At 45.6% G+C, this 122,176-nt stretch overlaps 19 protein-coding genes across 19 annotated transcripts; 10 read left to right on the top strand and 9 right to left on the bottom strand.

Moving 5' to 3' along the window:
• Positions 1–1,474: 1,474 nt before the first annotated feature.
• On the top strand, positions 1,475–2,122 carry LOC309547594 (uncharacterized protein; the record flags this gene model as incomplete). Its single annotated transcript, XM_082247467.1, has 1 exon — positions 1,475–2,122. The coding sequence occupies one exon, from the start codon at positions 1,475–1,477 to the stop codon at positions 2,120–2,122; it is 648 nt and encodes a 215-aa protein (XP_082103593.1).
• A 1,885-nt stretch (positions 2,123–4,007) lies between these two features.
• On the bottom strand, positions 4,008–4,504 carry LOC309547604 (histone H3.2; the record flags this gene model as incomplete). Its single annotated transcript, XM_082247477.1, has 1 exon — positions 4,008–4,504. Exon 1 carries the CDS (start codon positions 4,416–4,418, stop codon positions 4,008–4,010), a length of 411 nt encoding a protein of 136 aa, XP_082103603.1. The 5' UTR covers positions 4,419–4,504.
• Positions 4,505–10,121: 5,617 nt separating this feature from the next.
• Positions 10,122–10,514, bottom strand: LOC309547614 (histone H2A type 1-like; the record flags this gene model as incomplete). The annotated part of the gene is made up of 1 exon (XM_082247487.1): positions 10,122–10,514. The coding sequence occupies one exon, from the start codon at positions 10,512–10,514 to the stop codon at positions 10,122–10,124; it is 393 nt and encodes a 130-aa protein (XP_082103613.1).
• A 328-nt stretch (positions 10,515–10,842) lies between these two features.
• Positions 10,843–11,223, top strand: LOC309547640 (histone H2B 1.1; the record flags this gene model as incomplete). The annotated part of the gene is made up of 1 exon (XM_082247517.1): positions 10,843–11,223. The coding sequence occupies one exon, from the start codon at positions 10,843–10,845 to the stop codon at positions 11,221–11,223; it is 381 nt and encodes a 126-aa protein (XP_082103643.1).
• Positions 11,224–38,200: 26,977 nt separating this feature from the next.
• LOC309547591 (uncharacterized protein) lies at positions 38,201–38,848 on the top strand (the record flags this gene model as incomplete). The annotated part of the gene is made up of 1 exon (XM_082247464.1): positions 38,201–38,848. The coding sequence occupies one exon, from the start codon at positions 38,201–38,203 to the stop codon at positions 38,846–38,848; it is 648 nt and encodes a 215-aa protein (XP_082103590.1).
• A 1,499-nt stretch (positions 38,849–40,347) lies between these two features.
• On the bottom strand, positions 40,348–40,758 carry LOC309547607 (histone H3.2; the record flags this gene model as incomplete). Its single annotated transcript, XM_082247480.1, has 1 exon — positions 40,348–40,758. One exon carries the CDS (start codon positions 40,756–40,758, stop codon positions 40,348–40,350), a length of 411 nt encoding a protein of 136 aa, XP_082103606.1.
• Positions 40,759–46,474: 5,716 nt separating this feature from the next.
• LOC309547617 (histone H2A type 1-like) lies at positions 46,475–46,867 on the bottom strand (the record flags this gene model as incomplete). Its single annotated transcript, XM_082247490.1, has 1 exon — positions 46,475–46,867. One exon carries the CDS (start codon positions 46,865–46,867, stop codon positions 46,475–46,477), a length of 393 nt encoding a protein of 130 aa, XP_082103616.1.
• Positions 46,868–47,195: 328 nt separating this feature from the next.
• LOC309548341 (histone H2B 1.1-like) lies at positions 47,196–68,428 on the top strand (the record flags this gene model as incomplete). The annotated part of the gene is made up of 2 exons (XM_082248279.1): positions 47,196–47,549; positions 68,105–68,428. The coding sequence occupies 2 exons, from the start codon at positions 47,196–47,198 to the stop codon at positions 68,426–68,428; spliced, it is 678 nt and encodes a 225-aa protein (XP_082104405.1).
• A 1,915-nt stretch (positions 68,429–70,343) lies between these two features.
• Positions 70,344–70,736, bottom strand: LOC309548339 (histone H2A type 1-like; the record flags this gene model as incomplete). Its single annotated transcript, XM_082248277.1, has 1 exon — positions 70,344–70,736. The coding sequence occupies one exon, from the start codon at positions 70,734–70,736 to the stop codon at positions 70,344–70,346; it is 393 nt and encodes a 130-aa protein (XP_082104403.1).
• A 323-nt stretch (positions 70,737–71,059) lies between these two features.
• Positions 71,060–71,440, top strand: LOC309547639 (histone H2B 1.1; the record flags this gene model as incomplete). The annotated part of the gene is made up of 1 exon (XM_082247516.1): positions 71,060–71,440. One exon carries the CDS (start codon positions 71,060–71,062, stop codon positions 71,438–71,440), a length of 381 nt encoding a protein of 126 aa, XP_082103642.1.
• A 1,887-nt stretch (positions 71,441–73,327) lies between these two features.
• Positions 73,328–73,738, top strand: LOC309547605 (histone H3.2; the record flags this gene model as incomplete). Its single annotated transcript, XM_082247478.1, has 1 exon — positions 73,328–73,738. The coding sequence occupies one exon, from the start codon at positions 73,328–73,330 to the stop codon at positions 73,736–73,738; it is 411 nt and encodes a 136-aa protein (XP_082103604.1).
• A 1,468-nt stretch (positions 73,739–75,206) lies between these two features.
• Positions 75,207–75,854, bottom strand: LOC309547596 (uncharacterized protein; the record flags this gene model as incomplete). Its single annotated transcript, XM_082247469.1, has 1 exon — positions 75,207–75,854. One exon carries the CDS (start codon positions 75,852–75,854, stop codon positions 75,207–75,209), a length of 648 nt encoding a protein of 215 aa, XP_082103595.1.
• A 4,380-nt stretch (positions 75,855–80,234) lies between these two features.
• Positions 80,235–80,546, top strand: LOC309547654 (histone H4; the record flags this gene model as incomplete). Its single annotated transcript, XM_082247531.1, has 1 exon — positions 80,235–80,546. One exon carries the CDS (start codon positions 80,235–80,237, stop codon positions 80,544–80,546), a length of 312 nt encoding a protein of 103 aa, XP_082103657.1.
• A 1,419-nt stretch (positions 80,547–81,965) lies between these two features.
• On the bottom strand, positions 81,966–82,358 carry LOC309547618 (histone H2A type 1-like; the record flags this gene model as incomplete). Its single annotated transcript, XM_082247491.1, has 1 exon — positions 81,966–82,358. The coding sequence occupies one exon, from the start codon at positions 82,356–82,358 to the stop codon at positions 81,966–81,968; it is 393 nt and encodes a 130-aa protein (XP_082103617.1).
• Positions 82,359–82,686: 328 nt separating this feature from the next.
• On the top strand, positions 82,687–83,067 carry LOC309547636 (histone H2B 1.1; the record flags this gene model as incomplete). The annotated part of the gene is made up of 1 exon (XM_082247513.1): positions 82,687–83,067. One exon carries the CDS (start codon positions 82,687–82,689, stop codon positions 83,065–83,067), a length of 381 nt encoding a protein of 126 aa, XP_082103639.1.
• A 27,089-nt stretch (positions 83,068–110,156) lies between these two features.
• Positions 110,157–110,804, top strand: LOC309547582 (uncharacterized protein; the record flags this gene model as incomplete). Its single annotated transcript, XM_082247454.1, has 1 exon — positions 110,157–110,804. One exon carries the CDS (start codon positions 110,157–110,159, stop codon positions 110,802–110,804), a length of 648 nt encoding a protein of 215 aa, XP_082103580.1.
• Positions 110,805–112,308: 1,504 nt separating this feature from the next.
• On the bottom strand, positions 112,309–112,719 carry LOC309547610 (histone H3.2-like; the record flags this gene model as incomplete). Its single annotated transcript, XM_082247483.1, has 1 exon — positions 112,309–112,719. The coding sequence occupies one exon, from the start codon at positions 112,717–112,719 to the stop codon at positions 112,309–112,311; it is 411 nt and encodes a 136-aa protein (XP_082103609.1).
• A 4,734-nt stretch (positions 112,720–117,453) lies between these two features.
• LOC309548338 (histone H2A type 1-like) lies at positions 117,454–117,846 on the bottom strand (the record flags this gene model as incomplete). The annotated part of the gene is made up of 1 exon (XM_082248276.1): positions 117,454–117,846. The coding sequence occupies one exon, from the start codon at positions 117,844–117,846 to the stop codon at positions 117,454–117,456; it is 393 nt and encodes a 130-aa protein (XP_082104402.1).
• Positions 117,847–118,174: 328 nt separating this feature from the next.
• On the top strand, positions 118,175–118,555 carry LOC309547641 (histone H2B 1.1; the record flags this gene model as incomplete). Its single annotated transcript, XM_082247518.1, has 1 exon — positions 118,175–118,555. The coding sequence occupies one exon, from the start codon at positions 118,175–118,177 to the stop codon at positions 118,553–118,555; it is 381 nt and encodes a 126-aa protein (XP_082103644.1).
• Between the last annotated feature and the right edge of the window lie 3,621 nt (positions 118,556–122,176).

Below are 122,176 nucleotides of genomic sequence, written 5' to 3'. Positions count from 1 at the left end.
TGGTGTTTGATAGCTGTTCGGTCCCGCCCACCCCCGACATCACCCCTGAGTTTTGACAGCTCGTCTTTCCCCCTGCAAGCAGTAACATTACCTGACGGCTCTGACAAGCCTCACTGTCTGCTGGAGCCAACAGCACAGCCGCCTCTCCACCAAGTATCTCACTACCCTCAGTGCCAAAGATGGAGATCTGGCCCTACACTAACAGACACAGGGTGATTAGGGTGTGCCCAGGCACACCCGGCACACCCCGTGCGCACGCCTATGGTAATAATACAATTTATCACATTGATAAAATATATCCTTATTGAAGAATAGGAATAAAAACTGCGTATGTCCGGCTCTTTGTACAGAGATGTGGGTGACACGTTTGTGAGGCTTCGATAAATATATTGTATTTGACTATTTTCCTCCTTTCACTGCAAATTTGGAAATTTGTTGAATTATAAGATACATGGACCTTTTTTTTTTTTACTTTCAATAGTTTTTATTGAATATTTTCCATACAACAATTAACAAACAAAAAGACAAAAAAAAAAAAAAAACAGCAATGGTGAGTATACCAGATACATGGACTTTTGATGTGATTAGGATCATTGAAAGTTTTTTTTTCCTTCTTAGCGCTGTATATTTTCCGGATTAGCCGGAATTAATTAACACTAGAAGAGCGGTGCTATTTGGAATGGAGGGGGCAGATGACATTTTCATAGAGGCGAGGTCCTCCAGGGGGACTTCTTAACCTCTATATGACATTATACCTGAGTAGCCGCCAGTATAGATTTGCAGCAATATCGGACAATAAACATACTCAGAGTATAAAAACATGTTTATCATGGTGAGCAGATAATGATACATTGTATATTAAACATGACATTGTGTAATCAGCTGAGACATTTGTATGTATAACAATCTCTCCCATCACACAAGGATCTCATGTCACCGGCTGATGTTTTTCTTCCAGGCTCCTTCTACTCAGCTATAGATGAGCAGAGTTCTGTATTAGAGGGAAATGTTTCCTGATGGTCACTCTTCACTCATCTAATGTGAAGATCATTCTAGAGGGAGATGTGAGAAGATTGTTTTCTGTGTAGAAAAGAAGATAGAAGGAAGAATGGGACACACACTCAGGATGATGGAGGTGTTTGCAGCCTCTGTGTTCAGCCTCCTCAGCAGCTCCTGACAGCTGTAAGTGACCCCCGATAAGTGACAGTCCAGTGAGCAGATCGGGTCCCCGATGAAGATCGGGCAGCGTTCTATTTCAGATAAAAGTCGGTTTTCTATCTACCGGGGAAACACAACAAGAGAGAGAAGATTCTCCAACTACTCCATGATACTGAGTGGGCGTGTCTGATGTGTAACCAATAGCAGAGCGTGAAGCTTGTTGTGTACCGACCAATAGCAGTGTAGGAAGTTTAACTATATAATCCCAGAAGAGGTGAGTGGGGAAGTTTATCTGTCCAATAGACTTTCTAGAATCATGACTGAGACTGAGAGCGCCCCAGCCGCCGCTCCTCCAGCGGAGCCCGCCGCCAAGAAGAAGCCGGCTAAGAAGGCGGCAGCCGGAGGAGCCAAGAAAGGCAGCAAGAAGCCGTCCGGTCCCAGCGTGTCCGAGCTCATCGTCACAGCCGTGGCCGCTTCCAAAGAGCGCAGCGGGGTCTCCCTGGCCGCCCTCAAGAAGCTCCTGGCCGCTGGAGGATACGATGTGGAGAAGAACAACAACCGCCTCAAGGTCGCCATCAGGGCGCTGGTGACTAAGGGGAGCCTCGTCCAGGTGAAAGGACATGGCGCCTCCGGATCCTTCAAGATCAACAAGAAGCAGCAAGAGGGTGACAAGGCCAAGAAAGCCCCCAAAAAGAAGCCAGCAGCTGCGGCCAAAAAGCCAGCCAAGTCCCCTAAGAAACCGGCGGCCAAGTCCCCCAAGAAGGCAGTAAAATCCCCCAAGAAGGCAGCCAGCAAAGCGGCCAAGAAACCGGCAAAGGCTGCAGCTGCCAAGAAGGTGACAAAGAGCCCCAAGAAGCCCAAAGCTGCAGCCAAGCCCAAAAAAGCCGCCAAGAGTCCGGCTAAGAAGGCGGCAAAACCCAAGGCAGCAGCCAAGCCCAAGAAGGCCGCTCCGAAGAAGAAATAAATCCAAGCAGCAGCCGGAGGCCTCCTTCATCTACACCCCCCAAAGGCTCTTCTCAGAGCCACCTACCTCCTCCTAACAGAGCTCTACATACCGAACACCGACCAGGAGCCTCATTATACCTCCTACCTCCACATCCTCATCACATTCTACACTGACTACTTACACCTCATCTTCTCACAGCCACCCACCTACCTCCTCCTCACACATCGCAACCCTACACAATCCCCTCTATAGAACAATTCCATCATACATTCATACAGCGGGAGATCCGAACGCATCGTGTGTGCATCGATATCGGTTATGCAATCCCCGGTGTCACATCTAGAAAACGATCATTCGGCAGTTTTCTCTAAAAGCTCTCATTGGTAGACAAATGAAGCACAAGCAACCGATTGGTGCAGCGGAGCATTTTCAAATTGGCCGCCAAAATCTCACAGCTTTGATTAATGTAACAGTTCCCTCCCAGAGGGGAGATTGGGAATAAATAAACTAATAATGGGAACAAAGGGGTTCCAGGGGAGTTCCCCGGATTCTCCCCAGCAATGATTTGTTTTCTATACAATATGGTATATATTCTTCCTTCCAGTCTCTCCATGTGTGCAGCCCCGGCCGGCTCTGATCTCCTCTCATTACACAGTGCTAGTAGAGGACATGACTGCCCCTTCCCTAGTGACACCCCCATGTGGACGCCGGTTTATTCCCCAAATATTTTCTCTTCAGCTGATCACCACATCTCAGGGGCGTAACTACAGGGGTTGCAGGGGTGGCAATCGCTACCGGGCCCCATGCTCCAGGGGGCCCGGTAGCAAACCAGTGGGTGAACTTCCAGGATCGCAAAGGTCACACTTGCGACCGGACCCTGGCATTGCACCACTGTGGGGAGGCCCCAAGATTGCAGGAAGGGGGCCCACAAGATTGCAGGAAGGGGGCCCACTGCAGAACTTGTGAAAGAATCCTGCTGCGGGACCGTAATAAAAGGCCATGCAACAAGTGTAAAGAGCCCCAGGATTAGTGGGAAGAGCCCTGGGCTTGAAGGTAAGGGCCCCGGCCAGGGGTGTGGGGGGCCCTTCATGGTTTCTTGCATCAGGGCCCTGAAGGTTCTAGTTACGCCTCTGCCACATCTCTATCTTTGCCAAGAGAAAACCGATAGAAGTATCTAGAAAATCTGATGAAATTATTGTTAGGTGTAAAAATGAGACACAGAAATGGTGGATGGGAAGTCAGTGTGTAGCTGTGTTCCCCTCCCCCTCTCTATCCGGGAATTATTGTATTGGGTTAGAGAAAAGCAGAGGAGATTCTCCAAGTATAGATTGTTCATAAAAGGTATGAGTTGTTACTTTGTGATGGATTGATGATGGAAATAATTGCACTAATGAATAAATACCGAACCCCCCATCGAACTTTTGTACTTTTAAAGGCGAATTTTGCTTCTAGAAATATGTCTCCGACAAATCGGCTACAATTCTATCAGTTGAAAACTATTATCATTGAACGGATATAAAAGTAATACAGGGTCTAGATAAAAGGAGAAAGGAATGCAGCGAAGCTTCTCTCTTCAGTGGATAAGATGAGAATTTCCAGACTGGAGTTGGGAAAAGAAAGAGGGAAGCGGAGATCTCCCCGGCGGGGTAAATTGGCTCGGTGTGATCATTGTACAAAAACTCATCACTAGAATTCTATTACAGCACGAGGAACCGATCCATACATTCATCTGAAAATAATTTTATATATAAATAAAAGTGTAATGCAAGTTGTTTGGATTCGCCCTGTAGTCAGGGTAATAGATATATAGAGCTCTGTATATAGGAGGATGTGGTGGCTCTGAAAAGAGCCTTTGTGTTGGGATGATGGGAGTAGTAGTAGGGGTGGTGGTTCCGCTCCCCCTCTATGCCCGCTCTCCGCGGATGCGGCGTGCCAGCTGTATGTCTTTGGGCATGATGGTGACCCTCTTGGCGTGGATGGCGCACAGGTTGGTGTCCTCGAAGAGTCCGACGAGATAAGCCTCGGAAGCCTCTTGCAGAGCCATGACGGCGGAGCTCTGGAAGCGCAGGTCGGTCTTGAAGTCCTGGGCGATCTCTCGGACGAGGCGCTGGAAGGGCAGTTTGCGGATGAGCAGCTCGGTGGATTTCTGGTAGCGGCGGATCTCTCGGAGAGCCACGGTGCCGGGCCTGTAACGGTGAGGCTTCTTGACTCCGCCGGTGGCCGGGGCGCTCTTGCGGGCGGCTTTGGTGGCCAGCTGCTTGCGGGGAGCTTTCCCTCCGGTGGACTTCCGGGCGGTCTGCTTGGTTCTCGCCATCTTTACTCAACTCTCTGCTGGAACAGTGAATGTGAATCATTGCCGCTCTGCGGAGCCATTTATACACATCACTGCCTTCTGATTGGACAATTAAAGCACAGCCCTTTTCATGATTGGTTTTCTTAAAAAAAGCGGCATTTTTAAAATGCCCGCCAAAATCTGCACGTTATATCTTTGTAAGTAGAGATGTTTTCTTCACATCATACAAGCTCTTCCCTTTTACCAAAAAAGAGAAAACATTCATCAGAAATATCTTTATATTCAAAGATTAGAGACTCCTTATAGATTTGAGAATTATAGACTGTGAGAATGGACTGGCGGTAGATCTCTACCTTTCTATATGATGGGAAATAAAGGATTCCATGTTTCATTATCAGATCTGTGTAGGATCATGGAACTGACCTCTATCAGACATGTAGCAGTTACAGATTTCCTCATATTAAAACTAGAATAAGAAAAAAGTGAAAGGACTGGTAGAAATCATGGCACTGCCAGATATGTACAATGAATCAATAAACACAAATATTTCATGTCTGAAGAAGCAAATCTGTCTCCTCTTAGAAACATTGTAAACATTTTGCTGATTTCTAGTTGCAAAGTAAATGAAATTCTCTTCAGAGTATTGAATGGCTGAGGATCCTTTCTATCAGTTTTCCTTTCTGCCAAATGAGAAAATATTCATCAGAAATGTGTTTAAAAATCAAAAGATCGGAGATTCCTAATCGGTGTAAGTATTAGAAGCTGTGAGATTGGACAGTTTTTCTCCATAATACAGTAAATGAGATGACAGAAAATCCTCCTCCGATCTCACTGATCTTATTATTTCGTTCTTAGTGAATAACAAGTAGAAAGTTGACTTGCACAGCTTATTCCATCCATCACAATTCTGTACTAACATGGAGGGACAGATCGCTGAGCAGACATCTCCCCAGCATTGCCCTCCCTGCTCCGTGCAGATCAGGTAGCACTCAGTGTGATCATTATTTCCAGATATTCCATGTGGATCAGCATTAAATCCTGAACATCAAGTGTTATCAAGTGCCTTGGATAATAGCTTTGGACAAAATTAAGGACCATTCACATATAAGATCAATTTACATATAAGTGGGGTCAATAAAAAAAATGCTGCTGGTTACTTGTAGATAGACTACATAAAGACCAACAAAATATATAAAACTAGCGCAAATTCTATTCAGACCCAACTCAGGCTAAAAAAAAATCTTTAGATAGACTAATTTAATCTGACTGTAATAATATTAAGGTGCCAGTGAGTCTATATTTGATGCGGAGATAAATAATAGAACCTAGAGACCACAACTCCCAGCTGGTTAACCTAGTTTGGTAAAATGTATACAAATTGACAAAAATGTAAAAAAAAAGTCCTGCACGCTGGAAATTATGTGATAAGGTGTAAAAACGTATTTATAGTGCAAATGAATACTGTAAATCTGAATGCATATGATAATATATGTAATGGAGCGATTTAAAGTCTATTGTGCAAATGTAGCAAAATTGTAACCAAAAATTCGAAAAATGTGCGTAGTTAAATAACTGACCACTAGATGGCAGCTGTGTGACAAAATAAGTATAAAGTGACTATAGTGCAAACATCTGTGAAATCATTTATATAAAAATAATCAATAATTTATAAAACAAGGATATTGGTATTACTATAACCTTGTAGCAATGTGTGCAAAAAAACTTAAAACAGACCCATCATCGAAATATATAATGCAAAAATATATATGAAAAATTAAATAGTTTGCAAAGAAATCAATCTAGTCCCATAAACAGTCCATATACTGCTTTAAGCTAGTTTTTTGTGCAAATGTGCAAAAAGTGCCACTAAATTATAAAGTGCTTTTGGTGTCCACACGTGCAGATCCCACCGTCTGTGCAGGCTTTCTCTCTGAACTCTCCAGAACCTTAGCTGGAAACACCCAGCAAACTCGCTTTTGATAGACTCCACTTTTGGTTGTATAATACCTCCACAGCACTCTATCTGGTAGCAATCTTGCTTGATTCTATCCTCCACCAGGGATAGTGCTCCCGGAGATAGGGAGAAGGAGAGAAACAAATCCAACATAGCGTAATTCCGTTACAAAAGAACAAAGTTTATTTAAATAAATAGTTACACACACTCACATGACAATGTGTCAACCTGACACTAGGATTCTCGGCAATGAAAATAAATATAGAAGGAACTCCCGGCCGTCTCCAGCCCTGGTGTCCTGCTAGCTGTTTGCGGTGTTTTTCTCACAGCATCCTAAGCCACGCCCTACAATTTTGATACATTTGCACAATAGACTTTAAATCGCTCCATTACATATTATTTCCCTAATATATGCCATTGAAAGTTTATCAAATAATTTCCAGCGTGCAGGACTGTTTTTACATTTTTCTCCATTTGTATACATTAAACCAAACTATGTTAACCAGCTGGGAGTTGTGGTCTCTAGGTTCTAATATTTATCTCCGCAGCTAATATAGACGCACTGGGCACCTTAACATTATTGCAGTCAGATCAAATTAGTCCATCTAAATAATTATTTTAGCCTGAGTTGGGTCTAAATAGAATCTGCGCTAGTTTTATATATTAGATCCTGAACACCTATCGCTGGATTCCCATTCCCCTTTCAATCAAATCTCTGTGTAATCATTATAATAGGAGTGCCGCTACCGCACCTTTCACCAATAAATCCACATACAATTATTCAAATACGCCTAAAAGATCTGATTGCTGAGAAGGCCGCATGTTTGATCCAGGGAGTATTGCTGCAGAATAACACATTAACTGATACAGTGCAATGATGGGGTGCGATTGGTTGGTGTATGAGCACTGAGGGATGGAATTGGTTTGTACCCCTCTGGTTATGTGCAGCGGCTGTGCCGGGTCCTATCCCATTCTAATAGAAGATGATGAGAGATCCGGGATTCTGGAGACATAATACAATGTGTGACATCTCATCTGTTCCAGGACTCTGGAGGTACATGACTTGTGAGAGATCAGCAAAGGGTTCTAGATGTCCCAATCCATCCATGCAGTGTATGACCTGAAGGAACCCAGAGCCGAGCTTTCATTGTGGGGACTTTATATAGTAATCTGGATAGGAAGGTCACCAGTGGAAGGTGCGGTGTCGGAACATCTGTTATAAACAGGATCGATTGAAAGGAGAACTTTATATCCAGGAAGTGTTAATGGTCTAGGAAGCCTTCTCTGGTCAGATGTAATAAAAAGTCGGTTAAACGATTGTGATAATTATTGGGAAATAAATGGCTTTCTAGATAATATTGGAAAACTAATCATTCTTCAGAAGACAATTGTCTATATTTTGGGGTGGCTAGAAGAATTTTTGTTCTTCAAACAAGTTGTATGGACATTTGAGTGCGCTCATATCTCTGGTATTCTTCCTTCTTTTTTTTCCGGTTGGGGTCATTTATCGAGGAGATCTGCACTCTGCTAAAAGCTGGGAGGTATTACGTCTCGTTTTGGGTGGGGGTTTGAAATGCTGCATTTTACGGTATTTTTACGATTTGTATTTACTTTATAAAGCTATTATTTTAGATATTCCTATTTAAATTAGGATACTTTTATATTTAATTCACTAAATGTGAATATCCCGATGTCTGTGTATGTAGTGAGGGCATTTATTTGGAGGATCCTGGGTGACGTCAGAGACATGACCTCACCAGTAATGATGATCAAATGAAATCCAGTGGTCACCCAAAAGAAGTGAAAAGTTGCTCTTTCTGATGAATAAAGAGCATAATCGAGCGGGAAATTTAAATCAAGGAACTGCTGAGGATTGGATGATTGAGAGCACAGAGGGGCGGACTTATTGTGACGTCAGGACACTCCCTCCTCTAACCCCTCCCCATTATTCTCCATCAGGTCCGCTTATGCTGCATATAAAGCGAGGCTGGGTGCTTCTCCTTCATATTCGTTTGAGACACGAAAAATTTCGAGATGTCTGGTCGCGGTAAAGGAGGAAAGGGTCTGGGGAAAGGAGGCGCTAAGCGCCACCGGAAGGTGCTCCGGGACAACATCCAGGGCATCACCAAACCCGCCATCCGACGTTTGGCCCGCAGAGGGGGTGTCAAGCGCATCTCCGGACTCATCTATGAGGAGACCCGCGGAGTGCTCAAAGTTTTCCTGGAGAATGTCATCCGCGATGCCGTCACCTACACCGAGCACGCCAAGAGGAAGACCGTCACCGCCATGGATGTCGTCTATGCCCTAAAACGCCAGGGCCGCACTCTCTACGGATTCGGAGGCTAAACCCCAACATCCACCGCTTACCCACTTCACCCCAACAAAGGTCCTTCTCAGGGCCACCCACCTTCTCATACAAAGAGCTGTAACCATTCATTTCTCTTAGATAAACTTTTAGCACGTCGGAATGAAAGCTTTTTAGCTAAACACATATTAATCCGATTGTACAACTTTATTTTACTTGGAATACAACAGATCGAAGCGATCTAGTGTCTATATTCTCTCCGCTTACAATATCGTTAGATCACTTTATTCTTTTTCAGCTAGCTTGTTGAGACACCGATAAACCCCTTTCTTAGGCATTATTCCCAGTCACCTCACATTTCTTTATAGAAATATTCGGGGTGTGATAAGGGGACAATAAATATCGCTCAGTGACATTTCTAGATGATCATTACTCTATTTTCTCATCATAAAGACAGGTAGAAGTCATGTGACTGTCGTGTTCTGTGTATAGCGGTGGATTCCGAGCACTTGCAATAAAGGACATTTTTAGGTCAGTAATAATCCGGTCACCCCTCTCTATTCTGATTGAAATTAAAGTGTTGATCTGTTTTTCCGATCAAAGTTCTCCTCTGCTGATCTCAGTATTCAGGGTCGGATTTGGCGGTATAAAAGAAATGGATTTTTGTGTAACGATTTACACAATTCAGGCGGGTGAAATTTGAAATATTGGCCAATCAGAGTTGTGGGAGATCCCACAGCCAGCCACTAATGTCTTTCCTATGAGGAGTACAAAGAAAGTGTGCGATCTCTCTCCTTTCTCAGAGTAGAGGTCACGTGTTCAGTGACTTTCTAATCATCTCTACAGCAGGGCGGACTCTGAAGTATAAAACAACAAAACGGACGTTTATCAATGTATGGATTATCGTTGTGGAATTGCACTGTGAAATAAAGGGACCGTTGATGAAAGCTGCTGTATTATCGTGATGGTAGATGTGAGAGGATGGGAAGTGTAGAGAATTGTGGCGGGAAACATGAAGATTGAAGCAATCAGAACTGTGAGATGACATGACAATGTATATTTGTGTTGCGGTGAGAGTGAAGGAGATGGAGGGGATTGTTTGTTATTTCTAGAATGATTTGTGATGAGAAGTAAAGGATGGAGGAGAATGAAGAGGAGTCCCTGTAATGAGAGGACATTGCTCTATAAAGGGACACTGAAAGCGTTCCAATATAAACATCTATCATCATTTCTTATTACTGCCACGTGTCATCATAAGACATTGTTCCCCCCCATGGGGAATCACACCTTCTAGTCATAGTAAGTATTTTATTTCCTACGTGGAAAATAAATGCAATGTTTCATTGTTACAATCAGATCTCCGAATAACAATGCAGATGTATGCAGCTCTTTGTATGTAGATGTGGGTGGCTCTGAAAAGAGCCTTTGTGTTTGGTGAGGAGGGGGATGGGGGAGTTGTTGGGGATTACTTGGTCTTGGCAGCCTTGTGGCTCTCGGTCTTCTTGGGCAGCAGCACGGCCTGGATGTTGGGCAGGACTCCTCCCTGGGCGATGGTGACGCCCCCGAGCAGCTTGTTGAGCTCCTCGTCGTTGCGGACAGCCAGCTGGAGGTGTCGGGGGATGATGCGGGTCTTCTTGTTGTCGCGGGCGGCGTTACCGGCCAGCTCCAGAATCTCAGCGGTGAGATACTCGAGGACGGCGGCCAGATAGACGGGAGCTCCGGCCCCGACCCGCTCGGCATAGTTACCCTTCCTGAGCAGGCGGTGAACACGACCGACTGGGAACTGCAGACCAGCCCGGGATGATCGGGTCTTGGCTTTAGCCCGAACCTTTCCTCCTTGTTTGCCGCGGCCAGACATGATTCTGTGATATTGGAGTTCTCAAAGAGATGTGAATGGCTGGAGCCGCTCCCTTTCCTGTTATACTCTGAATGCTATGACGTCACGCCCTATGATTGGACACGTTTGAACCCAGCCAATACTCTCTAGGTTTGTATCTAAACCAATCAGTAAATGAGGAAAGAAATCATGACGTCACTCCCCATCACATGACTGAGTCCTCCAATAGAAGAGTGAGGAGGATAGAGGCTCATTTGCATAGGACAGCCTATATAAGCAGCACATGAGGGCGGCGCCAGCACACTTTTCTCTTCTCAGAGCGGAGGAAACATTCTTCTTATCCCTTATTATGCCTGAACCAGCCAAGTCCGCCCCGGCGCCCAAGAAGGGCTCCAAGAAAGCCGTGACCAAGAGCCAGAAGAAGGACGGCAAGAAGCGGAGGAAGAGCAGGAAGGAGAGTTATGCCATCTACGTCTACAAGGTGCTCAAGCAGGTCCACCCCGACACCGGCATCTCCTCCAAGGCCATGAGCATCATGAACTCCTTCGTCAATGACATCTTCGAGCGCATCGCCGGCGAAGCTTCCCGCCTGGCTCATTACAACAAGCGCTCCACCATCACCTCCCGGGAGATACAGACCGCCGTCCGCCTCCTCCTGCCCGGAGAGCTGGCCAAGCACGCCGTCTCCGAGGGCACCAAGGCCGTCACCAAGTACACCAGCGCCAAGTAATACCCCTCCCCCACCCATCACCCCAACAACACACAAAGGCTCTTCTAAGAGCCACCCACAGACATCACAACCGAGCTGTCATACAATCTTCATGTAACGTACAATTTATTACCTTTACAAGTTTTAGCTGTTCGGATAACAGAAAATGAACTCAAAATAACATCATTAATAATCTTGAGATGAGAAGTAGGTCGGTCAGACTGGAAGGGGAATGAATAAAACCTTCCTTCTAATCTCATCCTTCTTTATTGCAGAGATCGTCTCCCCTTCCTGGCTCTATACATTTCCTATTCCTCGCCTTGTACTGCACACACCCAACTGCTCTAATCACTTCTGCTACATTGTTACAATGAAAGATTCTCCGCAATCTCCCGCCTTACATTGTTCCTTTATCTGGGGAGATCGTGGAGCTTTTATTCCACAACACAATGGGGGATAGAAGCAAGAAAAGTGAAACATTGTATCTGCTCAATCATCTCAGATCGGCTAATCCGACACTGAAAATTATTCATAGAAAATATCACTCTTTCCGGGACGGTCCCTTCACTTCCAGGAAATATGTAGAAATATTATTCTGTTTTAAGGTTTGATTTTGCACATCAGAATACAGAATTTGCACTGTTATTGGATGTTTGCTATAGAGATCAATGAAAAGTCTACGGAACAAATCTTTTCTGGGCTGAAAACGGAGATAAATCTCCGAATAAAATTCTTTGGATTCCTCATAAAGACATCGCTGACCAATGAAGGCTGATAATGAAATCGCTCACAGTTCTGATTGGCTCAGATCTGAAATAGCTATTTTCAAATTTCCCGCCTGAATTGTGAAAACGTTACAGACAATCAGTCCCAATATAACACCAAATCCCACACTGAGATCATGAGATGAGATACTTATCCGAGAAATATCTTTACCACGTTATTTTCAGGCAGATTCATCGATTAGTACGGAATAAACAGAAATAGAAATGAAAGATTATTAAATAATGTAAAACATTTCCATATGTTCTCAGAATTAAGAATCCCCCCCCCCCACACACACACACACACACACTGCTACATACAGAACATGATAGTGAGATTACTTCTCTCATAGATCTCTACCTTTCTATGATGGGAAGTAAAGTATTACATGTTTCATTATCAGATCTGTATATGATCGGGGAACTGGCCGATAATTAACGTTTCATCTTTCAGACATGACATGTAGCCGTTTCGGATTTCCCCCTTACATCCTAAAATAAACGAAAAGTGAAAGGGCTGGCAGAAATCTGTAGTAATCATGACACTGCCAGATAAATATATACAACGAATCAATAAACACAGTTGTTTAATTTCAGTCCATTCTTTGTAACTAGAAATCAGAAAAATTTTAACAATGTGTCTAAGTAAATGACATTTTCTGCAGAGTATTGAATGGCTGTGACCCCGCCCCTTCCATCAGTCTTCCATCAGGTCAGCTTTTTCTTAAAAGCAAGAATGCAGGCCTTTTTTTTTACCGTAATATTGTATAAATATGAAATTGTTATGATGTGTGACAGATGAATGTTTTCTGTGTAATCTCCGAGGAAGAACGAGGAAACCGTAGTAAAGGAAGAATAGCGCCAAATATGAACAGGGAATGGATGAAGAGAGGATTTCTGTACAATTCACTGTTTCCTTCATTTCTGTTACTTGTGCAAGTAAAGTCTTCTTCTATTTATTGTTGTAGTCCCACCCCTCCCCCATATAATGTGAAAAATAAAATTAGGGTAATGCGAATTTTACTGACCCTACAACAGCTCCAGAATAGGTGGAAAGAAAATCAATCAATGTTGTCTCCATCAGATCATCACAAATATGTTTTAAAACGGCATATTGTATTGCAGTTAGTGCTGAGCTCCGACTCTGTCACCCCGGAGTCATCTACTGATCCATCAAACGGTTCTCTGCGCCTTATCATTGGATTATGGGTCCCATATCCCAACAATGTGTCTAATCTAAAGGATGGAGGGCAATGGACACCAAGGAGATCACCTGCTTATCTAAACTCACATCAATTCAATGTGTTATATTAGACTTTAAAATCATATAAAGAAAACGTAATCGCTGTTAGGACGGACAGGTGTCATTATAGCACATTGTCCCCCCACCCGGATCACAATTTTCGGTGTCTAATTATACAATCAGATCTCCCAAACATGTATGTCTGACTCCATCTTAAAAAGAAGTGGGTGACTCTGAGAAGATCCGTCGGGTTTGGTAATATAAAATAAAAATGATTGGGTTTACTTGGCGGGCTTGTGGCAGTAATATTCGAGGATTTTACCGCTTTGGAGTAAATATTTGGAAGCTGAAAACCGACCCAAGTGACGTCATTTTGGAGGAAGATGAACAGATCTATGAATAGAACTTCTACAATGTCGGCTTTAGCGGTATAATGCGGCTGAATCTTCCTAACGGCCAGTAGAATTATGGCGGGAGATTTAAATATAGCAACTCGGAGCCATCATAGGCGTGGTCTATTAATAGCAAAGAGGGGAAATCATTTCTGGAAATATGGAGTACAATGTGTTCTGACATTGGAGCTCTATGTAGGTGTGCGTGGTTTTGGTTGTAGGAGTTTAGCGGTGAGAAAGATTGGAGAGATGAGAGAATGATGTCCTGTGATCACATTTCCCCTCATTACTATTCACCTGTATTACAAGTCTGAGTGTTAATAATAAGAAGACAAAGTGTTTGCCTTTAGAGTGCCATTTACCTGACAGTAATAATACAATTTATCACATTAATAAAAGATATCCTTATTTAAGAATAGGAATAAATACTGCGTATGTCCGGCTCTTTGTACAGAGATGTGGGTGACACGTTTGTGAGGCTTCAATAAATATATAATAGTCATAATAATTTATTTCTATATATTCTTAATTTTTTGCGGAGATCATCTCCACTTTCTGGCCATTTCCTATTCATCTCCTGGTACTGCACACACCGAAGTGTTGTACCTAGAATGACCGAAAGGTGGCAGAGCTTACTAAACTCTCATGTCTCACTCAAGCATTGCTACAATAAAAGATTCTCCACAATCTCCCGCCATAAAATTGTTACTTTGTATTTGGGAAGCTCGTGGAGCTCTTAACTCGCAATACAATGGGGATAGAAGCAAGAAAAACGAAACATTGTATCTACTCGGTCAGCCCAGTCAAATCTTTGTCTATTTGTATCTATTTAAAGAATCAGCAACAGATCAATGTACATAGGTAAATGACAAAAATATGTACAAAGTATCAGCTACATACAAATCTGATTACAATAATATCACCTCGGATAACAGTCCTTTATAGAAGTTAGAAGTAGAAAATTATTCCACGGAAATGTTTAGTGCATTTATTGGTGAAGTTACATATAATCTCCAATCCTGGACCCCCCTCCTTCGCTCCATAACTCCCGAACATCACATAACCTCGGAGCTGAACAACAAACCTCATTAAATGCTCTTGGACCAAGGCTGGAAAATTAAAAAGTGCCCTTTTTAAATGTATAATTATTTATTTGTTATTTTTGTATTCAGATTTTTAAGTGCTTCAGAATAAAAATGAATGTTTGAATTTAGTCAACTAGAAAAATAAAACAGCTGACCCCCCCCCCCCCCAAAGAAAAAAAACAAAAAGGTTAATAGCCTCAAAATTTTACAAAATCACAAAGAAAAAAAAAAAAAAATGCATCAATTTTGCACCTTTAAAGCAGGTGCACCCACCAAGTAATGGAATCTTCAGCAAGTGGTGTTTGAACCAATAATGTGTTAGTTTATAGACATTATTTAAGCAGCAAACAATATATTGCTGCTAACATTAATAGGTTACATCTGAATCAGGGCCATCTCACTGAATGGGCATGCTGGGCAGTTGCCAAGGGGCCCCACTTGCCCAGCACTAGTCCCAATTCCCATGTGCATCCCGCCGCCAACCTTAACAGGTGGCAAGCGCCTGTCGTCCCTGCACTGCTGTTAGGCCACTTGGGCCGTGGAGAGGGAGCCCACAACTGCAGGAATGCCTGTCTACCTCCACTGGAACTGTTTGTGTTCACCAGACCCAGCCGCTGAACTTGGAAGCTGTCATTAGCCTGGCACTACTGTACCAATAAATATTGCCTTATCGATAATTTGCATTTTTATTCTCGTGGGTGATTGTGTAGGCGGTGCCCCAGTGCGCTGCATTGCCTGAGGCCCTTTAATGCTCTTAAGATGGCACTGATCCAAATTTCACATGTCAGAATTTAAAGTCCACAATAAAGTGATGGTACTCTAATAGTACTCAGTGGGCTTTGTATAGAATACACTGACTGGAAACATCAGGCTGTAAAGTAGTTGAGACAGCACTGATGAGGTCTATACTTAGACATACCTTTCCACTGTCCTTCTGTACTCAGTTACCAGCTCCTGATAGCCCTTCTCAAACTGTTCATGCCCTGTTTTCAGATCTATTCGGTTCATCTGGTCTGTAAGCTCCTCTGGTTTTAAGCATCTCCTCAGCTTGACCATTTCTCTCAGATTTTTCTTAAATGGGCCAACAACTATCTTTGTGATGTCTAGTCTGTAAGGCCTGGATTTTTCAGGATCACTCATGCACAAATCTGAAGAATTTCTTACACACATCTTGCAAGTTTTTTTTTTTTTTTTTAAATTGAAAAAAGACGTGTTTTAGGCCGAAAAAAACAGTGGTGCATCCGGCGGTTAAATAATTATTTCCAATATATAGCAGTTTACCAATGCATTTGTGAATTTTGGTGACCAAATCTGTGTTCTGGGTCCCCAAATCGGGTGTCCATACATAGCATAAATATATACTGTTAATGTACAGCAGTTAAAAGCTGCATTTTGGGGTGTTATTGAAAAAAGTCGCGTTTTAGGCCGAAAAAACAGTTGTGCACCCGGCATATGACACGGGCACTGCCTTAGTGAACGTAATTGTTGACTACTGTCAGGTAAATTGACACCGGAGAGAGACCAATCTTTCAGCTTGGTGGGTGAATGCAAATAATGAGGAGAACATCAAATAAGGGACGTGGGTATGGTCGTGGTGGTGTTGGTGGAACTCCTGTTTCTGGTAGAGGACGTGGCCGTTCAGTGCCAACTACCGCTCCAAGTCAAACACCTTCCTCTAGTGAGAGTAGGCGACAGAATCTGCAGCGTTATTTGATAGGCCCAAATGCCGCTCTATGGATGGTGAAGCCAGAACATGTACACCCGATAGTAGATTGGGTAGCTGACAGTGCCTCCAGTTCCTTCACAGTATCTAACACCCAGTCCTCTGCAGAAAGCTCAGAGTTGGCACCTGCAGCTCATGCCCATCAGTCTTCCACCTCACTCCCTTGCAAATCAGCCAAGCAGTCAGAGCCCCAAATCATGCAGGAAAGTCGTATGCTTTTTGATGACTCTGTTGCCAGGGTTTTTGCTGAACCACTTTGTTGCATGATGAGGACATGGGAATATCTTCACAAAACGCCTCTGATGATGACGAAACACAGGTGCCAACTGCTGAGGCTTTCTGCAATGTGCAGACCGACGAGGAGGGGAGGGGTCATGAATGGGTGGAAGATGATGTGGAGGATGATGAAGTCCTAGACCCAGACTGGACTGAAGGTCGTGGTAGTGGGGCGTGCAGTTATGAGGAAGAGGCAGTGGTCGCACAGAGGCAACAGCACGGCAAAAGAGGGAGCAGGGTGCAAAAGCGCAGCGGGCATTCCAGAGACAGTACGCCTGCTACTGTCCACCGCACCCAGGCACCAAGCACACCAAGGCCTGCTCCAAGGAGTTCATTGGCATGGCAGTTCTTCACACAATGCCCTGACGACAAGAGACAAGTGGTTTGCATGTTGTGCCATCAGAGCCTGAAGCGAGGCATAAACGTTCTTAACCTGAGCACAACCTGAATGACCAGGCATCTACATGCAAATCATGAACTGCATTGGAGTAAACACCTTAAAAACAAGGAACTCTCTCATGCTCATCCTGCTCCCTCTTCTGCTGCTGCCCCGTCCTCTCCCTCCACCTCTGGCGTCACCGTGACACCTGGCGACCAGCAAACAGAGGATGTTCCACTAACACCACCACATACGACACCATCACCAAGCATCTCCAACATGTCACACGGCAGCATTCAGCTGTCAATCTCCCAAACATTGGAGAGAAGGAGGAAATACCCACCTACCCACCCTAAAGCCCTGGCCCTGAATGCCAGCATTTCAAAATTACTGGCCTTTGAAATGCTGTCATTCCGTCTGGTGGAGACGGACTGTTTCAAACAGCTGATGGCGGTGGCTGTCCCCCAGTATGTTGTTCCCAACCGCCACTAAATTTCCAGGCGAGCCGCCCCTTCCCTGCACAACCAAGTGGAGGATAAAATCAAGTGTGCGCTATGCAACGCCATCTGTGGCAAGGTCCACATAACCACAGACACATGGACCAGTAATCACAGCCAGGGTTGCTATATCTCCCTAACTGCACACTGGGTAATTGTAGTGGCAGCTGGGCCCAAGGCGGATGGCGGTTTTGTGCATGTCCTTCCACCACCGAGGATCGCAGGGCATTATTTGTTGCATCCTGTTGCTTCCTCCTCCTACTCCACATCATCCTCCTCCTCCTCCTACTCCTCATATACCACCCCCACATCCGGTCATCAAGAGAACCTCAACCCAAATTCAGCACAGCCCAGGGTAAACGTCAGCAGGCGATTTTAAAACTCATGTGTTTGGCTGACAAACCGCACACCACTCACCGCACAGGAGCTTTGGAGGGGCATAGAACAGCAGACTGCTGACTGGTTGCTGCCGCTGAGCCTCAAGCCCGGCCTGGTGGTGTGTGATAATGGGTGAAATCTCGTTGCAGCTCTGGGACTAGCCGGTTTGACGCACATCCCTTGCCTGGCGCATGTTCTGAATCTGGTGGTGCAGAAGTTTCTTAAAAACTACCCAGACATGTCAGAGCTGCTGCTGAAAGTGTGGTCCATATGTGCGCACATTAGCCCACATGGGTCTACCTGACAGCTAATTACGTAGCATTCTGTGGCTGAAGGTACATTAGGCATTCACACAGTATATACAGAAGCAAGTGTCGGCCTGTATAGGCTGCAAAAATTATCTCACATGGTTTGAACTGACAGTAAAAAACTTAGTTTTTGATGGCTAGAGGTACGGTAGGCATTCACAGTACACAGAACTGTAAGTGTCGGAGTGTATAGGCTCCAAAAATTAGCTCACATGGTTTGAACTGACAGCAAAAAACTTAGTTTTTGATGGCTAGAGGTACGGTAGGCATTCACAGTACACAGAACTGTAAGTGTCGGCCGTTATAGGCTCCAAAAATTAGCTCACATGGTTTGAACTGACAGCAAAGAACTTAGTATTTGGTGGCTGGAGGTACATTAGGCATTCAAAGAAAAAATAATTGCTGGCCCTGAAAGGCCCCCAAAATAGCCATTCAATGGACATGAAATGCCTTTTAATGCCGCTGTATGTAGCGAAGCCAAGGACCAGGAATTGTTGTGGGTGGAGAAATTTTGATGTAACCTGGTCTACTGGTCACATGTGTTGAATTCCTCAGAGATCCATGCCTCATTCATTTTTATAAATGTAAGGTAGTCTACACTGTCATGAGCTAGGCGAGTGCGCTTATCGGTCACGATTCCCCCTGCTGCGCTGAACGTCCTTTCGGACAGGACACTGGATGGGGGCAAGCCAACATTTCCATTGCAAATTGTGCAAGCTCTGGCCAGAGGTCAAGCCTGCCCACCCAGTAGTCCAGGGGTTCATCACTCCTCAGAGCGTCCACATCGGCCGTTAACCCGATGTAGTCGGACACCTGTCGGTCTAGGCGTTCCCTCATGCTGAATCGGGAGTACAGCTGTCAATGGTTCGGCTGAAAGAAGGATCTCATATCTGAAGTGACCAAGACATCTTCCAACCGCCCTCTTCTTGCAGGCGCTGTTGGATTGTTACCCGCAACTGTCTCTCTGTGACTGGAAATTCCTCTGCTAGTGCACGGAAAAGCAGAATACAGCATTTCCCGCAGCAAGGCCTGGAAGTGCTGCATTCTGACCGCCCTCTGTGATTGTGGTAACATTTCCGCCATTTTGTGTTTGTACCGGGGGTCTAAGTACGTTGACACCCAGTACATGGTCCCTGACCTTTTTGCATTTTATACGGGGGTCCCCCTTAAAACGCTGCAGCATGTAGGCCCCCATTCCCACTAAACTGGAAGTGGTATAGTGGCCTGCTTCCAGCTCATCATCCAGGATAATGTCGTCCTCGTTCTCCTCCCCCCATCCACGGATAACACCAGGGAACCCAGAAAGGTTTAAAGCATGCTCTTCTTGCTCCTCCTCATCCCCCCCAGCACCATCCTCCTCCTCTGACTCCTTTTCAGACTCCTGCTGTTGATTTGTCTCAGATGGAGTAGCACCCCCTGGGAATTCATTCAACATTGCGACTTCCTGATCTTCCTGCCCCTGCTCCTCGACGGCTTGATCAATGACACAACACAGTGCACGCTCCAGAAAGAAGGTGTAAGGTATTATGTCACTTATGGTGGCCTGGCCGTGACTGATCAGTTTGGTGATCTCATTGAATGGCCACAGAAGTCTGCATGCGTCCCGCATGAGCAGCCACTGGCGAGGTGAGAAAAAACCCAAGCTCCCCAAAACCTGTCTTGCCGCCGAGTTCGAACAGATAGTCATTAATTACAAGTTTCTGCTCGAGCAGCCTATTAAGCATATGCAACGTTGAGTTCCATTGTGTCGGGCAGTCACAAATAAGACGCCTGAGGGGCAGGTTGTGTCGCCACTGAATCTCAGCAAGGCGAGCCATGGCTGTGTAAGATCTTCGGAAATGGCCCGAGATTTTCCTGGCCTGCCGCAAGACGTCCTTGACCCCAGGGTATTTAACAACAAATCACTTCACCACCAAGTTCAGGACGTTTTTTTATTTTGGCCTGTTTCAGCGTGCTCAGCAGATTGGCACAGTTGTCGCACACCACTTTACCAACTGACAAATTCAGCAGTGTCAGCCACTGATCTGCCTGTGAACGCAAAGCTGAAAGGAGTGCAGGACCAGTGTGGCTCTTGGCTTCCAGGCAAAACAGACACAGCACAGAATGGCAATATCTCACCTGGCATGTGGAATAGGTTCTGGAGATCTTGGGCGGCGCAGGAGAAGAGACGGTAGCAGCGGAAGAGGAGGAGTCAGCCGAGGAGGAGAGGGAGGATGGAGGAGGAGGAGAAGAAGAGGCAGGCCTGCCTGCAATCCGTGGTGGTACAACTACATTTTCACGGGTGCCACGGGTTGCATGCTTAACGACCGTCAGAAGGTTCACCCAGTGTGCAGTATAAGTGATATTTGAGAAAGAAGGGAAAGCCGCTCAGGTGCAAATATCAAGACCTGGTGCAGGTCGGATCCGTCATCCAAGGATATGCAAGTTTTTTTTTTTTTTTTTTTTAACAATGGTTTTTATTGAGTTTTCAAATTACAAGAAAACATATACACATACAACAAGGAACAAAAAAAAAACAAGCAAACTCTCGCTCAAGACGAGGTGTAGCTAATAGCATTGATCAGTGACATTGTTCAATTTCAGACCAAATACAGTTACACAATATGATCAGAAAATACAGTCACCCGTGTGGGAACAAATCCTGTGGGTAGGAGTAAACAATGCGAATAGATAAAACAGAGCACAACACAGAACATGAAACTTCCGTATCATTGCAGGTACATTACTGAGAGGGATACCAATAAACCCAGGCTGCCCATTGCTTCTCAAAGGGCGTGACAGTGTCCCTAGTCCTAGCTGCAAGCAGACGCTCATATTGGTAGGTCAGGTTAACTTGCGCTAATACTTCACTGTGGCTAGGGGCTAAGCTGTCCTTCCAGTGCCTAGCTATGCATAACTTAGCCACTAGAAGTAGGTGGACCATAATGGTTTGGAATTCCCACGGATAGTCCTGCACCCCTAGATGGAGGACCACTAAAGCCGGGTCGGGTTTTTTCAGTATCCCAGACACCTCAGCCATTATTTGAAATATTTTTTTCCAAAAGCTGGAAATGCCTACACACGACCAAAATATGTGGAAAATATTAGCTGGGTGGCCACAACCTCTCCAACATAATGGCGAGTAGGACGGAATAAACTTTGCCAGGATGACTGGAGTCTTGTACCAACGCGCCACTATGATTTGGGAGAGATCCCAGTGATTAGTGCAATGAGTTGCCGCTGCTACTGCTTTAAACGATTTAACCCACGAGGCTTGCGGGTACGTGGTTCCTAAGTCCCTTTCCCAACGTGTCATGGGTGGGGTCTTAGAGAATTTAGATTTATCATAGAACAACGATATGCCCTTTGATTTCGTAGCCGGGGTTGTGAGGAAGTCCCAGGCGTTAATTGTTATCTGGACAGTCGGGGGGGGGGATGTTTGCGGAGGAAGTGACTAATCTGCATAAATGTATGGTGGACCGTAGTGGGTAATTTATATGTCTCAACCAGCTCTTGCCAGGTTTTGATAGTAGGGCCCGACACGAGTTCGTCAACCCAGAAAATACCATGATCTTGCCACTTGTCAGTTTTTAGATATGGTATTAAGAGTTCAAGGGTTTGAATCGGTATGCGGGGGTTGGCTGGACATGTGCTATGAGCTGAGGAGGCAACAAGCCTTCGCCATGATAGCGGTGTGGCCTGTGTGGTGGGAGGGAGTGGATGGAGGGGCAGTGGCCTCCATGAGTCCGCCAGAAGAAGCAGATGTAATGAAGGAGTGAGCGCTAAGGCTGCTTCAAGTCTGACCCAGAGAGCTTCCGTGGACCCATGAAACCACCGCTTGGCTTGCGTCAGTAGTGATGCCGTGTAGTAGTTCTCCAGTATTGGCCATCCCATCCCCCCCCCACCGATTTGTGTTTCACTAGGTGTGTCTGCGAGCATCTGGGTTTCTTCCCCATCCATACATAATTGCGGAGAATACGCCTCAATTCCATAAAGTATTTGTGGTGTACAGTGACTGGGATCGTCCTAAAGAGGTATAGGATTTTGGGTAACTCCATCATTTTAAACGAGGCAATGCTGCCTATCCATGACATTTCCACTTTAGACATGCGTGTCAAGTTCTGACAAATCTTTTCAATAAGGGGTTTGAAATTTATATCAATGATTTTCGTAAGATCAGCCGAAAGGTGGATACCTAGATAGGGAATCGTATCCTTTGCCCAAGTGTAAGGGAACCGCTGATGCAGGTGCCGTTTGGTGTGGGCATTGAGACCTAAATCCAGTATCAAGGACTTACTAAAATTCACTTTATAATATGATAGCCTGCTGAAATGCGTTAACAGTTTGTGAATAATTGGAAGGGAGATCAGGGGGTTATTGATAATCAAAACAACGTCGTCCGCAAATAAATTGATCACATGGGATACTCTATCCGCCACCATACCTTTGATAAGGGGATGTGATCTGATAGCCTCAGCAAGAGGTTCCATCATTAGGTTGAAGATGGCCAGGGACAGAGGGCACCCCTCTCTGGTTCCGTTGTGGATAGCAAACTCCTTTGACAGAAAACCAGATGTGAAAACTCTCGCCGAGGGTCTGGAATATAGAGCTGATATTGCAGAGGATATAGGTCCTTGGAGACCAAATTTAGCTAGGGTGGCTTTCATATATCCCCAATGTATCCTATCGAACGCTTTTTCTGCGTTGATCGAAAGTAATATAGTTGGGGATTTTTTGCTACGTACCTGGTGGATAATATTAATAATATGCCTGGTGGCATCCGGTGCTTGCCTACCTTTAGTGAAGCCTGTTTGGTCGGGTCGAACTATAGATGGGAGGACCTCAAATAGTCGTTTGGCTAAGATTTTGGCATATATCTTTACGTCTGAGTTTAACAATGAGATAGGGCGGAAGTTGGGCGGTGAGTCTGGGGATTTACCTGGTTTGGGCAAAGTCACAATGTGAGCAGTAAACATTTCCGAGGGAAATTATCCAGTGGAGGCGGCCGTGGTGAATAGGGAATGTAGGTGGGGAAGGAGGATGGATTGACATATTTTATAATATTCATTCGTGAGGCCATCAGGGCCCGGAGATTTGTCTGATGGGAGCGATCGTATAGTCTGGAGGATTTCGTCTGGCGTGAAGTCACCGTTGAGAAAGTCTAAGTCTTGTCGGGACAGTTGAGGACGGTTGAGGGAGTCTAGGAATTCCCTAATGATAGATTCAGTGGGCTGGGGGGTTTGGGGGTCGTCTTGGAGGTTGTATAGCGACCAGTAGTATTCCGCAAACGTGTCTGCAATAGATTGGGGGTTTTCTACTTTTTGTTTTGTGGTGTGGTGGAATACACGGGGTATGGTAGCTTTGGTCCGCCGTGTTTTAAGTTTCTGTGCTAAGAATTTTCCCGCCCTGTTGTGGTTAGCGTAGTATCTCAGTTTAAGACGTCTCATGTAATGATCATGGTCTACACAAAACAATTCCCTGAGTCGTTGTCTTAGTTTAGAAAGCTTGGAGGCAAGAGCTGAAGTGGGGCGGGATTGGTTTTCCTTGTCAGTGTCTCTGATTTCAGCAAGTAGAGTATCAAATTGAGCAGAGCAGGCTTTTTTCTTTCGGGCCGCAGCCTGCAGCAGCAGTCCCCTCACGAATGCCTTATGGGCATTCCAGTTGATAAACGGGTTTGTGTCGGAAGGCCTATTTAATTCAAAATAGTGCTCCGATTCTCGGGTCACTCTATTCTTACACTCCGCATCCTGGAGCACAGAGTTGTCGCACCTCCAAACACGGGAGGAGGCAACCCTGGGACTCCCGGAGAGGGACAGTGTAATTGCAGCGTGGTCTGACCACGAAATGTCATGGATATCTGAATTTGTCACCCTTTGTAGCGATAGTCTATCCACTAGTGCATAGTCAATCCTTGAGTATGAGTTGTGTCTTGGGGAGTAAAAGGTGTAAGAGCGTTCCTCCGCATGTTGGCATCGCCATGCATCGTATAGCCCCTCCGCAAGAAGAAGTCCACGCAGGATCGTGGGCCCCCTCCTGCCAGAGCCAGATGAATCCAGGGCGGGGTCAAGTACCATGTTCAAGTCACCACATAAAACTACATTACCTCGTCGCACCCTGGAGATCAAGCGAAAAAGACGCTTCAAGAATCTCGGTTGGTGCGAGTTAGGTGCGTAAACATTAATTACTGTATATAACACATTGTAGAGCTTACACACTAGGATGATGTACCGTCCGTTTGTGTCCAAATGTGATTCTTGCAGTTCAAAGGGAACATTGGCATTAATGGCCAGCAACACTCCCCCTTTTTTCTCAGATCTGGAGGCAAGAAAGAGGTGAGGGAAGTTCCTGTGGGAGCAGAAGGGGGTCTTGTCTTTGCGAAAGTGGGTTTCCTGCACTGCCACAATATCCGCATTATGTTTCTGGGCATCTGACCAAAGCGACCTCCTCTTTGCAGGGTGGTTCAGACCCCTCGCGTTGATGGACATAAATTTAATCGACATGGGTCATGAGATTCAGTGCGAGGGACGAAGTTAGGAGCCTCGGGGTGAGCGTAGCAGGCGTCCGGTGGAGTTGGCAATAGGTAGAGGCAGGACTTGAGACAATCCTAGTAGGGGGCATCCAGAGGGTGCAAGGAAGTGCGGCTGAAGCAAACAAAAGGCAGAAGCAGCAGGCAGTCAAAGTCAGTGGGGTATGTGTCCACAAGGGTGTCCAGAGTACCATATTCCTTGAAGAGTAGTACCTGAGGGTTTGTAAATCCCTAAACGGCGGAGATCTTGACCACTGGGCAAGAGCAAAAAACATAGAACAAAACAAAAACAAAACTAGAAAGATAAAAAGTGTGGACCGTTTAAAGTCCGTGCAGCTCATGCTGCCTTTTCCAGCAGGGGCCGGTACGGTGGAGAGTACCAGAAAGGGTGCCCAGGGAGATGAATTGTTGATTGCAGCGTGTGACACTTACAGTCGTTATTTATGCTTGGTATTACGCCGAGGTAGAACTACTTGCCAGTCGTGGGTAACATGCTTGGGATCAGTAGGGGGGCGGTGATGGTCTTCCGGTGGAGGACGATGGCCGTCTTGGGGCACAATACCCCAATCCCTCAGAGCTCTGATGCCTTGGTCCAGAGATGTTATCAGGTGTGACGAGCCATTGTACGTCACTTGCAACTTAGCGGGGTACTTCCACTTATATGCCACATTATGGTTACGGAGAGCTTTAGTTACAGTGGATAGGTCCCTCCTTTGCTGTAGGGTATGCTTGGAGTAGTCAGAAAGTAGCTGTAGGGACTGTGCGTGAGGTGGAACAGAGTCCTTGTGTCTGAACGCTTCCAATATACGCTCCTTGACCTGAAAAAAAGTGCACTCTGAGGATTACGTCCCTTGGGACCTCCTGTGGGAGGAAGGAGGGTTTCGGAACTTGATGGACCCTATCCACTGTCAGGTCAGCAGAGGTCAGGGATGGAACCAAATCTTTGAACAAGGAGTGCACATAATGGGGCAGTTGTTGTTGAGTGACCGATTCAGGGACCCCCCTTATCTTTATGTTGTTCCGGCGCGACCTGTCCTCCAAGTCTGCCAGCTTGTTTTTGATCATTAGCAGGTCGTCCGAATGGGAGTTGTGGGAGTCCACCAACACATTGTATGAGGTTGCAACTTCAGATAGCTTATTTTCATTAGCGTGCACCCTTTGGCCCAGGTCGTGCACCTCTGCTCGACATTGCCGAACCCCTGAGAACAAGTCCGCATGCAATGAAGATTTCAACAGCATCATCATCTCTTTTAGAGTTACATCAGAGATTAGTTGGCCTGTTGTGGGAAACTGTGCTATAGGGTTGTGTGGAGGGGAAGAAGTAGAAGGGTGTACCTGTGTAGGATCCAGGGGTCCTGGGTCCTCCATCCCTCTCCTGCTATCTGACTCCATGTGAGGCTTGGACTTTACAGGGCTACTTAGTGAGGGTGTGCTGTCCCCCGAGTCCGTGCGGGGCGATCTGGAGCGGTGGGAGGCATTATCTGTGTCCTCCATCGGTGCCGAGTCAGTATGCGGCATGTCCACCGCTAGAGAGCAGAGAGGCGGCGGTGAGGGCGGTCTCCCGCCGCCATCTTGCCGGAGTCCCGCCGGCCGCACAGGAGGAAAGTATGCCGGCAATTTCTTTATTTGTGCGGATCCGCGCCCGTTCCTCTGCATCTCTGGGCGTCGTGGAGGAGCTCCCGCACTAGGGGAAGGTACCTGGGCGTGTGAGGCTGCCGTTGGTGTCGGTCGATGGACGATTCTCCCTGGGCTAGCTGTGTGCTTAGGGTCATTGTCTTGTTGGAAGGTAAACCTTCGGCCCAGTCTGAGGTCCAGAGCACTCTGGAGAAGGTTTTTGTCCAGGATATCCCTGTACTTGGCCGCATTCATCTTTACCTCGATTGCAACCAGTCGTCCTTTCCCTGCAGCTGAAAAACACCCCCACAGCATGATGCTGCCACCACCATGCTTCACTGTTGGGACTGTATTGGACAGGTGATGAGCAGTGCCTGGTTTTCTCCACACATACCGCTTAGAATTAAGGCCAAAACTTTCTATTTTGGTCTCATCAGACCAGAAAATCTTATTTCTCACCATCTTGGAGTCCTTCAGGTGTTTTTTTTAGCAAACTTCATGCGGGCTTTCATGTGTCTTACACTGAGGAGAGGCTTCCGTCGGGTCACTCTGCCATAAAGCCCCGACTGGTGGAGGGCTGTAGTGATGGTTGACTTTCTACAACTTTCTCCCATCTTCTGACTGCATCTCTGGAGTTCAGCCACAGTGATCTTTGGGTTATTCTTTACCTCTCTCACCAAGGCTCTTCTCCCCCGATAGCTCAGTTTGGCCGGACAGCCAGCTCTAGGAAGGGTTCTGGTCGTCCCAAACATCTTCCATTTGAGGATTATGGAGGCCACTGTGCTCTTAGGAACCTTAAGTGCAGAAGAAATCTTTTTGTAACCTTGGCCAGATCTGTGCCTTGCCAACACATCGGCGTGGAGAGAGGTGGCTTCCTTCCAAAGCGAACGTGTCTTGGCAGGATGGTTCAATCCGTTGGCATTAATTGTCACTAGCTTGATGGTCATGACACTTGTGGTAGGTTCATGGTAGAGAGGGCATCACCCGTGGTGGACATTTGGGCACAACGTGGTACGTTGAGAAATGGGTAAGAAAGAAAGAAAAATAAACGGACCAAAAAAAAGAAGAAAAAAGGACAAGGCCTAAAAATAGGGCCGTCTCAGCAGCCCGGGAGCGAGAAATCTCACAACATGACCGGGGGAGGGCCAGAGGGAGAAGCATCTTCCAAGGCCTGAGACACTGGTCGTAAGATCAAGTGCGACTAGGGCTAGGTTGGGTAGATGAGGGCCTGGAGGGCCATTTGCGAGAGGCTACATGCCATTCGGCTTCCAGTGGTCATAGAGGCGAGTGGTCTGATGCACTGGCAGGGTCCGGTGGGAGAATGTTACATCTCCGAAGCATTGTAAGGCCTTCATCCAGGGACCTTATCGTGATAGTGGAACCTCCATGGGTCACTAGGAGTGTCGCCGGATATCTCCATTTGTGCTGGATTTGATGATTGCGCAATGCCTTTGTAACGGTAGACAGGTTACGTCTGGCTTGCAGCATGTGTCTGGAAAGGTCAGGCAAAAGTTGTACATCGCAATAGGGATCCAGAAGTGCACCCCACTGCCTGGACGCCAACATAATTTTGTCTTTCACTGTGTAAAAGTTGACCCTAAGCAGGACATCTCTAGGCACATTTGAGTCCAGGAAGGCAGGTTCGGGCAGCCTGTGGATTCTGTGGATAAGCAGATCCGCATCCGACAGGGAAGGTACTAGCAGTTTGAAGAGTGAGGTGACATGTTGTAACAGGTGGTCAGGAGAGATCGCCTCAGAAATGCCCCGCAGTTTGACATTATTACGTCTGGAGCGGTCTTCCAGATCTGCCACTTTGTTTTGCAGACGTGCAATTTTTTCAGTATGGGAGTTTAGCTTGTCAATTACTGAAGTGATAGTTTCAGCATGGTTCTAAACAGAGTGTTCAACATGGTCAATGCGAGACCCCAGTGCTGAGATTTCTGCAGCTGCATGTCTGCCTGCATTGAGGTCCGCAGGGAGTATAACATGTCCCTCATTGTGGCTTCAGAGATGGGATTACCCCCAGAGGGTAGTTTTTCACATCTAGTTTGCATAGAGAGTAAACTAGATGTGACAGTGGCTAAAACAAATCAGCACACAGGGCTCATACAGTCTCTGCAGGAACAATTGGACTCTGCTCTACTTAAAGTTGAGAATCTAGAGAACAGGTCCCGCAGATACAACTTTCGGCTGCAGGGCCTGCCTGACTCTGTCACGGACATTCCGACAGCTATTCAAGGGTTTATTAGGACCTCATCCCGGACATCCCCACGCATAAACTGGAGCTAGACCGGGCCCACAGAGCACTGGGGCCTCCCAGGAGAGATGGCAGTCCTAAAGATATTGTGGTCAAGCCTCACTTCTTCTCAGTTAAAGAAGAAATCCTTAGCAGAGCTAGAAGTGCTACGCAACTTACCTGTCAAGGTCACCCAGTTCAAATATTTACCAACCTGGAACCGTCCAGAATCCAACGCAGGAGATCTCTGAAACCGTTATTGTCCATTCTATCTCAGAAAGAACTGAAATACTGGTGGGCATTCCCATTTGCTCTTAAGTTCACATACAAGAACAAGACCTATTCCTCTTCAAGCTTCTCAGAAGGGGAAAAATTGCTTCATCACCTGCATTTTCTCCCTCAAGCACCGGACCCAATCCCCTCCTCCTCGAGCTCTGGATCCTCCAAACGCCCTAATCTATCTAGTCCTATTGCTCCTTGTGGCACAAGTCGAACTTCAAGCGCTCCAAGGATTGCAAGCCTCCCAGATCATCTTCGGATGACTTTCATACAAATTTCACATCTGGAGCATTATTTCTCCTCTCAGTGACTTCCTCCTCATACACTGAGACTGGCAAGTTGTTGTGTTCTTGTTGTCTGCCAAATGACTGCACTAAATTTAACTTTTGAATTTAGTATATGATTGCTAGAGGTACAGTAAGCATTCACTGTATACACAAGTTGGTGGCGGGCTGTTTAGGCCACAAACATGAGCTCACATGGGTTGAACTGACAGCAAAGAACGTAGTATATGATGGCTAGAGGTACAGTAGGCGTTCACAGTATACACAAGTAGGTGGCGGCCTCTATAGGCCGCAAAAATGAGCTCACATGGGTTGAACTGACAGCAAAGAACGTAGTATATGATGGCTAGAGGTACAGTAGGCGTTCACAGTATACACAAGTTGGTGGCGGGCTGTTTAGGCCGCAAATATGAGCTTACATGGGTTGAACTGACAGTAAAGAAGGTAGTATATGATTTCTAGAGGTACAGTATGCGTTCACTGTATACGGAAGTTGGTGGCAGGCTGTTTAGGCCACAAACATGAGCTCACATGGGTTGAACTGACAGAAAATAACATACTGTAGTATATGATTGCTAGAGGTACAGTAGGCGGTCACTGTATACACAAGTTGGTGGCGGGCTGTTTAGGCCGCAAACATGACCTCACATGGGTTGAACTGACAGCAAAGAACGTAGTATATGATGGCTAGAGGTACAGTAGGCGCTCACAGTATACACAAGTTGGTGGCGGACTGTTTAGGCCGCAAACTTGACCTCACGTGGGTTGAACTGGCAGCAAAGAACGTAGTATATGATTGCTAGAGGTACAGTAGGAGTTCACTGTATACATAAGTAGGTGGCAGCCTCTATAGGCCGCAAACATGAGCTCACATGGGTTGAACTGACAGCAAATAACGTAGTATATGATGTCTAGAGGTACAGTATGCGTTCACTGTATACACGAGTTGGTGGCAGGCTGTTTAGGCCGCAAACATGAGCTCACGTGGGTTGTACTGACAGCAAATAACGTAGTATATGATTGCTAGAGGTACAGTAGGTGTTCACTGTATACACAAGTTGGTGGCGGGCTGTTTAGGCCGCAGACATGAGCTCACATGGGTTGAAATGACAGCAAAGAACATAGTATGTGATGGCTAGAGGTACAGTAGGCGTTCACAGTATACACAAGTAGGTGGTGGCCTCTATAGGCCGCAAACATGAGCTCACATGGGTTGAACTGACAGTAAAGAAGGTAGTATATGATGGCTAGAGGTACAGTAGGCATTCACAGTATACACAAGTTGGTGGCGGTCTGTTTAGGCCACAAACATGAGCTCACATAGGTTGAACTGACAGAAAATAACAGTATATGATTTCTAGAGGTACAGTAGGCGTTCACTGTATACACAAGTTGGTGGCGGGCTGTTTAGGTCGCAAACATGACCTCACATGGGTTGAACTGACAGCAAAGAACGTAGTATATAATTGCTAGAGGTACAGTAGGCGTTCACTGTATACACAAGTAGGTGGCAGCCTCAATAGGCCGCTAACATGAGCTCACATGGGTTGAACTGACAGCAAAGAACGTAGTATATGATTTTTAGAGGTTCAGTATGCGTTCACTGTATACGCAAGTTGGTGGCAGGCTGTTTAGGCCGCAAACATGAGCTCACATGGGTTGAACTGACAGTAAAGAATGTAGTATATGATGGCTAGAGGTACAGTAGGCATTCACAGTATACACAAGTTGGTGGCGGTCTGTTTAGGCCACAAACATGAGCTCACATGGGTTGTACTGACAGCAAAAAACGTAGTATATGATTGCTAGAGGTACAGTAGGCGTTCACTGTATACACAAGTTGGTGGCGGGCTGTTTAGGCCGCAAACATGAGCTCACATGGGTTGAACTGACAGCAAAGAACGTAGTATGTGATGGCTAGAGGTACAGTAGGCTTTCACAGTATACACAAGTTTGTGGCGGGCTGTTTAGGCCGCAAACAGGAGCTGACATGGGTTGAACTGACAGCAAAGAATGTAGTATATGATGGCTAGAGGTACAGTAGGCCAATGAGCCAATTTCAGACCATTCTGCTCCCAGACGTATATCTCAAGGATCAGAACATTCAGGGCTATGTGAGATGATTACAGCTACACACACCTACACAGGTTGAACTGGATGGACTATTGTCTATATTCAACCTCACCTACTATGTAACTATAGAGTTGGTACGATGCATAGTCCATAAATTGCGGAAATAATGGATTGCCTTGGAGGGGCAGATGCTTGGACATTGCTGAGGGAACTCCCAGATGTTTTCTTACTTCCCTCCATGCTATCATAGTGTCTCGGAAAAAGAGAACATGTTGTTGAAGGTGCACGGGCAGAGCTGTAAAGGTGCTGTGTAGCACTCCAGTAGGCACAATGGGTGGGCTAGTTGAGGCTCAATGTGGTAGTTGGAGTAGGTTGAGGATTCGGTGATCCAATCCAGGCCATAACGTAGGAGGCAAGACAGATTATACAACCTAATATTGGGCAAGCCAGCTCCCCCCCTCGCTCTTCGGAAGGTGAAGTTTGTCAATGGATATCTGGGGTCTCCTCCTATTCCAGAGGAAAGCCGTAAAAGAGATGCTGCCGCTGACTGATCCCTCCTCCTCCTCTGCAGGAACGCCAGAGGAGAGAGATCGTCAGCTCCTCCTCCCTCCCTCCCCTTCTCCTCCCCCTCCCACCCACACTCCTCAGAGATGTGTGGACAGGAAAGAAGCTGCAGACAGCGTGAGGTAAGTGAGGTCTCTCTCCTGCAATAATGTAAGGGGGGTCTCTGTGTGGGGGGCTCTCTGATGTGAGGGGGGCTCTGTGTGTGGGGGGTCTCTGATGTAAGGGGATCTCTGTGTGTGGGGCTCTGATGTAAGGGGAGCTCTGTGTGGGGGGCTCTGATGTTTAATGGGAGCTCTGTGTGGGGGGTCTCTGATGTAAGGGGATCTCTGTGTGGGAGGCTCTGACGTTTAATGGGAGCTCTGTGTGGGGGGTCTCTGATGTAAGGGGGGGCTCTGATTTAAGGGGGGACTCTATGGGGGGTCTCTGATTTAAGGGGGGCTCTGTGGGGGGCTCTAATGTAGGCAGGCCTCTCTGAGGGTCTCTGATGCAAGGGGGGCTACGTTATTAGTGATCATAGAAAAGAAAAGTCAAATAAAGTGCAAAAAAGGTGCAAAAAATGTGCCAGCGGGGGCGCCACAGGATTAGCTTGCACAGGGCGCCTGAACACCTAAGGCCGGCCCTGCATGAGGGCCTTTTCCATGACAAATGGGGACCATGCAAATACTTTACCCTTCCTGATGACTACCTACGGGAAATTGTTCAACCTGGCTGAGGGACGGGGGGTCACGGGGGGCTGGGTTCAGGTAGCCTTCACACACTTTTTCTTGTCTCTTTCACCCCTCTCCCTCTCCTGAGATCTTTATGATCACTGTGCCCCTAATTTTATAACCTATAATCAGTGGTGGGATTCAGCCGGTTTGCACCGGTTCTTTGGAACCTGTTACTAACATTTAACAAGTTTGCAGAACCAGTGTGCAAGCCGGAGATCCAGGCGGCAATTTGAAATTCCCCGCCCCTGTGCTCAGCTGGCTTCTCCATTCAGCGCACTCAGCAATGTCTCCTCCCCATCCAGAGTCCCGACCCCACCCCCGAGTCGGCTCCCGGCCTCCCGCGCAAATGATACATCCATACAGGTGCTGCTGTACAGGAGTCCTATGAGAGCCGGAGGACACAGCAGGCTTGTCTGCAAGGCCGGCCCCCCTTGTCCCCCCTGTCATACACAGGTCGCCCTCGGTCGGAGTCTGGGATATGCTGAGGGATCACCTATCCGTGCTGCTGCTGGAGGGAGCCCAGGTGACCAAGGATGAGTGTGCTGCAGCTTGGTAATGGTGAGTGAGATGACCCCATATTCCCCACACACCATCCCATCCGCCACCCCACTCTATCTCCCCTGGGGACAGGGACCCCTTCTTTCCTGGGAACAGGGACCCCTTCTCCTCTGGGGACAGTGACCCCTTCTTTCCTGGGAACAGGGACCCCTTCTCCTCTGGTAGCAGGGACCCCTTATTTTCTGGGGACAGGGACCCCTTCTCCCCTTGGGACAGGGACCCCTTCTTTTCTGGGAACAGGGACTCCTCCTTTTCTGGGGACAGGGACCCCTTCTGCCCTGGGGACGGGGACCCCTTCTCCCCTGGGGACAGGGACTCCCTTCTCAACAATTTGGCACAATTTGTTGTATTTAAAAATACTTTTACTTGGAGATTGAACACAAAACTTCTGCAAAATCCTGTACACAGGAGATAAATCCATGTTTGGAAAACTATTTTTTGGATAACGCTTCCTCTGGCGACGATCCTTTCCTCCTTTGGAGAGCACATAAGGCGGTCGTCAGGGGGACCTTTATCAAACTTTGTATTTGTTTATGGCAGTATAGCTACTTTATAATACATTTCCTCCTTTGATGGAATCACACTATGTAGCTGTTTATGGAGAATTCGGATACTTGCTGGAGGATTTCATTTCATCCGAAGCATACAAGTCACCAGGAAGATCTGACAGCTGATGGGCTGAGTTCATCCCTGGGATTTCTCTATGCCGATAAATATCGGTGAGTGTATGTCCACAGGAGGGGGGGGGGGGGTACAGTTGGAGTTTGTTACACTTGTTTGGGAAGAAGAAAAATAATAATCTGATATATTTATGCACAGGCGGATGAAGAAGATTAATCGCTCAGATTTATTGTGTTAGGACTTATTTGAATATATTTTCCTTTCACTGTAAATTTGGAGATTTGATGAATTATGAGATACATGAACTTTTGATGTGATTAGGATCATCAATAGTTTTTTTTTTTTTCTTAGCGCTGTATATTTTCCGGATTAGGTGGAATTCATTAACACTAGAAGAGAGGTGCTATTTGGAATGGAGGGGGCAGATGACATTTTCAAAGAGGTGAGGTCCTCCGGGGTGACTTCTTTTTTTTTTTTTTTCAAAATATTTTATTGGTTCATAAAAATATAAAGTTACAAACTTACAATCAGCCAAAGTTGGCAAAAGAAACAGTACAGTATTGTACACAAAAATGTAGAGTTACAAACGTACAATCAGCCAATGCTGGCAAAAGTAACAGTACATAATTGCATAGAACAAACATCATTAATAACCAAGGGGAACTGGGACAACTCCACCCTGTGAAGCGCATCTAGTCGAACAGGGATCTGAAGTGGAAAGAAACGGTGGTGAAAGTAGGAGTAAAAGAACTAGACACAAAAGGGGAAGCGAACCATCAGGAGAACAAAGCAGTCAAGTCGGGCAGGTCCGTGTCGAGGCCCATAGCCTGGGTGATCAAAACCCAGGGACGGGAGACAGGGGAGTCGTCCGGGAGGGGGAATGACGAAAAAGCCACTAAGTCGTGCAGAGAAGGGGGGGAGCTAGTTGTCCGGGCCCGCCCAGAGACAACGAAGCTTCCAGCGGAGGACGAGGAGGGGAAGGGGGCGGGGGGAGGAAGGAGTGGAGGAAGAGTTGACAGGGGAAGGGGGGAAGAGAGGGAGGGGAAGGAAGAAAAAAAATAAATAAATAAAGGGTGGGGGGGCGGAAATAATGATAAGCATAAAGAATTGTGTACCGGAGGGGTCAGCGAGAATAGTACCACAGGGTCTTTACTGACAGAGTCGGGAGTATTCAGGTGTAGAAGTATAGTAAATCCAGCATGCCCATTTTTGTGATGTTTGGAAGGAGCATCTCTTGCGATGGCAATAAGCTCTTCCATCTCCGCTACCTTTGAGAGGTGCTGGAACCACTGCTTGACGGTAGGCACGTGCGTGGTCTTCCAAAGTGCCGGGATGCACTGCCTGGCGGCGTTCACCATGAGAATCGCCAGGGATTTAGAGTAAGTCCTGCTGGAAGTAGAGGAGTGGTGCAAAAGGTATTGGGCAGGAGTGAAGGCGACGTCTGCTGTGGTCACTTGCGTCACAATCCTATGAACTTCCTCCCAGAAGGCAGTGAGGCAAGGGCAGGTCCAGAAGATGTGGAGGAGCGTACCAGGTTCAGCGTTACACCTCCAGCAGATCTGTGAGGTGGAAGGGAAAAGCTTATGTAATCTAGTGGGGGTGTAGTACCAGCGGCTAACGAGTTTGTAACCGCTTTCCTGCGTGGTGACATTAAGTGAATATTTGTGGTTGTTGGTATGGATAAGGTCCCAGTCTTCTGGGGTGAAAGTAACTGCCAGCTCCGCTTCCCAATCCTCGCAGCGCTTGAGCTTCCTCTGCTCGGGCTCATCTAGCAAGAAGGAGTGGATGGTGGAAAGGAGTTTGCGGATCGGACCTTCCCGTTGGCACAGGGAGTCGAACGGGGTCAAGGAGGACAAGGAGGGGCATATGCGAGAAAGAGACTTGAGGTACTGCTGGAGGAGCAAGTGTGACCAGGGAAGTAAGGGGGGCATGCCGGACTTTTCAGAGATGGAGGATATGGAGAGAGGTGCGTCATTGTCCCAAAGATGGTGGACTCTCAATTGGTCTTGAGCCCAGTTCGAGGTCAGGTAAGTACGCTGCATGCCAGGAGGGAAGTCGGGATTCAAGCGTACAGGAGTCATAGGACCAGGAACCGTGGAGATAGAGCGAGACACGGTAACTGACCGGAAGACTTTCAGAGAGGGACCAATAAGGGGGTGAAGTTTAAGAGCAGGGGGGATGTGTGCGTCTTGGAGCCACGGAGATGAGTGGAGATCCAGAGAAGTAAAGCTCTTCTCTATGGAAACCCAATCTTTATGAAGCTCATGTATGTTCCAATCTGCTATTTTAGTAAGGTGACAGGCGGCGTAATAGTTATACAGGTCAGGAAGGCCAATACCTCCTTTAGATTTTGGCCTCGTGAGAATTTTATTAGAGATGCAGGGCTGTTTGTCCCCCCCACAAAAAGGCAGTGCTGATACGACGGTAGGTTTTGAAGAAGGATGGGGGGAGCAATATGGGGATCGTTTGGAGGACATAGAGGAGGCGGGGTAGAACATTCATCTTTAGGACAGCCGCCCTGCCGAACCAGGGCAGCTGCAGCTTGGACCAGGACCGGAGATCTTTCGATATTCGTGCAATGAGCTGTGGAAAGTTACGATCGAATAGGTGTTGGAGATTAGATGGAATTTTGATGCCCAGGTAAGTGATGGAGTCCGATTTCCACGCAAATGACAGCGCTTGACTTCCGATTGGGGTAGGGTGACATTCAGCGCGAAGGACTTGGAGAAATTAATCCGAAAGTTGGAAAGAGAAGCGTACTTGTCGAACACTTTGAGGAGTGCAGGCAGAGTCGTGATGGGGTCAGTGAGAAACAACAGTAGGTCGTCTGCATAAGCGGCGATCTTGTATGTTCCGTCAGCGAAGCGAACCCCGTGGACTGTGTCGGTTTGTCTAATCTTGTGGAGAAGGGGTTCCAGTGTCATGATAAAAATCAAGGGAGACAAAGGGCACCCTTGTCTAGTACCATTGGAGATATGGAAGGCACTCGACAGAGTGTTGTTAACACGTACCCGTGCCTGTGGCTTAGCATACATTGCCATGACATATCCAAGGTACCGGGGACCTAGTCCCCAGGCGGAGAGCGTCGCCGCCATGAAATCCCACGACACCCTGTCAAATGCCTTCTCAGCGTCCAGGGAGAGCAGGAACCCCTTCTGGTTAGTGGTAGAGAGGACATGGTGCAGATTAAGCGCTTTGATGGTGTTATCCCGAGCCTCGCGGCCCGGGACAAAGCCAACCTGGTCTCTATGGATCCCTTTGGGTAGGAGCGGGAGTAGCCTGTTAGCCAGAATCTTCGTGAACAGCTTGACCGGGGTGACTTCTTAACCTCTATATGGTCATATTCTGGTGACCACATTTGGAGAATTCCCTTGCTTTCACTCTACCTGATATAAATGGAACAAAGATGAGAAAGTAAATGTCTGTAATTGGGCACAGAGAGCAGTAACATCCTGTCCAATTATACTCTTCTTTACTCAAAACTCAATATATATCTATAATTTACCTATTATTCCTAATGATGGATTTCTTTTTTTTTTTTTTTTTTCCCCAAATCAGGTGATCAGAGGGAAGGGGAGGGTGAAGGTCTGACTTTGTGTCTGGAGGTAAAGGCCTGAGAGGGAGGGGTGGGAGGGAGTTTTTGAAAGGAAAAAAAAAATGATTTGCAGCAAAGTTCTTATTACTGAAATAATATTTTGTGAATTCAAATGTTGATGGATTGGCTCTTTAAACGCCAAATTAACAAATGATATTCTAGATACAAGGATATAAAACAAACATTATACATGAGTAGCCGCCAGTATAGATTTGCAGCAATATCGGACAATAAACATACTCAGAGTATAAAAACATGTTTATCATGGTGAGCAGATAATGATACATTGCATATTAAACATGACATTGTGTAATCAGCTGAGACATTTGTATGTATAACAATCTCTCCCATCCCATCACACAAGGATCTCATGTCACCGGCTGATGTTTTTCTTCCAGGCTCCTTCTACTCAGCTATAGATGAGCAGAGTTCTGTATTAGAGGGAAATGTTTCCTGATGGTCACTCTTCACTCATCTAATGTGAAGATCATTCTAGAGGGAGATGTGAGAAGATTCTTTTCTGTGTAGAAAAGAAGATAGAAGGAAGAATGGGACACACACTCAGGATGATGGAGGTTTTTGCAGCCTCTGTGTTCAGCCTCCTCAGCAGCTCCTGACAGCTGTAAGTGACCCCCGATAAGTGACAGTCCAGTGAGCAGATCGGGTCCCCGATGAAAACCGGGCAGCGTTCTATTTCAGATAAAAGTCGGTTTTCTATCTACCGGGGAAACACAACAAGAGAGAGAAGATTCTCCAACTACTCCATGATACTGAGTGGGCGTGTCTGATGTGTAACCAATAGCAGAGCGTGAGGCTTGTTGTGTACCGACCAATAGCAGTGTAGGAAGTTTAACTATATAATCCCAGAAGAGGTGAGTGGGGAAGTTTATCTGTCCAATAGACTTTCTAGAATCATGACTGAGACTGAGAGCGCCCCAGCCGCCGCTCCTCCAGCGGAGCCCGCAGCCAAGAAGAAGCCGGCTAAGAAGGCGGCAGCCGGAGGAGCCAAGAAAGGCAGCAAGAAGCCGTCCGGTCCCAGCGTGTCCGAGCTCATCGTCACAGCCGTGGCCGCTTCCAAAGAGCGCAGCGGGGTCTCCCTGGCCGCTCTCAAGAAGCTCCTGGCCGCTGGAGGATACGATGTGGAGAAGAACAACAACCGCCTCAAGGTCGCCATCAGGGCGCTGGTGACTAAGGGGAGCCTCGTCCAGGTGAAAGGACATGACGCCTCCGGATCCTTCAAGATCAACAAGAAGCAGCAAGAGGGCGACAAGGCCAAGAAAGCCCCCAAAAAGAAGCCAGCAGCTGCGGCCAAAAAGCCAGCCAAGTCCCCTAAGAAACCGGCGGCCAAGTCCCCCAAGAAGGCAGTAAAATCCCCCAAGAAGGCAGCCAGCAAAGCGGCCAAGAAACCGGCAAAGGCTGCAGCTGCCAAGAAGGTGACAAAGAGCCCCAAGAAGCCCAAAGCTGCAGCCAAGCCCAAAAAAGCCGCCAAGAGTCCGGCTAAGAAGGCGGCAAAACCCAAGGCAGCAGCCAAGCCCAAGAAGGCCGCTCCGAAGAAGAAATAAATCCAAGCAGCAGCCGGAGGCCTCCTTCATCTACACCCCCCAAAGGCTCTTCTCAGAGCCACCCACCTCCTCCTAACAGAGCTCTACATACCGAACACCGACCAGGAGCCTCATTATACCTCCTACCTCCACATCCTCATCACATTCTACACTGACTACTTACACCTCATCTTCTCACAGCCACCCACCTACCTCCTCCTCACACATCGCAACCCTACACAATCCCCTCTATAGAACAATTCCATCATACATTCATACAGCGGGAGATCCGAACGCATCGTGTGTGCATCGATATCGGTTATGCAATCCCCGGTGTCACATCTAGAAAACGATCATTCGGCAGTTTTCTCTAAAAGCTCTCATTGGTAGACAAATGAAGCACAAGCAACCGATTGGTGCAGCGGAGCATTTTCAAATTGGCCGCCAAAATCTCACAGCTTTGATTAATGTAACAGTTCCCTCCCAGAGGGGAGATTGGGAATAAATAAACTAATAATGGGAACAAAGGGGTTCCAGGGGAGTTCCCCGGATTCTCCCCAGCAATGATTTGTTTTCTATACAATATGGGATATATTCTTCCTTCCAGTCTCTCCATGTGTGCAGCCCCGGCCGGCTCTGATCTCCTCTCATTACACAGTGCTAGTAGAGGACATGACTGCCCCTTCCCTAGTGACACCCCCATGTGGACGCCGGTTTATTCCCCCAATATTGTCTCTTCAGCTGATCAATCACCACATCTCTATCTTTGCCAAGAGAAAACCGATAGAAGTATCTAGAAAATCTGATGAAATTATTGTTAGGTGTAAAAATGAGACACAGAAATGGTGGATGGGAAGTCAGTGTGTAGCTGTGTTCCCCTCCCCCTCTCTATCCGGGAATTATTGTATTGGGTTAGAGAAAAGCAGAGGAGATTCTCCAAGTATAGATTGTTCATAAAAGGTATGAGTTGTTACTTTGTGATGGATTGATGATGGAAATAATTGCACTAATGAATAAATACCGAACCCCCCATCGAACTTTTGTACTTTTAAAGGCGAATTTTGCTTCTAGAAATATGTCTCCGACAAATCGGCTACAATTCTATCAGTTGAAAACTATTATCATTGAACGGATATAAAAGTAATACAGGGTCTAGATAAAAGGAGAAAGGAATGCAGCGAAGCTTCTCTCTTCAGTGGATAAGATGAGAATTTCCAGACTGGATTTGGGAAAAGAAAAGAGGGAAGCGGAGATCTCCCCGGCGGGGTAAATTGGCTCGGTGTGATCATTGTACAAAAACTCATCACTAGAATTCTATTACAGCACGAGGAACCGATCCATACATTCATCTGAAAATAAATATATATAAATAAAAGTGTAATGCAAGTTGTTTGTATTCGCCCTGTAGTCAGGGTAATAGATATATAGAGCTCTGTATATAGGAGGATGTGGTGGCTCTGAAAAGAGCCTTTTGTTGGGATGATGGGAGTAGTAGTAGGGGTGGTGGTTCCGCTCCCCCTCTATGCCCTCTCTCCGCGGATGCGGCGTGCCAGCTGTATGTCTTTGGGCATGATGGTGACCCTCTTGGCGTGGATGGCGCACAGGTTGGTGTCCTCGAAGAGTCCGACGAGATAAGCCTCGGAAGCCTCTTGCAGAGCCATGACGGCGGAGCTCTGGAAGCGCAGGTCGGTCTTGAAGTCCTGGGCGATCTCTCGGACGAGGCGCTGGAAGGGCAGTTTGCGGATGAGCAGCTCGGTGGATTTCTGGTAGCGGCGGATCTCTCGGAGAGCCACGGTGCCGGGCCTGTAACGGTGAGGCTTCTTGACTCCGCCGGTGGCCGGGGCGCTCTTGCGGGCGGCTTTGGTGGCCAGCTGCTTGCGGGGAGCTTTCCCTCCGGTGGACTTCCGGGCGGTCTGCTTGGTTCTCGCCATCTTTACTCAACTCTCTGCTGGAACAGTGAATGTGAATCATTGCCGCTCTGCGGAGCCATTTATACACTTCACTGCCTTCCGATTGGACAATAAAAGCACAGCCCTTTTCATGATTGGTTTACTTAAAAAAAAGCGGCATTTTTTAAAATGCCCGCCAAAATCTGCACGTTATCTTCGTAAGTAGAGATGTCTTCTTTGTGTGGGATGGGGGAAGGGAGTTCCTCTACATCATACAAGCGCTCTCTATTACCAAAAAGAGAAAATATTCATCAGAAATATCTTTATATTCAAAGATTAGAGACTCCTTATAGATTTAGGAATTATAGACTGTGAGAATGGACTGGCGGTAGATCTCTACCTTTCTATATGATGGGAAATAAAGGATTTCCATGTTTCATTATCAGATCTGTGTAGGATCATGGAACTGACCTCTATCAGTCATGTAGCAGTTATAGATTTCCTCATATTAAAACTAGAATAAGAAAAAAGTGAAATGACTGGTAGAAATCATGGCACTGCCAGATATGTACAATGAATCAATAACACAAATATTTCATGTCTGAAGAAGCAGATCTGTCCCCTCTTAGAAACATTGTAAACATTTTGCTGATTTCTAGTTACAAAGTAAATGAAATTCTCTTCAGAGTATTGAATGGCTGAGGATCCTTTCTATCGGTTTTCCTTTCTGCCAAATGAGAAAATATTCATCAGAAATATGTTTAAAAATCAAAAGATCGGAGATTCCTAATCGGTGTAAGAATTAGAAGATCTGAGATTGGACAGTTTTTCTCCATAATACAGTAAATGAGATGACAGAAAATCCTCCTCCGATCTCACTGATCTTATTATTCCGTTCTTAGTGAATAACAAGTAGAAAGTTGACTTGCACAGCTTCTTCCATCCAGCACAATTCTGTACTAACATGGAGGGACAGATCGCTGAGCAGACAATGAATCGTCCCCCCAGCATTGCCCTCCCTGCTCCGGGCAGATCAGGTAGCACTCAGTGTGATCATTATTTCCAGATATTCCATGTGGATCAGCATTAAATCCTGAACATCAAGTGTTATCAAGTGCCTTGGATAATAGCTTTGGACAAAATTAAGGACCATTCACATATAAGATCAATTTACATATAAGTGGGGTCAATAAAAAAATGCTGCTGGTTACTCGTAGATAGACTACATAAAGACCAACAAAATATATAAAACTAGCGCAAATTCTATTCAGACCCAACTCAGGCTAAAAAAAAATCTTTAGATAGACTAATTTAATCTGACTGTAATAATATTAAGGTGCCAGTGCGTCTATATTAGATGCGGAGATAAATAATAGAACCTAGAGACCACAACTCCCAGCTGGTTAACCTAGTTTGGTAAAATGTATACAAATTGACAAAAATGTAAAAAAAAGTCCTGCACGCTGGAAATTATGTGATAAGGTGTAAAAAACGTATTTATAGTGCAAATGAATACTGTAAATCTGAATGCATATGATAATATATGTAATGGAGCGATTTAAAGTCTATTGTGCAAATGTAGCAAAATTGTAACCAAAAATTCGAAAAATGTGCGTAGTTAAATAACTGACCACTAGATGGCAGCTGTGTGACAAAATAAGTATAAAGTGACTATAGTGCAAACATCTGTGAAATCATTTATATAAAAATAATCAATAATTTATAAAACAAGGATATTGGTGTTACTATAACCTTGTACCAATGTGTGCAAAAAAACTTAAAACAGACCCATCATCGAAATATATAATGCAAAATTATATATGAAAAATTAAATAGTTTGCAAAGAAATCAATCTAGTCCCATAAACAGTCCATATACTGCTTCAAGCTAGTTTTTTGTGCAAATGTGCAAAAAGTGCCACTAAATTATAAAGTGCTTTTGGTGTCCACACGTGCAGATCCCACCGTCTGTGCAGGCTTTCTCTCTGAACTCTCCAGAACCTTAGCTGGAAACACCCAGCAAACTCGCTTTTGATAGACTCCACTTTTGGTTGTATAATACCTCCACAGCACTCTATCTGGTAGCAATCTTGCTTGATTCTATCCTCCACCAGGGATAGTGCTCCCGGAGATAGGGAGAAGGAGAGAAACAAATCCAACATAGCGTAATTCCGTTACAAAAGAACAAAGTTTATTTAAATAAATAGTTACACACACTCACATGACAATGTGTCAACCTGACACTAGGATTCTCGGCAATGAAAATAAATATAGAAGGAACTCCCGGCCGTCTCCAGCCCTGGTGTCCTGCTAGCTGTTTGCGGTGTTTTTCTCACAGCATCCTAAGCCACGCCCTACAATTTTGATACATTTGCACAATAGACTTTAAATCGCTCCATTACATATTATTTCCCTAATATATGCCATTGAAAGTTTATCAAATAATTTCCAGCGTGCAGGACTGTTTTTACATTTTTCTCCATTTGTATACATTAAACCAAACTATGTTAACCAGCTGGGAGTTGTGGTCTCTAGGTTCTAATATTTATCTCCGCAGCTAATATAGACGCACTGGGCACCTTAACATTATTACAGTCTGATCAAATTAGTCCATCTAAATAATTATTTTAGCCTGAGTTGGGTCTAAATAGAATCTGCGCTAGTTTTATATATTAGATCCTGAACACCTATCGCTGGATTCCCATTCCCCTTTCAATCAAATCTCTGTGTAATCATTATAATAGGAGTGCCGCTACCGCACCTTTCACCAATAAATCCACATACAATTATTCAAATACGCCTAAAAGATCTGATTGCTGAGAAGGGGACATGTTTGATCCAGGGAGTATTGCTGCAGAATAACACATGAAACGATATAGTGCAATGATGGGGTGAGATTGGTTGGTGTATGTAGACTGAGGGATGGAATTGGTTTGTACTCTGGTTATGTGCAGCGGCTGTGCCGGGTCCTATCCCATTCTAATAGAAGATGATGAGAGATCCGGGATTCTGGAGACATAATACAATGTGTGACCTCTCATCTGTTCCAGGACTCTGGAGGTACATGACTTGTGAGAGATCAGCAAAGGGTTCTAGATGTCCCAATCCATCCGTGCAGTGTATGACCTGAAGGATCCCATAGCAGAGAGTTCATTGTGGGGACTTTATATAGTAATCTGGATAGTAAGGTCACCAGTGGAAGGTGCGGTGTCGGAACATCTCTTATAAACAGGATCGATTGAAAGGAGAACTTTATATCCAGGAAGTGTTAATGGTCTAGGAAGCCTTCTCTGGTCAGATGTAATAAAAAGTCGGTTAAACGATTGTGATAATTATTGGGAAAGAAATGGCTTTCTAGATAATATTGGAAAACGGATCATTCTTCAGAAGACAATTGTCTATATTTTGGGGTGGCTAGAAGAATTTTTGTTCTTCAAACAAGTTGTATGGACATTTGAGTGCGCTCATATCTCTGGTATTCTTCCTTCTTTTTTTTCCGGTTGGGGTCATTTATGGAGGAGATCTGCACTCTGCTAAAAGCTGGGAGGTATTACGTCTCGTTTTGGGTGGGGGTTTGAAATGCTGAATTTTACGGTATTTTTACGATTTGTATTTACTTTATAAATCTATTATTTTAGATATTCCTATTTAAATTAGGATACTTTTATATTTAATTCACTAAATGTGAATATCCCGATGTCTGTGTATGTAGTGAGGGCATTTATTTGGAGGATCCTGGGTGACGTCAGAGACATGACCTCACCAGTAATGATGATGAAATGAAATCCAGTGGTCACCCAAAAGAAGTGAAAAGTTGCTCTTTCTGATGAACAAAGAGCATAATCGAGCGGGAAATTTAAATCAAGGAACTGCTGAGGATTGGATGATTGAGAGCACAGAGAGGCGGACTTATTGTGACGTCAGGACACTCCCTCCTCTAACCCCTCCCCATTATTCTCCATCAGGTCCGCACAGGCTGCATATAAAGCGAGGCTGGGTGCTTTTCCTTCATATTTGTCTGAGACACGAAGAACTTGGAGATGTCTGGTCGCGGTAAAGGAGGAAAGGGTCTTGGGAAAGGAGGCGCTAAGCGCCACAGGAAGGTGCTCCGGGACAACATCCAGGGCATCACCAAACCCGCCATCCGACGTTTGGCCCGCAGAGGGGGTGTCAAGCGCATCTCCGGACTCATCTATGAGGAGACCCGCGGAGTGCTCAAAGTTTTCCTGGAGAATGTCATCCGCGATGCCGTCACCTACACCGAGCACGCCAAGAGGAAGACCGTCACCGCCATGGATGTCGTCTATGCCCTAAAACGCCAGGGCCGCACTCTCTACGGATTCGGAGGCTAAACCCCAACATCCACCTACCCACTTCACCCCAACAAAGGTCCTTCTCAGGGCCACCCACCTTCTCCTACAAAGAGCTGTAACCATTCATTTCTCTAAGATCAACTTTTAGCACGTCGGAATGAAAGCTTTTTAGCTAAACACATATTAATCCGATTGTACAACTTTATTTTACTTGGAATACAACAGATCGAAGCGATCTAGTGTCTATATTCTCTCCGCTTACAATATCGTTAGATCACTTTATTCTTATTCAGCTAGCTTGTTTTGAGACACCGATAAACCCCTTTCTTAGGCATTATTCCCAGTCACCTCACATTTCTTTATAGAAATATTCGGGGTGTGATAAGGGGACAATAAATATCGCTCAGTGACATTTCTAGATGATCATTACTCTATTTTCTCATCATAAAGAAAGGTAGAAGTCATGTGACTGTCGTGTTCTGTGTATAGCGGTGGATTCCGAGCACTTGCAATAAAGGACATTTTTAGGTCAGTAATAATCCGGTCACCCCTCTCTAATCTGATTTAAATTAAAGTGTTGATCTGTTTTTCCGATCAAAGTTCTCCTCTGCTGATCTCAGTATTCAGGGTCGGATTTGGCGGTATAAAAGAAATTGATTTTTGTGTAACGATTTACACAATTCAGGCGGGTGAAATTTGAAATATTGGCCAATCAGAGTTGTGGGAAATCCCACAGCCAGCCACTAATGTCTTTCCTATGAGGCGTACAAAGAAAGTGTGCGATCTCTCTCCTTTCTCAGAGTAGAGGTCACGTGTTCAGTGACTTTCTAATCATCTCTACAGCAGGGCGGACTCTGAAGTATAAAACAACAAAACGGACGTTTATCAATGTATGGATTATCGTTGTGGAATTGCACTGTGAAATAAAGGGACCGTTGATGAAAGCTGCTGTAATATCGTGATGGTAGATGTGAGAGGATGGGAAGTGTAGAGAATTGTGGCGGGAAACATGAAGATTGAAGCAATCAGAACTGTGAGATGACATGACAATGTATATTTGTGTTGCGGTGAGAGTGAAGGGGGGGGGGGATTGTTTGTTATTTCTAGAATGATTTGTGATGAGAAGGATGGAGGAGAATGAAGAGGAGTCCCTGTAATGAGAGGACATTGCTCTATAAAGGGACACTGAAAGCGTTCCAATATAAACATCTATCATCATTTCTTATTACTGCCACGTGTCATCATAAGACATTGTTCCCCCCCATGGGGAATCACACCTTCTAGTCATAGTAAGTATTTTATTTCCTACGTGGAAAATAAATGCAATCTTTCATTGTTACAATCAGATCTCCGAATAACAATGCAGATGTATGCAGCTCTTTGTATGTAGATGTGGGTGGCTCTGAGAAGAGCCTTTGTGTTTGGTGATGGGGGAGTTGTTGGGGATTACTTGGTCTTGGCGGCCTTGTGGCTCTCGGTCTTCTTGGGCAGCAGCACGGCCTGGATGTTGGGCAGGACTCCTCCCTGGGCGATGGTGACGCCCCCGAGCAGCTTGTTGAGCTCCTCGTCGTTGCGGACAGCCAGCTGGAGGTGTCGGGGGATGATGCGGGTCTTCTTGTTGTCGCGGGCGGCGTTACCGGCCAGCTCGAGGATCTCAGCGGTGAGATACTCGAGGACGGCGGCCAGATAGACGGGAGCTCCGGCCCCGACCCGCTCGGCATAGTTACCCTTCCTGAGCAGGCGGTGAACACGACCGACTGGGAACTGCAGACCAGCCCGGGATGATCGGGTCTTGGCCTTAGCCCGAACCTTTCCTCCTTGTTTGCCGCGACCAGACATGATTCTGTGATATTGGAGTTCTCAAAGAGATGTGAATGGCTGGAGCCGCTCCCTTTCCTGTTATACGCTGAATGATATGACGTCTCGCCCTATGATTGGCCACGTTTGAAGTCAGCCAATGCTCTCTAGGTTTGTATCTAAACCAATCATTAAATGAGGAAAAAAATCATGACGTCACTCCCCATCACATGACTGAGTCTTCCAATAGAAGAGTGAGGAGGGAGGGTGCTCATTTGCATAGGACCGCCTATATAAGCAGCACATGAGGGCGGCGCCAGCACACTTTTCTCTTCTCAGAGCGGAGGAAACATTCTTCTTATCCCTTATCATGCCTGAACCAGCCAAGTCCGCCCCGGCGCCCAAGAAGGGCTCCAAGAAAGCCGTGACCAAGAGCCAGAAGAAGGACGGCAAGAAGCGGAGGAAGAGCAGGAAGGAGAGTTATGCCATCTACGTCTACAAGGTGCTCAAGCAGGTCCACCCCGACACCGGCATCTCCTCCAAGGCCATGAGCATCATGAACTCCTTCGTCAATGACATCTTCGAGCGCATCGCCGGCGAAGCTTCCCGCCTGGCTCATTACAACAAGCGCTCCACCATCACCTCCCGGGAGATACAGACCGCCGTCCGCCTCCTCCTGCCCGGAGAGCTGGCCAAGCACGCCGTCTCCGAGGGCACCAAGGCCGTCACCAAGTACACCAGCGCCAAGTAATACCCCTCCCCCCACCCATCACCCCAACAACACACAAAGGCTCTTCTAAGAGCCACCCACATACTACACAACCGAGCTGTCATACAATCTTCATGTATCGTACAATGTATTACCTTTACAAGTTTTAGCTGTCCGGATAACAGAAAATGAACTCAAAATAACATCATTAATAATCTTGAGATGAGAAGTAGGTCGGTCAGACTGGAAGGGGAATGAATAAAACCTTCCTTCTAATCTCATCCTTCTTTATTGCAGAGATCGTCTCCCCTTCCTGGCTCTATACATTTCCTATTCCTCGCCTTGTACTGCACACACCCAACTGTTCTAATCACTTCTGCTACATTGTTACAGTGAGAGATTCTCCGCAATCTCCCGCCTTACATTGTTCCTTTATCTGGGGAGATCGTGGAGCTTTTATTCCACAACACAATGGGGGATAGAAGCAAGAAAAGTGAAACATTGTATCTGCTCAGTCATCTCAGATCGGCTAATCCGACACTGAATATTATTCATAGAAAATATCACTCTTTCCGGGACGTCCCTTCAATTCCAGGAAATTATGTAGAAATATTATTGTTTTGATTTTGCACATCAGAATACAGAATTTGCACTGCTATTGGATGTTTGCTATAGAGATCTATGAAAAGTCCACGGAAACAAATGTTTTCTTGGCTGAAAACGGAGATAAATCTCCAAATAAAATTCTTTGGATTCCTCATAAAGACATCGCTGACCAATGAAGGCTGATAATGAAACCGCTCACAGTTCTGATTGGCTCAGATCTGAAATAGCTATTTTCAAATTTCCCGCCTGAATTGTGAAAACGTTACAGACAATCAGTCCCAATATAACACCAAATCCCACACTGAGATCATGAGATGAGATATTTATCCGAGAAATATCTTTACCACGTTATTTTCAGGCAGATTCATCGATTAGTACGGAATAAACAGAAATAGAAATGAAAGATTATTAAATAATGTAAAACATTTCCATATGTTCTCAGAATGCAGAACCCCCCCCCCCCACACACACACACACACTGCTACATACAGAACATGATAGTGAGATTACTTCTCTCAGATCTCTACCTTTCTATGATGGGAAATAAAGTATTACATGTTTCATTATCAGATCTGTATATGATCGGGGAACTGGCCGATAATTAATGTTTCATCTTTCAGACATGACATGTAGCCGTTTCGGATTTCCCCCTTACATCCTAAAATAAACAAAAAATGAAAGGACTGGTAGAAATCTGTAGTCATCATGACAGTTAGTGCTGAGCTCTGATTATTTCACCCCGGAGTCATCTACTGATCCATCAAACGGTTCTCTGCACCTTATCACTGGATTTGGGTCCCATATCCATACATAACAATGCGTCTAAACTAAAGGATGGAGGGCAATGGAAACCAATCCCTGTAAGGAGATCACCTGCTTATCTAAACTCACATCAATTCAACGTGTTATATTAGACTTTAAAATCATATAAAAACTTAATTGCTGTTAGGACGGACAGGTGTCATTATATCACATTGTCCCCCAGCCGGATCACAATCTTCGGTGTCTAAATATACAATCAGATCTCCCACACATGTATGTCCGGCTCCTTCTTAGATAGAAGTGGGTGACTCTGAGAAGATCCGTTGGGTTTGGTAACAGGAAAAAAAAAAATGATTGGGTTTACTTGGCGGGCTTGTGGCAGTAATATTCGAGGATTTTACCGCTTTGGTGGAAAAAAATTGAAGCTGAAAACTGACACAAGTGACGTCATTTGGAGGAAGATGAACAGATCTATGAATAGAACTTCTACAATGTCGGCTTTAGCGGTATAATGCGGCTGAATCTTCCTAACGGCCAGTTAAATTATGGCGGGAGATTTAAATATAGCAACTCGGAGCCATCATAGGCGTGGTCTATTAATAGCATAGAGGGGAAATCTGGAATACAATGTGTTCTGACATTGGAGCTCTATGTAGGTGTGCATGGTTTTGGTTGGAGGAGTTTAGCGGTGAGTAGACGATCAGCATAGAAAAGATTGGAATGAAAATAGATGAGAGAATGATGTCCTGTGATCACATTTCCCCTCATTACTATTCACCTGTATTACAAGTCTGAGTGCGATAAGAAGACAAAGTGTTTGCCTTTAGAGTGCCCTTTACCTGACAGTAATAATACAATTTATCACATTGATAAAATATATCCTTATTGAAGAATAGGAATAAAAACTGCGTATGAACGGCTCTTTGTACAGAGACGTGGGTGACACGTTTGTGATGCTACGATTAATATATATATATATATATATATATATATATATATAGTCAGAATAATTTCTATATATGCTATATTTTTTTGCAGAGATCATCTCCACTTTCTGGCCATTTCCTATTCATCTCCTTGTAGTGCACACACCGAAGTGTTGTACCTGGAATGACCACAAGGTGGCAGAGCTTACTAAACTTTTATGCCTCACTCAAACATTGTTACAATAACAGATTCTCAACAATCTCCCGCCATAAAATTGTTACTTTGTATTTGGGAAGATCGTGGAGCTCTTAACTCGCAACACAATGGGAAATAGAAGCAAGAAAAACAAAACATTGTATCTACTCGGTCAGCCCAGTCAAATCTTTGTCTATTTGTATCTATTTAAAGAATCAGCAACAGATCAATGTACATAGCTAAATCCATGAGCTGCCTGATAGGTAAATGACAAAAATATGTACAAAGTATCTGCTACATACAAATCTGATTACAATAATATCCCCTCGGATAACAGTCCTTTATATAAGTTAGAAGTAGAAAATTGTTTCACGGAAATGTTTAGCTCATTTATTGGTGAAGTTACATACAATCTACAATCCTGCACCCCCCTTCGCTCCATAACTTCCGAACATCACATAACCTCGGAGCTGGACAACAAACGTCATTAAAGTCTCTGGGAACAAGGCTGGACAAATAAAAAGTGCTCTTTTTTAAAAGTATTATTATTTATGTTTTTTTTTTTGTTAGGGTTTTAAGTGCTACAGAGTAAATATTAACATTTGAATTTAGTCAACTAGAGCAATAAATCCCCTGAAAAGCACAAGAAAAGAGATTAATGACTTTAAAATTATACAAAAATCCCTCCCCCCCCCACACACACACACACACACACACACACACACACGTGTCCAAAGATCAAGTTTGCACCTTTAGAGCAGGTTCACCCACCAAACAATTAAATCTTCAACAAGTGGTGTTTGCTGCTCAAATAATGTCTATAAACTAACACATTATTGGTTCAAACAATATATTGCTGCTAGCATTAACCACTTAATAGAGATGGCCTAGTGGTTCGCCCGGCTGTAGGTTCGCGGCAAATTTTGCTTGTTCGCTACCCGCCAAATTTGCGAACACATGGCGTAGTTTGCGGCGGCCATATTAGTTTACATTGGGGAAAACTTTGACCCATGACACAGCCGTCAGGTGGAACAGGACAGCCAATTGAAACATTTCAGCACATGGACAGTCCCCCTACCCTATAAATAGCCCTTACCTGGCGGCCATTTCACGTTCCTCTTTTTGCCAGTGTAGGGAGAGGTCTGCTGTGCTCATCAGGGAGAGTTTTCTAGACACATAGCGCTGTGAAGATCCACAAAAGTCCTTTTCAGGGCTGGTATTTCCGTATAGGCCTTCTACAGTCTCTTTTCAGGTTAGGGACATGTATCCAGTGGTTGCTTTAGGGGCAGTTAGAGATCGGCTGCAGTCACACAAATTGCTATGTTAATGTCCACAATAGTCCTTTTCAGGGCTGCTATATTGGTAAAAGGTCCAGTCTTTCTTCAGTATAGGGACAGGTTATCCAGTCTGTGCTGTAGGTGCAGATAGAGATCGTCATCTGCAGTGACACAAATCGCTCTGTTAATGTCCACCAAAGTCATTTAAAGTGCTGCAATGTCGGTATAGGGTCTATTACAGTCTCTTTAGTATTGGGGCAGGTATCCAGTCTGTGCTGTAGGGGCAGTTAGAGATCGTCAGCAGTGACACAAATTGCTCTGTTAATGTCCAAAAAAGTAATTTAAAGGGCTGCAATTTTTTTTGGTATTGCTGTGCAGTGCACTAAAAAGGGGGGTGGGGAGGGGGTTAATCCACAGTATAATATACTTTGTAGAAAGCATATTATAGTGGATTAGTAGTATTATTGTGCACTGTGCAGCATTGTGACAGGTGTGCTGACTGAGCATTGCTGCAGCAATACTACACACAGTGACAAACTCTCTGGCCAATTATTTTTAGAGCTGGTGTGATAGACCAGTGGCCCCCCAATACCATCTATTGAAGTGGGGTGTTATCTGAGTATACTTTTACAAGTGTATTTGTGTCCTGCAAACAATATTGCCTCTTTTGCTGAGTTAAGTCTGATACACACAGCAATAAACTCCCTGGCCAATTTTTTTCAACAACTGGTGTGATAGACCAGTGGCCCCACAATACCACATATTGAAGTGGGGTGTTATTTAACAGTATACTTTTCTAAGAGTGTATTTTAGTCCTGAAAAAAAATTGGCCTCTCTTGCTGTGTTGACTGTGCTACACACAGTGACAACAGTTACTGGCCAATTATTTGTAGAACTGGTGTGATAGATACCCCAATACCCCCAATACCACATATTGAAGTGGGGTGTTATCTACCTTTTTCCAGATATAATGCAATTCTCTAGAGACTTTTGTCACAGGGTAATTAAAAAACATGACAGGCAGAGGAAGAGACAGAGACGTACGCAGGGGTGGTAGTGGTTGGGCAGGAGCAATAGGCCGGAGCCTAACTGTGAAGTTTCAAAAGGTGCGTACAATTACGGCAAAGGACGCACCAGACTTGGTTGAGTGGGTCACTCAGCCTTCCTCTTCTGCACCCTCCTCATCCTCTCTATCTGCACCCTCTTCACGCTCTGCTGTGTGCACCCCCAAAGACACCACCACCACATACCCTCTACTTGAGTCACTGGAATTATTTTCCAATCCATCACAAAATGTTTGCGATGCACAGCCATTGTTGGCATTGGATCAGGAAGAGGAGGTAGCAAAAGCCGCCACTCAGCAGTCTGACGACAGTACCCAGATCATCCCAAGGAGGTTGGTCCCCGCTGTTGCTGCCTACTCAGAAATCTTGAATGTTAGTAGTGGGGAAAGTGACGTGGATGATGACGAGCCTATGGACATCACGTGGGAGTCCACAAGAGAGAAAGAGGAAGGGAGTTCAGAGGGAGAGACGGGCCGGCAGATAGGGAGGAGAGGCAGGCAGAAGTTGCATTGCACAAGAGGTAGAAAGCAGACTGCAAATGTATCAGGAGCGAGCCATCAACCATGTACAGTCACATCTGGCATTTCCAGGATGCCGGAACATGGCTCCGCAGTGTGGGCTTTTTTTAATGTGTCCGTTGCTGACAACAATGTTGCCATCTGCAGCCTTTGCAGTCCATGCATAAGTCGCGGTAAGCCCAACACTCACCTAGGGACCACCGCCTTAAGAAGGCACCTGAACTCCCATCACCGAGCCCAGTGGGAGCAACACCATCAGAACCCACAAAGCAACACTCCAGGCTCTCATCGTCCAGCCCCTTCTCCTTCTCCTCTCTCCTCACATTTGCCCTCCACTCCACCTTCCATGATGCCGTCGTCACGTTGTTCTGGAAAAAGGCAGGCTTCTGTGGTCCAAATGTTGGAGCGGAAAGAAATAATGATGCCGGATAACCCTCTTGCCCAACGTTTGACTGCTGGCTTGTCGGAACTGATAGCCCGCCAACTACTGCCATATAAACTGTGGGACTCGGAGGCCTTTCGTAAATTTGTGACCATTGGAACAACACAATGGAAGGTCCCAGGCAGGAAATATTTCTTGCAAAAGGGCATTCCAGACCTGTATGGCCATGTTCAGCGGCAAGTGAATATATATCTGGCACACAGTGTTAGTGCCAAGATACATCTGACCACAGACACATGGTCTAGCAATGGTCTTTCAGTTAAACCCATGTGAACTAATTTTTGGAGCCTATACAGGCCAACACTTACTTCTGTATACTGTGAATGCCTACTGTACCTCTAGCCATCAAATACTAAGTTCTTTGCTGTCAGTTAAACCCGTGTGAGTATATTAAAAAAAAAAAAGTATATAAAATGGTGTATCTCACACGTACAAACACAGACTAGGCCCCGATTACAATTTTTTGTACCCTAGACGGGAGGATGAGGAAGAGGAGTAGGAGTAGGAGGAGTTCGGAACAGGAGGCAAACTGAAGCGCCCTGCAATCCTCGGCGGTGGAGGGAGATGCGCCAAACAAATTTAAAAGGTGTATCTCACACGTACCGATACAGACTATGCCGCATTTTTTTTTTTTTTTTTTTTTTACCCCCAAAAGGGTGTTTATTAAATAGCGGAATAGAACAACAGTATACAACGGGTGTATCTCACAGGAACGTATGAACTAAATATTTTTTATTTTTCACTTAAATTGTTGATTTTTGAATAGCAGATGTGAACACAGCAGTGTCTTATGTTTTATCTCACGGTCAGCAGGCTATGAAGGAAAAAATGTAAAAAAAAAAAAAATTCCCCTTTAAATTTGTAATTTTTAAATAGCAGATTAGAACAGCACTGTGTGTAGTGATGTCGCAAACCTAAAATTTGCCATTCGCGAACGGCAAATGCGAACCTCCGCGAATGTTCGCGAACCACCATAGACTTCAATAGGCAGGCAAATTTTAAAACCCACAGGGACTCTTTTTGCCCACAATAATGATGGAAAAGTTGTTTCAAGGGGACTAACACCTGGACTGTGGCATGCCGGAGGGGGATCCATGGCAAAACTCCCATGGAAAATTATGTAGTTGACGCAGAGTCGGGTTTTAATCTGTAAAGGGCATAAATCACCTAAAATTCCTAAATTGTTTGGAATAACGTGCTTTAAAACATCCAGTGTGTGTATACGATCAGGTATGATGTTGTATCAATCAGGTAGTGTAAGGGTTACACCCGCATCACAGTGACAGACCAAACTCTAACAGACCAAACTCCCAGTTTAACAGTCAGTCAGTCAGTCCATTTGCACAACCGCAAACTCCCCATTTGCACAAGGTTGGATACCAAGCTAGCCATGTCCCATTCCTTGTCCTCACTGACGTCATTGAAGGTCTCTTCCTCCACCCAGCCACGTACAACACCAAGGGTCCCCGAAAGGTGAGAACAAGCCCCCTGGGACGCCTGCTGTGGTTGGTCTTCCACCTCCTCAAAGCCACCTTCCTCCTCTGACTTCTCTTCTTCAAACTCCTCTCTCTGCGGTCCATCAATCGACAACAACAAGGCTGCTTCTGGTGGTGATGGGGACCACAACTCTTCCTCTTCATGCTCATCTATGGCCTGATCCAGTACTCTTCGCAGGGCACGCTCCAGAAAAAAACACATATGGGATGAGTTCGATGATGTTGCCTTGGGTTTGACTGACCAGGTTTGTCACCTCCGCAAAAGGACGCATGAGCCTACAGCCATTGTGCATGAGCATTTAGTAACATGGCCAAAAAATACCCAGCTCCGCAGAGGCTGTCCTCTTTTTTTTTTTTTTTTAAATTAAAAAAATCTGTTCTTATCAGTTTAATCCCTGTTACGTTACGTCCCCTATCAGGGGCCGGTGTACGGAATAGATTTTAGGAACCGGGAGATGGAAAAAGATGGTTGGTCTGTCCTCTTACTTCCAATTTTGGGCACTGCGCGTGCGCCGTGCAATGTACTGTGCCATCCTATATGAGTGGTGTGTTAACCCTCCTCTTGTGTTAGGGTCAGAACCGACCCGTTTTCAGGTTTTGAATGTCTATAAGTATCACATAAATTTGTTTATTGCATCAAGATTTTTTTACTTTGTCAGGAACCTCTATTTAAACAATGTAATAGAAAAAAAAAATCCTTTTCACTAAATTATAAAATACTGTGGTGTAAATTAAGACGTTTATGGTGTTAGGGTCAATTCTGACCCAGTTATAATATAGGATTATAGGACACTAATAAGTGCCAAAACTGAAATCATAAACACTCTCTCTGCTTAGTAACACTGACAGCCAATCACCTCTCAACCCTGTGAGCTGTAGTTAGGGAGGGGCCTATCTCGTTGCCTGCTTGTCTGCTTCTCTAAATAAAGAAAAGAAACATAGGACCAATACTTTTCAGAGTTGCTGACTTTATTTTACCATTTTTTTAATTTGAAAACGATAGGTATGCTATCAAAAGAAAGGTCTAAAGGGTCACACCAAAAATATTAAAACCAATCTTTTCAAGGATAAAGAAGCCTAACAAGGTAACCAAGAGGTAAGAAACAAATTGGATGATAAATAATTGTTCAGAGGGTATTTTATGGCTGATTTAAAACACGGGTCAAAACCGACCCGTTAACATCATGGATAGTAACAGAAAGCTAACATAAGAGGAGGGTTAAGTGGTACTATTCTGATCAGTTTAATCCCTGTTACGTCCCCTATCAGGGGACGTGTATCAAATAGATTTTAGACAAGCCCAAAGAGTTGTCAATAGTTGACACACTCATGACATAAATTTTATTCCTCTATGCTTCAATGTTGCTGTAGTGATGACTGTGCTCATGCGCACGTTTGGGAGATTGCAGGCGATGGCGGTTTTTCAAAGCCTATGGTCGTGCTGAGGTAGTTCAGTGACAATTAAGTGACCCAGAAAACAATGATTCTGCAGTGTGGGCCCATTGTTGGCCTAGTAGGCTTTAATGATCACCCAAGATGATCATAAAGAAAATTAATGTTTTTTCTATGAAAAATTATCCAGCGGATCGCTTTTGGTCTGTTCATAATGAAGCAACGACCTTATCATCTGGGGTGTGCCAACATTGCCAACACACTCCTAGAGGTGATCGCTTCATTGTGATACGCAAGCCCCTTCACCACAACAAGGTAACGATCACGAAGGGGAATTGATACATGCATGTGACTTTTTTGTGTTTTGGTTTTTGCAGCCACGGTTTAGCACCAGAGGCCAGAAAAATTAGGCATCTATTGTACACATGCCTGAAAAAGTAGGTATTGTTGCAGCCGCTGCTGTAGCAGCGGCCGGAAAAATTGAGGTTTTCCAGGCAGAAAGTTCACTAAAACATTACGGCTTGAACCGTAGTTGGTGACGGAGAAGTCACGTAAGTCATCCGGCCTGCAGAGATTAAATACAGCAGCGTGTGGACCATTTTTAGCTCAAGGCATCTCATCAGGCCTTTTTAAGTCAAATGCATCCCCCACTGTCAGTCCCTTCGGGATCCATGCCTCATTCATCTTAAGAAAGGTGAGGTAATCTAGACTTTTTTGACCTAGACAACTTCTCTTCTCAGTGACAATACCCCCTGAAGGTCCTTTCTGACAGGACACTTGAAGCGGGGCAGGCCAGAAGTTCTATCGCAAATTGGGATAGCTCAGGCCACAGGTCAAGCCTGCACACCCAATAGTCTAGGGGTGTGGCGATGCGTAGGACTTAAAAAGCTCTGCATGTCCTTCATCAACAACACGTTTGTAAAGCGTCCTGTCCTTGCCGGCGTGGTTGTGGTAGGAGGAGGATTACTTTCACCTCTTCCCCTGTTAGATTCCCGTTGTGCTGTGACATCACCCTTATACGCTGTGTAAAGCATACTTTTTAAATTATTTTATAGCTGCTGCATCCTTTGCGACTGCCGGTAATTTGATAACATATCAGACACTTTCTGCTTATACCGGGGGTCTAGAAGCGTTGCCACCCAGTACAGGTTGTTCTCCTTCAGCCTTTTTATACGAGGGTCACTCAACAGGCATGACAGCATGAAAGACCCCATTTGCACAAGGTTGGATGCCGAGCTACTCATGTCCAATTCCTCGTCCTCACTGATGTCATTGAAGGTGTGTTATTCCCCCCAGCCACGTACAACACCACGGGTACCAGATAGGTGACAACGAGCACCCTGGGATGCCTGCTGTGGTTGGTGTTCCTCCTCCTCAAAGCCACATTCCTCCTCTGACTCCTCAGACTCCTCTTCCAGCGTTGCCGCAGGTCCAGCAAGTGATGATAAGGCTGTTTCTGGTGGTGATGGTGACCACAACTCTTCCTCTTCACGCTCATCTACGGCCTGATCCAGCACTCTTCGCAGGGCACGCTCCAGGAAGAAAACATATGGGATGATGTCGCTGATGGTGCCTTCGGTGCGACTGACTAGGTTTGTCACCTCCTCAAAATGACGCATGAGCCTACAGGCATTGCGCATGAGCGTCCAGTAACGTGGCAAAAAAATACCCAGCTCCGCAGAGGCTGTCCTATCCCCATGGTCATACAAATACACGTTGACCGCTTTTTCTTGTTGGAACAGGCGGTCGAACATTAGCAGTGTTGAATTCCAACCTGTCGGGTTGTCGCAAATCAAGCGCCTCACTGGCATGTTGTTTCGCCGCTGAATATCTGAAAAGTGCGCCATGGCCATGTAGGAACGCCTGAAATGGCCACACACCTTCCTGGCCTGCTTGAGGACATCCTGTAAGCCTGGGTACTTATGCACAAAGCGTTGTACAATCAGATTCAACACATGTGCCATGCACGGCACATGTGTCAACTTGCACAAATTCAATGCCGCCAACAAATTGCTTCCGTTGTCACACACCACTTTGCCGATCTCAAGTTGGTGCAGGGTCAGCCACTGATCCACCTGTGCGTTCAGGGCGGACAGTAGTGCTGGTCCGGTGTGACTCTCTGCTTTCAGGCAAGTCAATCCCAAGACAGCGTGACACCGTCATATCCGGCATGTGGAATAGCCCCTGGGGAGCTGGGGGGGGGGGGGTACAGTTGGTGTGGAGCAAGACGCAACAGCAGAGGAGGACTCAGCCGAGGAGGTTAGCAAAGAGGATGGAGTAGGAGGAGTAGAGGAGGTGCAAGTCGTGGCGGTGTCACCAACTCTGCAGAGCCATGCATTCCATGCTTGGCAGCCGCCAGCAGGTTTACCCAATGCGCAGTGTAAGTGATATACATGCCCTGACCGTGCTTTGCAGACCAGCTATCAGTGGTCAGATGGACCCTTGCCCCAACACTGTGTGCCAGACATGACATGACTTCCTTTTCCACAATAGAGTACAGGTTGGGGATTGCCTTTTGTGAAAAAAAATTTTGGCCGGGTACCTTCCACTGCGGTGTCCCAATAGCGACAATTTTTTTTAAGGCCTCAGACTCCACCAGCTTGTATGGTAAAATCTGGCAGGCTAAGAGTTCCGATAAGCCAGCTGTCAGACGCCGGGCAAGGGGGTGACTCTGTGAGATTGGCTTCTTACGCTCAAACATTTCCTTGACAGACACCTGACTGTGGGCAGATGAGCAGAAACTGCTGAAGGTGAGAGGCGGAGTGGCGGCACTGGCGGGTTGTTGATAGGGGGCAAGGAGGACAGCAGTGGTTGACGTGGCTGAAGATGCTGGACCATGAGGAGGATGGTGGCTTCAAGTTTGTGTGCTGCTTTTACTCATGTGTTGATCCCATAGGCATTTGTGATGTGAGATCATGTGCCTTCGCAAAGCAGTTGTACCTAGGTGGGTGTTGGACTTCCCACGACTCAGTTTCTTTTGGCACAGGTTGCAAATGGCATCGCTGCTATCAGAGGCAGACACACACAAAAAATGCCACACTGCTGAGCTTTGCAATGATGGCATTCTTGTGGTGGCAACAGCTTGCGTTGATTGGCGTGCTGTCTGGCCGACTCCGGGTGCCGATACATGCTGTCTGACTGTGCCACTAGCTCCTTGCGATGACCTCCCCCTGCTTCCAACTCGTCTCCTCCTCCTCTCTGTCTCCCCATCTGAACTTCCCCCCTCTTCTTCTGCTCTTCGAGCAGGCAACCAGGTGACATCCACGGACACATCGTCATCATCAGCCGCTTCACTTGACAACTCAGAAAAGGCAGCAGCAGCAGGTACAACATCATCATCATCATCATCATCATCATCATCATCATCATCACAATGTACGTCCATGTGTATAATGCTGCCTGACTGAAACATATCCCCGTTATCTACATCCTCTGGCACTAATGGTTGTGCATCACTTATTTCTTCCAACTGATGTGTAAATAACTCCTCTGACAGATCAACTGAAGTGGCTGTGGTGCTAGTGTTGGTGGTGGTGCCGGCAGGCGGGCGGGCGAGTGGTAAATTGAGAGGTGCCCAAAGCTGAGCTGGAGGAGGATGGTGCATTAAGGTTCCGAGTGGAAGCTGTAGAAGATTGGGTGTCCTGTGTAAGCCAGTCAACAATGTCATCAGAATTTTTTGAGTTCAGGTTACGTGGCTTCTGAACACTGGGCATTATTCTAGGGCCAAAGGAAATCACAGCACCACGACCATGCGTGGTGGCCTGCCTCTGCCTGTCATTTTTTTTAGATTTGTGGTACTATATGTGCAAGCTGCTGTGCCACCGTATATATGAGTGGTGGGCACTGCAGTGGGCACAGTACACTCTGTGGACCTGACACTCACTGGCAGGCCAGGCAACTGCAATTATAAAAAAAAAAATATATATATTTTTAATTTGCAAGCTGCTGTGCCACCGTATATATGAGTGGTGGGCACTGCAGTGGGCACAGTACACTCTGTGGACCTGACACTCACTGGCAGGCTAGGCAACTGCAATTATAAAACATATGTTTTTTTTTTTTTTTTTCAATTGCAAGCTGCTGTGCCACCGTATATATCAGTGGTGGGCACTGCAGTGGGCACAGTACACTCTGTGGACCTGACGGTCACTGGCAGGGCAGGCAACTGCAATTATAAAAAAAATATATATTTTTTTCAATTTGCAAGCTGCTGTGCCACCGTATATATCAGTGGTGGGCACTGCAGTGGGCACAGTACACTCTGTGGACCTGACACTCACTGCAATTATGACAGAGGAAAAAAAAAATTAAAAAGCAAGGTACTGTGCCATCCGATATGAGTGTGGTGTGCACACAGTACAGTCTGTGGTGGGTCTGTGGCCTCTCACATACGGCGGGCAGGCGCCAGGCAACTGCACAATATATATATATATATATATATATATATATATATATATATATATATATATATATATATATATATATATATGAAAACATTGCTCAAATCAAAGTTTTTTTTGGGGTGCTGTCAGGATGCTGTCCTTACAGCAGGAGTGGACCGAGAACACTATCTAACAAGACTAACAACTGTCTCTATTAACAGCAGCAGCAGCACTCTCCCTGCTCTCACTACTAACACTGCTTCAGAATGATCTAAGATGGATGCTGCCCTTGCTTTTTTATAGGAGGTGGGAGGGAGGGTATGCTGATTGGCTGGAATGTGTCTGCTGACTGTGAGGTTCAGGGTCAAAGTTTGCCTCAATGATGAAGTATAGTGGGCGGACCAAACATCACATATGTTCGCCCGCAGCGGCGAACGCGAACAAGCGATGTTCGCCGGGAACTGTCCACCGGCGAACAGTTCGGGACATCTCTTACTGTGTGTAAAGGATGTATGTCACAGTAACGTATGAATGAAAAAATGAATAATTATTTTTCACTTTAATTGGTGATTTTTCAATAGCAGATGTGAACACAGCAGTGTCTTATGTTTTATGTCACGGTCAGCAGCAGGCTATGAAGGAAAAAAAAAATTCCACTTTAAATTTGTAATTTTTAAATAGCAGATTAGAACAGCACTGTGTAGTAAAATATAGCTGAACGCTGCACACAACAGACTGATAAAAATATTTTTTTTCTCCCTCCTCCTCCTCCTCAGTGGGCTCAAGTGAGGGCAAAAAGATTGTTCACTGCACCACCCCCCACACAGCAAAATCGATGTAGATCGCTAACGGGCGATTGTTCTGTCCTGTGTCTCCTAATCTCTCCCTGCCTATTCTCTCCAGCCTGTCCCTAAAATGCTTTTCTATCTTTCCCTGCCTACACTCCGACCTGTCCCTACATTCTTTTCTAACAGCCACAATGTTTTTTTTTTTTTTCCTGTCTCTGTCCCTAATCAGCAGCAGCCAGCACCGTTGTGTGTGCTCTCTCCCTACACTAGAACAGACTGACGCGCACCACACTGTGTCTCTAGCTTATAAAGACCTGGGTCACATGCTTCAGCTGGCCAATCACAGCCATGCCATTAGTAGGCATGGCTGTGATGGCTTCTATGGCACACCAGTTAAACGCTTGTTGATTGGCTGTTGAAACCGCACCATTAAAACCATGCCATTACATACAAAACAGGAAATAAAATTACCGAACACGGATTTTAAACCCAAATATACAGTAAAGTTTTTGGGTCCGTGTCTGGGTAACAAAAATCCAATTATCCGGTACGGACCCGAATAATACAGATCCCCCCTTCTGCGCTGAACATCTTTTCGGACAGGACACTGAACGTGGGGGCAAGCCAACATTTCCATTGCAAATTGTGCAAGCTCTGGCCGGAGGTCAAGCCTGCCTACCCAGTAGTCCAGGGGTTGATCACTCCTCAGAGCGTCCCCATCGGCCGTTAACCCAATGTAGTCGGACACCTGTCGGTCTAGGCATTCCCTGATGCTGGATCCGGAGTAGAGCTGTCAATAGTTTGGCTGAAAGAAGGATCTCATATCTGAACTGACCAAGACATCTTCAAACCGCCCTCTTCTTGCAGGCGCTGTTGGATTGCTACCCGCAACAGTTTCTCTGTGACTGGAAATTCCTCTGCCAGCGCATGCAAAAGCAGAATGCAGCATTTCCCGCAGAAAGGCCTGGAAGTGCTGCATTCTGACCCCCCTCTGTGATTGTGGTAACATTTCCGCCATTTTTTGTTTGTACCGGGGGTCTAAGTACATTGCCACCCAGTACTGGTTCTTTGGCCTTTATGCTTTTTATACGGGGGTCCCCCTTAAAACACTGGAGCATGAAGGCCCCCATTCACACTAAACTGGAAGTGGTGTAGTGGCCTGCTTCCAGCTCATCATCCAGGATAATGTTGTCCTCGTTCTCCCCCCCCCCCCCATCCACGGATAACACCAGGGATCCCAGAAAGGTTTAAAGAATGTTTTTCTTGCTTCTCCTCACCCCCCTCCCCCCCCGGCACCATCCATCTCGGACTCCTCTTCTGACTCCGGCTGTTGACTTGTCTCAGATGGAGTAGCACCCACTGGGAATTCATCCAACATTGCGACTTCCTCATCTTCCTGCTCCTCGACGGCTTGATCAATGACACAACGCCATGCATGCTCCAGAAAGAAGGCATAAGGTACGATGTCACTGATGGCGCCCTGGTTGTGACTGGCCAGTTTGGTGATCTCATCGAATGGCCGCAGAAGTCTGCATGTGTCACGCATGAGCAGCCACTGGCGAGGTGAAACAAACCCAAGCTCCCCTGAACCTGTCCTGCCCCAGAGTTCGTACAGGTAGTCGTTAACTGCACATTTCTGCTGGAGCAGCCTATCAAGAATATGCAATGTTGAGTTCCATCGCGTTGGGCAGTCACAAATAAGATGCCTGACGGGTCGGTTGTGTAGCCGCTGAATGTCAGCAAGGCGAATAATGGCTGTGTAAGATCTTCTGAAATGGCCCAAGATTTTCCTGGCCTGCCGCAAGACTTCCTGGACCACAGGGTATTTGGCAACGAATTGCTGCACGACCAAGTTCATATTGTAATAGGGTGTTATCTGAGTATACTTGTATAAGTGTATTTGTGTCCTGCAACAATATTGCCTCTTTTGCTGCGTTTACTCTGCTACACACAGTGCCAAACTCACTGGCCAACTTTTTGTACAACTGGTGTGATAAACCAGTGGCCCCCCAATACCACAGATTGAAGTGGGGTGTCATCTGAGTATTCTTTTATAAGTTTATTTGTGTCCTGCAACAATATTGCCTCTTTTGCAGCATTTACTCGGCTACACACAGTGCCAAACTCACTGGCCAATTTTTTGTACAACTGGTGTGATAGACCAGTGGCCCCCCAATACCATATATTGAAGTGTGGTGTTATTTAACAGTATACTTTTCTAAGAGTGTATTTTAGTCCTGCAAAAATGTGGCCTCTTTTGCTGCGTTAACTGTGCTACACACAGTGACAACAGTCACTGGCCAATTTTTTGTAGAACTGGTGTGATAAACCTGTGGCCCCCCAATATCACAGATTGAAGCGGGGTGTTATATACCTTGTTCCACATATACTGCGCTTCTCTAGAGACTTTTGTCACAGGGTAATTTAAAAAATGACAGGCAGAGGAAGAGGCAGGCCCTTATGCAGGGATGGTAGGGCAGGAGCAGTAGGCTGGGGCCAAAGTGTGAAGTTTCAGAAGGTGTGTTTGATTACGTCAAAGGACGCACCAAATTTGGTTGAGTGGCTCACTCAGCCTTCCTCTTCTGCACCCTCCTCATCCTCTCTATGTGCACCCTCTTCACTCTCTGCTGTGTGCACCCCCAAAGACACCGCCACCAACACCTCCACCACCATATACCTTCCGCTTGAGTCACTGGAATTATTTTCCGATCCATCACAAGACATTTGTGATGTGCAGCCATTCTTGGCATCGGATCAGGAAGAGGAGGTAGCAACAGCCGCCACTCAGCAGTCTGACCACAGTACCCAGATCAGCCCAAGGAGGTTGGTCCCGCTGTTGCTGCCGACTCCAAGATCTCGAATGTTAGTGGTGGGGAAGGTGACGTGGATGATGACGTGTCTATGGACGTCACATGGGTGCCCACAAGAGAGGACGAGGAGAGGAGTTCAGAGGGAGAGACGGTCCAACAGATAGGGAGGAGAAGCAGGCGGAACTTGCATTGCACAGGAGGGACAAAGCAGACTGCAAATGTATCAGGAGCGAGCCATCAACCATGTACGGTCACATCTGGCGCTCCAGGACGCCAGAACATGGCTCCGCAGTGTTGGCTTTTTTAATGTGTCCGCTGTTGACAACAGTGTTGCCATCTGCAGCCTTTGCAGTCAATGCATAAGTCGCAGTAAGCCCAACACTCACCTAGGGATGACCACCTTAAGAAGGCACCTGACCTCCCATCACCGAGCCCAGTGGGAGCAACGCCGTCAGAACCCACAAAGCCACACTCCAGGCTCTCACCGTCCCGCCTCTTCTCCTTCTCCTTCTCTTCTCTCCTCACAATTGTCCTCCACTTCACCTTCCATCATGCAGTCCTCATGTTGTTCTGGAAAAAGGCAGGCTGTTAGAGCGTAAAAAAAGTATGACGCCGGATAACACTCTTGCCCAACGATTGACTGCTGGCTTGTCGTAACTGATAGCCCACCAACTACTGCCATATCAACTGGTGGACTCGGAGGCCTGTCGGAAATGTGTGGCCATTGGAACACCACAATGGAAGGTCCCAGGCAGGACTCCTGTCTTCTGCGTCTCCTCCCTTCTCCTCTATACCCAATGGCATGGCTTCTCCTTTCGGTCAATCGGGAAACGTGTCTCAAGACTCGCTTCCTGATTGGCCAGGAGGAGGATCCGTGTGACAATAGCGAATTTTCATTTGTTTTTGTCACACAACTGGGTGGGCTCGAGGCACAGTGTTCTGCGCCCCAAACCCACCTCTTAAAGCCTCTTGCTAATCACATGGCTAAAAAAAGCCCCATTGAAGTCCATGCATCCGTCGCCCCGAATGCAGATTAGGGGCCTGGATGCATGGATGGGGGGGGCAGTGCCCCTGCGCCCCCAATGCACAAGCCACCACTGGTGTGCTATGTACAGTGTCATATTATGTTCTGCCATTTCACTTGTTAGTATTGCAACCTTTGACTAAATAAAGACATACAAAAAAAAAAAGAAGGCTTTGCCCAATCAGTGCACAGAGTACTCTCAGAGCCGTGATTAGAGAAATTGATAACTCTTTCCAATCATGGCTCATTGCTCTTAGACCCACCCCAGATCAGTGGCAGAACTAACAGAGTCGCAACAGTCACTATTGCGACTGTGTCCTGAAGTTCCGCCACTTTTGGGGGGGGGGGGGGTCCAGTCCATTTGTTCATTCTTTCAGCCATTTTCGGTGTGTGGCCGGCTGCTGAGGGGAGGCAGAGCTGAGCACTGTTATAGAGATCTATGAAAAGTCTACAGAACAAATGTTTTCTGGGCTGAAAATGGAGAAAATCTCCGAATAGAGTACTTTGGATTCCTCTTAAAGACATCGCTGACTAATGAAGGCTGATAATGAAACCGCTCACAATTCTGATTGGCTCAGAACTGAATTAAGCATTTTCAAATCTTCCCGCCTGAATTGTGAAAAACGTTACAGACAAATATTCAGCCCCATTATAACACCAAATCCCACTGAGATCATCAGATGAAATATTTATCCCAGAAATATCTTTAACACGTTATTTGTAGGCAGATTAATCGATTAGTACAGAATAAACAGAAATAAAATTGGAAGATTATAGAATAATGTAAAGCATTTCCATATGTTCTCAGAATGCAGAATCCCCCCCACTGCTACATACAGAAAATGATAGTGAAGCGACTTCTCTCATAGATCTCAAACTTTCTATATGATGGGAAATAAAGTATTACATGTTTCATTATCAGATCTGTATATGATCGGGGAACTGGCCGACAATTAATGTTTCATCTTTCAGACATGACATGTAGCCGTTACGCCCCCCCCCCCCCTACATCCTAAAATAAACAAAAAGGGAAAGGACTGGTAGTAATTCGTAGTAATCATGACAGTTAGTGCTGAGCTCTGATTATTTTACCCCGGAGTCATCTACTGATCCATCAAACGGTTCTCTGCATGTTTTATTGTAAGAATGTGTGAGTGTGGCATTATAGGTGTTTAGGAGATCTGATTGTTGGTTTCCTCACCTAAGATTGTGATCCGGGTGAGGGAACAACGTGCTATATATTTATGTATTTATTTTTTAATATTTGTTTATATCGTATTTAATATGAAGGAAGGAAGGATGTGATCTCCTTACAGGGACTGGCTGTCATTTTCCTCCATCCTTTGATCTCCAGAAGATATTCAACAGCATTAGAGATCATTGAATATTAAATACCAAACAAACATCCCCCATCTAAAAAGGAACACAGATCTCAGATCCCCCTTCACACTCCTTGGAAGGAAAATAGATTTTATTATCGGAAGAAAACGCCCAGAACTGTGATTGGTGCAATTTTCGCATTTTATAACTCATATTTCCCGCCGGAATATTATGGAACGTTCCGATTATCTCAGATAGAATAATCCGACACTAAAATCTGATATCTCTTCCTCCGGGAACATCGATCAACCGCCCTCTGAATTGTCGGGCAGTTTATCTAACCATGCATAATAAATACGTTAGAAATATAAATGTCACATTTCTTCCAGTCTTTTTTCTTTTACTTCACAATACAGAATCCGCCCTGCTAGAGAATGTTTCCTATAGAGATCAATGAAAAGTCTACTGAACAAGAATTTTCTGGGGGGAAAACGGAGAAAGATCTCAGAATACATTTCTTTGAAATCCTCATAAGAAAGACATTACTGGCTGAAGAAGGAAACGCCCACACCTCTGATTGGCTCAGATTTCCTATTGCTCCTTTTTGAATTTGCCGCCTGAATTGTGAAGAACGTTACAGAGAAATAATCAGCTCTATTATACCGCCAAATCCGACACTGAGACCTGAGATCATCAGATGAGACATTTATCCGAGAAAATTAACATATACACATCTGTATATGATCGTGGAACTGGTCGATAATTAATGTTCCGTCTTTCAGAGATGAAGTAGTTACAGATTTCCCTCATATTAAAACCAGAATAAAAAAAAGTGAAAGTGTTGGTAGAAATATGTAGTAATAATGACACTGCCAGATACATTTGTACAATGAATTAAAAAAACAAATGTTTCGTATTTGATCAGTCCAGTTTTGTAAATAGAAATAGCAAAATATTAACAATGTTTCTAAGTAAGGGCAATATATATATAATCATGATATGTCAGAAAAAATGTACAGTGTATCAATAAAGGAAACATTGTGCTTCTGATAAATTACATCCGTTTCTATTCAGTAAAACATTTAAAAGCTTCTAAATAAATTAACTTCTCTGCAGTGTAATAAATGACTGAACCCCGCCCCCTTCTCAGCATGTCTCCCATCAGGTCCGCTCAGCCTGTGAAATGTCTGAAGATGTGTGTCTTTGTTTCCTTTTCACAATATTTGTAAATTTAAATGATATGAAATTACTATGAACAATTTCATGAAACTGGTTACTTTGTTTCTGGTATAAAGTGTTAAGTTTCCTGTTCAGTGTAATCTCCAGGAATAAATCGAAAACAAATGAGAAGAAAGAATAAATGATTCTTCTGGAAATGTATTGCTGTATTGCATTATTATATCTGAATATAATATAATAATTAGGAGCCTTATAATTTAATAAGATTATCTTTATTTTGTAATGCATGGTGTGACTCCGCCTCTTTCCCAGGATGGTTTCCATCTGGTCCGCTCAGGCTGTATATAAGGAGGGCGGGCAGACAGCTGATTTCAGTCTGTCTTTGTAGCAGAGAATCATCATGTCTGGTCGCGGTAAAGGAGGAAAGGGTCTGGGGAAAGGAGGCGCTAAGCGCCACAGGAAGGTGCTCCGGGACAACATCCAGGGCATCACCAAACCCGCCATCCGACGTTTGGCCCGCAGAGGGGGTGTCAAGCGAATCTCCGGACTCATCTATGAGGAGACCCGCGGAGTGCTCAAGGTTTTCCTGGAGAATGTCATCCGCGATGCCGTCACCTACACCGAGCACGCCAAGAGGAAGACCGTCACCGCCATGGATGTCGTCTATGCGCTCAAACGCCAGGGCCGCACTCTCTACGGATTCGGAGGCTAAACCCCCAACATCCACCTACCCGCTTCACCCCAACAAAGGTCCTTCTCAGGGCCACCCACCTTCTCACACAAAGGGCTGATCATTCACAACTCCTAACACATTTATTTCTACACATTTATCGTGTAACAAGAAGAACTTCCGCTAATTGTTTAACTAAGAAATGGAGTGCTGCGATGTCTAGCTGCCCATACACTCTGCAATCTGATTGTTCAATCTGCTTTACATTTACCAAAGATATGGAAGAACAGGACAATGTTACACATATAATTGGTTGGGCAGTTGATGTATAGAAGATTTTCCGAGCTGAGTGAGAATATACAGTTTTTGTTGGAACTGAACCTAAAAAATCATTATTTCATGATGAAAAGAATGGAGATCACTAATACTGAGATGATGATAGAAATACAACACAGATGTAATATTTCTGAATATTCCGATTGTGATACAGGAAGAACAAATCTGTGCATCTGCTATCTGTACAAATTTTGGATCAGAAAGAGGGGAGAGAGATTTGATTTTTAGTTTCATAGTTCTATACAGATGTGATGATGAAACGTGTAATACTTCCTATCCTATAGAAAGGTAGAGATCTATGAGAGAAGTCATCTCCCTATTATGTTCTGTATGTAATAGTGGGGGAGGGGGATTCTGCATTCTGAGGACTTGGAATAAAAGAGAATATATGGAAATGTTTTACATTATCCAATCATCTTCTTGATAATAAAGCATTGATGATATTTCTCGGATAAATGTCTCATCTAATGATCTCAGGTCTCAGTGTCGGATTTGGCGGTATAATAGAGCTGATTGTTTGTAACGTTCTACACATTTCAGGCGGGCAAATTTGAAATCAGAGCTGTGGGAGTTTCCATAATCAGCCAGTAATTCCTGCTGAGGCATCGAAAAGGAAATGTATTCTGAGATCTTTCTCCGTTTCCCCCCAGAAAATACTTGTTCAGTAGACTTTTCATTGATCTCTATAGGAAACATTCTCTAGCAGGGCGGATTCTGTATTCTGATGGGTAAAATCAATGACTAAAACTGTACAATAATGTTTTAACGATGTTTTTTTATTCTTAAACTACCGCTAAAGGGACCGGTGATTGTTTCCCGGAAGAAGAGGATTCTATATGAGGAATTTTTCAATCACATCTGATATATATAAAAAATAAGATCGAGATTTTATTTAAACAAAAACATCTGATGGAGGTTCTGACTGATGTAATCATGTTTCAGTTGGGGATGTTTGGTATGTAATGAATAATTTCTGATCTATAAAAGTAAAGTATGGAGGACAATGAGGAGGAGTCTCTGTAAGAAGACATTGTTCTATAAATCTTTATAATAGAATAGAACTGGCAATGGCTGTAAGCACTGACACGTCTCATGATCGCCCATTGTGCTCCCCACCAAGGTGAAATCTTTAGATATCCAAGTGTCCAATCAGATCTCCCAATGAATTTCCGCATATTTCTAGGTAGGAAATGTCCTCAGTACAACTTACCTGTATTAGAAGTGTGAATAAACAATCTGCGGTTTGGGGCATTTAATAAACCAATAAATAATTGACTGCTCGCCGTAGACACAATCCGGGATCTCGGGGCTCTCTATAGAGATGTGGGAGACGGAGGAAAGCTTTGGTGCTGCAGTATAAGGATTAGAGAGAAGGTTAAGGCGGGCATCTGGATTTATGACCCGGAGCTACTAAGAATACATTTGCATAAGAAATTATTTAGACCAGAAAATCGCACTAAAACCTATTTGAGTTTATCGTATTTGATACATCTCCACCCAGGCCAAAAAAAAATAAAAAAGTTTTGCACACCATAGAAATGAGAGTATAGCTCCGCTGTGATGTATGAGGGTGGCTCTTAGAAGAGCCTTTGTGTTTGGTGAGGAGGGGGATGGTTGGGGATTACTTGGTCTTGGCGGCCTTGTGGCTCTCGGTCTTCTTGGGCAGCAGCACGGCCTGGATGTTGGGCAGGACTCCTCCCTGGGCGATGGTGACGCCCCCGAGCAGCTTGTTGAGCTCCTCGTCGTTGCGGACAGCCAGCTGGAGGTGTCGGGGGATGATGCGGGTCTTCTTGTTGTCGCGGGCGGCGTTACCGGCCAGCTCGAGGATCTCAGCGGTCAGATACTCGAGGACGGCGGCCAGATAGACGGGAGCTCCGGCCCCGACCCGCTCGGCATAGTTACCCTTCCTGAGCAGGCGGTGAACACGACCGACTGGGAACTGCAGACCAGCCCGGGATGATCGGGTCTTGGCCTTAGCCCGAACCTTTCCTCCTTGTTTACCGCGGCCAGACATTGTGAGATGAGAGAGTCGTCAGACGAATATACCTAATTCCTGCCCCCTTCCTTCTATTTATACAGTCACTTCTCTGACGTCAAACTCTGTGATTGGTTACATGTGAAGCCATCCAATAGCTTTGTGAATTGCTTCTACACCAATCGGTAAACGAGGAAGGAAATCATTCCACCCCCCTCCCCATCACATGACTGAATCCTCCAATAGAATAGCGAGGAGGGGGAGCAGTGATTTGCATAGGACGCCTATATAAGCAGCACATGAGGGCGGGGCTCCAGCACACATTCCCTGCACACAGCGGAGAGAACACATTAACCCTTATTATGCCTGAACCAGCCAAGTCCGCCCCGGCGCCCAAGAAGGGCTCCAAGAAAGCCGTGACCAAGAGCCAGAAGAAGGACGGCAAGAAGCGGAGGAAGAGCAGGAAGGAGAGTTATGCCATCTACGTCTACAAGGTGCTCAAGCAGGTCCACCCCGACACCGGCATCTCCTCCAAGGCCATGAGCATCATGAACTCCTTCGTCAATGACATCTTCGAGCGCATCGCCGGCGAAGCTTCCCGCCTGGCTCATTACAACAAGCGCTCCACCATCACCTCCCGGGAGATACAGACCGCCGTCCGCCTCCTCCTGCCCGGAGAGCTGGCCAAGCACGCCGTCTCCGAGGGCACCAAGGCCGTCACCAAGTACACCAGCGCCAAGTAATACCCCTCCCCCACCCATCACCCCAACAACACACAAAGGCTCTTCTAAGAGCCACCCACAGACATCACAGCAGAGCTTTACTCAGTCGATCAGCAAAACTTTGTCCAAGTGAAAAAATGTCAAATAATAATCCCAAACACGTTTATTTCTGCACTTTACTGCCATAAAAAAAAAAAAAAAAAAAAAACTTCTGTAATTCTAATCCGATATTAGTAGCGCAATGTCCAAAATCTAGATGTCCTCCTTTATCTCTCCCTACATCCGAAAACCCGCCAAGTAATTCGAATCAATATTTTTATTTCACAAAACACAAATCTCTTCTCAGAGCCCCGCATCTCTCTACAAAGAGCCGGACACCCCTGATTGTGTGTTTATCAACGGTTAAACGAGCGGTAAATTGTAACCGAAAACAAATTGTTTATTCACACTTCTAATAGAGGAGAGTTGTACTGGGAGAACATTTCCTACCTATAAATAGCCGGAAATTCATTATTGGGGCTCTGATTGTAAGTAAAGATTTCACCTGGGGGGATGGGCGATCATGAGACGTGTCAGTGCTTACAGCCATTGCCAGTTCTATCCTATTATAAAGATTTATAGAACAATGTCTTCTTACAGAGACTCCTCCATATTTTACTTTTATTTCTTCTACAGATCAGAAATGATTCATTGTATACCAAACTGAAACATGAACACATATCAATCAGAACCTCCATCAGAATTACTGTTAAAAAATATCAGATGTGATTGGCTGAACTTTCAAATCCCTCATACAGAATTCTCTTCTTCCAGGAAACAATCACCGGTCCTTTTAGCGGTCGTTTAGGAGTAAATTAAATCGATAAAATATTATCGTTGTTTTATGGTTTGATTTTAGACATCAGAATACAGAATCCGCCCTGCTAGAGAATGTTTCCTATAGAGATCAATGAAAAGTCTACTGAACAAATATTTTCTTGGGGGAAAACGGAGGAAATGTCTTGGAATACTTATCTTTGAAATCCTCATAAGAAAGACATTAGTGGTTGAAGAAGGAAACGCCCACAGCTCTGATTGGCTCAGATTTCATATTGATTCTTTTTGAATTTGCCGCCTGAATTGTGATGAACGTTACAAACAATCAGCTCTATTATACCGCCAAATCCGACACTGAGAGCTGAGATCATCAGATGAGACATTTATCCGAGAAATATCATCAATGCTTTATTATCAAGAAGATGAATAGAAATGGAATGTGAAGATGATTGAATAATGTAAAACATTTCCATATGTTCTCTTTTATTCCAAGTCCTCAGAATGCAGAATCCCCCTCCCCCACTGCTACATACAGAACATGATAGTGAGATGACTTCTCTCATAGATCTCTACCTTTCTATAGGACGGGAAATAAAGTATTACATGTTTCATAGAAACCTTCATTAGAGATTGTACCCGGAAATCAAATCTAAACTCTGACACCTTACTGATCACTAAGAAAAAACTACTTTATAAAGCCAGAAATCCTTTCCGGTTCAATAAAACATTTCCGATGATTATTCCTGGGCAGTTTATAGTAAAATTGTCCTTTAGTGGATTTCACAAAGCATTTCATCTTCACAATATTTCTAATGTCTCCTACTTCAGCAATGGCGCGCACAGCTTTCCGGACAGGTTCGGGTTAATCTGTCCCTTGTGACCTCTGGCTGGGAAAGCCCCGCCCTACTGAAAGCTGAATCACACAGCTCACTCATTGGCTGATTGGAGCTCTAAGAAATGGTCCTATTAAACCTAAGCAGGCGTTGTCAGCATTAACCAATAAACGAGCAGCGCGGTCTGTATAAATAGACGCCGCACAGCCCGTGTTCTCATACTTCTGTTCCGTCTGGAGATTAGAAGCCTTTCCCAACCATGGCAAGAACCAAGCAGACCGCTCGTAAGTCCACCGGAGGGAAAGCTCCCCGCAAGCAGCTGGCCACCAAAGCCGCCCGCAAGAGCGCCCCGGCCACCGGCGGAGTCAAGAAGCCTCACCGTTACAGGCCCGGCACCGTGGCTCTCCGAGAGATCCGCCGCTACCAGAAATCCACCGAGCTGCTCATCCGCAAACTGCCCTTCCAGCGCCTCGTCCGAGAGATCGCCCAGGACTTCAAGACCGACCTGCGCTTCCAGAGCTCCGCCGTCATGGCTCTGCAAGAGGCTTCCGAGGCTTATCTCGTCGGACTCTTCGAGGACACCAACCTGTGCGCCATCCACGCCAAGAGGGTCACCATCATGCCCAAAGACATACAGCTGGCACGCCGCATCCGCGGAGAGAGGGCCTAAATACATTCTTATCTCCACCCCCCCCCCCATACCTTCTCTACACACCACAAAGGCTCTTTTCAGAGCCACCACATCCGCCTCACAAAGAGCTCCATACAACCTCATCACCGCTACTACATGCTGCAAATACCCGCTACTACATTTCTACACATTCCATCCCGGCCATCAGCTTCACCACATCTTTCTTTTCTCTCTCCCTTCTCTGCGCTCCGATCCTCAGTGTGGAAGTAAATCTCATCTCTAACCATTCACACTTCTCTATATCTTCCCTAATAGATACAATGGAACAATATTTCATGGTAAGCAAAGCTCATCTGTAACATTTCTAAACCGATCCCAGAGAAATTCACATTTCTGCTCTATAAAGGAGATTTATTTTACCGATTTATTGTTCCCTAAATACAATGTAACTCATCTGTAACAATTACAGAGTAACAATTCACACTTCTACATAGATACAATGGAACAATATTCAGTAAAACAAACGTTCCTATACACAGAATCTTTACTTCTTATCTCATCACTACCAGGAGATCAGAGAGAGGAAATCTGTTCAAGATAAACAGTAATCTCCCCTCCCCCTCCTGTACACTCCCCGGGATCACCGATTTCTCAGCTCGGGTGTAGAAATCATACAACTCACTGCTAATAAATCTCACACTCACTCCTCATTCTTCTGCTGTATGAAGAAGACATTTCCTCTCCCCGATCTATCACAGGAATCTCTCCTCTGATATTCTACAACTTTCTACAATCTTCCCTTTCACACACACGGGGGGGGGGGAGGGGAGGGGACACAGCTGCACATTCCTAAACTTCTCACCAGCAGAGCTTACACTCTTTGAACTTTGTAAAAGTGAAGCCGAGAGTTGTAATTTCTATCCGAATGGAACATCGGCGCTGCTAAACCGATTTCTGTTATTTTTAGGGGAAATAACACATTCTTGTAGCTGACCATTCTAACCTCTTCCATCAGTACAATTATTTCCCTTATAACGGCCACATTAAATATTGAAGATCATCTAGAAAAGGGAAATGTATCCCCCCCCCTCTCGGAGATCCCACACATAGTGTGCGGGAATTGTCTCCGATTCGCACGACAGATGTGTCTGGTGGGGATCCTAAAGATCCTTTATATCAGGAGGGATCTCCGATTTCTTTCAGTGATTTCTCCTATAAAATGTAGATTATGAGAGGATCTGCAAGGGATAAATGTACAATGTGTGATGGGGAACATCTGAGCTCCTCTATACTGTGCAAAGTCTATGTGGCTTCTGGTGGGTGTAGGTAGGTGTGGCTCTGTTAGGAGGAGGTGGGTGTAGGTAGGTGTTGCTGTTAGGAGGTGGGTGGGTGTAGGTAAGTGTTGCTGTTAGGAGGTGGGTGGGTGTAGCTCTGTTAGGAGGAGGTGGGTGGCTCTGAGAAGAGCCTTTGGGGGGTGTAGTTGAAGGAGTTCTCCGGCTGCTTGGATTTATTTCTTCTTCGGAGCGGCCTTCTTGGGCTTGGCTGCTGCCTTGGGTTTTGCCGCCTTCTTAGCCGGACTCTTGGCGGCTTTTTTGGGCTTGGCTGCAGCTTTGGGCTTCTTGGGGCTCTTTGTCGCCTTCTTGGCAGCTGCAGCCTTTGCCGGTTTCTTGGGGCTCTTGGCCGCCGCCTTCTTCTTAGGGGACTTTACTGCCTTCTTGGGTGACTTGGCCGCCGGTTTCTTAGGGGACTTTGCCGGCTTCTTAGCAGCAGCCAATGGCTTCTTTGCGGTTTTCTTAGTCTTGTCGCCCTCTTGCTGCTTCTTGTTGATCTTGAAGGATCCGGAGGCGCCATGTCCTTTCACCTGGACGAGGTTCCCCTTGGTCACCAGCGCCCTGACGGCGCTCTTCAGGCGGCTGTTGTTCTTCTCCACATCGTATCCTCCAGCGGCCAGGAGCTTCTTGAGGGCGGCCAGGGAGACCCCGCTGCGCTCTTTGGAAGCGGCCACGGCTGTGACGATGAGCTCGGACACGCTGGGACTGGACGGCTTCTTGCTGCCTTTCTTGGCTCCTCCGGCTGCCGCCTTCTTAGCCGGCTTCTTCTTGGCTGCGGGCTCCGCTGGAGGAGCGGCGGCTGGGGCGCTCTCAGTCTCAGTCATGATTCTCAGCGAGTTTCTAAAATAGAGAATAGAAATATCTTTTTGGGTGGCGCTCTGCCTTATATACAGACGTTCTGCGCTGCTATTGGTTGATATCGAACTTGCCTTCTGCACTGCTATTGGTTACACCTTAGACACGCCCATTGACTCTCATTCCAGTGCTGGAAAATCTTCTCTCTCTTCTTGTGTTTCCCTGGCAGGGAGAAAAACGATTTTAATATGAAATGAAAGGATAACCGATCTTTATCGGGGATCCGATCTGCTCACTGGACTGTCACTTATCGATCTCGCACTGTCCGCTCTCATGATCCGCTCAGGAGGCTGAACACAGAGGCTGCAAACACCTCCAACCTCCTGAGTGTGTGTCCCATTCCTCCTTCTACCTACTTTTCTACACACATTCCCATCAGAAAACAATCTTCTCACATCTCCCACTACAATCATCTTCGCATTAGATGAGTGAAGAGTGAAAATCAGGAAACATTTCCCTCTAATACACAAATCTGCTCATCTATAGCTGAGTAGAAGGAGCCTGGAACAAAAACATCAGCCAGTGACATCAGATCCTTGTGCGATGGGTGGGGAGAGATTGTTAGAGATACAAAGGTGTTAGATGATGGGAGCATGTCATATTTAATGTACTTTGTATCACATTCTGCTCATCATTACAAATATATTGTCATCTGAATATTCTGAGTAACTTTATTGCCACATATTACTACACAGCTATATAGACTACTCAGGTAGAATGTGTCCTTGTATCTAGAATCAGAGGTAAAATCTAGACATTCTTTCACACGGGGCAAAAGGACGATGTCTGTAAGGCAGAGGTTGGTGTCAATCATCTTTTTTAATTATTGATATATATATATATTTTTTCCATTTTTTAAATATATAAGATAAGGGAGAGTTATAATAAACCCCTGTAAAATGTATTTTTACCATCTTTGGTCCCATAGCCAAACGAAGAGTGAAAATAAATCCCTCCAAAGTGAGGGGATCCCTGATTCACATCAGAACTAGTGTCCACAGTGAAAGAATTCCACTCTACTACTGTTCAAGTGATAACCCAATATTTGGGATTTTCTTTTACTTTCAAGCTCAGTGAAAATGGTAAACAGGACAGATAGAAAAGGGGAAATCCCCAACGAGGACACAAGCAGCAATACAAATCTGTCAGGGGGTCCTATCCCTCCCCACTCCACCCAAAATAAAGAAAAAAAAATGTGTCTTTAGTGATCTTTTTATTATTATTACTTTAATTCTGTATTTGATTTTTTTTAAAGACGTAAAGGAAACACCAAAGGAAATGAGAAAATACATTCTCAGTGTATAGCATGTATTTAAATTGGATAGCTCAGAGAGCAAACAAATATACATTTCAAAAAGTACAGGTATGTAAGTTATTGGTCTGTATATATGATGGCTATTAGGCAAAGCAATGCAGAACCTATATTAATTCTTGTTTAAAATTCAAATAATAATTGGAACCCGCGGGCAATCACACATGTAGATCTATTATGCAGTATTACTAGGTGCATAGTGCTGATAGATGTGTGTTACCGGCAAAATACTGAAGGGTGTAAGAGCAGCTTTTCTCAACCTTTTGGGGGCACAGAGGAACCCTTGAAATACATTTCTGGTCTCGGGGAACCCCTGCTAAAAATTAAAAATGTAATTATCAGATCTGTGTAGGATCATGGGACTGACCTCTATCAGACATGTAGCAGTTACAGATTTCCCCATATTAAAACTAGAATAAGAAAAAAGTGAAAGGACTGGTAGAAATCATGGCACTGCCAGATATGTACAATGAATCAATAACACAAATATTTCATGTCCGAAGAAGCAGATCTGTCTCCTCTTAGAAACATTGTAAACATTTTGCTGGTTTCTAGTTACAAAGTAAATTAAATTCTCTTCATAGTATTGAATGGCTGAGGATCCTTTCTATCAGTTTTCCTTTCTGTCAAATATTCATCAGAAATATCTTTAAAAATCAAAAGGTCGGGAATTCCTAATCGGTGTAAGAATTAGAAGCTCTGAGATTGGACATTTTTTCTCCATAATGCAGTAAATGAGAGGACATAAAATCCTCCTCCGATCTCACTGATCTGATTATTCCGTTCTTAGTGAATAACAAGTAGAAAGTTAACTTGCACAGCTTCTTCCATCCAACACAATTCTGTACTAACATGGAGGGACAGATCGCTGAGCAGACAATGAATCGTCCCCCCAGCATTGCCCTCCCTGCTCCGGGCAGATCTGGGATCAGTCGGTGTCATTGTTTCCAGATGGATCAGCGCTCAGGAAGTTTTCTATCAGAACCATTTGAAAGAAATTGAACTAAACTGCTCCAATGTATTCTCTATGGAGGAGAAACCCTGACACCTGCTGGTGATAAGAGGAATGACTTCCGTGCAGGGATCTGGGATAAAATACAAATGCGATTTCATGGCTTCCTTTCCGAATCCCTCTTACAAGGAACAGAATAAAACGGATTCGTGTGTGCAGTTTGATAACAAAATAAAAATTCATAGCTGGGGATCTGAGGAAATGGCATCTAGACTGCAGAATTCATCGGATTATTTTACATGTTTATTTTTTTTTTTTTTTGTGTGTCAGATAAAACCTTTAGAAGTTGGGCAGATGAGGAATCACTCAGTGCGATCATTATTTCTAGATGTTCCATGTAGATCAGCATGAAATCCTGAACATCTATCGCTGGATTCCCATTCCCCTTTCAATCAAATCCCTGTTTTATTATCGTAATAGGTGTGCCACTATTGCACCTTTCACACGTAAATATACCGAAAATATCTATCTATCTATCTATCTATCTATCTATCTATCTATCTATCTATCTATCTATCTATCTATCTATCTATCTATCTATCTATCTATCTATCTATCTATCTATCTATCTATCTATCTATCTATCTATCTATCTATCTATCTATCTATCTATCTATCTATCTATCTATCTATCTGTCTATCATCTTATGTGGATCTAAGATCGATCTGTAGGGACTGATCCATTTGTCTATACACCTCTAATTAAACAAGTAGGTCTAAAAGATCTGATTGCTGAGAAGGGGACATGTTTGATCCAGTGTGGAAAAGAATCCGCGCTTAGGATAATATCGAAGGGAGGGGGTAGAAAAAAATGTTTGATCCAGTGTGTATTGCTGCAGAATAACACATGAAACGATATAGTGCAATGATGGGGTGAGATTGGTTGGTGTATGTAGACTGAGGGATGGAATTGGTTTGTACTCTGGTTATGTGCAGCGGCTGTGCCGGGTCCTATCCCATTCTAATAGAAGATGATGAGAGATCCGGGATTCTGGAGACATAATACAATGTGTGACATCTCATCTGTTCCAGGACTCTGGAGGTACATGACTTGTGAGAGATCAGCAAAGGGTTCTAGATGTCCCAATCCATCCGTGCAGTGTATGACCTGAAGGAACCCAGAGCTGAGCGTTCATTGTGGGGACTTTATATAGTAATCTGGATAGGAAGGTCACCAGTGGAAGGTGCGGTGTCGGAACATCTCTTATAAACAGGATCGATTGAAAGGAGAACTTTATATCCAGGAAGTGTTAATGGTCAAGGAAGCCTTCTCTGTTCAGATGTAATAAAAAGTCGGTTAAACGATTGTGATAATTATTGGGAAATAAATGGCTTTCTAGATAATATTGGAAAACTAATCATTCTTCAGAAGACAATTGTCTATATTTTGGGGTGGCTAGAAGAATTTTTGTTCTTCAAACAAGTTGTATGGACATTTGAGTGCGCTCATATCTCTGGTATTCTTCTTTCTTCTTTTTTTTCCGGTTGGGGTCATTTATTGAGGAGATCTGCACTCTGCTAAAAGCTGGGAGGTATTACGTCTCGTTTTGGGTGGGGGTTTGAAATGCTGAATTTTACGGTATTTTTACGATTTGTATTTACTTTATAAATCTATTATTTTATATATTGCTATTTATATTAGGATACTTTTATATTTAATTCACTAAATGTGAATATCCCGATGTCTGTGTATGTAGTGAGGGCATTTATTTGGAGGATCCTGGGTGACGTCAGAGACATGACCTCACCAGTAATGATGATCAAATGAAATCCAGTGGTCACCCAAATGAAGTGAAAAGTTGCTCTTTCTGATGAACAAAGAGCATAATGGAGCGGGAAATTTAAATCAAGGAACTGCTGAGGATTGGATGATAGAGAGCATAGAGGGGCGGACTTTTTGTGACGTCTGGACACTCCCTCCTCTAACCCCTCCCCATTATTCTCCATCAGGTCCGCTTAAGCTGCATATAAAGCGAGGCTGGGTGCTTTTCCTTTATATTCGTCTGTGACACGAAGAACTTGGAGATGTCTGGTCGCGGTAAAGGAGGAAAGGGTCTGGGGAAAGGAGGCGCTAAGCGCCACAGGAAGGTGCTCCGGGACAACATCCAGGGCATCACCAAACCCGCCATCCGACGTTTGGCCCGCAGAGGGGGTGTCAAGCGCATCTCCGGACTCATCTATGAGGAGACCCGCGGAGTGCTCAAAGTCTTCTTGGAGAATGTCATCCGCGATGCCGTCACCTACACCGAGCACGCCAAGAGGAAGACCGTCACCGCCATGGATGTCGTCTATGCCCTAAAACGCCAGGGCCGCACTCTCTACGGATTCGGAGGCTAAACCCCAACATCCACCGCTTACCCACTTCACCCCAACAAAGGCCCTTCTCAGGGCCACCCACCTTCTCATACAAAGAGCTGTAACCATTCATTTCTCTTAGATCAACTTTTAGCACGTCGGAATGAAAGCTTTTTAGCTAAACCCATATTAATCCGATTGTACAACTTTATTTTACTTGGAATACAACAGATCGAAGCGATCTAGTGTCTATATTCTATCCGCTTACAATATCGTTAGATCACTTTATTCTTATTCAGCTAGCTTGTTGAGACACCGATAAACCCCTTTCTTAGGCATTACTCCCAGTCACCTCACATTTCTTTATAGAAATATTCGGGGTGTGATAAGGGGACAATAAATATCGCTCAGTGACATTTCTAGATGATCATTACTCTATTTTCTCATCATAAAGAAAGGTAGAAGTCATGTGACTGTCGTGTTCTGTGTATAGCGGTGGATTCCGAGCACTTGCAATAAAGGACATTTTTTGGTCAGTAATAATCCGGTCACCCCTCTCTAATCTGATTTAAATTAAAGTGTTGATCTGTTTTTCCGATCAAAGTTCTCCTCTGCTGATCTCAGTATTCAGGGTCGGATTTGGCGGTATAAAAGAAATTGATTTTTGTGTAACGATTTACACAATTCAGGCGGGTGACATTTGAAATATTGGCCAATCAGAGTTGTGGGAGATCCCACAGCCAGCCACTAATGTCTTTCCTATGAGGAGTACAAAGAAAGTGTGAGATCTCTCTCCTTTCTCAGAGTAGAGGTCACGTGTTCAGTGACTTTCTAATCATCTCTACAGCAGGGCGGACTCTGAAGTATAAAACAACAAAACGGACGTTTATCAATGTATGGATTATCGTTGTGGAATTGCACTGTGAAATAAAGGGACCGTTGATGAAAGCTGCTGTATTATCGTGATGGTAGATGTGAGAGGATGGGAAGTGTAGAGAATTGTGGCGGGAAACATGAAGATTGAAGCAATCAGAACTGTGAGATGACATGACAATGTATATTTGTGTTGCGGTGAGAGTGAAGGAGATGGAGGGGATTGTTTGTTACTTCTAGAATGATTTGTGATGAGAAGGATGGAGGAGAATGAAGAGGAGTCCCTGTAATGAGAGGACATTGCTCTATAAAGGGACACTGAAAGCGTTCCAATATAAACATCTATCATCATTTCTTATTACTGCCACGTGTCATCATAAGACATTGTTCCCCCCCCATGGGGAATCACACCTTCTAGTCATAGTAAGTATTTTATTTCCTACGTGGAAAATAAATGCAATCTTTCATTGTTACAATCAGATCTCCGAATAACAATGCAGATGTATGCAGCTCTTTGTATGTAGATGTGGGTGGCTCTGAGAAGAGCCTTTGTGTTTGGTGAGGAGGGGGATGGGGAGTTGTTGGGGATTACTTGGTCTTGGCAGCCTTGTGGCTCTCGGTCTTCTTGGGCAGCAGCACGGCCTGGATGTTGGGCAGGACTCCTCCCTGGGCGATGGTGACGCCCCCGAGCAGCTTGTTGAGCTCCTCGTCGTTGCGGACAGCCAGCTGGAGGTGTCGGGGGATGATGCGGGTCTTCTTGTTGTCGCGGGCGGCGTTACCGGCCAGCTCGAGGATCTCAGCGGTGAGATACTCGAGGACGGCGGCCAGATAGACGGGAGCTCCGGCCCCGACCCGCTCGGCATAGTTACCCTTCCTGAGCAGGCGGTGAACACGACCGACTGGGAACTGCAGACCAGCCCGGGATGATCGGGTCTTGGCTTTAGCCCGAACCTTTCCTCCTTGTTTGCCGCGGCCAGACATGATTCTGTGATATTGGAGTTCTCAAAGAGATGTGAATGGCTGGAGCCGCTCCCTTTCCTGTTATACGCTGAATGATATGACGTCTCGCCCTATGATTGGCCACGTTTGAAGTCAGCCAATGCTCTCTAGGTTTGTATCTAAACCAATCAGTAAATGAGGAAAGAAATCATGACGTCACTCCTCATCACATGACTGAGTCCTTCAATAGAAGAGTGAGGAGGATAGAGGCTCATTTGCATAGGACCGCCTATATAAGCAGCACATGAGGGCGGCGCCAGCACACTTTTCTCTTCTCAGAGCGGAGGAAACATTCTTCTTATCCCTTATCATGCCTGAACCAGCCAAGTCCGCCCCGGCGCCCAAGAAGGGCTCCAAGAAAGCCGTGACCAAGAGCCAGAAGAAGGACGGCAAGAAGCGGAGGAAGAGCAGGAAGGAGAGTTATGCCATCTACGTCTACAAGGTGCTCAAGCAGGTCCACCCCGACACCGGCATCTCCTCCAAGGCCATGAGCATCATGAACTCCTTCGTCAATGACATCTTCGAGCGCATCGCCGGCGAAGCTTCCCGCCTGGCTCATTACAACAAGCGCTCCACCATCACCTCCCGGGAGATACAGACCGCCGTCCGCCTCCTCCTGCCCGGAGAGCTGGCCAAGCACGCCGTCTCCGAGGGCACCAAGGCCGTCACCAAGTACACCAGCGCCAAGTAATACCCCTCCCCCACCCATCACCCCAACAACACACAAAGGCTCTTCTAAGAGCCACCCACATACTACACAACCGAGCTGTCATACAATCTTCATGTATCGTACAATGTATTACCTTTACAAGTTTTAGCTGTTCGGATAACAGAAAATGAACTCAAAATAACATCATTAATAATCTTGAGATGAGAAGTAGGTCGGTCAGACTGGAAGGGGAATGAATAAAACTTTCCTTCTAATCTCATCCTTCTTTATTGCAGAGATCGTCTCCCCTTCCTGGCTCTATACATTTCCTATTCCTCGCCTTGTACTGCACACACCCAACTGCTCTAATCACTTCTGCTACATTGTTACAGTGAGAGATTCTCCGCAATCTCCCGCCTTACATTGTTCCTTTATCTGGGGAGATCGTGGAGCTTTTATTCCACAACACAATGGGGGATAGAAGCAAGAAAAGTGAAACATTGTATCTGCTCAGTCATCTCAGATCGGCTAATCCGACACTGAAAATTATTCATAGAAAATATCACTCTTTCCGAGACGGTCCCTTCACTTCCAGGAAATATGTAGAAATATTGTTGTTTTGATTTTGCACTGCTATTGGATGTTTGCTATAATAGAGATCTATGAAAAGTCTACGGAACAAATGTTTTCTGGGCTGAAAACCGAGAAAAATCTCCAAAAATTCTTTGGATTCCTCCTAAAGACATCGCTGACCAATGAAGGCTGATATTGAAACCGCTCACAATTCTGATTGGCTCAGATCTGAATTAGCCATTTTCAAATCTTCCCGCCTGAATTGTGAAAACGTTACAGACAATCCGTCCCAATATAACACCAAATCCCACACTGAGATCATGAGATGAGATATTTATCCGAGAAATATATTTACCACGTTATTTTCAGGCAGATTCATCGATTAGTACGGAATAAACAGAAATAGAAATGAAAGATTATTAAATAATGTAAAACATTTCCATATGTTCTCAGAATGCAGAATCCCCCCCCCCCCCCCACACACACACTTCTACATACAGAACATGATAGTGAGATTACTTCTCTCATAGATCTCTACCTTTCTATGATGGGAAATAAAGTATTACATGTTTCATTATCAGATCTGTATATGATCGGGGAACTGGCCGATAATTAATGTTTCATCTTTCAGACATGACATGTAGCCGTTTCGGATTTCCCCCCTACATCCTAAAATAAACGAAAAGTGAAAGGGCTGGCAGAAATCTGTAGTAATCATGACACTGCCAGATAAATATATACAACGAATCAATAAACACAGTTGTTTAATTTCAGTCCATTCTTTGTAACTAGAAATCAGAAAAATTTTAACAATGTGTCTAAGTAAATGACATTTTCTGCAGAGTATTGAATGGCTGTGACCCCGCCCCTTCCATCAGTCTTCCATCAGGTCAGCTTTTTCTTATAAGCAAGAATGCAGGCCTTTTTTTTTACCGTAATATTGTATAAATATGAAATTGTTATGATGTGTGACAGATGAATGTTTTCTGTGTAATCTCCGAGGAAGAACGAGGAAACCGTAGTAAAGGAAGAATAGCGCCAAATATGAACAGGGAATGGATGAAGAGAGGATTTCTGTACAATTCACTGTTTCCTTCATTTCTGTTACTTGTGCAAGTAAAGTCTTCTTCTATTTATTGTTGTAGTCCCACCCCTCCCCCATATAATGTGAAAAATAAAATTAGGGTAATGCGAATTTTACTGACCCTACAACAGCTCCAGAATAGGTGGAAAGAAAATCAATCAATGTTGTCTCCATCAGATCATCACAAATATGTTTAAAAACGGCATATTGTATTGCAGTTAGTGCTGAGCTCCGACTCTGTCACCCCGGAGTCATCTACTGATCCATCACACGTTTCTCTGCGCCTTATCATTGGATTATGGGTCCCATATCCCAACAATGTGTCTAATCTAAAGGATGGAGGGCAATGGACACCAAGGAGATCACCTGCTTATCTAAACTCACATCAATTCAATGTGTTATATTAGACTTTAAAATCATATAAAAAAAACGTAATCGCTGTTAGGACGGACAGGTGTCATTATAGCACATTGTCCCCCCACCCGGATCACAATTTTCGGTGTCTAATTATACAATCAGATCTCCCAAACATGTATGTCTGACTCCATCTTAAAAAGAAGTGGGTGACTCTGAGAAGATCCGTCGGGTTTGGTAATATAAAATAAAAATGATTGGGTTTACTTGGCGGGCTTGTGGCAGTAATATTCGAGGATTTTACCGCTTTGGAGTAAATATTTGGAAGCTGAAAACCGACCCAAGTGACGTCATTTTGGAGGAAGATGAACAGATCTATGAATAGAACTTCTACAATGTCGGCTTTAGCGGTATAATGCGGCTGAATCTTCCTAACGGCCAGTAGAATTATGGCGGGAGATTTAAATATAGCAACTCGGAGCCATCATAGGCGTGGTCTATTAATAGCCAAGAGGGGAAATCATTTCTGGAAATATGGAGTACAATGTGTTCTGACATTGGAGCTCTATGTAGGTGTGCATGGTTTTGGTTGGAGGAGTTTAGCGGTGAGAAAGATTGGAGAGATGAGAGAATGATGTCCTGTGATCACATTTCCCCTCATTACTATTCACCTGTATTACAAGTCTGAGTGTTAATAAGAAGAAGACAAAGTGTTTGCCTTTAGAGTGCCATTTACCTGACAGTAATAATACAATTTATCACATTAATAAAAGATATCCTTATTTAAGAATAGGAATAAATACTGCGTATGTCCGGCTCTTTGTACAGAGATGTGGGTGACACGTTTGTGAAGCTTCAATAAATATATAATAGTCATAATAATTTATTTCTATATATTCTTTATTTTTTGCGGAGATCATCTCCACTTTCTGGCCATTTCCTATTCATCTCCTGGTACTGCACACACGCCGAAGTGTTGTACCTAGAATGACCGCAAGGTGGCAGAGCTTACTAAACTCTCATGCCTCACTCAAGCATTGCTACAATAAAAGATTCTCCACAATCTCCCGCCATAAAATTGTTACTTTGTATTTGGGAAGCTCGTGGAGCTCTTAACTCGCAATACAATAGGGATAGAAGCAAGAAAAACGAAACATTGTATCTACTCGGTCAGCCCAGTCAAATCTTTGTCTATTTGTATCTATTTAAAGAATCAGCAACAGATCAATGTACATAGCTAAATCCATGAGCTGCCTGATAGGTAAATGACACAAATATGTACAAAGTATCAGCTACATACAAATCTGATTACAATAATATCACCTCGGATAACAGTCCTTTATAGAAGTTAGAAGTAGAAAATTATTCCACGGAAATGTTTAGTGCATTTATTGGTGAAGTTACATATAATCTCCAATCCTGGACCCCCCTCCTTCGCTCCATAACTCCCGAACATCACATAACCTCGGAGCTGAACAACAAACCTCATTAAATGCTCTTGGACCAAGGCTGGAAAATTAAAAAGTGCCCTTTTTAAATGTATAATTATTTATTTGTTATTTTTGTATTCAGATTTTTAAGTGCTTCAGAATAAAAATGAATGTTTGAATTTAGTCAACTAGAAAAATAAAACCGCTGACCCCCCCCCCCCACCCCCAAAGAAAAAAAACAAAAAGGTTAATAGCCTCAAAATTTTACAAAATCACAAAAAAAAAAAAAAAAAATGCATCAATTTTGCACCTTTAAAGCAGGTGCACCCACCAAGTAATGGAATCTTCAACAAGTGGTGTTTGAACCAATAATGTGTTAGTTTATAGACATTATTTAAGCAGCAAACAATATATTGCTGCTAACATTAATAGGTTACATCTGAATGAGGGCCATCTCACTGAATGGGCATGCTGGGCAGTTGCCAAGGGGCCCCACTTGCCCAGCACTAGTCCCAATTCCCATGTGCATCCCGCCGCCAACCTTAACAGGTGGCAAGCGCCTGTCGTCCCTGCACTGCTGTTAGGCCACTTGGGCCGTGGAGAGGGAGCCCACAACTGCAGGAATGCCTGTCTACCTCCACTGGAACTGTTTGTGTTCACCAGACCCAGCCGCTGAACTTGGAAGCTGTCATTAGCCTGGCACTACTGTACCAATAAATATTGCCTTATCGATAATTCGCATTTTTATTCTCGTGGGTGATTGTGTAGGCGGTGCCCCAGTGCGCTGCATTGCCTGAGGCCCTTTAATGCTCTTAAGATGGCACTGATCCAAATTTCACATGTCAGAATTTAAAGTCCACAATAAAGTGATGGTACTCTAATAGTACTCAGTGGGCTTTGTATAGAATACACTGACTGGAAACATCAGGCTGTAAAGTAGTTGAGACAGCACTGATGAGGTCTATACTTAGACATACCTTTCCACTGTCCTTCTGTACTCAGTTACCAGCTCCTGATAGCCCTTCTCAAACTGTTCATGCCCTGTTTTCAGATCTATTAGGTTCATCTGGTCTGTAAGCTCCTCTGGTTTTAAGCATCTCCTCAGCTTGACCATTTCTCTCAGATTTTTCTTAAGTGGGCCAACAACTATTTTTGTGATGTCTAGTCTGTAAGGCCTGGATTTTTCAGGATCACTCATGCACAAAGCTGAAGAATTTCTTACACACATCTTGCAAGTTTTTTTTTTTTTTTTTTAAATTGAAAAAAGACGTGTTTTAGGCCGAAAAAAACAGTGGTGCATCCGGCGGTTAAATAATTATTTCCAATATATAGCAGTTTACCAATGCATTTGTGAATTTTGGTGACCAAATCTGTGTTCTGGGTCCCCAAATCCGGTGTCCATACATAGCATAAATATATACTGTTAATGTACAGCAGTTAAAAGCTGCATTTTGGGGTGTTATTGAAAAAAGTCGCGTTTTAGGCCGAAAAAACAGTTGTGCACCCGGCATATAAATAATTAATTTCAATTTTACAGCAGTGAAATACACATTTTCTGTATTTTATTACAAAAATACTTGTTCTTGTTCCACAAACCACTTGTGCATACAGCATACAATTATTATTATTATTATTATTATTATTATTATTATTATTTACATTTCCGCATAGAAATTGAGAATCAGTGTATTTTGGGCTCTAAAAACATTACGCTGGGTCCACAGAGCATTTTTATGACACGGGCACTGCCTTAGTGAACGTAATTGTTGACTACTGCCAGGTAAATTGACACCGGAGAGAGACCAATCTTTCAGCTTGGTGGGTGAATGCAAATAATGAGGAGAACATCAAATAAGGGACGTGGGTATGGTCGTGGTGGTGTTGGTGGAACTCCTGTTTCTGGTAGAGAACGTGGCCGTTCAGTGCCAACTACCGCTCCAAGTCAAACACCTTCCTCTAGTGAGAGTAGGCGACAGAATCTGCAGCGTTATTTGATAGGCCCAAATGCCGCTCTATGGATGGTGAAGCCAGAACATGTACACCCGATAGTAGATTGGGTAGCTGACAGTGCCTCCAGTTCCTTCACAGTATCTAACACCCAGTCCTCTGCAGAAAGCTCAGAGTTGGCACCTGCAGCTCATGCCCATCAGTCTTCCACCTCACTCCCTTGCAAATCAGCCAAGCAGTCAGAGCCCCAAATCATGCAGGAAAGTCGTATGCTTTTTGATGACTCTGTTGCCAGGGTTTTTGCTGAACCACTTTTGTTGCATGATGAGGACATGGGAATATCTTCACAAAACGCCTCTGATGATGACGAAACACAGGTGCCAACTGCTGAGGCTTTCTGCAATGTGCAGACCGACGAGGAGGGGAGGGGTCATGAATGGGTGGAAGATGATGTGGAGGATGATGAAGTCCTAGACCCAGACTGGAGTGAAGGTCGTGGTAGTGGGGCGTGCAGTTATGAGGAAGAGGCAGTGGTCGCACAGAGGCAACAGCACGGCAAAAGAGGGAGCAGGGTGCAAAAGCGCAGCGGGCATTCCAGAGACAGTACGCCTGCTACTGTCCACCGCACCCAGGCACCAAGCACACCAAGGCCTGCTCCAAGGAGTTCATTGGCATGGCAGTTCTTCACACAATGCCCTGACGACAAGAGACAAGTGGTTTGCATGTTGTGCCATCAGAGCCTGAAGCGAGGCATAAACGTTCTTAACCTGAGCACAACCTGAATGACCAGGCATCTACATGCAAATCATGAACTGCATTGGAGTAAACACCTTAAAAACAAGGAACTCTCTCATGCTCATCCTGCTCCCTCTTCTGCTGCTGCCCCGGCCTCTCCCTCCACCTCTGGCGTCACCGTGACACCTGGCGACCAGCAAACAGAGGATGTTCCACTAACACCACCACATACGACACCATCACCAAGCATCTCCAACATGTCACACGGCAGCATTCAGCTGTCAATCTCCCAAACATTGGAGAGAAGGAGGAAATACCCACCTACCCACCCTAAAGCCCTGGCCCTGAATGCCAGCATTTCAAAATTACTGGCCTTTGAAATGCTGTCATTCCGTCTGGTGGAGACGGACTGTTTCAAACAGCTGATGGCGGTGGCTGTCCCCCAGTATGTTGTTCCCAACCGCCACAAAATTTCCAGGCGAGCCGCCCCTTCCCTGCACAACCAAGTGGAGGATAAAATCAAGTGTGCGCTATGCAACGCCATCTGTGGCAAGGTCCACATAACCACAGACACATGGACCAGTAATCACAGCCAGGGTTGCTATATCTCCCTAACTGCACACTGGGTAATTGTAGTGGCAGCTGGGCCCGAGGCGGATTGCGGTTTTGTGCATGTCCTTCCACCACCGAGGATCGCAGGGCATTATTTGTTGCATTCTGTTGCTTCCTCCTCCTACTCCACATCATCCTCCTCCTCCTCCTACTCCTCATATACCACCCCCACATCCGGTCATCGAAAGAACCTCACCCCCAAATTCAGCACAGCCCAGGGTAAACGTCAGCAGGCGATTTTAAAACTCATGTGTTTGGCTGACAAACCGCACACCACTCACCGCACAGGAGCTTTGGAGGGGCATAGAACAGCAGACTGCTGACTGGTTGCTGCCGCTGAGCCTCAAGCCCGGCCTGGTGGTGTGTGCTAATGGGTGAAATCTCGTTGCAGCTCTGGGACTAGCCGGTTTGACGCACATCCCTTGCCTGGCGCATGTTCTGAATCTGGTGGTGCAGAAGTTTCTTAAAAACTACCCAGACATGGGGGGGCGTGGCGACCGCCGGACAGTATGGCCGCTTGAAGAGGGAGCTCCGCCGCATGCCCGCTAATTACCACATCTACGGCCCATCCACGGGAGTGTCAGACGTCCTAACCTACAGAGATCTCTGGGGGAACACCCGAGGCACCCTCGCAGCATGTCGCGGAGGAAGTTAGACCCGCCTGCAGTCCGCAAACTGTCTGAATTTTTCCACCCGGCGGCCTCGGGACTACAGAAAAATGGCGCCGGAGCCCAGCAGCAAGCCAGCGATGCCCGCCCTCTAGTGTCTCCCAGCCATGTCGCAGCCGTGACGTCACCGGCGCGCTCGGACACTGCAGAGGCTAACAAGCAATCTAGACCGGAGCGATCTGCAGACTCCTCGCCCTCCACGCCGTCCACCCACAGCCCGGCCAAATCAAAGCCTCGGTGGGAAGACAGCCATCACACAGCCCGCTCCACATCCATGGAGGTGAGTGACCAAGACTCTGCTACGGCCTCTGCATGGGCCTATGTACCTGCACCAGATCCCTTTGCCTCCATCCCTACCACAGGACAGCCTATTTCTGACACTGCTTTAAGAGACATGCTGTCCATGATGCATAAATCGATGCAAGCCACTGTATCATCCTCCATAGCTTACTGCCAAAAGGAGCTGCATGGACTGGGCGAAAGGGTTAATACTGTGGAATGCAAGATGGATGAATTTGCAGTCTCATACAATGCCCTAGTGGATTCTCATACAGCCCAACAGACCGACATGGATCGCATCCACGCTAAGCTTGCCGACTTGGAAGACAGGTCACGGCGCAATAATTTAAAGCTACGTGGCATTCCAGAAACTGTCCTACCTAACCAGCTCCCGAACTTTGTTCGTGACCTTTTCCAACTGGTCGTTCCCGCCCTAACCAATGCGGACCTCACCATAGACAGGATTCACAGAATCCCAAAGCCCTCCTTTCTTCCGCAGGATGTTCCTAGGGACGTCCTGCTCCGCATACACTTTTTCCAAGCTAAGGAAAAGATATTGGAGGCCTTCCGACGTAGAGATCATCTTCCGGAACGGGCGGCGACGGTCCAAGTGTTGCCAGATTATTCGCAGTATACACTGCAGCAACGCCACAACCTCAATACTATCACCAAGGCGCTCCGTAACTATAAAATCATTTACAAATGGAAATATCCTGCAAAACTGTGTATAACCCACCAAGGCTCGAACACGCAAGTCACCACCATGGACCAAGGATTACGGGTTCTTCGCCAATGGGGTATTGTACCCGATGCCCCTGAATCCTCATCTGCCCCTGCTCTGCCTCCGCTGCCACCCCGCGTGCAACCTGAATGGCAGGTGGCATCAAGAAATTCAAGATCCCGCAGCCGCCACAAGTGACACTCACAGTTCACCATTACCGGGCGTGCCCGGCCCTCCTTGCTTGCCTTAAAGTAGCACCCTTCAACGTGCTCTTTACCCCCTGTAAATTTTGTAGCTCCTGCTACCCACTTGGCCCCAGTGGGCCATGTCTTTTTTACCTGTTATATGTTTGTGTGTCTGTTCGTCTCTTTTGTTTTATTGTTTAGATGGATCCTTCATCGCTAACCGTGCCGTGCAAGTGACTGTGCCTTACTTTTTGTATACATGCAGTTTCACCCTCCTCCGCAGCTTCCGAACAACTAGCCGCACTGTGCCTTCCTCCATCAACCACCCGAGCCACTGTCAACGCAGAACATCCAAGACTACCTCTCCTAAGGCCTTGAGTGGGCCCTGCCTTCCGACGATCGGGAAAAACGCCTCAGGTACAATTTTGTTGCCCCCTTCTACACACATGGGCCCCTACACGGGTGGGATCAGACCCCCCTACTTCTTCCCTTGCTCCTTACGCCCCTATGCCGCTGAGACATCCACGTTAATCCTGGACCCTTTTATGACCTCCGATGCCTATTAACTTTCTGTCCATGAACGCTAAGGGGTTGAACCACCCCGCGAAACGCCACTCGATGTGGAAGGAGGCATGCTCAGCTAAGGCGGACGTTTTAGCAATACAGGAAACCCACTTTCTCCTGGGAAATGCTCCACGATGTACTCACCCGGATTACCCACATGTGTTTCATGCTTCGTTTACTGCAAAAAAAAAGAGGTGTGATGTTGGCTTTTAGTAACTCCTTGTCCTTCTCCCTTTCCAGAATGGTGGAGGACAAGGAAGGCCGCTATCTGATTGTTAATTGCACTATCGATAACTGTGTATATACCATAGTTAACGTGTATGCCCCCAATGTACGTCAGCTATCCTTTCTGCGTAAACTGTGTTCGAAAGTTATGAAACTAAGGTCAGGTAAATTGATAATTTGTGGGGACTTTAATCTCGTAGCCAACCATGCCTTAGACTCCTCGGCTAGGCCACATTCTAAACTTCCCTCTCTAGCCGCTTTATTGCACTCAGAAGGGCTCCACGATGTTTGGAGATACCAACACGCAGAGGAGAGGGATTACTCTTTCTTCTCTGCAAGCCACAACACGTACTCCAGGATTGACATGTTTTTAGTCGACTCTGCCACACTACCACTCCTTGTTGACTCTTCCATCTCCACCATCACCTGGTCAGACCACGCCGCTGTCTATATGACCCTATCCACCAGCCCACCCGCCACCTCCACCTTTATTTGGAAATGCAACAACTCCTTACTCTCGGACCCTGACACCCTAAAACATCTACGAACGAACCTACAGGAGTTTTTCCACCTAAACCACACGCCAGAAGTTTCCCCCTCCACCCTTTGGAACGCGCATAAGGCGTTCATAAGAGGACTTTTAATCCAACTAGGCTCCCGGTTAAAAAGAAGGCACAACTCTGCCCTCCTGCGCCTAACGGAAGAAATCCGTTCCCTTGATGTGCTAAATAAGTCTTCCCCTTCCCCCACACATGCCTCCCGACTGACGTCTCTCCGTTCGGATATCCGCAGACTGCTGACCGAGCAGCATGATAAACTGCTAGCGCGGGTTCGTGTTAACTACTACTCTTCCCACAACAAAGCCGGCAAATTTCTGGCCTCACGACTTAAAGCTAGGCGGCTTAAATCAAAAATAGACAGCATCCAACATCCACACACTAACGAGAGGCACGTCCACCCCCAAAAAATAGCCGACGCCTTTGCGGACTATTACAGCGCCCTGTATAATTTGAATGCAGATAATTCCACACCGCAACCCACAGACACTGACATACAAGCTTTCCTTCAACACTTACATCACCCGTCACTTTCGCCGGAAACGCTTTCCTTCCTCAATAGCCCCATTGCCCCCTCAGAATTATCCAAAACTATCAAATCAATGCCGTCCAACAAGTCCCCGGGGCCTGACGGCCTGACTAATGAATATTACACAGCCATGCAAGATATCATCTCCCCACATATGTTGACACTCTTCGCACAAGCCATAGACACAGGAATTCTACCCGATGAAATGTTACAGGCCCACATCACCACCCTGCCTAAACCTGGGAAACCTCCCAACACCCCGGCGAACTTTAGGCCAATCTCTCTGTTGAACTCGGATGTAAAAATTTACGCGAAGATCATAGCGAATTGCCTAGCCAAAGTTTTACCTTCCCTAGTAGGGGACGACCAAATGGGATTTGTCCAGGGTCGACAAGCTCCGGACACCACCAGGCGTGTAGTAAACCTGATGCATTATGCGGAGCACACTCGGACGCCTTCTCTGCTCTTGTCTATTGATGCAGAGAAGGCGTTCGACCGAGTTCACTGGGGTTACATGCGAGCAGTCCTACAAAAATTCGGCTTCTCTGGTCCCATCGTGTCTGCTATCCTCACGTTATATTCGAACCCCTCCGCCAGAGTGATGTCGGCTGGCACACTCTCTAAACCGTTTTCCATCTCAAACGGGACACGTCAGGGATGTCCACTTTCCCCCCTGATATTTAACCTCCTAATTGAACCATTAGCAGCGCAAATACGGCAGAGCCCACTAGTATCAGGATTTAAATTCCCCGGATCCCACCATGTCGTCACACTTTTTGCAGATGACGTCATTCTGAGCCTCACAAACCCTACAGTTTCCTTACCTGCCACTCACGACATCCTGCAATCCTTCAGTAAGATCTCGTATTATAAGGTCAACTTTAGTAAGTCGGTAATACTGAATATGGGAGTCCATCCAACTGCCAGCTCTCACCGGCAAACTGTTCTGCCGTATACGTGGTCCACTCAACCCATACACTACTTAGGTATAGACTTAACATTCCCTACCTCTAACATGATCTCTGCCAACTTGTCCCCCCTCCTTAAATCCATTGCCTCGGATGTGGCCAAACTCAAGAAGGTAGAACTATTGTGGATGGGTCGCATAGCAGCGTTCAAAATGGTCTGTTTACCTAAAATTCTGTACATTTTCCGCACCCTACCCATCCCCTTCCCTAAGAAAAATATACGTCCCCTGACTAAAATACTACATGCATTCATATGGCAAAAGAAAAGGGCTAGATGTGCGCATTCTCATATGATCAAACACAGATCGATAGGTGGCTTGGGGCTCCCTGATATACTTAACTATTGCGATGCATCCCGCTTGGCAGCACTGCGACACTGGTTTGCAGAAAGTCCCACTACTCCATGGGTTTCTGTCGAATCGACCGTATCCAAGGTAACCACCCTTTCTACTCTACTACTAGCAGACAAGTGGAAACCATTGGATGCCAAGTCTCTGCCTTTACCCACACAAGCCACATTAGAATCCTGGCGCTCCCTCCTCGCATGACTGCCGCCCACCGCTGTATGCAAACGTGTTCCACTTCCAATAACTACACTAGAAATACTACTTCCATACACCAACATTTCCGCGCTCCAGGCAGCTGGCATTAGCACGATCGACCAGCTCCTACAATCTCACTCCCTTAAACCCTTTGAGAATCTTCGGTTAGAGTTCAACCTGCCCCCGCAAGCACGCTTCACCTATAATAGCTTCGTGCGCAAATACCCCCCTCCCACAATTGATGTCCCCATACAAGTATGGCAATTCCTTACGTCCCCCTCGCCCTCCACAAAAGGCATATCTCTGTTTTATAATCTCATAGGCCAAAATCTGACCCTTTTAAAATCTCCACATATGTTAGCTTGGGAAAGGGAACTTCAAGCGTCTTTCTCGGAGGCACAATGGAAGATTGCTATACGCTGTTCTTACAAATCCACCCAATGTGTGAATCACTGGGAACAATTCCAAAAACTTCTCACCCGATGGTACTTGACACCGTATCGACTTTCAAAAATCTTTGACTCCCAGACCCCATTGTGCTGGCGCAATTGCGATCAAGTAGGGTCGTTATTACATATCTTCTGGTCCTGCAAAGGCATATCCAGTTTCTGGAGAAAGATGTTTGAGGTTCTGTCCACCACCACTGGCATCCTCAGGCCCCCCAACCCTGCCCTGGCCTTACTCTCGTTAGGTCTGGATACCTTCCCACCCTCCCTAAGAACAGTCTCTGTACATATACTAGTGGCGGCCAAAACGGTCATAGCACGTCACTGGAGAAAGCCCATTGCGCCTTCCCACACGGAAGCAATCCGGCTAGTCAACTTACAATGTTCTATGGAGAAGGCATATGCTTACTCTAAATTCCAGGGTCCAAAATTCTATAAGGAGTGGCAGGCATGGTTGCAAAGCCCATATTTCTCCCCTACGCCTAGTTAATGTCTGCGTTACAGGCAATTTTCCTTCCTCCCCTCCCTACCTTTAATTAAAGTTTGGGTTCTCGTTCTGTAAAATGCACTTATAATGGATTGTCACGGGTCTTTTATGTGACTTCTGATATTGGTACCTATGCAGTATCTTCTGTACTTATACTGTCTACATGTATGCGAATTTTCATATCCATGTTCCAGTGCATTCTCTTATTCATGATCCTGTCGCGGTTAATTCATGTTGAACACGACTATAGTTTAATTTCTTGTATTTTGTAAAACTTCAATAAAAATCTATTGAAAGTAAAAACTACCCAGACATGTCAGAGCTGCTGCTGAAAGTGTGGTCCATATGTGCGCACATTAGCCCACATGGGTCTACCTGACAGCTAATTACGTAGCATTCTGTGGCTGAAGGTACATTAGGCATTCACACAGTATATACAGAAGCAAGTGTCGGCCTGTATAGGCTGCAAAAATTATCTCACATGGTTTGAACTGACAGTAAAAAGCTTAGTTTTTGATGGCTAGAGGTACGGTAGGCATTCACAGTACACAGAACTGTAAGTGTCGGACTGTATAGGCTCCAAAAATTAGCTCACATGGTTTGAACTGACAGCAAAAAACATAGTTTTTGATGGCTTGAGGTATGGTAGGCGTTCACAGTACACAGAACCGTAAGTGTCGGCCGTTATAGGCTCCAAAAATTAGCTCACATGGTTTGAACTGACAGCAAAGAACTTAGTATTTGGTGGCTGGAGGTACATTAGGCATTCAAAGAAAAAATAATTGCTGGCCCTGAAAGGCCCCCAAAATACCCATTCAATGGACATGAAATGCCTTTTAATGCCGCTGTATGTAGCGAAGCCAAGGACCAGGAATTGTTGTGGGTGGAGAAATTTCGATGTAACCTGGTCTACTGGTCACATTTGTTGAATTCCTCAGAGATCCATGCCTCATTCATTTTTATAAATGTAAGGTAGTCTACACTGTCATGAGCTAGGGGAGTGCGCTTATCGGTCCCGATCCCCCCTGCTGCGCTGAACGTCCTTTCGGACAGGACACTGGATGGGGGGCAAGCCAACATTTCCATTGCAAATTGTGCAAGCTCTGGCCAGAGGTCAAGCCTGCCCACCCAGTAGTCCAGGGGTTCGTCACTCCTCAGAGCGTCCACATCGGCCGTTAACCCGATGTAGTCGGACACCTGTCGGTCTAGGCGTTCCCTCATGCTGAATCGGGAGTACAGCTGTCAATGGTTCGGCTGAAAGAAGGATCTCATATCTGAAGTGACCAAGACATCTTCCAACCGCCCTCTTCTTGCAGGCGCTGTTGGATTGTTACCCGCAACTGTCTCTCTGTGACTGGAAATTCCTCTGCCAGCGCACGGAAAAGCAGAATGCAGCATTTCCCGCAGCAAGGCCTGGAAGTGCTGCATTCTGACCGCCCTCTGTGATTGTGGTAATATTTCCGCCATTTTGTGTTTGTACCGGGGGTCTAAGTACGTTGACACCCAGTACATGGTCCTTGGCCTTTATGCATTTTATACGGGGGTCCCTCTTAAAACACTGCAGCATGTAGGCCCCCATTCCCACTAAACTGGAAGCGGTATAGTGGCCTGCTTCCAGCTCATCATCCAGCATAATGTTGTCCTCGTTCTCCTCCCCCCATCCACGGATAACACCAGGGATCCCAGAAAGGTTTAAAGCATGCTCTTCTTGCTCCTCATCACCCCCCCCCCCCCCCCCAGCACCATCCTCCTCCTCTGACTCCTCTTCAGACTCCTGCTGTTGATTTGTCTCAGATGGAGTAGCACCCCCTGGGAATTCATTCAACATTGCGACTTCCTGATCTTCCTGCTCCTGCTCCTCGACGGCTTGATCAATGACACAACGCAATTCACGCTCCAGAAAGAAGGTGTAAGGTATGATGTCACTTATGGTGCCCTGGCAGTGACTGATCAGTTTGGTGATCTCATTGAATGGCCGCAGAAGTCTGCATGCGTCCTGCATCAGCAGCCACTGGCGAGGTGAAAAAAAACCCAAGCTCGAGGCGCATGCGCGGCAGCTCCCAAGATGGACGCTTGAGTCTGGAGCTCCGCGCCATCCCGGCACACTCTCCCACCCCGAGCGGTTAGACGGCCTCCCACCGCATCACGATCCACTGCCGGTCACGCTACATCACAGCGGCACCCAGTATATGACCGCAAACCGGGTCAGAAGGGACCTCCGGAGCCAATTTCAGGCATCCCTGGTGGAGACCAATCCCCTTAAAATGGCGGATCCAGCACCTCAGAGCGAGAGTATGGAAGAGGGAGGACAGGCACAATCTCTGATGGCACAACAGGTCGGGGGTCTCCTGGAGGCAACCCGAGGACTGTGAGTAACCACTTACTGCTGACCCCCTCACCGGCATCCACGGAATCCCTTCTGAGCAGAACTCTGGGAGCCTTCTCCCTTGACTATACCTCACATCACCACAGGAGTGCGGGCGCAGGCAGGCCTGATCCGCTATTATATGATGACCTGCTCAGCAAAATGTCATCCCTATTAGACAGGGGCTTAAACCAAATTGCTGATAGAATTACAGCTGACATGAAATCGGACTTTCAAAATCTGGGACACAGAATTGAAGCCATAGAGGGCAAACTAGATGTGACAGTGGCTAAAACAAATCAGCACACAGGGCTCATACAGTCTCTGCAGGAACAATTGGACTCTGCTCTACTTAAAGTTTAGAATCTAGAGAACAGGTCCCGCAGATACAACTTTCGGCTGCAGGGCCTGCCAGACTCTGTCACGGACATTCCGACAGCTATTCAAGGGTTTATTAAGGACCTCATCCCGGACATCCCCACGCATAAACTGGAGCTAGACCGGGCCCACAGAGCACTGGGGCCTCCCAGGAGAGATGGCAATCCTAAAGATATTGTGGTCAAGCCTCACTTCTTCTCAGTTAATGAAGAAATCCTTAGCAGAGCTAGAAGTGCTACGCAACTTACCTGTCAAGGTCACCCAGTTCAAATATTTACCAACCTGGAACCGTCCACGATCCAACGCAGGAGATCTCTGAAACCGTTATTGTCCATTCTATCTCAGAAAGAACTAAAATACTGGTGGGCATTCCCATTTGCTCTTAAGTTCACATACAAGAACAAGACCTATTCCTCTCCAAGCTTCTCAGAAGGGGAAAAATTGCTTCATCACCTGCATTTTCTCCCTCAAGCACCGGACCCAATCCCCTCCTCCTCGAGCTCTGGATCCTCCAAACGCCCTAATCCATCTAGTCCTATTGCTCCCTTGTGGCACAAGTCGAACTTCAAGCGCTCCAAGGATAGCAAGCCTCCCTGATCATCTTCGGATGACTTTCATACTAATTTCACATCTGGAGCATTATTTCTCCTCTCAGTGACTTCCTCCTCATACACTGAGACTGGCAAGTTGCTGTGTTCTTGTTGTCTGCCAACTGACAGCACTACATTTAACTTTTGAATTTAGTATATGATTGCTAGAGGTACGGTAAGCATTCAAGCTAGTGGCGGGCTGTTTAAGCCACAAACATGAGCTCACATGGGTTGAACTGACAGCAAAGAACGTAGTATATGATGGCTAGAGGTACAGTAGGCGTTCGCAGTATACACAAGTTGGTGGCGGGCTGTTTAAGCCACAAACATGAGCTCACATGGGTTGAACTAACAGAAAATAACATAGTATATGATTGCTAGAGGTAAAGTAGGCGTTCACTGTATACACAAGTTGGTGACGGGCTGTTTAGGCCGCAAACATGACCTCACATGGGTTGAACTGACAGCAAAGAACATAGTATATGATTGCTAGAGGTACAGTAGGCATTCACTGTATACACAAGTAGGTGTCAGCCTCAATAGGCCGCAAACATGAGCTCACATGGGTTGAACTGACAGCAAAAAACGTAGTATATGATTTCTAGAGGTATAGTACGCGTTCACAGTATACACAAGTAGGTGGCGGCCTCTATAGGCCGCAAAAATTAGCTCACATGGGTTGAACTGACAGCAAATAACGTAGTATATGATTGCTAGAGGTACAGTAGGCATTCACAGTATACACAAGTTGGTGGCAGGCTGTTTAGGCCGCAAACATGAGCTCACATGGGTTGAATTGACAGCAAATAACGTAGTATATGATTTCTAGAGGTACAGTATGCGTTCACTGTATACACAAGTTGGTGGCAGGCTGTTTAGGCCGCATACATGAGCTCACATGGGTTGTACTGACAGCAAATAACATAGTATATGATTGCTAGAGGTAAAGTAGGCATTCACTGTATACACAAGTAGGTGTCAGCCTCAATAGGCCGCAAACATGAGCTCACATGGGTTGAACTGACAGTCTCTGCAGGAACAATTGGACTCTGCTCTACTTAAAGTTGAGAATCTAGAGAACAGGTCCCGCAGATACAACTTTCGGCTGCAGGGCCTGCCTGACTCTGTCACGGACATTCCGACAGCTATTCAAGGGTTTATTAAGGACCTCATCCCGGACATCCCCACGCATAAACTGGAGCTAGACCGGGCCCACAGAGCACTGGGGCCTCCCAGGAGAGATGGCAATCCTAAAGATATTGTGGTCAAGCCTCACTTCTTCTCAGTTAAAGAAGAAATCCTTAGCAGAGCTAGAAGTGCTACGCAACTTACCTGTCAAGGTCACCCAGTTCAAATATTTACCAACCTGGAACCGTCCACGATCCAACGCAGGAGATCTCTGAAACCGTTATTGTCCATTCTATCTCAGAAAGAACTGAAATACTGGTGGGCATTCCCATTTGCTCTTAAGTTCACATACAAGAACAAGACCTATTCCTCTTCAAGCTTCTCAGAAGGGGAAAAATTGCTTCATCACCTGCATTTTCTCCCTCAAGCACCGGACCCAATCCCCTCCTCCTCGAGCTCTGGATCCTCCAAACGCCCTAATCTATCTAGTCCTATTGCTCCTTGTGGCACAAGTCGAACTTCAAGCGCTCCAAGGATAGCAAGCCTCCCAGATCATCTTCGGATGACTTTCATACCAATTTCACATCTGGAGCATTATTTCTCCTCTCAGTGACTTCCTCCTCATACACTGAGACTGGCAAGTTGTTGTGTTCTTGTTGTCTGCCAAATGACTGCACTAAATTTAACTTTTGAATGTAGTATATGATTGCTAGAGGTACAGTAAGCATTCACTGTATACACAAGTTGGTGGCAGGCTGTTTAAGCCACAAACATGAGCTCACATGGGTTGAACTGACAGCAAAGAACGTAGTATATGATGGCTAGAGGTACAGTAGGCGTTCACAGTATACACAAGTAGGTGGCGGCCTCTATAGGCCACAAAAATTAGCTCACATGGGTTGAACTGACAGCAAAGAACGTAGTATATGATGGCTAGAGGTACAGTAGGCGTTCACAGTATACACAAGTTGGTGGCGGGCTGTTTAGGCCGCAAATATGAGCTTACATGGGTTGAACTGACAGTAAAGAAGGTAGTATATGATGACTAGAGGTACAGTAGGCGTTCACAGTATACACAAGTTGGTGGCGGGCTGTTTAGGCCGCAAACATGAGCTCACATGGGTTGAACTGACAGAAAATAACATACAGTAGTATATGATTGCTAGAGGTACAGTAGGCGGTCACTGTATACACAAGTTGGTGGCGGGCTGTTTAGGCCGCAAACATGACCTCACATGGGTTGAACTGACAGCAAAGAACGTAGTATATGATTTCTAGAGGTACAGTATGCGTTCACTGTATACGGAAGTTGGTGGCAGGCTGTTTAGGCCACAAACATGAGCTCACATGGGTTGAACTGACAGTAAAGAATGTAGTATATGATGGCTAGAGGTACTGTAGGCGCTCACCGTATACACAAGTTGGTGGCGGGCTGTTTAGGCCACAATCATGAGCTCACATGGGTTGTACTGACAGCAAAGAACGTAGTATATGATTGCTAGAGGTAAAGTAGGTGTTCACTGTATACACAAGTTGGTGGCGGGCTGTTTAGGCCGCAAACATGAGCTCACATGGGTTGAACTGACAGCAAAGAACATAGCATGTGATGGCTAGAGGTACAGTAGGCGTTCACAGTATACACAAGTAGGTGGCGGTCTCTATAGGCCACAAAAATGAGCTCACATGGGTTGAACTGACAGCAAAGAACGTAGTATATGATGGCTAGAGGTACAGTAGGCGCTCACAGTATACACAAGTTGGTGGCGGACTGTTTAGGCTGCAAACTTGACCTCACATGGGTTGAACTGGCAGCAAAGAACGTAGTATATGATTGCTAGAGGTACAGTAGGAGTTCACTGTATACACAAGTAGGTGGCAGCCTCTATAGGCCGCAAACATGAGCTCACATGGGTTGAACTGACAGCAAATAACGTAGTATATGATGTCTAGAGGTACAGTATGCGTTCACTGTATACACGAGTTGGTGGCAGGCTGTTTAGGCCGCAAACATGAGCTCACGTGGGTTGTACTGACAGCAAATAACGTAGTATATGATTGCTAGAGGTACAGTAGGTGTTCACTGTATACACAAGTTGGTGGCGGGCTGTTTAGGCCGCAGACATGAGCTCACATGGGTTGAAATGACAGCAAAGAACGTAGTATGTGATGGCTAGAGGTACAGTAGGCGTTCACAGTATACACAAGTAGGTGGCGGCCTCTTTAGGCCGCAAACATGAGCTCACATGGGTTGAACTGACAGTAAAGAAGGTAGTATATGATGGCTAGAGGTACAGTAGGCATTCACTGTATACACAAGTTGGTGGCGGGCTGTTTAGGTCGCAAACATGACCTCACATGGGTTGAACTGACAGCAAAGAACGTAGTATATAATTGCTAGAGGTACAGTAGGCGTTCACTGTATACACAAGTAGGTGGCAGCCTCAATAGGCCGCTAACATGAGCTCACATGGGTTGAACTGACAGCAAAGAACGTAGTATATGATTTTTAGAGGTTCAGTATGCGTTCACTGTATACGCAAGTTGGTGGCAGGCTGTTTAGGCCGCAAACATGAGCTCACATGGGTTGAACTGACAGTAAAGAATGTAGTATATGATGGCTAGAGGTACAGTAGGCGTTCACTGTATACACAAGTTTGTGGCGGGCTGTTTAGGCCGCAAACAGGAGCTCACATGGGTTGAACTGACAGCAAAGAATGTAGTATATGATGGCTAGAGGTACAGTAGGCCAATGAGCCAATTTCAGACCATTCTGCTCCCAGACGTATATCTCAAGGATCAGAACATTCAGGGCTATGTGAGATGATTACAGCTACACACACCTACACAGGTTGAACTGGATGGACTATTGTCTATATTCAACCTCACCTACTATGTAACTATAGAGTTGGTACGATGCATAGTCCATAAATTGCGGAAATAATGGATTGCCTTGGAGGGGCAGATGCTTGGACATTGCTGAGGGAACTCCCAGATGTTTTCTTACTTCCCTCCTTGCTATCATAGTGTCTCGGAAAGGGAACATGTTGTTGAAGGTGCACGGGCAGAGCTGTAAAGGTGCTGTGTAGCACTCCAGTAGGCACAATGGGTGGGCTAGTTGAGGGTCAATGTGGTAGTTGGAGTAGGTTGAGGATTCGGTGATCCAATCCAGGCCATAACGTAGGAGGCAAGACAGATTATACAACCTAATATTGGGCAAGCCAGCTCCCCCCCTCGCTCTTCGGAAGGTGAAGTTTGTCAATGGATATCTGGGGTCTCCTCTTATTCCAGAGGAAAGCCGTAAAAGAGATGCTGCCGCTGCCTGATCCCTCCTCCTCCTCTGCAGGAACGCCAGAGGATAGAGATCGTCAGCTCCTCCTCCCTCCCTCCCCTTCTCCTCCCCCTCCCACCCACACTCCTCGGAGATGTGTGGACAGGAAAGAAGCTGCAGACAGCGTGAGGTAAGTGAGGTCTCTCTCCTGCAATAATGTAAGGGGGGTCTCTGTGTGGGGGGCTCTCTGATGTGAGGGGGGCTCTGTGTGTGGGGGGTATCTGATGTAAGGGGATCTCTGTGTGTGGGGCTCTGATGTAAGGGGAGCTCTGTGTGGGGGGCTCTGATGTAAGGGGAGCTCTGTGTGGGGGGCTCTGATGTTTAATGGGAGCTCTGTGTGGGGGGTCTCTGATGTAAGGGGATCTCTGTGTGGGAGGCTCTGACGTTTAATGGGAACTCTGTGTGGGGGGTCTCTGATGTAAGGGGGGGGGGCTCTTATTTAAGGGGGGGCTCTATGGGGGGTCTCTGATTTAAGGGGGGCTCTGTGGGGGGCTCTAATGTAGGCAGGCCTCTCTGAGGGTCTCTGATGCAAGGGGGGCTAAGTTATTAGTGATCATAGAAAAGAAAAGTCAAATAAAGTGCAAAAAAGGTGCAAAAAATGTGCCCAGCGGGGGCGCCACAGGATTAGCTTGCACAGGGCGCCTGAACACCTAAGGCCGGCCCTGCATGAGGGCCTCTTCCATGACAAATGGGGACCATGCAAATACTTTACCCTTCCTGATGACTACCTACGGGAAATTGTTCAACCTGGCTGAGGGACGGGGGGTCACGGGGGGCTGGGTTCAGGTAGCCTTCACACACTTTTTCTTGTCTCTTTCACCCCTCTCCCTCTCCTGAGATCTTTATGATCACTGTGCCCCTAATTTTATAACCTATAATCAGTGGTGGGATTCAGCCGGTTTGCACCGGTTCTTTGGAACCTGTTACTAACATTTAACAAGTTTGCAGAACCAGTGTGCAAGCCGGAGATCCAGGCAGCAATTTGAAATTCCCCGCCCCTGTGCTCAGCTGGCTTCTCCATTCAGCGCACTCAGCAATGTCTCCTCCCCATCCAGAGTCCCGACCCCACCCCCGAGTCGGCTCCCGGCCTCCCGCGCAAATGATACATCCATACAGGTGCTGCTGTACAGGAGTCCTATGAGAGCCGGAGGACACAGCAGGCTTGTCTGCAAGGCCGGCCCCCCTTGTCCCCCCTGTCATACACAGGTCGCCCTCGGTCGGAGTCTGAGATATGCTGAGGGATCACCTATCCGTGCTGCTGCTGGAGGGAGCCCAGGTGACCAAGGATGAGTGTGCTGCAGCTTGGTAATGGTGAGTGAGATGACCCCATATTCCCCACACACCATCCCATCCCCCACCCCACTCTATCTCCCCTGGGGACAGGGACCCCTTCTTTCCTGGGAACAGGGACCCCCTTCTCCTCTGGGGACAGTGACCCCTTCTTTCCTGGGAACAGGGACCCCTTCTCCTCTGGTAGCAGGGACCCCTTATTTTCTGGGGACAGGGACCCCTTCTCCCCTTGGGACAGGGACCCCTTCTCCTCTGGGAACAGGGACTCCTTCTTTTCTGGGGACAGGGACCCCTTCTCCCCTGGGGACGGGGACCCCTTCTCCCCTGGGGACAGGGACTCCCTTCTCAACAATTTGGCACAATTTGTTGTATTTAAAAATATTTTACTTGGAGAATGAACACAAAACTTCTGCAAAATCCTGTACACAGGAGATAACTCCATGTTTGGAAAACTATTTTTTGGATAACGCTTCCTCTGGCGACGATCCTTTCCTCCTTTGGAGAGCACATAAGGCGGTCGTCAATGGGACCTTTATCAAACTTTGTATTTGTTTATGGCAGTATAGCTACTTTATAATACATTTCCTCCTTTGATGGAATCACACTATGTAGCTGTTTATGGAGAATTCGGATACTTGCTGGAGGATTTCATTTCATCCGAAGCATACAAGTCACCAGGAGGATCTGACAGCTGATGGGCTGAGCTCGTCCCTGGGATTTCTCTATGCCGATAAATATCGGTGAGTGTATGTCCACAGGAGGGGGGGGGGGGGTACAGTTGGAGTTCGTTACACTTGTTTGGGAAGAAGAAAAATAATAATCTGATATATTTATGCACAGGCGGATGAAGAAGATTAATCGCTCAGATTTATTGTGTTAGGACTTATTTGAATATATTTTCCTTTCACTGTAAATTTGGAGATTTGATGAATTATGAGATACATGAACTTTTGATGTGATTAGGATCATCAATAGTTTTTTTTTTTTCTTAGCGCTGTATATTTTCCGGATTAGGTGGAATTCATTAACACTAGAAGAGAGGTGCTATTTGGAATGGAGGGGGCAGATGACATTTTCAAAGAGGTGAGGTCCTCCGGGGTGACTTCTTTTTTTTTTTTTTTCCAAATATTTTATTGGTTCATAAAAATATAAAGTTAAAAACTTACAATCAGCCAAAGTTGGCAAAAGAAACAGTACAGTATTGTACACAAAAATGTAGAGTTACAAACGTACAATCAGCCAATGTTGGCAAAAGTAACAGTACATAATTGCATAGAACAAACATCATTAATAACCAAGGGGAACTGGGACAACTCCACCCTGTGAAGCGCATCTAGTCGAACAGGGATCTGAACTGGAAAGAAACGGTGGTGAAAGTAGAAGTGAAAGAACTAGACAAAAAAGGGGAAGCGAACCATCAGGAGAACAAAGCAGTCAAGTCGGGCAGGTCCGTGTCGAGGCCCATAGCCTGGGTGATCAAAACCCAGGGACGGGAGACAGGGGAGTTGTCCGGGAGGGGGAATGACGAAAAAGCCACTAAGTCGTGCAGAGAAGGGGGGGAGCTAGTTGTCCGGGCCCGCCCAGAGACAACGAAGCTTCCAGCGGAGGACGAGGAGGGGAAGGGGGCGGGGGGAGGAAGGAGTGGAGGAAGAGTTGACAGGGGAAGGGGGGAAGAGAGGGAGGGGAAGGAAGAAAAAAATAAATAAATAAAGGGGGGGGGGGGCGGAAATAATGATAAGCATAAAGAACGGTGTACCGGAGGGGTCAGCGAGAATAGTACCACAGGGTCTTTACTGACAGAGTCGGGAGTATTCAGGTGTAGAAGTATAGTAAATCCAGCATGCCCATTTTTGTGATGTTTGGAAGGAGCATCTCTTGCGATGGCAATAAGCTCTTCCATCTCCGCTACCTTTGAGAGGCGCTGGAACCACTGCTTGACGGTAGGCACGTGCGTGGTCTTCCAAAGTGCCGGGATGCACTGCCTGGCGGCGTTCACCATGAGAATCGCCAGGGATTTAGAGTAAGTCATGCTGGAAGTAGAGGAGTGGTGCAAAAGGTATTGGGCAGGAGTGAAGGCGACGTCTGCTGTGGTCACTTGCGTCACAATCCTATGAACTTCCTCCCAGAAGGCAGTGAGCAAGGGCAGGTCCAGAAGATGTGGAGGAGCGTACCAGGTTCAGCGTTACACCTCCAGCAGATCTGTGAGGTGGAAGGGAAAAGCTTATGTAATCTAGTGGGGGTGTAGTACCAGCGGCTAACGAGTTTGTAACCGCTTTCCTGCGTGGTGACATTAAGTGAATATTTGTGGTTGTTGGTATGGATAAGGTCCCAGTCTTCTGGGGTGAAAGTAACTGCCAGCTCCGCTTCCCAATCCTCGCAGCGCTTGAGCTTCCTCTGCTCGGGCTCATCTAGCAAGAAGGAGTGGATGGTGGAAAGGAGTCTGCGGATCGGACCTTCCCGTTGGCACAGGGAGTCGAACGGGGTCAAGGAGGGGCATATGCGAGAAAGAGACTTGAGGTACTGCTGGAGGAGCAAGTGTGACCAGGGAAGTAAGGGGGGCATGCCGGACTTTTCAGAGATGGAGGATATGGAGAGAGGTGCGTCGTTGTCCCAAAGTTGGTGGACTCTCAATTGGTCTTGAGCCCAGTTCGAGGTCAGGTAAGTACGCTGCATGCCAGGAGGGAAGTCGGGATTCAAGCTTACAGGAGTCATAGGACCAGGAACCGTGGAGATAGAGCGAGACACAGTAACTGACCGGAAGACTTTCAGAGAGGGACCAATAAGGGGGTGAAGTTTAAGAGCAGGGGGGATGTGTGCGTCTTGGAGCCACGGAGATGAGTGGAGATCCAGAGAAGTAAAGCCCTTCTCTATGGAAACCCAATCTTTATGAAGCTCATGTATGTTCCAATCTGCTATTCTAGTAAGGTGACAGGCGGCGTAATAGTTTTACAGGTCAGGAAGGCCAATACCTCCTTTAGATTTTGGCCTCGTGAGAATTTTATTAGAGATGCGGGGCTGTTTGTCCCCCCCACAAAAAGGCAGTGCTGATACGACGGTAGGTTTTGAAGAAGGATGGGGGGAGCAATATGGGGATCGTTTGGAGGACATAGAGGAGGCGGGGTAGAACATTCATCTTTAGGACAGCCGCCCTGCCGAACCAGGGCAGCTGCAGCTTGGACCAGGACCGGAGATCTTTCGATATTCGTGCAATGAGCTGTGGAAAGTTACGATCGAATAGGTGTTGGAGATTAGATGGAATTTTGATGCCCAGGTAAGTGATGGAGTCCGATTTCCACGCAAATCGGAAATTCGCCTGACAGTGCTTGACTTCCGATTGGGGTAGGGTGACATTCAGCGCGAAGGACTTGGAGAAATTAATCCGAAAGTTGGAAAGAGAAGCGTACTTGTCGAACACTTTGAGGAGTGCAGGCAGAGTCGTGATGGGGTCGGTGAGAAACAACAGTAGGTCGTCTGCATAAGCGGCGATCTTGTATGTTCCGTCAGCGAAGCGAACCCCGTGGACTGTGTCGGTTTGTCTAATCTTGTGGAGAAGGGGTTCCAGTGTCATGATAAGAATCAAGGGAGACAAAGGGCACCCTTGTCTAGTACCATTGGAGATATGGAAGGCACTCGACAGAGTGTCGTTAACACGTATCCGTGCCTGTGGCTTAGCATACATTGCCATGACATATCCAAGGTACCGGTGACCTAGTACCCAAGCGGAGAGCGTCGCTGCCATGAAATTCCACGACACCCTGTCGAATGCCTTCTCAGCGTCCAGGGAGAGCAGGAACCCCTTCTGGTTAGTGGTAGAGAGGACATGGTGCAGATTAAGCGTTTTGATGGTGTTATCCCGAGCCTCGCGGCTCGGGACAAAGCCAACCTGGTCTCTATGGATCCCTTTGGGTAGGAGCGGGAGTAGCCTGTTAGCCAGAATCTTCGCGAACAGCTTGACCGGGGTGACTTCTTAACCTCTATATGGTCATATTCTGGTGACCACATTTGGAGAATTCCCTTGCTTTCACTCTACCTGATATAAATGGAACAAAGATGAGAAAGTAAATGTCTGTAATTGGGCACAGAGAGCAGTAACATCCTGTCCAATTATACTCTTCTTTACTCAAAACTCAATATATATCTATAATTTACCTATTATTCCTAATGATGGATTTCTTTTTTTTTTTTTCCCCAAATCAGGTGATCAGAGGGAAGGGGAGGGTGAAGGTCTGACTTTGTGTCTGGAGGTAAAGGCCTGAGAGGGAGGGGTGGGAGGGAGTTTTTGAAAGGAAAAAAAATGATTTGCAGCAAAGTTCTTATTACTGAAATAATATTTTGTGAATTCAAATGTTGATGGATTGGCTCTTTAAACGCCAAATTAACAAATGATATTCTAGATACAAGGATATAAAACAAACATTATACATGAGTAGCCGCCAGTATAGATTTGCAGCAATATCGGACAATAAACATACTCAGAGTATAAAAACATGTTTATCATGGTGAGCAGATAATGATACATTGTATATTAAACATGACATTGTGTAATCAGCTGAGACATTTGTATGTATAACAATCTCTCCCATCCCATCACACAAGGATCTCATGTCACCGGCTGATGTTTTTCTTCCAGGCTCCTTCTACTCAGCTATAGATGAGCAGAGTTTTGTATTAGAGGGAAATGTTTCCTGATGGTCACTCTTCACTCATCTAATGTGAAGATCATTCTAGAGGGAGATGTGAGAACATTGTTTTCTGTGTAGAAAAGAAGATAGAAGGAAGAATGGGACACACACTCAGGAGGATGGAGGTGTTTGCAGCCTCTGTGTTCAGCCTCCTCAGCAGCTCCTGACAGCTGTAAGTGACCCCCGATAAGTGACAGTCCAGTGAGCAGATCGGGTCCCCGATGAAGATCGGGCAGCGTTCTATTTCAGATAAAAGTCGGTTTTCTATCTACCGGGGAAACACAACAAGAGAGAGAAGATTCTCCAACTACTCCATGATACTGAGTGGGCGTGTCTGATGTGTAACCAATAGCAGAGCGTGAGGCTTGTTGTGTACCGACCAATAGCAGTGTAGGAAGTTTAACTATATAATCCCAGAAGAGGTGAGTGGGGAAGTTTATCTGTCCAATAGACTTTCTAGAATCATGACTGAGACTGAGAGCGCCCCAGCCGCCGCTCCTCCAGCGGAGCCCGCCGCCAAGAAGAAGCCGGCTAAGAAGGCGGCAGCCGGAGGAGCCAAGAAAGGCAGCAAGAAGCCGTCCGGTCCCAGCGTGTCCGAGCTCATCGTCACAGCCGTGGCCGCTTCCAAAGAGCGCAGCGGGGTCTCCCTGGCCGCCCTCAAGAAGCTCCTGGCCGCTGGAGGATACGATGTGGAGAAGAACAACAACCGCCTCAAGGTCGCCATCAGGGCGCTGGTGACTAAGGGGAGCCTCGTCCAGGTGAAAGGACATGGCGCCTCCGGATCCTTCAAGATCAACAAGAAGCAGCAAGAGGGCGACAAGGCCAAGAAAGCCCCCAAAAAAAAGCCAGCAGCTGCGGCCAAAAAGCCAGCCAAGTCCCCTAAGAAACCGGCGGCCAAGTCCCCCAAGAAGGCAGTAAAATCCCCCAAGAAGGCAGCCAGCAAAGCGGCCAAGAAACCGGCAAAGGCTGCAGCTGCCAAGAAGGTGACAAAGAGCCCCAAGAAGCCCAAAGCTGCAGCCAAGCCCAAAAAAGCCGCCAAGAGTCCGGCTAAGAAGGCGGCAAAACCCAAGGCAGCAGCCAAGCCCAAGAAGGCCGCTCCGAAGAAGAAATAAATCCAAGCAGCAGCCGGAGGACTCCTTCATCTACACCCCCCAAAGGCTCTTCTCAGAGCCACCCACCTCCTCCTAACAGAGCTCTACATACCGAACACCGACCAGGAGCCTCATTATACCTCCTACCTCCACATCCTCATCACATTCTACACTGACTACTTACACCTCATCTTCTCACAGCCACCCACCTACCTCCTCCTCACACATCGCAACCCTACACAATCCCCTCTATAGAACAATTCCATCATACATTCATACAGCGGGAGATCCGAACACCGAACGCATCGTGTGTGCATCGATATCGGTTATGCAATCCCCGGTGTCACATCTAGAAAACGATCATTCGGCAGTTTTCTCTAAAAGCTCTCATTGGTAGACAAATGAAGCACAAGCAACCGATTGGTGCAGCGGAGCATTTTCAAATTGGCCGCCAAAATCTCACAGCTTTGATTAATGTAACAGTTCCCTCCCAGAGGGGAGATTGGGAATAAATAAACTAATAATGGGAACAAAGGGGTTCCAGGGGAGTTCCCCGGATTCTCCCCAGCAATGATTTGTTTTCTATACAATATGGGATATATTCTTCCTTCCAGTCTCTCCATGTGTGCAGCCCCGGCCGGCTCTGATCTCCTCTCATTACACAGTGCTAGTAGAGGACATGACTGCCCCTTCCCTAGTGACACCCCCATGTGGACGCCGGTTTATTCCCCCAATATTTTCTCTTCAGCTGATCAATCACCACATCTCTATCTTTGCCAAGAGAAAACCGATAGAAGTATCTAGAAAATCTGATGAAATTATTGTTAGGTGTAAAAATGAGACACAGAAATGGTGGATGGGAAGTCAGTGTGTAGCTGTGTTCCCCTCCCCCTCTCTATCCGGGAATTATTGTATTGGGTTAGAGAAAAGCAGAGGAGATTCTCCAAGTATAGATTGTTCATAAAAGGTATGAGTTGTTACTTTGTGATGGATTGATGATGGAAATAATTGCACTAATGAATAAATACCGAACCCCCCATCGAACTTTTGTACTTTTAAAGGCGAATTTTGCTTCTAGAAATATGTCTCCGACAAATCGGCTACAATTCTATCAGTTGAAAACTATTATCATTGAACGGATATAAAAGTAATACAGGGTCTAGATAAAAGGAGAAAGGAATGCAGCGAAGCTTCTCTCTTCAGTGGATAAGATGAGAATTTCCAGACTGGAGTTGGGAGAAGAAAAGAGGGAAGCGGAGATCTCCCCGGCGGGGTAAATTGGCTCGGTGTGATCATTGTACAAAAACTCATCACTAGAATTCTATTACAGCACGAGGAACCGATCCATACATTCATCTGAAAATATATATGTAACAAAAGGGTAATGCAAGTTGTTTGGATTCGCCCTGTAGTCAGGGTAATAGATATATAGAGCTCTGTATATAGGAGGATGTGGTGGCTCTGAAAAGAGCCTTTGTGTTGGGATGATGGGAGTAGTAGTAGGGGTGGTGGTTCCGCTCCCCCTCTATGCCCTCTCTCCGCGGATGCGGCGTGCCAGCTGTATGTCTTTGGGCATGATGGTGACCCTCTTGGCGTGGATGGCGCACAGGTTGGTGTCCTCGAAGAGTCCGACGAGATAAGCCTCGGAAGCCTCTTGCAGAGCCATGACGGCGGAGCTCTGGAAGCGCAGGTCGGTCTTGAAGTCCTGGGCGATCTCTCGGACGAGGCGCTGGAAGGGCAGTTTGCGGATGAGCAGCTCGGTGGATTTCTGGTAGCGGCGGACCTCTCGGAGAGCCACGGTGCCGGGCCTGTAACGGTGAGGCTTCTTGACTCCGCCGGTGGCCGGGGCGCTCTTGCGAGCGGCTTTGGTGGCCAGCTGCTTGCGGGGAGCTTTCCCTCCGGTGGACTTCCGGGCGGTCTGCTTGGTTCTCGCCATCTTTACTCAACTCTCTGCTAAAACAGTGAATGTGAATCATTGCCGCTCTGCGGAGCCATTTATACACATCACTGCCTTCTGATTGGACAATTAAAGCACAGCCCTTTTCATGATTGGTTTTCTTAAAAAAAGCGGCATTTTTAAAATGCCCGCCAAAATCTGCACGTTATATCTTTGTAAGTAGAGATGTTTTCTTCACATCATACAAGCTCTTCCCTTTTACCAAAAAAGAGAAAACATTCATCAGAAATATCTTTATATTCAAAGATTAGAGACTCCCTGTAGATTTAGGAATTATAGACTGTGAGAATGGACTGGCGGTAGATCTCTACCTTTCTATATGATGGGAAATAAAGGATTCCATGTTTCATTATCAGATCTGTGTAGGATCATGGAACTGACCTCTATCAGACATGTAGCAGTTACAGATTTCCTCATATTAAAACTAGAATAAGAAAAAAGTGAAAGGACTGGTAGAAATCATGGCACTGCCAGATATGTACAATGAATCAATAACACAAATATTTCATGTCTGAAGAAGCAGATCTGTCCCCACTTAGAAACATTGTAAACATTTTGCTTGTTTCTAGTTACAAAGTAAATGAAATTCTCTTCGGAGTATTGAATGGCTGAGGATCCTTTCTATCAGTTTTCCTTCCTGCCAAATGAGAAAATATTCATCAGAAATATGATATAAAATAAAAAAGGTCGGGAATTCCTAATCGGTGTAAGAATTAGAAGATCTGAGATTGGACAGTTTTTCTCCATAATACAGTAAATGAGATGACAGAAAATCCTCCTCCGATCTCACTGATCTGATTATTCCGTTCTGAATAACAAGTAGAAAGTTGACTTGCACGGCTTCTTCCATCCAGCACAATTCTGTACTAACATGGAGGGACAGATCGCTGAGCAGACAATGAATCGTCCCCCCAGCATTGCCCTCCCTGCTCCGGGCAGATCTGGGATCAGTCGGTGTCATTGTTTCCAGATGGATCAGCGCTCAGGAAGTTTTCTATCAGAACCATTTCAATGAAATTGAACTAAACTGCTCCAATGTATTCTCTATGGAGGAGAAACACTGACACCTGCTGGTAAAAAGAGGAATGACTTCTGTGCGGGGATCTGTGAAGAGATACAATATAATTTCATGGCTTCCTTTCCGAATCCATAGGAACAGAATAAAACGGATTAGTGTGTGCAGTTTGATAACAGAATTACAATTCATAGCTGAAGATCTGAGGAAATGGCATCCAGACTGCAAAATTTATCGGATTATTTTGCATGTTTTTTTTGTTTGTGTCAGATAAAACCTTTAGAAGTCGGCAGATGAGGGATCGCTCGGTGCGATCATTATTTCTAGATGTCCCATGTGGATCAGTATATTAAACCCTAACACCTATTGCTGAATTCCCATTCCCCTTTCAATCAAATCCCTGTGTAATCATTATAATAGGTGTGCCGCTACTGCACCTTTCACACATAGATAAATAGACCGAAAATCTATCTATCTATCTATCTATCTATCTATCTATCTATCTATCTATCTATCTATCTATCTATCTATCTATCTATCTATCTATCTATCTATCTATCTATCTATCTATCTATCTATCTATCTATCTATCTATCTATCATCTTATGTGGATCTAAGATCGATCGGTAATGAATGATCCATTTGTCTATACGGTGGTACACCTCTAATTAAACAAGTAGGCTAAAAGATGTGATTGCTGAGAATGGGGCATGTTTGATCCAGGGAGTATTGCTGCAGAATAACACATTAACTGATACAGTGCAATGATGGGGTGAGATTGGTTGGTGTATGAGCACTGAGGGATGGAATTGGTGTGTACCCCTCTGGTTATGTGCAGCAGCTGTGCCGGGTCCTATCCCATTCTAATAGAAGATGATGAGAGATCCGGGATTCTGGAGACATAATACATTGTGTGACATCTCATCTGTTCCAGGACTCTGGGGGAACATGACTTGTGAGAGATCAGCAAAGGGTTCTAGATGTCCCAATCTATCTATGACCTGAAGGAACCCAGAGCCGAGCGTTCATTGTGGGGACTTTATATAGTAATCTGGATAGGAAGGTCACCAGTGAAAGGTGTTGGAACATCTGTTATAAACAGGAGGATGGATTGAGGGGAAAACTTTATATGCAGGAAGCGTTAATGGTCTATGAAGTCTTCTCTGGTCAAAATATGTAATAAAAAGTCGGCTAAACGATTGTGATAATTATTGGGAAGGAAATGGGTTTCTAGAAAATATTGGAAAACTGATAATTCTTCATAAGACAATTGTCTAAATGTTGGGGTGGCTAGAAGAATTTTAGTTTCCATATTGATGGAAAAAAAGGGGGAGGGCAGTTGTATGGACATTTGAGTGCGCTCACATGTCTGGTATTCTTCTTTCTTTTTTCCGGTTGGGGTCATTTATCTAGGAGATCTGCACTCTACTAAAAGCTGGGAGGTATTATGTCTCGTTTTGGGTGGGGTGGGGGTGTTACAAATGCTGCATTTTATGGTATTTTTGCGATTTCTATGTACTTCATAATATATTATTTTATATATTCTTTTTTATATTAGGATACTATTATATTTTATTCACTGAATGTGAATATTCCGATGTCTGTGTATGTAGTGAGGACATTTATTTGGAGGATCCTGGGTGACGTCAGAGACATGACCTCACCAGTAATGATGATCAGGTAACATCCAATGGTCACCCAAAAGGAGTGAAATGTTGTTCTTTCTATTGAACAAAGAGCATCATCGAGCGGGAAATTCAAATCACGGAACTGCTGAGGATTGGATGATTGAGAGCACAGAGGGGCGGACTTATTGTGACGTCTGGACGCGCCCTCCTCCAACCCCTCCCCCTTATTCTCCATCAGGTCCGCCTATGCTGCATATAAAGCGAGGCTGGGTGCTTTTCCTTCACATTCGTCTGATACACGAAGAACTTGGCGATGTCTGGTCGCGGTAAAGGAGGAAAGGGTCTGGGGAAAGGAGGCGCTAAGCGCCACAGGAAGGTGCTCCGGGACAACATCCAGGGCATCACCAAACCCGCCATCCGACGTTTGGCCCGCAGAGGGGGTGTCAAGCGAATCTCCGGTCTCATCTATGAGGAGACCCGCGGAGTGCTCAAGGTTTTCCTGGAGAATGTCATCCGCGATGCCGTCACTTACACCGAGCACGCCAAGAGGAAGACCGTCACCGCCATGGATGTCGTCTATGCCCTAAAACGCCAGGGCCGCACTCTCTACGGATTCGGAGGCTAAACCCCCAACATCCACCGCTTACCCCACTTCACCCCAACAAAGGTCCTTCTCAGGGCCACCCACCTTCTCATACAAAGGGCTGTAACCATTTATTTCTCTAAGATCAACTTTTAGCACGTCGGAATGAAAGCTTTTTAGCTAAACCCATATTAATCCGATTGTACAACTTTATTTTACTTGGAATACAACAGATCGAAGCGATCTAGTGTCTATATTCTCTCCGCTTACAATATCGTTAGATCACTTTATTCTTTTTCAGCTAGCTTGTTGAGACACCGATAAACCCCTTTCTTAGGCATTATTCCCAGTCACCTCACATTTCTTTATAGAAATATTCGGGGTGTGATAAGGGGACAATAAATATCGCTCAGTGACATTTCTAGATGATCATTACTCTATTTTCTCATCATAAAGACAGGTAGAAGTCATGTGACTGTCGTGTTCTGTGTATAGCGGTGGATTCCGAGCACTTGCAATAAAGGACATTTTTTGGTCAGTAATAATCCGGTCACCCCTCTCTATTCTGATTTAAATTAAAGTGTTGATCTGTTTTTCCGATCAAAGTTCTCCTCTGCTGATCTCAGTATTCAGGGTCGGATTTGGCGGTATAAAAGAAATGGATTTTTGTGTAACGATTTACACAATTCAGGCGGGTGACATTTGAAATATTGGCCAATCAGAGTTGTGGGAGATCCCACAGCCAGCCACTAATGTCTTTCCTATGAGGAGTACAAAGAAAGTGTGCGATCTCTCTCCTTCCTCAGAGTAGAGGTCACGTGTTCAGTGACTTTCTAATCATCTCTACAGCAGGGCGGACTCTGAAGTATAAAACAACAAAACGGACGTTTATCAATGTATGGATTATCGTTGTGGAATTGCACTGTGAAATAAAGGGACCGTTGATGAAAGCTGCTGTATTATCGTGATGGTAGATGTGAGAGGATGGGAAGTGTAGAGAGAATTGTGGCGGGAAACATGAAGATTGAAGCAATCAGAACTGTGAGATGACATGACAATGTATATTTGTGTTGCGGTGAGAGTGAAGGGGGGGGGGGGTCCTTTTCAGGTGAGAGAAGGATTGTTTATTTTTAGAATGATTTGTGATGAGAAGTAAAGGATGGAGGAGAATGAAGACGAGTCCCTGTAATGAGAGGACATTGCTCTATAAAGGGACACTGAAAGCGTTCCAATATAAACATCTATCATCATTTCTTATTACTGCCACGTGTCATCCTAAGACATTGTTCCCCCCCATGGGGAATCACACCTTCTAGTCATAGTAAGTATTTTATTTCCTACGTGGAAAATAAATGCAATCTTTCATTGTTACAATCAGATCTCCGAATAACAATGCAGATGTATGCAGCTCTTTGTATGTAGATGTGGGTGGCTCTGAGAAGAGCCTTTGTGTTTGGTGAGGAGGGGGATGGGGAGATTGTTGGGGATTACTTGGTCTTGGCGGCCTTGTGGCTCTCGGTCTTCTTGGGCAGCAGCACGGCCTGGATGTTGGGCAGGACTCCTCCCTGGGCGATGGTGACGCCCCCGAGCAGCTTGTTGAGCTCCTCGTCGTTGCGGACAGCCAGCTGGAGGTGTCGGGGGATGATGCGGGTCTTCTTGTTGTCGCGGGCGGCGTTACCGGCCAGCTCGAGGATCTCAGCGGTGAGATACTCGAGGACGGCGGCCAGATAGACGGGAGCTCCGGCCCCGACCCGCTCGGCATAGTTACCCTTCCTGAGCAGGCGGTGAACACGACCGACTGGGAACTGCAGACCAGCCCGGGATGATCGGGTCTTGGCCTTAGCCCGAACCTTTCCTCCTTGTTTGCCGCGACCAGACATGATTCTGTGATATTGGAGTTCTCAAAGAGATGTGAATGGCTGGAGCCGCTCCCTTTCCTGTTATACGCTGAATGATATGACGTCTCGCCCTATGATTGGCCACGTTTGAAGTCAGCCAATGCTCTCTAGGTTTGTATCTAAACCAATCATTAAATGAGGAAAAAAATCATGACGTCACTCCCCATCACATGACTGAGTCTTCCAATAGAAGAGTGAGGAGGGAGGGTGCTCATTTGCATAGGACCGCCTATATAAGCAGCACATGAGGGCGGCGCCAGCACACTTTTCTCTTCTCAGAGCGGAGGAAACATTCTTCTTATCCCTTATCATGCCTGAACCAGCCAAGTCCGCCCCGGCGCCCAAGAAGGGCTCCAAGAAAGCCGTGACCAAGAGCCAGAAGAAGGACGGCAAGAAGCGGAGGAAGAGCAGGAAGGAGAGTTATGCCATCTACGTCTACAAGGTGCTCAAGCAGGTCCACCCCGACACCGGCATCTCCTCCAAGGCCATGAGCATCATGAACTCCTTCGTCAATGACATCTTCGAGCGCATCGCCGGCGAAGCTTCCCGCCTGGCTCATTACAACAAGCGCTCCACCATCACCTCCCGGGAGATACAGACCGCCGTCCGCCTCCTCCTGCCCGGAGAGCTGGCCAAGCACGCCGTCTCCGAGGGCACCAAGGCCGTCACCAAGTACACCAGCGCCAAGTAATACCCCTCCCCCACCCATCACCCCAACAACACACAAAGGCTCTTCTAAGAGCCACCCACATACTACACAACCGAGCTGTCATACAATCTTCATGTATCGTACAATGTATTACCTTTACAAGTTTTAGCTGTCCGGATAACAGAAAATGAACTCAAAATAACATCATTAATAATCTTGAGATGAGAAGTAGGTCGGTCAGACTGGAAGGGGAATGAATAAAACCTTCCTTCTAATCTCATCCTTCTTTATTGCAGAGATCGTCTCCCCTCTCTGGCTCTATACATTTCCTATTCCTCGCCTTGTACTGCACACACCCAACTGCTCTAATCACTTCTGCTACATTGTTACAATGAGAGATTCTCCGCAATCTCCCGCCTTACATTGTTCCTTTATCTGGGGAGATCGTGGAGCTTTTATTCCACAACACAATGGGGGATAGAAGCAAGAAAAGTGAAACATTGTATCTGCTCAGTCATCTCAGATCGGCTAATCCGACACTGAATATTATTCATAGAAAATATCACTCTTTCCGGGACGTCCCTTCAATTCCAGGAAATTATGTAGAAATATTATTGTTTTGATTTTGCACATCAGAATACAGAATTTGCACTGCTATTGGATGTTTGCTATAGAGATCTATGAAAAGTCCACGGAAACAAATGTTTTCTTGGCTGAAAACGGAGATAAATCTCCAAATAAAATTCTTTGGATTCCTCATAAAGACATCGCTGACCAATGAAGGCTGATAATGAAACCGCTCACAGTTCTGATTGGCTCAGATCTGAAATAGCTATTTTCAAATTTCCCGCCTGAATTGTGAAAACGTTACAGACAATCAGTCCCAATATAACACCAAATCCCACACTGAGATCATGAGATGAGATATTTATCCGAGAAATATCTTTACCACGTTATTTTCAGGCAGATTCATCGATTAGTACGGAATAAACAGAAATAGAAATGAAAGATTATTAAATAATGTAAAACATTTCCATATGTTCTCAGAATGCAGAACCCCCCCCCCCCCCACACACACACTGCTACATACAGAACATGATAGTGAGATTACTTCTCTCAGATCTCTACCTTTCTATGATGGGAAATAAAGTATTACATGTTTCATTATCAGATCTGTATATGATCGGGGAACTGGCCGATAATTAACGTTTCATCTTTCAGACATGACATGTAGCCGTTTCGGATTTCCCCCTTACATCCTAAAATAAACAAAAAATGAAAGGACTGGTAGAAATCTGTAGTCATCATGACAGTTAGTGCTGAGCTCTGATTATTTCACCCCGGAGTCATCTACTGATCCATCAAACGGTTCTTTGCACCTTATCACTGGATTTGGGTCCCATATCCATACATAACAATGCGTCTAAACTAAAGGATGGAGGGCAATGGAAACCAATCCCTATAAGGAGATCACCTGCTTATCTAAACTCACATCAATTCAACGTGTTATATTAGACTTTAAAATCATATAAAAACTTAATTGCTGTTAGGACGGACAGGTGTCATTATATCACATTGTCCCCCAGCCGGATCACAATCTTCGGTGTCTAATTATACAATGAGATCTCATACACATGTATGTCCGGCTCCTTCTTAGATAGAAGTGGGTGACTCTGAGAAGATCCGTTGGGTTTGGTAACAGGAAAAAAAAAAATGATTGGGTTTACTTGGCGGGCTTGTGGCAGTAATATTCGAGGATTTTACCGCTTTGGTGGAAAAAAATTGAAGCTGAAAACTGACACAAGTGACGTCATTTGGAGGAAGATGAACAGATCTATGAATAGAACTTCTACAATGTCGGCTTTAGCGGTATAATGCGGCTGAATCTTCCTAACGGCCAGTTAAATTATGGCGGGAGATTTAAATATAGCAACTCGGAGCCATCATAGGCGTGGTCTATTAATAGCATAGAGGGGAAATCTGGAATACAATGTGTTCTGACATTGGAGCTCTATGTAGGTGTGCATGGTTTTGGTTGGAGGAGTTTAGCGGTGAGTAGACGATCAGCATAGAAAAGATTGGAATGAAAAGAGATGAGAGAATGATGTCCTGTGATCACATTTCCCCTCATTACTATTTACCTGTATTACAAGTCTGAGTGCGATAAGAAGACAAAGTGTTTGCCTTTAGAGTGCCCTTTACCTGACAGTAATAATACAATTTATCACATTGATAAAATATATCCTTATTGAAGAATAGGAATAAAAACTGCGTATGAACGGCTCTTTGTACAGAGACGTGGGTGACACGTTTGTGATGCTACGATTAATATATATATATATATATATATATATATATATAGTCAGAATAATTTCTATATATGCTATATTTTTTTGCAGAGATCATCTCCACTTTCTGGCCATTTCCTATTCATCTCCTTGTAGTGCACACACCGAAGTGTTGTACCTGGAATGACCACAAGGTGGCAGAGCTTACTAAACTTTTATGCCTCACTCAAACATTGTTACAATAACAGATTCTCAACAATCTCCCGCCATAAAATTGTTACTTTGTATTTGGGAAGATCGTGGAGCTCTTAACTCGCAACACAATGGGAAATAGAAGCAAGAAAAACAAAACATTGTATCTACTCGGTCAGCCCAGTCAAATCTTTGTCTATTTGTATCTATTTAAAGAATCAGCAACAGATCAATGTACATAGCTAAATCCATGAGCTGCCTGATAGGTAAATGACAAAAATATGTACAAAGTATCTGCTACATACAAATCTGATTACAATAATATCCCCTCGGATAACAGTCCTTTATATAAGTTAGAAGTAGAAAATTGTTTCACGGAAATGTTTAGCTCATTTATTGGTGAAGTTACATACAATCTACAATCCTGCACCCCCCTTCGCTCCATAACTTCCGAACATCACATAACCTCGGAGCTGGACAACAAACGTCATTAAAGTCTCTGGGAACAAGGCTGGACAAATAAAAAGTGCTCTTTTTTAAAAGTATTATTATTTATGTTTTTTTTTTTGTTAGGGTTTTAAGTGCTACAGAGTAAATATTAACATTTGAATTTAGTCAACTAGAGCAATAAATCCCCTGAAAAGCACAAGAAAAGAGATTAATGACTTTAAAATTATACAAAAATCCCTCCCCCCCCCACACACACACACACACACACACACACACACACGTGTCCAAAGATCAAGTTTGCACCTTTAGAGCAGGTTCACCCACCAAACAATTAAATCTTCAACAAGTGGTGTTTGCTGCTCAAATAATGTCTATAAACTAACACATTATTGGTTCAAACAATATATTGCTGCTAGCATTAACCACTTAATAGAGATGGCCTAGTGGTTCGCCCGGCTGTAGGTTCGCGGCAAATTTTGCTTGTTCGCTACCCGCCAAATTTGCGAACACATGGCGTAGTTTGCGGCGGCCATATTAGTTTACATTGGGGAAAACTTTGACCCATGACACAGCCGTCAGGTGGAACAGGACAGCCAATTGAAACATTTCAGCACATGGACAGTCCCCCTACCCTATAAATAGCCCTTACCTGGCGGCCATTTCACGTTCCTCTTTTTGCCAGTGTAGGGAGAGGTCTGCTGTGCTCATCAGGGAGAGTTTTCTAGACACATAG

The sequence above is a fragment of the Pelophylax lessonae genome (assembly GCF_965119305.1).
Source record: "Pelophylax lessonae genome assembly, chromosome: 2".
Classification (NCBI taxonomy): Eukaryota; Metazoa; Chordata; class Amphibia; order Anura; family Ranidae; genus Pelophylax; species Pelophylax lessonae.
This window is presented reverse-complemented; position numbering and strand designations above follow the sequence as displayed.